At 37.6% G+C, this 121,896-nt stretch overlaps 2 protein-coding genes across 19 annotated transcripts in view; both read right to left on the bottom strand.

Moving 5' to 3' along the window:
- Positions 1-2,579: 2,579 nt before the first annotated feature.
- On the bottom strand, positions 2,580-63,596 carry LOC136264438 (uncharacterized). Of its 18 annotated transcripts, none has more exons than XR_010705145.1 (11): positions 63,400-63,596; positions 34,197-34,412; positions 33,843-34,088; positions 31,340-33,791; positions 23,813-23,988; positions 15,584-15,617; positions 15,477-15,527; positions 15,367-15,412; positions 7,148-7,258; positions 6,020-6,050; positions 2,580-2,757 (listed from the first exon to the last, which is right to left on the bottom strand). XR_010705145.1 is itself a non-coding variant. In XM_066059179.1 (6 exons), the coding sequence occupies exons 2-6, from the start codon at positions 34,338-34,340 to the stop codon at positions 15,408-15,410; spliced, it is 480 nt and encodes a 159-aa protein (XP_065915251.1). In that variant the 5' UTR covers positions 34,341-34,412; positions 63,400-63,596; the 3' UTR covers positions 15,367-15,407. The 18 variants fall into 18 exon arrangements, 1 of the variants encoding a protein (XP_065915251.1); XR_010705143.1 differs by having other exon boundaries at positions 15,367-15,527; positions 31,340-31,460; positions 31,589-33,791; XR_010705131.1 differs by lacking the exons at positions 23,813-23,988; positions 31,340-33,791; positions 33,843-34,088; positions 34,197-34,412; positions 63,400-63,596 and adding exons at positions 18,151-18,300; positions 18,384-18,489; positions 18,546-18,636; ... (1 more) ...; positions 18,919-19,001; positions 19,054-19,540 and having other exon boundaries at positions 15,367-15,527.
- Positions 63,597-71,278: 7,682 nt separating this feature from the next.
- LOC136250185 (phosphatidylinositol phosphatase PTPRQ-like) overlaps positions 71,279-121,896 on the bottom strand; it is a 113,273-nt gene continuing 62,655 nt past the window's right edge. The window contains exons 8-14 of the mRNA XM_066042368.1: positions 117,780-118,043; positions 115,011-115,310; positions 101,276-101,587; positions 85,044-85,154; positions 75,614-75,724; positions 74,928-74,958; positions 71,279-71,454 (exon numbers count right to left, since the gene is read on the bottom strand). Coding sequence (XP_065898440.1) covers positions 71,421-71,454; positions 74,928-74,958; positions 75,614-75,724; positions 85,044-85,154; positions 101,276-101,587; positions 115,011-115,310; positions 117,780-118,043 — 1,163 coding nt within the window. The 3' untranslated portion in view covers positions 71,279-71,420. The remainder of the gene's footprint in view (positions 71,455-74,927; positions 74,959-75,613; positions 75,725-85,043; positions 85,155-101,275; positions 101,588-115,010; positions 115,311-117,779; positions 118,044-121,896) is intronic.

Raw genomic sequence — 121,896 nt, 5'->3', positions numbered from 1 at the left:
TGATAAGATTGATTTCATATGATCCAGAGAGTGGTTATATTGTTCCTCAATTATATTCAATTCATAACCTACAAAATTAATATTCAGTTCAGGTTTTTATTCAGGAGCTTTACATACTTCTACAATATGTGCATATGTACATGCTGTTTCTTTTTCAATTGTTCATAATGTGTGGGTGAATGAATGTATAGTCAGTTTGGAGGTTATGGTTTCCATTATTAAAGGTTATCGATATAACATTAGGTCAAATTTGATGTCACTCTAAGTAATTATTTCTAGAAATTTAAAACTACTAACCCTCACAATCACCTTATTACAGTACAGATAGATGGTAGAGGATAGATGTTGCACATGGGATGTCATTTTATATACAGTGGAACCTCCCTTATCCGGACTTCTATTATCTGGATACCTCCATAGTCTAGACAGCCAGAACTTGTCATGTGGCTTGTAATTTATTGACCATATTAAACTTTTGGTTTAGATGAAAGCACGAGGAGGGAGCCAAAAGGTTGCTGTTTACCTGTTTGGTGGCTTGTTTATTCTACTACCACTTGGTCGTTAGGTGATAATACATTTTACAGCCCCGGGGAGTGACCACAAATGCTCTGTAGTAGGCCTGCACCTATTATTCCGGCATAATCTTGAGAATAGTAGGTCACCAATTTCGTGAGAATAATTCCAGAATAATAGGATGGTTACGGGCTTGATTCGGACGACCACGAGAATAATCAGTGGAATTAGGGGGCGTGTATCTTCTTGATTACCTAGAAGAAAAGATAAGCTTCTACAAATGATATAAAGCTGACAGGAGTGCTGGCTGAAAGGAGCTGAAAAGCCTCTAAAAGATCGATATATTCTAATAGAACGCTCAGATACTCTAATAGAGCAGTCAAATTGCTTCATGTTAACAATCTACAACCAGCATCAGGGATTTAACTGCATGTTTATCTGCAATTCTGAAACTTGTACATCTTATGCCAGTGTATCTTCTTCAAGTCTTTGAGCATTATTATCTACCTAACTTAGTAGCTATACAGTAGTTACAGCATATTATTATAATACACTAGTAATTAAACACACTTGAATCATTACAGTAATTGTAGATAGCTATATATTCTAAGTCTGCTGTAACTATTATGGATAGAAAAATGATGTGCAAGGTGGAATGCTTCATATATGGCTATTAATAATTCGGACAAAACTACTTATAGCAGCATCTTGAAAACTAAGTGACTAGCTAACCACAGACTGAGAATAATAAAATAGGCTGGATACAAGAATAACAAAAACAATAATAGGAGATTTTTTGGGAAATCCTGGAAAGAATAGGTAAAATTTTGGCCATAATAGGCTCAGGCCTACTCTGTAGTAACTTCCCCCTCTGCCCACTAAACTTCATAGTACTAACTGATAGCAATAACAACATTACTACTTATATTTAAGTAAGCATAATATCATGCAATTCTTAGTTACGGACATTTCCGAGATATGGATGGTAGTATGCACCAGACCACCTGGATTAGAGAGGTTCCACTGTATGTAGTAGAATTGAAAATCTACTCATTACTACTCCTATTCATTTTAACAACTTCTCCATACAAATGTTGCTTAGTAGAATTGAAATTCTATAGAAAGTTGCAAGTTGTATAATTATGTGACTAGAACATATGTATGCATATATATACTATAAGATTGATGCATCTTAAATACTGTATATCATACATGTGTATATACCTATATTATATATATATATATAAGGAAAATTGGGAATTTTAAGTTCGATTATGCATAGAGATCATAGAGAAAAAGTAGGGAACAAGGGAAGTTGCCTACACCTCCAGATATACTAGTTGACATTTAATCCCTACTTCAGTTTATGCCAATGACTGAATTAGGAATTAAGGTCCACTATTATATCTGCAGGTGTAGGTAACCTCCCTTGTTTCCCAACTTTTTTTCTATGATCTCTAATCGAACTTAAAATTCCTAATTATTTTGTTGTTTATTTACTTTTTTGTAACATTATTGTGACTGGTGAAGCTGCATATACCACATCAAAAGAAACCAGAGTTAATGTTTCATCTGAATGCATGGTCCAGCTATTAATTACTGACTCAAAAGTGAAGTGGCCATTGCGCTTCGCTTTCAACTACATTCAGCCCTTTACACAATGCTACAAATGAAGAAGAAGCCCCTCTACAATCAATCCAGTCACCACGTAAAATACAGAAAATTTGCATGCCCCAACTATCAATAATACAGGACAAACTGATGTCAAATACTAAAAAATCAATCCCGCAGCCTTAACTGTTGTCAAGTTACGCTTGTCTGAAGACATTAGTCAGTCAGTCAGCAGAAAATTCCACTAAATATAATTTTAAATAATTTGTAGTAATTTTTGGAAGTATTTTAGGTAATACTGAAGGCACTTCTGGGCTTGGTTATACCTAACCAATACTGCCAAGGCACCATGAAGGTATTGTGAGGCTGAATTTAGGGTGATATTTTAGACCAGAAAAGCCCAAACCTTCACGATCCCTAATATACAGTACTGCATACATAGTTTGCATATACTATAGTATACTATATATGCATCATTTAGTGTTATAAATATGAATGCAAGATATCAGCCTATCAAAACAACAAAATTAATTATGATGCAAACAGCAAGTTGTCAGTGCAATGTAAAAGTAAAACATAAAAAAGTTTAAGTTGTATCTTTAAGTGCTAGTAGCTTCTGTCAGACGTGTATACCTGTAGGGAAAAGGTAAAAAAACAAAGCAGGTAGCTAGGTAGGTACAAGTACCAAAACCCAGGCAAATACAGGTTTGGAACTTGCACATTATGCACCATAATTATAGTACTGTATGCTGTACACATCAAATCAGAGCAAAAAAAAAACACTCAAAGGTTAACAGAGCGCATCATAAAGGCAGGAAATAACTACCATGAAAAGTGGGGAAGAAATATGTCTGCATAATGCTTTAACATACTGAATGTGGTCTTGTACCCATGACAATACGTGCATGTTTATATTTTGAACACAAACACAAAGCAGCATGAATACAGTCAAACTTCACTGCTTAATTTAGTGGTCTGCTTTTTTCCAAGTCCATACAACAAGTCTAAGTTATTGATGGAGCTCTGGCCAACCATGCAGGGGTTGGCTGTAAAGTTCCATGGTATCAGGGTGTATCCAGGATTTTGCTAAGGGGGGTACACTGGCAGAAGTGACTCCACTGTGTGCGAAGCACACTCCATGAAATGTGAAGCATGCATGAACTTTCTAGGAGGGTCTCAGGGCATTCTACCCCCTGGCCAGGACATTTTGAAAAAAATTAACATTCTGAGATTGAATTTGGATGCAATGTTAACTGAAATTTGTTATAGTTAAACACTGGAAATATGAATAGCTACTGAGCTATAGAAAACAGAATTAGTACAGTGTAAAGGCCTAGGTTGCTCCCCAAGGAAATTTTGAAAAATTTACATTCTGAGATTAAATTTGGTGATAATTTTTACTGAATTTGCTGAGTTCAACACTGGGAAAAGTATGAATGCTAATAGTACAGTGTAGCTGCAGTATATACTGAGCTAGAAAATGAAGTAAGTATAGTATATTCTGAGATTAAAATAATTTGGTGACAATTTTGTAAACGATTATGAAAATTCAAAACTGGAAGCATGAGCTGGTAGTAGCTATAAAGTCTACAAGGAAATTTTGAAAACTTGACCTTTTGAAAATGATTTTGGTAGTAATTCAAGTTGAAAAAATTCATAGAATGTTCAAGCTTAAAGTATAAGGTGTCCTGCACAAGCATCGCAATATATACGTAGTCCTGGCATGTGGTATGCAGATGCATGATTTTTCATCTCCAAAGAATTTCTTAGGTGAGAATAGAATCAGTAACTCAATTTATATCAAGCATTTTAGTTGTTTAAACTGACAAACAATGTTCTATATTGTTGACTGCTTTATTAGAGTAAACGATTGTTCTATTAGAGTATCTCAATCTCTAAATGCAGAGAGAGTGCTATCCCACCTATTTCCCTCTTGTGCTATGCCTATATGGATAAAAATTTGCTAGAAACAGATTTACCGTATTATATTATAAACTGCATTAAAAATGTTTGAATTATGTATAAGGAGCAACACCATAAAAATTTCTGAAAGGGGAGGGTGGCACTTTCTCTCTCTCTCCCCCAGACAGTTCAGCTACAAACAGGTCACCCAGTAGAGTGTTCAGCTACAAAAAAATCATACTGTGGAGAGTTCAGTTACAAGCAAATCATTCTTTAGAGAGTTCAGCTAGAAACAAGTCACCTATAGAGAGTTCAGCTAGAAACAGGTAACCCAGTAAAAAGTACAGCTAGAAACATGTCACCAGTGCCTTTTGGCATACTGCAGTATGCTTCATAAACTTATACATGTGTCCTTCTTTGTGTCCCATTCACCTTTGCTGACAGCAAAAGGTGTCAATTTATGGTAGTGCAGAATGACAATTCCCTAAGTAACTAGAATTGTCCAAGTTTTCTGTTGTGACAGGATTGATTACAGAGGTCCTTCACTTAGTGTTCTTCACTTTTAATGCTGTGTAACAGGTTGAACATAGCTGAAAACCAAGCATAATGGCATGTTAATTGCTCCACAGGATAGTTTGGGCATGTGTTCAGGCACAAAATTTATTTAATGGCATGCCTGGCATCTTCTTCCTTTTCATGTGGTTTACATGGGTTCATTAGTCATAATTATGTTATAAATAAAAACAAACAGAAAGAAGGAAATGTTAAGTCTGATTAGGGATCATAGTCATAAAAGTAATGAACCAAGGGTGGTTGTCTATATGTGACTGAATTTTGGAAAAATGATCCAAATCGCACATTAGAAGTTTCGAGATAAACGGTTTTAAAGAACTGAAGCTAGCATAACTCTCCAAGGATAGCAAGCACACGTATGAAATTTACACAAAAGATGCATCAATCTGTTACCTTTCAGGCCACTTCCAGTACTTGTAGCTGCTTATAGAGCTTCCTGCCAATTAAGATAGAAAATCTGAGCAGTTGGACGAGCAAAGTAGTATCACGAGTACTCACAAAGGGGTGGAGGGTGGGGGGTGGCAGGGAGGGCAAGAGATAGACCTCAAAATGGAGGCAGACCACGATTAGAGTCCAGACACGAGATTACAGTGCTATGCTGGCTCCTTAGTGGCTGATATGTAGCAAAATCAACAGAGAAAACGTCTGGCCAACATTATAAGGCTGTCCACCAGTAAACCACTGATTCTTGCCAAGCCAGGTCCTTCACAAGGCCTGAAACCGCCATTTGAGCACTTCACACCATCCAGAAAAGACGTCTGTTAAAACCAGCCTTGAGTAGTTTGAGTAGTACTGAGGGTCAAAACTAGTAGTACGATAGTGTAGCTATCCACTGGTGGTGTTAGTTTGATTTTGCCTGATGTGCGATTTGGATCGGTTTTGTAAAATCTGGTCACACATATATATATATATATATATAGTAGTGGACATTTTAATCCTAATTCAGTTATGCATAAGTAATAGACTGGTATGGTATGAATGAATTGATGAAGAGATGTGAGTGATTGATGAATAGGTAGTCTAAGAGTTATGTGAAGTCAAATTCACATGCCTACAGTATGTATCATGCAAATTGTAATGTAATACAAGTACATAACTACGGAAAGCAGCAATGTAGCAGTAGCTACATTTAACGATTATAGGTAACACAACCATGCATCTTTATAAACATATTATGTATGAAGAGTCCACAGTAGGATGGATTTGTAATATATTTATATATAAATTTCATAATTGCATGACTGTGCTTGAATGAGTGGAGTCCAGGAATGTTTTACTGTTACAGAAGCCTGGCTATATATACTCCATCTATGGAGCTCACCAGTATTTTAGATCTTACTCACTATGTGTACATTCCATAAATAAATTGTATGGTATTACAAACAAGCATAGGCAATAAGTAAGACACATATAGACATACTTGGTTTTTCGCAATGTCTTATCACCTGCATCTATAAAAATTGTAGACATGTTGCATAATGTAATGATTAACACATAAATATTATGCAGACAAAAACAGGCTTGTGGTAAATGCTAGCATAATTTTAAAAAGCATCAAGCATTATGCCAGCATAATAGGAACAATTTTCAAGATATTTTGATGTAAAGCACAATGTGCATTAAAATACAAAATTAATACTGAACATATACAGTGCATTGTACCTGCATTTGGTTTTAAACTTAAAGCACAATAAGTTCTATAATAATAATTTTGATAATTTTATGATAGTGCAACTTAGTTCAGAAATGATGAAAAGAAAATGCATGCAATAATAGAATGCATAAAATTGTAACATTTGTAACTAAAACTTTACCATTGTGCAGTTATAGGATATCACACAACAAAACAGCATTTGGGAAATAACAATGCATGTAGGGACCCGCCGATTATGCTCATTATTTTACCTATTATGCTATGCTGCACTGCTAAAAAATTTACCTATTCTGCTTAAATTAATGCTCAATATTTACCTATTATGCTCAGATTATGCTCAATACTTTTACCTCATTTCCCATGTTTTTCTAATAATTTTTCATTTTATGGAAAAGCAGTAAGTGGTTGAAGCACAGACAGTAAATCCTTGCTTGTCAAAATGCATGTCACAGAAAAGATCGATATACTCTAATAGAACAGTCAGCTACCTGATAATTTTATTAGAGTTACTGACTGTTCTTTTAGAGTATATCGATCTTTTTGTCGGATATATGTATTTTGATAAGCAAGAATTTATAGCATTGCACAAGTTTTCTGCCTATTATGCTAGCATTATGCTCAATGCTTTCAGGCACCTATTATGCTCATTATTATGCCAGCATAATCGGCGGGTCCCTAAATGCATGTAATGAGTGCTTGTTTAAGTACATAGTAACGGAAGAAAATGATTGCATACATTTTTCTTCCGTTACTATGTACTTAATCAAGCACTCATAAACTAAGCTGCACCAAACACTTAGCACTAAACACTTAACTAAGTACTTATCAAAATTATTATCATAAAATTGTACTAATTGTGTGCACGTACAAAGTACCTCTCATTTATGCACATACCTTTAGTGGCCTTTCTTTTATCTTCTATGAGGTTTTTATAGATGTACCATATGACAATGGTCAGACCACAAGAACAAATAGCCAAAATGATAAAGCAGCAGCGGTTTATTTCTAAAGTATCAGTCATAAAATGTGATAAATAATAGCTACATATGGCTATGTTCATGTGTGCTGTATGTGTGAATGTATCATATTTACTTGGTTAAATTCCATGACATTTGTTCAAAAAACTATGTGGCAATTATTCAAACTCAACCACTCAAAACTATTGTTTCAAGCCTTAGTTTCAATTGTGATATCATTCAAATGTGACTACTATTAAAGGTGTGGTGTCTAACCAAGAAAATATGGTGCACAAGTGTAGGTATACATACTATCTAAACCAAAACAGCCAAGCTGTAAAAAAAGAATGAGGCCCTCAAAAAGGCCAGGATGAAAAAAGATGTGAAATTCAAGGTGGTGGTCAAGAAATGGCTGTGATGGTAGGTTAATAGCAAAAACTTTAATTATGACAATTCAGGTGAATTTGCATTGCCTCTTCCACTAGGATTTGGCACCAAATTCACCTGAATTGCCGTAATTAAAATTTTTTCCATTAACCTACCATCACAGCCATTTCTTGGCTGCCACCTTTGATTTCACATCTTTATTCGTCCTGGCCTTTTTGAGGGCCGCATTCCTTTTACAGTTTGGCTGTTTTGGTTTAGATGTCACTTCTTTTTGTATTGCAAGCCACAAAGCTGGCCATTAACTGGCTTTGGTGCTTCCTTCTAACTTGTTTTTTTTCTTTTCTGCAGGAATTGTGGAACAAAGGAAGAAATGTTGTGTACAGCTTTTTGTCTGATTAAAAATATTTGTATATTTATCAATGAGAGATAATCATACTGTAGGTAATAAGGTGACTTCTTATACATAACTGAACTGTAGCTGAAACTCCCATTGTTTGTAGCTAACTTGCTTCTAGCTGAACTCTGTACATGGTGATTTGTTTCCAACACATGTTTCTACAGGGTGATTTGTTTGTAGCTGATCCCTATAGGGTAACTTGTATCTAGCTGATATCTCTACAGGGTGACTTTTTTGTAGGTGATCTCTCTAGTGAGTGATTTTTTTTAATTTGTAGTTGAACTCCCTACATGATGGTTTCTTTGTAGCTGAACTCTCTACAAGGTAACTTCTTCTAGCTGATCTCTCTACAGGGTGAATTGTTTGTACCTTTACTTTCTACTTGATGGTTTCTTTGTAGCTGATCTCTCTACAAGGTAACTTCTTCTAGCTGATCTTTCTACAGGGTGACTTGTTTGTAGCTGAATTCTCTACATGATGGTTTCTTTGTAGCTGTATTCTCTACAAGGTCACTTCTTCTAGCTGATCTCTCTACAGGGTGACTTGTTTGTAGTCGAACTTTCTACATGATGGTTTCTTTGTAGCTGAACTCTCTACAAGGAAACTTCTTCTAGCTGATCTTTCTACAGGGTGATTTATTTGTAGCTGAATTTTCTACAGGGTGGTTTGTTTACAGCTGAACTCTCTACATGGTGGTTTCTTTGTAGCTGAACTCTCTACAAGGTGACTTCTTATAGCTGAACTATCTACACAGTGATCTTTTTATAGCTGAACTCTCTACAGGATGATTGTTTGTAGTTGAACTCTCTGCAAGATGATTTGTTTCTAGCTGATCTCTCTATAGGGTAACTGGTTTGTAGCTGTACTCTCTGCAGGATGGTTTCTTTATAGCTGATCTCTCTACAGGGTGACTTGTTTATAGTTGAATTCTCTACAAGGTGATCTGTCTGCAGTTGAACTCTCTACAGGGTAGTTTTTTGTAGCTGAACTCTCTACAAGGTGACTTCTTCTAGCTGATCTCTCTACAGGGCGATTTGTTTGTAGCTGAATTCTCTACAGGGTGATTTGTTTGCAGCCGAACTCTCTACATGATGGTTTCTTTGTAGCCGAACTCTATGCAGGGTGATGTGGTTGTAGCTGAACTCTCTACAGGGTGATTTGTTTGTACCTAAACTCTCTACAGGACGGTTTCTTTGTAGCTGAACTCTCAGCAAGGTGATTTCTTCTAGCTGATCTCTTTACAATGTAACTTCTGTTAGCTGATCTCTCTAGTTGTACTCTCTACAAGGTGATTTGTTTGTAGCTTGATACATCTCTACAGGGTGATTTTTGTAGCCAAACTCTCTACAGGGTGATTTGTTGTAGCTGCACTGTCTACAGGATGGTTTCTTTGTAGCTGATGTCTCTATGAGTGACTTGTTTCTAGCTGATCTCTCTACAGGATGGTTTCTTTGTAGTTGAACTCTATACAGGGTGATATTTTTCTAGCTGAACTCTCTCTAGGGTGATAACTTCACAGCTGAACCCTCTACAAGGTGGCTTCTTCTATCTGATCTCTCTTGTTGTAGCTGAACACTCTACAAGGTGACTGTTTCTAGCTGAGCTCTCTCCTGTTTCTAGCTGATCTCTCTACAGAGTAACTTGTTAGAAAAACTGAATTCTTTACATGGTGGATTTTGGTTGTTAACCCTCTAACCGCCACATGGTGGTTTTGATTATAAACGCCCATAGCATCACATTCTAAATGCTCTGTAACTTCAGTCAAGCATTTTAGTAGCCCTTGCACTTATCCTGTAGTGGGCACGCCCTTAAGTGAACGGGAACAGGGATAACCAGTCTCTTGCGCACTATTGCACAGTTAGATCATACAATCACGTACTTTCAGAATGTTGATAACAAGCATTGTAGACAATTCTTTGATTTGATAATGGCACTACTAATAAAAGGAACAGTAAGGAGAGGGATCATATAGGTTGGAGTGGCGTATTGCTAGTTTTGTATGCCTCAAAACAGTGACCTCGTGCTTGTATGTGCATGCGCACTTGTTCAAATGCTGGAAAACTTGACTTAGAGATAATCGCTTCAACTGTAAACAGGTTGGAGATGTTTATTGTATTATTATAAACAGTGCTAGCCAGTTAAGTAGTGAAATTTTATATTTGGTTTCACTTAGATCACATTTCATACGGTTGCTCTTGTGTAAACAACAACTTCATAAACGAATTCCTTGTTCTATAGCGAGTAATTTGATATTATAGTTTTATAGGATTATATGGTATGGTATGTAAGCTATAGCAGTTTAGAAACAGTAGATTGGAGCCTCTACAAATTTGACAGTGAGAGCCGGGGTTAAACTCTCTGCATAAAGACTTGTTTGTAGCAGAACGTCTACAGAGTGAATTGCTTGTAGCTAAACTCTCTATAAGATTAACTGTTTGCAGCTGAACTCCCTACAGAATAACTTGTAATGTAATAGAATTCTATAATGGAGTAATAAATTAGCTGAATGCTATATTAGGGTGACTGTTCTATTCGATCTCTCATTGCTACATGGAGTTGGCTTTTGAATCATAACTCAGTGGTTTGTAATCCGATTCCTCTGTGCTACTGCAAGGACTTTCTATGAAGATTATTCCAGCTTTTCAGCTCATTGTACTAAGCGGTTTGTCTAGTAGGCATAAAAACTTATACTTTTTGATGGTTACTCCATCTACATAGCAATTTTCAACTCATTCCATGAAGCAGTTTACACTGTAGGCGTGACAACAAATCAATCTTGTTTTACATGAACCATCAGTCATAACTCCTGAACCATTTATCGGATGTACACCAAATTTGATGCTAGGATTTGCCTTTGGACTCCCGTTCTGTGTGCAAATTGCAAGGTGATCAGAGTACACGTTTGCGTTTTATAGCAATTTTTTCAAGTGTGCGAAAACATGAAAAAGGAAAAGAAAAAGAAGAAAAAAATTGAAACTTTAGCAGCTCGTATCTCCGAAATGGCAGGAGTGATTTCCTTCAAAGTTGGTATGTAGACTCCTTTGACAAGAGACTCCCTTGACAAGTGGGCAACTCTGTAGCAAATTTGGTTCCAATCGGATAAGGGATCATCGCGATACAAAGGTGTGAAAATGACATTTTCTTTCTTCCTGTCAATATACATGTACCCACGGTGTGGCGCACTGGCTTCTTGGGCTGCACGACACACTATTGTGTGTCTTGATAATCTAAACAAAAACAGCAAGCTGTAAAAAGGGCATGGCTTTCAAAAATCAGGGTAAAAAGTTTTAAAATCAAAGGCGGCAGGAGTCCATAAGTGCCGCAAGTCACGCTTATGGGCTCCTGGTAATACACACAGCCATTATTAAAATGTATTACCATCAACATTATTGCAGTCATTTCTTGACTGCCATCTTTTATTTTACACTTTTCACCCTGGTTTTTGAAAGCTACACCTTTATTACACATCACACCTTCTCATGTACATGTGTTACACATGCCATGCACCACACTACACAATGATTCCATATCTCATAACGAAGCTTTTTGTGTTGAAGCCGGGTTTTGTCAAATTCAGTCACATACGGTCTTTTATTGCAAATAATTGCCTACAGCACTTACGTATCAGATTTGCACCACACTTGGTATGTGAATTTGTGTACTTAAAATACAACAACTTTTACAAAGCAACTGAGTAGTGAATTGCATTTTACAATGTTTTTGTAAGGTGTATGATAAAAGGAGAAAAATCTAAGCCTTTGAAATGGAAAGTTGAAAATAGTGAAGATATTAAGCCGAATTTTGATGGCTCATGCTTGATGAATGCATTAGATTATCTTGTTCAGATTACAGTAGGTATGTGGAGTGCTGAAGGATTAGGGAACTTGTAGTTTAAAAATCCTACCATTTGAAGAAAGGAGCCCAGAGCTATGTTGTGTGAAATTAGCATTTTCTTTCTTCCTATCATGACGTACGTTAGTGCTTAATAAGTAGGGATCAGTAAGACATTTTTGCACTTTAAAATACATCTTTGCAATAAAGTTTGCACCTGGAATGCATTAGTATAGCTTTAATGATGTTGTACCTTTGTCAATGAAGTAAAAAGTTGAATACTTTAGTCTACAGTAATTTTGAAATTCATTTGCAATTCATCTGCCTGCCTGCTTGCCATAAGAACTGTTAGTGCTAGGTATATGGCTCCAGAAATTTTAGACAGCCAAGGTAATGACAGCAGATTTACGAATCTGCTGTGCTGATTATGATTTGTCCACTGTACCATGTTGCTCTCTTGCATCATTAATTGGCCTTCCTTCTTCACGAAAAATAATTGATAGCTGTGGAGCATGTAACTACTCGAGGCTGGTTTTAACAGACATCTTTTCTGGGTGGCATGGAGAGCTCGAATGAGGGTTTCTGGCCTTGTGAAGGACCTGGCTTGGAAAGAATCACTGATTTACTGGTGGACAGCCTAACAATGTTGGCCAGGTGTTTTTTCTGTACAGACCTGTAATCTTGTGTCTGGACTCCAATCGTGATTTGCTTCCATTTTGAAGATTTTCTTTAGCCCAATCCATGACCTCTCACCCTCCACCCCTTTGTGACCACTCATGATACTAACGTTGCTCATCCAGCTGCTCAGTTTTCTATCTTATTTGGTGGGAAACTCCACAAGCAGTTACAAGTACTGGTAGTGATCTGAAAGGTAATAGACTGATGCATCGTTTGTGTAAATTTCATACATGTGCTTGCTATTCTTGGTGAGTTATGCTGACTTGAATTAAAACCATTTATCTTGAAACTTCTAATGTGTGTTTTGGATCGTTTTTCCAAAATCCAGTCACATATACAAGTAACTATAAAGTAAAAATTAGGAATTTTAAGTTGATTAGGGATCATAGAAATAAAACAAAGGAAGTCACTTACACCTGCAGATACACTAAAGGATACTTCAGTCTATAGCCATGAGTAAAGTAGTCACTAACTTACAGTATCTGCAGGTGTAGGACTGGGTCACACATTAACAAGTAAATTGTTTACGTATAAGACAACCTGTATTATGTTTCCTCTAACTGTGATGTATAGTAAGTTCGGTAGAACCTCCACTATCCAAGCATTTGTGTGCCAGTTCAGTAATAAAAATGTTTAAGATAAGTGAATTTGTCTGAATAAATGAATCCCATACATTTATATAGAAAGTTCCGTACAACTACCCTAATAGAACATACACTTACTCTAATAGAACGTTCACCTAATGACAGAATACTCCAATAGAACAGTCACTTAAACTGTTCACAGTATTCAGATGATCAAGAGTTTGGATAATCGAGATTTGATGTCCTACTGTATCACAGCTGGTTGTGTCACCATTGCATAGCACTTTATGGTGGCCTCTACCTTGTATAAATAGTTTGAGTTTGGTCGCCTTCAATGTATACAGCAATGGTACTGTATGAACAATGGAAAGGCAGCCAAACTCAAACTATTTTATTGCTTGAAAGAAAATCTTTGCACTTTGCTTTATTGATTAGCATGTATTTCGTAGATTAGCATTCAGCAGGAGGTTCACAGATGATGGCACAATCCACCTGCTTTCAATCCAATAAGTGAGATGCAAGAGGTTGTCAATCGCTTCATCAGTGTCCACACTTTTCCATTACTACTGCTGGGTTGACTTAATTAATAGAAGAATAACCAATAAAAAAACTGAGATGTGTTCCCAGGATTTCATCAGTTATCATACAAAAAATAAACTAATGGCCAGACTATTGCTACCACACAATCGTCGCCACCCACTAAACTATGTGCACATATGGTTATAAAATTTTGCACACACACACACACACACACACACACACACACACACACACACACACAAACACACACACAATCACACACTATACATGTACACACATGCACACACGTACACACACATACGCATGCACGCACGTACACACACACACACACACACACACACACATATGTACACACACAGATACACTCATGTAGATATACACACAAACACACATATACATAATTATATTATAAGCATGCACACACACATACACACACACCACACACACAAGTACATGGACAAATGCACACAAATGTGTACACATATTAGACAGATACACACACATGCACATGTACACACACAAGTGTATAAACACACACACCACGGAGTGGGCATGAGCAGGCATTTGTTCAACCATCGCAGTTCCTTTCCAGCCATCAATTTTTGCCCAGCCATCACAGTATAGCTAGCTCAATGCTAGTTATGATACACTAGATTCATAGCAGAGCACAAGCAACACTGTGATAGCAGTAGCACACATACCACATTTTTTGAATTATGATTTCGCCAAAGGCCTGAATCCGCCAGTGGAAAAAAAAGAAAATTCTGCTCCATACACTTGATAATAATTATATGCCATGAGGGTCGGATGGAACATGGAATGGAGAGAAGGTCAAATCTATGCAAAGCATACATTTGTTACAACTCAGTTAATTTATTACTAAAAGTTGGCCTGAGCTAATTTCACCCAAAACGCTTTCAGGAATCCCTTCAGTGTCCCCCATTTTACTTGCATTATGTTCCTAGATTAACAACACATTTCTTACCATATTTTGGAATACTTTAATCAGTTAATACTCTCTTTATTAGAGCATTTCACTACAAAGTGACTGTTCTATTAGAGAGTATTGATCAAAGGAGGTTTGTACAATGTATTTTAGTGCTACATTGCAGTTTGCATTTTCCAATGACTGCTCTATTAGGAAGTATCGATGGAATTAAGCTCCATAGTTTGATATATCTACCTAATATGCTAGCATTATATTGACATAGCACGCTAGCCTATCATGCTTTTTATTTTGCTGGAATATTTGACACAGGCCTACTAAGAAGCATGCTGCATACGTATGCCAGGAGTTTGCCTGGTTCATATATTAGCACCCCTGTCCTTCATGCTCATTTAGGACACAATGTTTATTAAAATATTTTGAGTATATCACAGGTCTCTACTTCCATTTGATTGTAGCTTGTAAGTAAATTGTTTTTATACTTGGTTCTTTATCCAGGTTTACTAATTGTGATGTCACATGATGTTCAACTACAATGATCATCACCAATGGATACTGTAGCTACAGACCATGGCCAGGGCTAAGTTACAGAATAGCATATAATTAAGTGAATCAATTTGCATACCATGCAAGCAGCATTCTTCAAAGACTATACTTACAAATTTCAACATTTGTTTATGTACTAACTTACTTCTATTATATTGACAAAAAATTAACAACATACATTAACAACAATATACAGTACATTAGGTTGCTAATTACCGTAGCACTACAATACATCACGAGCTACATACTTTTGTTCTGATTTGCTTCCAAAGGCTATATGGATTCCTCCTCAACCTATTGGTGGGGTTTATCAGTGGGACACGTAGAAATGAGTGGTAGCAATGTTTGCATTTCTTACATGCAACTGGTACTCTATGGTGACAATGCCTACACGTTTTCAGATGAGAACCTTGATTGCAAAAAATACATACAAATTGTTACAATAGTGGTAGCCATTGTACTAACCTCGACGCTGTGAACTGCTACCAACATTGTTTTCCTGAAATAAAAATAACACAATAGAACTTGGTAATGCTGCGGCAGCTGTATATACACCACTTTATGCAGTATTAAATTGCCAACTTGCAAAACAGTACCTTTTCTACAATTTTTTACTTTCATAAATACGACAGTTTGAAGCATACAATCACTTATGTATATCTTGCCAATATGACTACACCTAGCAAATTTCCACTTTTTGTGAGGTATTCACTGGCTTGTAGTGTTAGCTCATACCGCGGAAAATTATGCTAAACAATTATACACAACTCTACAACTTTTAATATCAATTATCATTTTATTATAGCTCCAGTAATTTATCACTTGTGTTATGCAAAATGAATTCATGCTATGCATATTTGTATAGTTATATTGTTTTGATTGTCATTTGTATCAGTGGATTCATGGCTCCTATACCACAGTGAGATATAACCATCACTTACAGATTACTATATGTGTTCTCTATGTGTTATGCTGTCTGTTTCCACTAGGTGACTTTATCTAGTACTACCTTCATCCCAGGGGCACTTAATGCATCATAATTAATGTACTTTTTGCATAAAATATAGCAATTTGCTGAGTTTTGATTTATTAAAATATTGAAAGTCTCTCAGCGGCTGGGGGCTGCGCTCCCAGACCCCTGCTTCTAGTAACTCAATGCTGGTGCTGGAACCCCCCTTCAAAAAATCCTGGCTACGCCCCTGGATTCACTGCATGAGATTTTCCACCTGAGCACTGTTCCGACTTAGTCTGGCGCGACCGCCCCTTTGCATTAAGAGGAAGGGTCTGGTCACTCTAGCATACAAACTTTGTAGCCTGTTACCGAAAACAGGTAACACCAATCAGATCGCGTTGTTGGTAATTACTGAATTTTATTGATGTTTGTTTAGAATTTACCATAGATACTATGGAATTACGTAATGAGTGAAAGATATTATCGCGAAGTTTCATGAAGATGAGATAATGACTGAGGCTGCTGGTAGTCGTCTATACGGTGTAACTGAGACCTGCTTACATTGTATGGTCGTCAGATTTGTTATTCTTGTTGCCATTGTTGTGATGTCATTGTTTAATTACATTCCACTGCTACAAATTTGTAATGCTGTTGCAGTTTGAGAAGTGACACCAAAAAGGCAATGTTCTTGGCACTAGTGGATGAACATAATCCAGATGTGATAGGAGGAAGTGAATCTCACCTTGATCAATCTTTTTTCACGCCTGAGATATTTCCTGATTATTATAATGTGTTTAGGAAAGATCGTACTATGGGTGGTGGTGGTGTCTTTTTGTGTATAAAGAAATGTTTAAATGTTGTAGAAGAACCATCGCTGGATACAGAAGCTGAACTAATTTGGGCCAAAATGACACTGTTGAACCGATGTCCTATTCATGTATGTATATTCTATCGCCCACCAAATACTGATTCATATCCCATAGAACAACTCCGTTTATCTATAACCAACTTACTGAACCGATCAAACTCTCCACCGAACATCCTACTAATAGGAGATTTTAATTTTCCAGGTATTTCCTGGAGTACTGGTTATGGCCAAATTAGTGTACCAACTTATGGAAGTGGACTGAATAACTTGTTCATAGATGTAATTAATGACGCTGGTCTTGAGCAGTTTGTACAGTTTCCAACACGTCAGAATAGTCTATTGGACTTAGTATTTTCTTCTTACCCAAGAATTTCTGATCTTGACATTGTACCTGGTATTTCTGATCATGATGCTATAATATTTGATTTTGACATAATTCATAAACCAACATCAAGTAGAAACCAACACAAAGTTGCTTTATACCATAAAGGAGATATTCAATCAATAAAAGATGATCTCATAACCTTTAGAAATGCTTTCCTGCTCAGTAACCCTCAGTCTAGATCTGTTGATCAGCTATGGCAAGAGTTTAAGCAAACAGTTCACAAGGCTGTTCTTGATCATGTTCCACACAAAGTAAATAAATCAAGTAATAGACTGCCATGGATAAATAGACAAATGAAAAAGGATATGAAAGTTCGAAAACGTTTGTACAACAAAGCTAAAAGAACCGCTTTACAATCTGATTGGGATGCTTATCGTAAATTAAAGAATTCTATAAATTTGAAAGTGAGAGCAGCACACAATAACTATTACAGCAGATTATTTAATAACTCCTTCAGTGGAAATCGTCGACAATTTTGGAAATACATCAGAGCCAAAAAACAAGATAAACATGATATTCCGACATTACTTATAGGTGACCAAACAATCCATCATGCAAAAGACAAAGCAAATGCTTTGAATAATCACTTTAAATCTGTGTTTACAAAGGAAAACTTGTTAACAATGCCTACTATGGATAGTAATACTGAAGTACCCAACATGACTGATATATCTATCTCACAATCTGGAATACATAAGTTACTTATAACACTTGATACAAATAAAGCTAGTGGTCCAGACCATATATCCCCTTACATCTTGAAGCATTGCGCAGATGAAATAACACCAATATTACACATAATTTTCAATCATTCTCTGTCAACTAACTCATTGCCATCTGATTGGTTAAAAGCCAATATATGTCCAGTATTCAAGAAAGGTAACCACAGTAGTGTTAGTAATTATCGCCCCATATCTTTGACCTCCATTTGTGCAAAGGTTATGGAACACATTATATATCATTCCATCATCAACCATCTAAACGAAAACAACATATTAATTGAAAATCAACATGGGTTCAGATCTAATCATTCATGCATAACTCAACTAATTACTCTTACAGAAGACATATCCTTTGCTCTAGACCATCAGAAACAAATAGATATCATCCTATTGGATTTTTCTAAAGCATTCGATACAGTACCACACCAACGCTTAATGACCAAACTAAGATATTATGGAATTAATGGCAGTACTTATAACTGGATCCAAACTTGGCTTACCCAACGTACTCAGTGTGTTGTTTTAAATAGTGAATCCTCTAGTCCAGTGTCGGTAATGTCTGGGGTACCACAAGGCACAGTTCTTGGACCTCTAATGTTCTTATTGTATATAAATGACATAACTAAAGACATCAACTCACCACTCCGCCTGTTCGCTGATGATTGCTTGCTTTATAGAGTTATCAATAGTGTAGAAGACATCAACAGACTTCAAGAAGATTTAAATAAACTGTCAGAATGGGCCGATACTTGGCAACTTAAGTTCAATATTAGTAAATGTACAGTTATACGTTGCACAAGATCCTTATCACCACTCACTTACGACTACACACTTCGCAGTCACATACTAGATATATCTGATCAACATATGTACCTAGGAGTCTTAATTCATAAATCACTGTCTTGGTCACCTCACATATCAAATGTTGTCAATAAAGCATCTAGAACACTCAATTTCTTAAAACGCAATCTAAACAAATGTTCAAAACAAGTTAAAGAATCAGCTTACCTAACAATGGTGAGACCACAACTAGAGTATGCATCTGCTGTCTGGGATCCCTACCACATTGGAGATATTTCAGAGTTAGAGAAAGTACAACGAAGAGCAGCGCGCTGGGTGTTGAATGACTATGGCAGATTCAGTTCAGTTTCTCTAATGTTGGATCAGCTGAAATGGCCTACATTACAAATTCGTCGGAAATTATCTAGGTTACAAATATTGCATAAGATACACTACCAACAGTTATCACTCCAAATTCCTCATTATTACTTACCAAAAACACGACCAACAAGACAATACCACCATCTTCACTATATTTTACCTACCTCATCCACCACGGCATACCAAAACAGCTATTTCTCAAGAACAATAAACGAGTGGAACATACTACCAACTGACACAATTGAAATTGCAGATACTGATCTATTTACAGCTAGACTCCAATCATATTATTGTACCTAATGTATTTGTTTATGTGATCCCTGAGCACACCAGCAGGGCTGACTGCTCAGTAAACAATAATAATAATAATAATAATAATAATGCTAGAGTGACCAGACCCTTCCTCTTTAAGCGAAGGGGCGGCCGCGTAGGACTAGTTCCGACTCATTTACAACGTTGTACCAGCATGAAAACCTTCATCAACAATACGTAGCTTCAAACAATAATGCTTCGTTGCTTCATGATCTATCTCTCGTACGTAATCACTCATAAAAAAATTTAAAAAAAATTTTTTTTTCGTGATAAGGATTGTAGTGAAGATTCACGCTAGGCGAAAAGATTGTGGTACCGTGGTTATTTAGCGTGAAAACGGTACCCTACAAGGTTGCTATCATCATTATAGTCGCTGTTGTGCTGTCCTCTTTTTCAGACGCTCCTTCGACGTTGAAGAACGCTTGGGTGCGCGTTATCCAGACTAATGTACTCGTGTCTTCATCAACATGTATAGGACTCCCACGGAAACAGGCGGTGTCAAAAGGAAAAGGCCCCAAGATCCTGTTTCACCGGATACGCTACGTGCAGAAGCCGTCAATAGTAAGTCAGTTGATGTTTGCATTAATTGTAACAAGCGTTGTAACACAACGGGCAAAAGCAGTGAGGCTTTGCAATGTGATCTGTGTTTTTCTTGGGTCCATGCATCTTGTGAAGGTGTCTCTAAAAGTCATTACAAGTCTTTAAATGAAATTTTGGCAGTGAACCAAGAAAACATCTTTTATTTGTGTAAATCCAACCAGTGTCACACCCGTCTCAAACAACTACTAGGCTTCAAAATGTCAACTGCTGCAAATCAACATCCTGAGGCCGCCAATCTTTCCACCAAGGTTGACGACCTCGCAACCCGCAGTGAAAAGCTAGAAAATGATCTTGCTGAAATAATGGTCTCACTTAAGGAGCTCAACAAGCCAGTTGCTAAACCTGATTCCAAAGTCAGCCATTCTAACCCAGTTGTTCCCAAAAATCAACTCGGTCCACCTAACTCAGGTTTTACCCCTGACAGAAAGTTCAATGTCGTTGTTTATGGAGTAGAGGAATGTCTTCCCAACACATTTAAGCCAGTGCGTCTACAAAAAGATTTTGACTCAGTGTCTAAAATTTTCAGCAGCATAGCTGCCATTGATTCCAGTACTATTATGGACTGTTACCGTCTTGGTAAATACAAAGTCCAGCAGCCTAGACCAAGACCCATTCTTGTGAAACTTCGAAGAACTTTAGATGTCAACTCCATTCTAGCTAACAAAGGCTCCCTGTTATCTCCCCTTATTATCAAGCCTGATCTTTCCCCAGAAGAAAGGGCAAGGGAAGCAGTCCTACTAAAGGAAAGGTGGTCTCTGCTTTAGCAGGGCTACGAAAGGAAAATGATCAAGATACGAAACAACAGTATCTTTGTCAACAACCAACTCTTTGGTCAATTCAAAAACTCTGTCTTCCAGCATTGCACAACCACTACTCCAGTTCCCCAAGGGAATACAGTCAACATTCCACCACCAATAGAGGAACCATTGATTACCCTAGAGTCTCCTGAGATTTCCAGTGGTGCTACCAATAATTCAAATTGACTAGATCATGTCTGTCTTATGAACGTACGCAGCATTGTCAACAAAATCAATGGTTTTCAGAACTATGTATATTCTAGATCCCTAGATATAGTAGGCATTACTGAGACCTGGTTGTCTGATAAAATCTTTGACAATGAAATACTTCCCAGCATGTACACCATAATTCGTAAAGACCGTGGTTCTCGTGGAGGTGGAGTGATGTTTGCCATAAAATCTTCTAAATCCATTCAAGTGTTATCAACCCCTCCCAGTGTGGAGGTACTCACTGTCTGTGTTGGAGTTACTACTCCAACTGTCTACTGTTTAGCATACATTCCTCCTAACCCCCCTGAGAATTACTGGCAAGAATTTCTAGATTACATTGAATCTCTTAACAACATCTCCAGTAATATTGTTTTGCTAGGTGATTTTAATTGTAGTGACATAAATTGGAGCTCCTTATCTGGCCAATATCCCTTTTCTTCAAAATTTTGTGATGTCATATTTGATCTTAATCTTTCCCAGTTGATAGAAGAACCTACTCATTCTGCTGGCAATACTCTTGACCTTGTTCTGACCAATGTTCCTGAGAATATTTCGAGTTTAATAATTCATAGTGAACTACCCCATCCAATTCCCTCTGATCACTTCCTCATAACCTTTGACTACTCTTCAAACAGCAGTGCCAATGACAGTGCCAATAACTCTGTTTCCAGCAAAAAATTCAACTTTCCTAAAGGTAACTATGAAGGCCTTTGTAACTTTCTTTACAATTCCGACTTTACATTTTATTACATGTCTGAAGACATCGAACTCATCTGGTCCTACCTGAGTAATCTTGTGAGGGATGCCTTTGAGCACTTTATTCCAACTATTACAGTACGAGATAATAATCAACCTCCATGGTTTAATCCAGATATCAGGCACCATATCAAATGTCTCCGAACTCTCAGACGCAGTACAATAACAATCCTACTGAGCATAACCATGCCAACCTAGAATACTCTCAAGAGCAACTTCAATTCAAATAAGTACTGCCAAAAACGTATATGAATGTAATCTTGTATCCGAATTTGCTAATAACAACAATTCCAAAATCTACAAATACATCAGGAACTTCACAAAGTCAGCATCTATTCCTTCTACTATGTTTCATGACTCTTCCCCAGTAACCTGTGACAATGAAAAAGCTAATATTTTTAACAACTATTTTTACTCCATTTTTACAAAGACCATGCATAATACAGTATCTATTAATAATCATCCCACAGTTCTCTCTAATATTATCATTACTGAAGAAGATGTCTATGATGCTTTAATCAATCTCGACACATCTAAGGCAATGGGTCCAGATGGGATACCCCCGATTGTATTGTTCAAATGTGCCTCAGTACTATGTAAACCACTTCATCATCTTTTTTGCTTGTCTCTGAAGTACGGATACCTACCTTGTGAATGGAAACTCCGTAAGATAATTCCTGTTTTTAAATCTGGAGATCACACTCAAGTCAAGAACTACCGTCCAATCTCTTTACTAAGTAACACATCTAAAGTACTAGAAAGAATAATCTACAACAAAATTACTAATCATATTGTATGTCAGATTAATCCAGCTCAGTTTGGTTTCTTACAAAGCAGATCAACAGTTCAGCAACTTCTATCTTTTCTATCAAATGCTTTTAATGATCTCAATCAGCTTGATGTCATTTACTTAGACATTAGCAAGGCTTTCGACACAGTCTCCCACCCACATCTTCTCACCAAACTTTCGTCCTTTAACATAGGAGGTGAAGTTTGGTTGTGGTTTCAAGCCTACATTACCAATAGAAGACAATATGTATCTATTAACAACAGTAATTCCTGTTTACTTCCGGTGGAATCTGGAGTACCTCAAGGCAGTATATTGGGTCCCCTATTATTTATCATATACATGAATAACATTCCAGATTCAGTGTTCTACAGTAATATCTATTTGTTTGCTGATGACACCAAATGTTTTAAACGTATAATAGTACAAAATGACATGGACCTCTTGCAAAGTGATATCAACTGTCTGTTCAATTGGAGATCAACAACCCACCTCTCATTTCATCCTTCTAAAAGTTGCCACCAGTCATTTAACCAGAAATTTCCAACATCTTACACAATAAATGGAACCACTATCAATTCACTTCCAATACACAGGGATCTTGGAGTTTTAATTAGCAATAATCTAGAATGGAGTCCCCATCAAGATTTTGTCTTTACCAAAGCCTACAAAATGCTAGGTCTTATCCGAAAAACTTTTAGCCAATCAGTTTCATCCTCAGTGAAAGTCAAACTGTACATCTCACTAGTAAGATCTCAAATCATGTATTGCTCACCAGTCTGGCGTCCTCACCTTATGAAGGACATTACTAAGATCGAACAACTACAACGTAGAGCTACTAAATACATCCTCCAAGACTACATCTCTGATTACAAAACACGTTTAACAAAACTCCAACTACTTCCATTAATGTATATATTAGAAATATCCGACATTATGTTTTTTAATAACAGCATCAAGAGCCCCACCTCAAGTTTTAATATCAATTCCTATGTATCATTTTCAAACAGCGGAACAAGATCCTCTGCTCTAAAACTTAGGCACAATACATCTTTCACTAACAGACAACGTCACTTTTATTTTAATAGTATATGCAGACTATGGAACTCTTTACCAATCATTAACATGAATTTATCAACTTTACCATCAAAAATCAAATAAAATTGTTCCTTTGGAAACATTTCATTGACAACTTCAACCCCACTGATTCTCACAAACTGCATTATCTATGCCCCTGTGGCTCCTGTATAAACAACTCCTACATGAACTTTGAACATCTCTAGTCCTGATCACTACAGTCAAGTAATTTTCAACCTGTAACTGCAAATTATGTAATTTATAATTTATGTTATTTATAATTTATGTTATATAGGTGTAATTTGTAAGTTAAGTAATTATAAGTTTACTTAAAGTGTACTTATAAGTAATGTAGTTTGGGTACTGGCACAAGATGCCAGTATTCCATCAGTGTAACAACTCTTAAGTTATCTATGTCAACATGTCAATTCCCCTGTACATCATTGTTGTTTACACTGTAAAGTTTTAAATAAATAAATAAATAAATAAATTTTCATCACTACTTCTTTTGCCCTACAAAAATCGCATTCACTTGATCATTTCGTAAACTAAAAGTGCCACGCCCTAAAAGTCAAGAGGTCTATAGAGCAAACAAAGATTTTACAGTCACATAGTACACATTCAGTTCCCAACTGTGTTTATTAATTGTGACACCTTACAAGTGTCCTTCTATCCTTTCATACCTTCACCTTGACCTTCACTCGAAGTTTTCAGCGTTCGAGTTACGCCAGTGTTGTGAGATGAAAGGCGGGCGGGAAGGGGAAGAAATGTCCATCCAGGTAAGTCTTGTCTCACAACATCTTTGAAGACGACCAACATACTTAATACAGAGGGGCGAATAGTTTCAGTATGACCTTTCTTTCTCCGCAAACAATGTTGCTTTCCGTAAAACAAAGAAAAACGGTAAGTTCACAAAGCATGAAAAATTTTCTGAGTCAGAAGTGCGTCCAAAAAAAATTTGCCCGGTCCTAATGGCACTCCCATCCTCTCCGATCTCTAGCTAGACGTAAGGCCTAATTTAATTTATAAAACACAAAAAGCAGAAAAAAGCTAAATTTACAGAGCCTACACAGACCTACAACCACCAGAGGTCACCACCGTAAACTCTTTAAATTTCGATCTCGGCTGCTAGTGAGGCATAATTTTTCCACCAACAGAGTAGTTAATTTGTGGAATTCTCTTCCAGCAGATGTTATTTCTGCACCAACCGTGGCATTGTTTAAGAAGAATCTTGATGATTTATGGAGAACAACAAGATATGGGCACTCTCAAAGGCCTGCGGCCTAGCTTGACAGTCTTGTACTGCCAAGCAATTTTTGTCCATTAATAATAATAATAATAATAATAATACAAAAACACTGCATGGACCGCCAGCATACACACAGCAAAATCCCCGGACAGAGGCCTTAAGAAGAGAGCCCTGTAGACTATTGACCAAACTGCAGGGAGTGGGAGCACCATATTTTATTGAATACAACAACATATTCGCGTCTCATAGCGCCAGTGCTACTCTTGTAAGCTCTACTCACCGTTCACTAATACTGTAGGGATGTCAAACGGATTTTTTAAAGTTTGACAAATGCATGTTTTAGCCACAGCAACTTGTAGAGCTCAAAAAATGCTGCAGATTGATATATTGGTTTGCCACATTTGCTTTTGTGGTAGCCAGTAATTGTTAAATAAACAAATAGGCGTTTCTCCAGACTTCTCTATTGAGCACCATTGGTAACCATGGCACAAAACAAACACAAGTGACGTATGGGTGATTACGTCACTTTGTATTATCAACTGTATTATCTCCATGACTTCAAACTATTGGTGAAGTAATTACCCAATATATAAAGTAAACTGTATTATCTCCATGACTTCAAACTATTGACTTCAAACTTCACTTTGTATTATGTATTACGTCACTTTGTATTATCACTTTGTATTATCTCCATGACTTCAAACTATTTAAACCTCATGCCCAAAAGAACGTTCGAAGTAAATTGTTTTCAGTAAGAACCATCAATTTATGTAATAATTTACCTAATACCACACCTGTTTCACTGCCCATACAAAAGTCTCAATAGTAGCAGTGAAATTTATCCCGTATTTCACTGGTAGCAGTGAAAAAGTTGTAATTGCAATTTCATTGGCTAGAATTTATGTTAACAATTAGTGTTGACACATGTTTAGTACATAGCGAGGTACATAGTGACAAATTGCGTACATAGCAACGCTAATGCACGGCATGCGCATATGCAGCGAGTATGGTATTAACTAGGAATAGCATGGGTAGCAGTGAAATTTGGGATAAATACCACTCTTGTTGTATTGGAAATGGTAAATTTCACTCGGCTTCGCCTCGTGAAATTTATCCCCATTTCCAATACAACACTTATCCCAAATTTCACTGCTACCCATGCTATTACTAGTACAAATTATGTAGTGTCATCTAACTCTACTAACAACTTTAAAATTTTGATTGATAACTTTTATTCTTAATGTAATTGTTTATTGTAATGAGCAGGACTCACATGCATAATGCCTTTTTCTCTGTATTTAATAATAATAATAATAATAATAACTGCGTAGAATTGCCAAGAAACTAATACAGGCGTTCAAGTTGCATCTTGCATTGACTGAAAACCAACCTATCAATTAACTGGAACGCTGTTGTGCATGGCGATAGACAAAACTAGCCTGCTGTCATCTTCCATACATTTTCTAGGCACGGAACTAACGTTGGGGCTTACACACGCGCCTAGCTACTCTAATCACGAGGAAACTCACCAGAAGAGCACTACCTTGACCAGTTCATCACTATGAAACGAAAAATTCTAGTGCCTAAACCGTCTGAAAGACTCGCGATTCATTGTGCCATTTTTTAATGAAATTTACGGGAGAAGAGATTCCATAAATTTGCGGGGGTTTTGACATCCCTACCAATAGTCTCTTGTACAAACTAGCTATACCCCAGTTCAAAATATCGCGAACGCGACGCGGAAATGTAACAAAGGTATAGCGATCATATAACGGATAGTAGAGTGTGTTTGGTAATTATGAGTCACTTAAATTCCAAGCACCGCTATCACCTAATACAGTGACCCCAATATTTCATAGTATATTATAAATTAAAAAATAAAGTAGGAATCCAAGCGATAAAAAGTAGTGAAACAAGAGAAGAACGATGGTAGCTATTACTTACTATTATTATTATTTATTTACTGTACAGAAACCTCCATATGGAGTATATAGTACAACAGATTAAATTAAGAATAAATTGTAGTGATTGTACTTAGCTATAATTAATACATTGTTTAAATGTGCTTAAGGTAGGTGATTCCACAGTGCTGCTAGATAGGTTATTCCATAATTTAATTGTAGAGGGGTAATAAGAGTAAAGGTAAGAATCAATTTTGGAGTGTGGCTGCAAAATCGTTGATCGTGACCCCGTGTTTGGCTTGCTGTTGGGATTAAATAGGTTCCATTATCGATATTACAGCATAGCTCGGTGGGAAATTCCTACTTCGGCATCGTATAGCCATTATTTTGTGTTCAGTGCCAAAGTAGGAATTTCCCACCGAGCTATGCTGTAATAGCTACCATCGTTCTTCTCTTGTTCGCTACTTTTTATCGCTTGGATTCCTACTTTATTTTTAAATTTATAATTTTTAATATACTAGTTTGTTTAGTTTTTTTTTGTAAAGGCATACAGCTATCTATAAACATGTGACTGTTCTATTAGGGTGACTGCTGTGTTAGAGTACCTCGAGGCAGCCTGCAAGATGTGCGCTTTCCCAAAAGGGGCGTGGTTTCGATCGATTATAGGATATGTCGAATCAGCCTTCCAAATTGAAGGTGTGTGGTCACTGAATTACAGCTAGTGCAAAAAGGGTATGTCATCGTGGTTTCAATCGATAGATCGATAATGCGTACAATGAAGAATGGGCGTGATCTTGTGACCTATCGTGAAGCTATCTAGCTAGTACCAGTACCTCCGTACAGTACCCTCCGTCATAGATTATATCAGTAAGCAATATAATCTATTCCTCTGTACAGTAGCGTAGTCTATGCGCCTTAAATAATCTTGTGGCGTCTATTATGCTGCTTAAAGAAAGTGTTGATACGGAAAATTTACGCCTCGATATGGTTTCGTTGGATGAAGAAGACAAACAGCCTGATTGAAGGGGAGTTTGTAAAAGACGGAATAAGGAATAGCGGAATAACGGAATAACTCGCATCACAACGAATGGGTATTTATATGGCTTATGCAATGTTAGGGTGATTGTACTGTTACAGCTGTGAACTCATCCCTCGTAGATATCCTTACAATGTAGGGTGATTGCGTGTACTGTTACAGTTGTGAACTACACTGCTTCGTCACTCATAGATGTCCTAGCGAAATGATTACTATACGCTCTTACTACTACTGTATGTAGCTAAGCTAGAATATACAGTAGTTAGCTATTAGTTTCGTTTTCGAGTCTTCATCCTTCCAGTGGAGGGATGAAACAAAACGACTGCCACGCCCCCTTTGCTCATGTCGTTGGTACCATGCTTAACATACAGTACCCGCTTACGAAGTGCAAAATTACATTTGATTATAGCTCTTACTAGCTACTATTGTATGTAAAGTATGGTACCAATGTCGCAAGCAAAAGGGGGTGTGACAGCCGTTTCGTTTCATCCCTCCACTGGAAGGATGAAGACTTAAAACGAAACTAATAGCTAACTACTGTATATTCTAGCTGTGCTAGCGCAATGATACTTAGCTACATACAGTAGTAGTAGTAAGAGCATATAGTAATCACTTCGCTAGGACGGCTATGAGCGACAAAGCAGTGTAGTTCACAACTGTAACAGTACACGCAATCGCCCTAACATTGCAAGGATATCTACGACGGATGAGTTCACAGCTGTAACAGTACAATCACCCTAACATTGCATAAACCATATAAATGCCCGTTCGTTGTGATGCGAGTTATTCCGTTATTCCGCTATTCCTTATTCCGTCTTTTACAAACTCCCTGATTGAAGATAAAAAGGAAGAAGATCCATCCCTCCTGGAGGAGACTGAGTGTGGCCCCGACTAGACATTGGGTGACCTGCAGTTCGATTCCTGGGGTTGGAGGGATTTTTTTCCTTACTTTGGCCCCTTTTCTGTTACACCTTTTCAGCTATAAGTCACTAAGTCTAAGTCCTTGAAATTAGGTTAGGTAATACTAAGGCTGCAGCACATGTTGCTGCAGACCTTCAGTGCTGGTCATTGTAAAGCATTAATACAATAAATACTTTAGGATTAAGGAAGAAAATCCATCCCTCCTGGAGGAGACTGAGTGTGGCCCCAACTAGACATTGGGTGACCTGCAGTTCGATTCCTGGGGTTGGAGGGATTTTTTTCCTTACTTTGGCCCCTTTTCTGTTACACCTTTTCAGCTATAAGTCACTAAGTCTAAGTCCTTGAAATTAGGTTAGATAATCCTAATGCTGCAGCACATGTTGCTGCAGACCTTCAGTGCTGGTCACTGTAAAGCATTAATACAATACAATAATACAATACAAAAAGAAAAAAGACAAGGCGCAGAGGGCACACACTCGTCGGAACCCCAAAAGGCACACCCCACTGGTGAGTTTGCTATTGTTGCGTAAAATGGTTGCCGTGCACTGCTTCGTTTGGCCTCTAGGCTTGCGACTGTGATCAGTCAGGCAGTCAAGCAGTCAGTCTAAAATTCAAAGTTTTGGCAATTTTTAAAATTCTGTATCCGGCCACCTGTAAGAGTTTTGTTGTATTTAATGCTGTTTTATGTATTACATGGACTAGTACTATTCCGTAAAGGTGATTTTCGTCTCGTAAGATATCTCTAGTATGATTTTTAAAGGCGCGATTTTGGGCGGCGCGAAAACTTCACATGGATTCCTACTTAAACGGTACGACTGTGCTGTTTGATACTACTTGTAGAGAAAGATGTAATCATATGCTATATTATCCTAAAACTTCCAAAAAATTACCTACCATATATTGGGCATTTGATCTTTTCACTGAAGCCATGTAAGCATAGGTATTATGAGTCATATGGGGGTATTATGAGTCATCATGTTCTTAAGGTCATCATTTCATGTCTAATTATGATAAATGTTATGGAAACATTTGCAGCAACTCTAAATACTGTCAAAACACCTTAGTTACCTTAATATGCAGTAGACTACGCTTCATGTCTTTGTCCTGCTTACTGCATGGTAAGGGGTACAGGTAGTTAATCTGGAATGGCATTTCTATAGTGACATAGTTTAAAGTCCTGTGTAACCTCTTAATTGGATTTGTGGTTAGCTTATGATCACTTGTTATGTTGATCTAAAGTGTAGCATCCCTTTCATCTTAAATCTGCATGATTCAACCTTTTAAATTTAATTTAAGCTATGTGACCCACAATACCCCCTGACCCATAATACCAGCACCTATTCTATATGGTGCTTGTATGGCTTACTACCATTCCTAATTAATTTTTATATTTCTACTTTACTCAAAAAATGTCCCATCATTTCCTCAAGTTTAATTCATTAGCATACATTGCCTGGCAACTACTAGGTATAAAAAGCTTCAAACTTATAGAATAATCATACAACCTGACTACAAGAAACTCAGTAGAAATGATCTCTAATCCTTTCTTTTTAGGTTTAGTTGTCCTTAGCTACAGTTACAGTGCCATGACAGCTCCATGCAATAATACGAACACATTGGAGGACACTTTACAGAATATAGCTAACATTAGTAGCTGTGCAAAGGGCATCCTAAGGGTAAGTAGTATTCTGTTACTGTAATAGTAAGTTATAAGTAGTTTTCTGTGTGATTATGTGTATATAAATGCACAAAGGTACATTTACATGTACATTAATTTACAGGGTGAACCAAGGAGTTTGGGTAGTTGTGATTGTATGAGAAATGATTCAAATTTGACTTTTGCCTGCAACCGGTATACACTTTTAAGAGACTTGAAGCAGTGTCTGCACAAACAGCTGCAGACTATCACCTCATCTGATGATGTGCTTGCTAACTCTAGTAATCTAGAATTGGTCCACAACATTGCTACAAGTCTACGGTTATTACACAGGATGGCTGAGTTGTTCAACAATATTGAGGTTAGCAATTAAATCATGCACATTTGTGCACCTATCCCATTGTATAGTATCATCCCTAACTTATGGCCACACTACAAGTTTTTACTATACATACATAATTAATGTAATACATCTTCCACTCAGATGCTGAAAACTAATAATACATGTAGCGAGAATTACACTGATTGCTCAACCTCAAATAATACAGCAATGTATGCCACACCAACAGAAGCTGTGTCACATGGTGTAACAATTAAAGCTGAAGACATACAAGACAACTACTGTGGATTTCAGATAACCACCTATGCAGCAAATTGCTCCTTTTGTCAGAAGTTGTTGAAAGAGAATTCAACTATACAAATATGTATAGATAGTTAAGTGAACACTATAGGAATTTTGTATTGTATTTTTGGTTTGATTTTTGTTTTCTGTAGTTTGGATAAATAATGCACACAAAATACAAATATAATTGAACTTCAAATATAGTCACCTGTATAGAAATGCTATCAAGGTCAACTTCAAATTCCTGTGTTACTCCACTGCCTATTAATCAAGGCCAAGAAATCGTGGTCCAAGATTAAGTACATAGACAAATTTCACCATATTCAGTACTAAGTATAAGAGACAAATAGTTACAAAATTGTACAGATATAAGGATATTAAGAAGCGATCTGGCACAAATGACTACCATGAAAGTCATGTATTCTATGAGGTGCCATTTGAAACAAAATTATCTTACCTGTTCTCTCTCACATTTTACGCTTCTGATATGTATTGAAACAGTTGAAATTGAAAACTGAAAAACTAAAATTAGTAAAAACTTCATATTAACAGGTGCCTCTTGACAATAAGACCACCTCTATAATAATTCCACCTCTTAATAAGATCACTTCATTATAGTAGTACATATGATAAGTATTAAAATCCACTTGTAGCTGATGGTTACTGCAGACTGTGCAAAGACACAGGCTCCACACTATAGTGTGATGTATGCAGGCAATCAGTGGTATCACCTTCCAATATAATAATAAATGTTATACGTACTAGTAATAGCATGGGTAGCAGTGAAATTTGGAATAAATACCACGAGTGTTGTATTGGAAATTTATCATTTCCAATACAACAAGAGTGGTATTTATCCCAAATTTCACTGCTACCCATGCCATTCCCAATTAATACCATACTCGCTGCATATACGCTTGCTGTGCATTAGCGTTGCTATGTACACAATTTGTCACTATGAACTAAACAAGCGTCAACACCAATTGGCGCTACATTGTTAACATAAATTCTAACCAAATGAAATTGCAATTAGCTACAACTTTTTCACTGCTGTCAGTGAAATACGGGATAAATTTCACTGCTACTATTGAGACTTTTGTATGGGCAGTGAAACAGGTATGGTATAAAAATATATACAAGCTATATACATGAAGTCTATCAATTATTATTTTTAGGTTTCTCTAATATGTGACCCAGTCTGAGAAAACCGGTATAATCGCCTATGTCAGCAGATTCGATTTTTCACCAAGGACACAAAGTTACATGAATAAACTATCTAATTCCACATTTAAAATCAGCTAGACTTGAGTGGTCTGGTTTTGCTGGCTGCTTTTCCCAAGCCCAGTGGCGATCCGTACGTGTGGTGTGGGGCCTTAATGGAGCTCTGGTCAGCCTGGGAATGACTGTATGTGGCTGTACAGCTCTGTGGTGTTGAATAAGTACCTCTGCTGTGAATTTCCTTCCGTTTTAGCCTGTTTTGAAACCTCAATGGCTCAAAACGTGGCCTAATTCATCCCTTGGCCTTCCTTCTCAATTTTTGAACACCATCTTTCCCGCCTTCCAGGGCCCCCACGTCCCACCCAGTTTGCAGCTCGCCTGGTACACTCAACCTCGGTTTAAAAACTATCTAAAATGGCGGGAAACTTAGTTGTTGGCTACTTGCACAGTGGATGCTCTGGGAGTAGTGATGTAAACCCCCCCCCCCCGAAAAATTGTGGGATTATTATCCCGTAAATTGTATTGCAAGAGCGACACCGAGTGGCACAGTGGTTGTGCGTTCTGTAGGCTGGTTAGGCGGTAGGTTCATTGGTTTCATAGTGTTGACTTAGTAAATATGGTGCGCCTCTGGTGAGTTTCTTCGTGATCAGAGCAGAAAGGCTTTTGGTTAAACTCCAGCGAAAGTTCTTCCCATAGAAAACATGTGGGAGAAGAGTATCGTTGTTCGCTACGTGGAGAAGTGGTCCAGCTCGTGGGTTGAATGGTTTTTGCCCATTGCAAGATACAACTTGAATGTCTGCAATAGTTTATTGGCGATAGTACACACTTCATAATACAAAGTGACGTAATTCCGCATACGTCACTTGTTTTTGTTTTGTGCCATGGCTACCAATGGTGATCAATAAAGAAGTCTGGAGAACCGCCTACTTGTTTGTTTAGCGGTTACTAGCTATTACAGAAGCAAATGTGGCAAACATATATATCAATCTACACGCTCTACAAGGTGCTGTAGCTAAAAATAGACTTTCTTCTACTTTTAAAAATCATGTGACCTCTCTACTGGGAGGTTAGGAATTGGTGTAAAACGTGTGAAAATTTGGTACACATACCTTCAACCATTGGCGAGCTACGACACACTAAATACTTAAAACCGGCATTTCTCGATACTTTTAAATAGGCGATAAGCCCGGTTTTGTCAGACTGGGTTACATACATTTATGTTTGTACCATTTTTGAATTGGCATTGAAAGGCATTAGATCGATTTTCAACTATCTTAGCTGTAACATTGTTATAGAGTGTACAGTTGTTGTCAATACTGAATTTTTGACCAACAATTCGCCATACTACCAAATATTTCAGACTGCTTGTAGAAGTGTTTCTCATACAATATCCTGTACTGTTTTGCACTAAACTTTATACACTCTCGCTTTGATAGCATAACCTAAAATGTATGCATGAGCCATTAGTATTTTATACATAATTGCATACTTACCTCAAGCTTTTGAAATAGTTTGCTTTGTGTCTGAAAAAACTTGAATAAACCAATTAAAGTTTTCAGGGATAATTTCAGTCTGCATATCCTATTGAACAGGAAGTATTGCAAATGGTACTTGATTGCCATTGCTCTGGTAAAGTGTTGGCATTCTGGACTAAAATTCTGAATCATCTCAGTGGTCATCTGAATGAGGTGAGCATCCAAAGACTGATTGCTACACACTGCTGAAACCTCCTCTGGTTTCTGTATATCATTAACAAAAATCATGCAATAATATAATGCAGACTGACAAAATGGTGCACAATACAGCTTTGAATAATAACACTATACCAAAGACCGATATCGGCTTACCAGTTTCTTTAAACAACTTTTGTAATGTTTAGCTACATCATAAACTTCCTTCAGTAAATTGCTCAGTGCAGTAGTATTCACTTTAGTAGTACCTTTTGTAAAGCTAACTGTAATGGCCAGTAAAATTGCAACTTTAAGAAACATAGTAAATAGAAATCCTTTAAATCAATGCAATAATAAATTCTGCTGTCTTTAAAGCTGAACATCAACCTGCAACTTTTATAGAAAATATACAGCAGTTTCTAAGCAACTTTAGCTACTGTAACACTACACATAAATAATGCATTAATGATCACTGATAGGCACCAGCCTATTATGCTTTTAATTTCACCTACAGTATTATGCTATGCTGCAGTGTTCAAAAATTTATTATAACCTATTGTGCTCAAAATTATGTTCATACATTTTGCTTCAACCTCCATGTTTAACTAATAATTTTATACTTGTATGCAGTATATGGATGACCTGAAAGTAATTGCTTAAAATTAACCATTGGAAAATAATTGCGACCGGATCTGCGAAAACCCGACATAATGGCGCAAGCCTAAATTTTCAGTATAAGCCATTGATTTGCAATGGGTAAAATATTTGTGTACTCAAAAAAATCGTAAATTTTTAAAACACTTTGTTTTTGTGAAGGAAGGGTCCTATGATAAACGTTTGAGAGGTGATCTAATATTTCTTTTCAAAATTCTTAACAATTATTTCACCACCGATTTTACTGATATATATACGTACTCAAGATCTATTACCAGGGGGCATCAATTCAAATTGTTTAAGGAACGCTCAAGACTATTATGTAGATCTAATTACTTTATCAATAGAATCACCAACAATTGGAATAGTTTGCCTAATTATGTTGTAAATAGTTCTTCGATTAACACTTTTAAATCATTATTAGATAGTCATTTAATTGATTCAAGATTTATTTTTGTATAAGTTATTTAATTGATTCAAGAGTTATTTTTGTATAATTACTGCATTGATCGGGTATGCAGGCTGTGCCTTTACCCGTATTTAATCATAATCATAATCATAATCATAAAAACCTGACATCATCTTATTCGCCTACTCAAGAGGAGTTCACAAATCTTTGTTTAGTTGCAGTAGACTAAATGATACGTAATGTATGGGCGTTTGTTTACGTCACGTCGAAACGATCGTACGCGATCGATTTTTCTTCACTGATTTCGTCTCTGTATGCAGTGAAGAATGGTAATAGAAGAAAAAATTTACCCAGTAATGGGCTCCCCTATTCATGGCGAACACAATGGTGCAAGTTGCAACTCTGCACAGCATTGTATTTGTAAGTTAAAGCCGTTTTTGTAAGCGCATGTAATTTATTTTCCCAATACTTGCTGTACAATCGATCTTTCCGTTGTTGCTACTTTGTAGGGCTGTAACTCCAAAAGTTGTTGCCATATGAGGCTGAAACGTGGCCAGAGCATACACTTGGCTAAGTAGATTATAGATATTCAATAATAAAGAATTTGAAAAAAGCGCCATTATGACGGATTTTCGCAGATTAGGTGTCACAGTGATATATGTTTCCCCGGGTAACGTGTTTCCGCACACATATCCCTAGGGATCCGTGTTTCCCCGCACACATATCACTAACTCGCTAGCGACCTACAAGTCACAGTGATATGTGTTTCCCCAGGTAATATGTTTCCCCTTTAAAGTCATGTGCAATGTACGTAGTGTTAGCATAGGCACGCATGCACATTTAATAACCATAGCTAGCCATTGCACCTACCTATAGCTACTACCAAGAGTTAATAATAAGAGAGGAAAGTGTCTAACGCCGTATAGTCCTGTAATAGATGATCTAATCCAAAACAGCCAAGCTGTAAAAAAAGTGTGCGGCCCTCAGAAAGGCTATGGTGAAAAAAGATGTGAAATCCAAGGTGGCGGCCAAGAAATGGCTGTGATGGTAGGTTAATGGTAAAAATTTTAATAAAAAACAATTCAGGTGAATTTTTGTGCCGCTTCACAAAATTTACCTAAATTATCATTATTAAAATTTTTACCATTAACCTACCATCACAGCCATTTCTTGGCCGCCACCTTGGATTTCACATCTTTTTTCACCATAGCCTTTCTGAGGGCCGCACACTTTTTTTACAGCTTGGCTGTTTTGGATTAGATTTCATTTCTTTTTGTATTTGTATACCCCAAAGCCGGCCTATGGCCAGCTTTGGAACCTTTTTAACCAATTATTTTTTCTTTACTACAGGAAGAAGAAAAGATGAAGTAGATGTACTTTAAATATTTTATCAGTAAATGTACAAATTATATATATAATACATATGTGACCGGATTTGCGAAAAGGGGCCTTCCAAACACATCCAATTTGCCAACTTTGACAATTGATCACTTCAGATTGGAAAGAGCTATTGCCTTGAAATTTGGGCAGTGGTGCGCACCACTATAGCTGAATACATGGTAAACTTTTCAGGTTAATATGTTACTTGAATACTGAGTTATGATCTCCAACGTTTACGGAATATTGGATGTGTGTGGAAGACCCCTTTTCCACACATTTGACATACCAGCAAACAAAATGTCATAACTGTTGACTCCTTGCACTGATTGACTTTCTGTTTGTATCAAAATGTAACCAACTAATGTAGGCATATTCATGGAAAATTGCAGACACATGCTTGCAATGATACAAAAGTTACAACGTTTGGAAGTTGAACAAATGGGTCAAATTTTATGTGTGAAAAAGGTACCTTTTCGCAAATCCGGTCACATATATTGATTACAGAAATCTCCATGGTGGTTTCTTTGTAACTGAACACTCTACAAGGTGACTTCTTCTAATTGCTCTCTCTACAGGGTGAATTGTTTGTAGCTGAACGATCTACAAGGTAACTTCTTCTAGCTGATCTCTCTACAGGGTGATGTGTTTGTAGCTGAATTCTGTAAAGGTGATTTGTTTGCAGCTGAGCTCTTTACACAATGGTTTCTTTGTAGCTGAACTCTCTACAGGGTGATTTGTTTGTAGCTGAAATCCCTACAAGGTAACTTCTTCTAGCTGATCTTTCTACAGGGCGATTTGTTTGTAGCTGAGTTCTCTACAGGGTGTTTGTTTGCAGCTGAATTCTCTACATGGTGGTTTCTTTATAGCTGAACTCTCTACAAGGTGACTTCTTCTAGCTGATCTCTCTACAGGGTGATTTGTTTGTAGCTGAACTCTCTACAGGTGATTTGTTTGTAGCTGAACTCTCTACAAGGCGATACTTCTAGGTTATCTCTCTACAGGATTCCTTGTTTCTAACTGAACTCTCAACAGGGTGATCTGTTCATAGCTGAACTTTCTACTGGGTGATTTGTTTGCAGCTGAACTCTCTAAATGGTGGTTTCTTTGTAGCTGAACTCTCTACAAGGTGATTTCTTCTAGCTGAACTCTCTACAGGGTGACTTGTTTCTAGCTGATCTCTCTACAGGGTGATCTGTTCATAGCTGAAATTTCTACAGGTGATTTGTTTGCAGCTGAACTCTCTGCAATGTGACTTCTTCTAGCTGAACTCTCTACAGGGTGACTTGTTTCTAGCTGAACTCTCTACAGGTGATTTGTTTGCAGCTGAACTCTCTACATGGAGGTTACTTTGTAGCTGAACTCTCTACAAGGTAACTTCTTCTAGCTGATCTTTCTACAGGGTGATTGATTTTTTTGCAGCTGAACTCTTTACATGGTGGTTGCTTTGTAGCTGAACTCTCTAAAAGGTGACTTCTTCTAGTTGAACTCTCTACAGGATGATTTGTTTGCAGCTGAACTCTCTACATGATGATTTCTTTGTAGCTGAACTCTCTGCAGTGTGATTTGTTTGTAGCTGAAATCCCTACAAGGTAACTTCTTCTAGCTGATCTTTCTACAGGGCGATTTGTTTGTAGCTGAGTTCTCTACAGGGTGATTTGTTTGCAGCTGAACTCTCTACGTGGTAGTTTCTTTGTAGCTGAACTCTCTACAATGTGACTTCTTCTAGCTGAACTCTCTACAGGGTGACTTGTTTTTAGCTGATCTCTCTACATGGTGACTTGTTTCTAGCTGAACTCTCTACAGGTGATTTGTTTGCAGCTGAACTCTCTACATGGTGGTTTCTTTGTAGCTGAACTCTCTACAAGGTAACTTCTTCTAGCTGATCTTTCTACAGGGTGATTTGTTTATAGCTGAATTCTCTACAGGGTGATTTATTTGCAGCTGAACTCTCTACAAGGTGACTTCTTCTAGCTGAACTCTCTACAGAGTGATTGATTTTTTTGCAGCTGAACTCTCTACATGGTGGTTTCTTTGTAACTGAACTCTCTACAAGGTGATTTGTTTGTAGCTGAACTCTCTACAGGGTGATCTGTTCGTAGCTGAACTCCTTATAAGGTAACTTCTTCTAGCTAATCTTTCTACAGGGCAATTTGTTTGTAGCTCAGTTCTCTACAGGGTGATTTGTTTGCAGCTGAACTCTCTACATGGTAGTTTCTTTGTAGCTGAACTCTCTACAAGGTAATTTCTTCTAGCTAATCTCTCTACAGGACGATTTGTTTGTAGCTGAACTCTCTACATGATGTTTTCTTTGTAGCTGAACTCTCTACAAGGTGATTTCTTCTATAGCTGATCTTTCTACAGGGTGATTTGTTTGTAGCTAAACTCTCTACATGATGGTTTCTTTGAAGCTGAACTCTCTACAAGGTGATTTTTTCTAGCTGATCTTTCTACAGGGTGATTTGTTTGTAGCAGAACTCTCTACAAGGTAACTTCTTCTAGCTGATCTCTCTAAAGTACAATTTGTTTGTAGCTGAACTCTCACATGATTGTATCTTTGAAGCTGAACTCTCTACAAGGTGATTTCTTCTAGCTGATCTTTCTACAGGGTGATTTGTTTGTAGCAGAACTCTCTACAAGGAAACTTCTTCTAGCTGATCTGTCTACAGGGAGATTTGTTTGTAGCTGAACTCTTTACACGTGATTTGTTTGCGGCTGAATTCTCTACATGATGGTTTCTTTGTAGCTGAACTCTCTACAAGGTAACTTCTTCTAGCTGATCTCTTTACAGGGTGAATTGTTTGTAGCTGAACGATCTACAAGGTAACTTCTTCTAACTGATCTCTCTACAGGGTGATTTGTTTGTAGCTGAACTCTCTACAAGGAAACCTCTTTTAACTGAGCTCTGTACAGGGTGAATTGTTTGTAGCTGAACTATCTACAAGGTAACTTCTTCTAGCTGATCTCTCTACAGGATGATTTGTTTGTAGCTGAACTATCTACAAGGTAACTTCTTCTAGCTGATCTCTCTACAGGGTGATTTGTTTGTAGCTGAATTCTGTACAGGTGATTTGTTTGCAGCTGAGCTCTTTACAGAATGGTTTCTTTGTAGCTGAACTCTCTACAAGGTAACTTCTTCTAGCTGATGTATCTACAGGGTGATTTGTTTGTAACTGAACTCTCTACAGGTGATTTGTTTGTAGCTGAACTCTCTACATGGTGGTTTCTTTGTAACTGAACTATCTACAAGGTGACATCTTCTAGCTGATCTTTCAACAGGGTGATTTGTTTGTAACTGAACTCTCTACAAGAAAACTTCTTCTAACTGATGCCTGAATAGGGTGAATTGTTTGTAGCTGAACTCTCTACAGGGTGATTTGTTTGTAGCTGATCTCTATACAGGTTACTTATTTCTAACTGATCTCTTGAATTCTGTTCAGGGTGACTGCTCTATTAGGATGACTGCTCTATTAGAGTATCTCGATCTCGCACTTGCTACACCAAGTTGGATTTTGTGTTATAACTCCGTGGCTTTAAGTCTGATTCTTCTACACCATTGAAGAGCCTTTCTAAGATGATTACTCCATCTGTACAGTGAATTTCAAAGCATTACCCCCATGAGGTTTATCTGGTAGGCGTGGCAAGTATTCGTTTTTTATTAGCTAATCTCGGTTGCGTAATTGTTACACACTGTTGGTTTTGTTGTTGTATCTTCCTGGTTTTTAGCTCGATTTCTTTCAAACCACAAAAGGTTTGAGGTTCAATAGTTAACCTATTCACCCACCGATTTTCAGCTTCTTCCCATACGCGGTTTACCCTGTAGGCGTGACAACATATTGGTGTTATTTTTTCGTGCATAATCGCTCATAACTCTTTGCCTGTTTATCGTATTCCAGCCAACGTTGGTACCGAGATGCGCCTTTATACCACCCTTCTGTGTGCCAAATTTCAAGGCAATCGGATAACGCGTTCGCGTTTTATAGCAGTTTTTGTAAGTGTGCGAAAAGAGTAAGAAAAATAAGAAGAAAAAAAACGAAGAAACTAAGCCAATTTTTGAAGACGCACATCTCAGGAATGCCTGAAGCGATTTCGCTCAAATTTGGAATGTGGAGTACTGAAGTTGGAGGGAATGTACACAGCAAAATTCGTCTTGTTTCATCAAGGCAGCACAGAGCTACGGAGGTGCGAAAATTGCGTTTTCTTTCTTCCTGTCAATATATTCACGGGGTTGCGCGCCGGCTTCTTGGGCCGCACGACACACTACCGTGTGTCTTGATTGCGCAGAAGTTAAACGGCTTCTTTTCCGCGTAACGTACAGGCTGACTAGTATATTTTCGCATTTACCTGTGGTCACTCTTTTACCATAGAACATGTTCTGTCTTGCCCAAAGGGCGGGTTTCCTTCTCTGAGACATAATGAAGTGCGTGATCTAACTGCCAATTTACTTTCCGAGGTCTGTAACAATGTTGTCACTGAACCCCACCTTCAGCCTCTTTCTGGTGAGACCCTTCAATACAAAACAGCCAATCGTGATGATAACGCAAGGCTTGACATTGCAGCTAATGGTTTTTGGGGAGGACGATTTGAGAGGTCATACTTTGATGTCAGAATTTTTAACCCTAGTGCACCCTCAAATCAACTCCTACACTCTGCATACCGACGTCATGACAAGGAAAAGAGACGTGAATACCAACAACGGGTTCATGAAGTAGAGAATGCCTCATTTACTCCCTTAATTTTTACCACTACTGGTGGAATGGGTGATGCTGCTACTCAGTTTTATAAGAGATTGGCCAACCTTTTGAGTGCAAAGCACAGTCTTTCCTATGGAATAGTGATGGGATGGCTGAGATGTAAATCGAGCTTCTCTTTGTTGAGGTCTGCAATTATGTGCATTCGCGGTGCCAGGTCCAGTTTGCGCTGTCCCATTGCTGAGGCACCGATTGCTGTGCAGGTCGCTGAGGCCCATATGTAAGATATATTTGTTTATTATGTACTGTTTTATCTTATGACATTAATTAAAAAAAATTTTTTTTTAATATATGTTTTCGCATTTAACCACAAAGGCTATCCCAGACACAACGGCGTGCGTTCAACTCGATGTTCAAGTTCACCACGAAGAGTAGGGCTGGGCGGTATTGGAGTTTTGCTTCATGATATATCGTGCAGAAATATATCACGATATTACTATTTATCGCGGTGAGAGAGAACCATCACTAATAATTGATGAGAAAACATGCATGATTACAAACAAATTATATATTATGTGTTATGTGTCCTCGGACAACATGCGACCACATGTCTGACCAACAGTGGACAGCAGTGGGCATGGCAAGGAAAAAAAAATTATATTTAAGTACAAAACTAAAGTTACAGCTTAAATTATATACAGATTAAAAACAGTCCGGGTTGACTGCTATATTAGAGTAGACTGCTATATTAGAGTAGCTGACATTAAAGATGACTGCTATATTAGAGTAGCTGACTGCTAAAATTGACTGCTATATTAGAGTAGCTGACTGCTAGATTAGAGTAGCCGACTGCTATATTAGAGTAGTTGACTGCTATATAGTAGCCGACTGCTATATTAGAGTAGTTGACTGCTATATTAGAGTAGCTGACTGCTTTATTAGGGTATCTCGATCCTAGCTGACTGTTCTATTAGAGTATCTCGATCTTTGTAAAAAAATTGACTAGCTAGTACTAGGTCCTTGTTTGCAGTAGTATCACGTGTGCATTATAACAACCTTAAGGGCTTAATAAGCTGTCACAAACACTAAAAATAGTAATAATATCGATATCGTAATATTATCGTTTCACCGAATTCTACGCGATACAGATATCGTTTCATTGCAATACCGCGGTATTACTATAATACCGAGAAACCGCCCAGCCCTAACGAAGAGCATCGCTCTGTTGCGTAAAGAAGTGTGGCTGTTAACCTCGAAGATAACTCTGGGAGAGAGCGTCTGAGAAACCAATAAACACTGGTCTGAAAGTCAGTCTCCCACTTCTCCTTCACCACCTTCCTTAGCTTTCTCCACCAGTATTCCTTCTGATCCTTTAGAGTTAGCCCTTCTGTCAGCTTCTGCATGCTCTTTTGTTGGCCCTCCTCATCTTGAGTCTGAGGCTCTTTCTGTTGTGATGAATTATGTTATGACCTGTCCTGTCTCAGATGAGGTGGGATCTATTCTACGGTACGGAACGGAACGGAACGGAACGGAATGATGGACTAAACTACGGAACGGAATGCTTTCTCAAATTGAAGCTTGCAGCTTACCATTGCTGTACAAGTTATCGGTGGCACTTCCAGCTGGTAAACAAACGTACCCCAAGAAAGATAAAACGAACTTAAGGATCGATTGTGGGTTTTTGCTGTTTATCTTCGGATGTATCAAGTAGGGAACTTAATGCATGACTTGTTTTTGCTAATATGTGAGTTGTTTTTGCTTACTTTGACTTTAGAATGTACAATCTGGGGCTCAGCCTTTCTAATAGGCATAAATCCGGCAGTATGTAGCAACACTACAAAGGAAACAAGTATGGTGACAAGCTGAATCAACTCTGTCAGGCTAAACAGAATCTAAAGGAATTTTGTGCACTGTGTGAGGAGCAAACATTCAGATACCTCAAGGAGGCTATATTGTGTGAACATCAATGATTCATTAACAGAATGGTGGACTACATAATGTCAGATATCTTAGCCTGAGTAGTGAGTTGAATCCAGGATGGGGTCTATTCTACAGAATGGAATGTTTTCTGAATCAAAACTTACAGCTTGTCTAGCCGCTATCATTGCTGAAGTTGCATTCATCAGTGGAACTTCCAGCTAGGAAATGGAATAGGATAATAATAAAATATTAATAGCTGTTTCATGCAGTGCATTGTTCTATTACCTGATATATCAAGCAGGTCTCTTCAATTCATTTATTGCATGACCAAGGCAAGTTTTGTTACTACAATACAGTAGCTGATTGGATGTCAGTTGCTTTTGGTGATCTTGACAAGATAAATAGTTTAGAAGACCACTCTATTTCTTCAGTTTCAGAGCGTAATATCCAGAGAAATTAACTAGAAAGTTACTGGTGACAGGAAAAGTCTAGGTGATCATGACTTTATTCAGTCTAATAAACAGAATATATGGTTGATTGAGTGAGGTATCACTTGCAGAATGTTCAGATTAATGAGGCTATAGTTTAAGAACAGATCAAGGATTATTTATTATGCTTAATGTTGTGGTTATGATGTTAAGATGCTAGTGTTACACTGGAGAAATTGGTGCTCTAAAGAGCATGCACTTCAATTGTGGTGAGTTCTAGCTAGCTACATTGTGTTTAACAGTACTAGCTAACAGTTATTGAGTCTTCACGCTACTTATGAATAGTGCTCTTAGGCTGTCCGTAATCTGGAAATGACCATTTAGCTGTTTCTGTCAATTCTGCCATTTCTGCCATTCTGCTAAATCTCTTTTCCTACAAAAAAGGGTCACTAAACAAAGAAAAAAACAACACAAAACTCAGCCGGAGCTCGAACCCTCAGACAACCAGCAATGAGATGCATGCATGGATTCATTGAATTTTTGTTACAGTTGGAGACATTAAATATCCAAAAGCAAACTGACTGTATAATATTAATTCACTTGCTTTATATTTTCTCAATTTTGAGCCTGCATACAAATAATTAAATTTTTCTCAGTCCTAGAATAAGATGGGAGAGTCTTTGTTTACTTATACTGTACAACTTCAAAGGAAATGAAGAATAAAATTAGTAAAACCACAACAAGGTGAATTACAGATTTAAATACTAAATATGAATTAGAGCCTTTAGATAATTATTGTTCCAAAGCAAAATTGTAGATGGAAAAAACAAGGACTGGTGAGATCTTGGTTATTTAATGACAGCGGTTGGAGATTAAAAGGGTGGTAACTTCTTGTTCTTGAATATGTTGCAAAGTGGAGGTACAAATCAAAATGGGATATCAATTTCATTATGAAAAATTTGTATACTTAAATAATCTAGCATTACTGTATTCATTTGTCCTCCACTTAAATATGCTACAACAGTGTCGGTACATTGGCAATCTACCTTGAAATCTCAACTCTAGAGTAGATCCAACACAGAGCAGCCCACACTGTAACAAATACATGTGATCCCACTGTAATTTCATGGACCAGCTGGACTGGGAATCCCTTGAAAATAGATGAACAAATTTAACCTGTTTTGTTTGAAGTGAAGCATTGAAATGTTACACATTAGAAATCCTAGGATTCTTAGGTGGTATGTAATTAATGTGAGTGTTCCATTTCAGGTCTGACTAGATACACTGAAATTACACACAAACACATCTTGGTCCAAATCACATTTGCCTGGTGGCTACGGGCATGGTTTCACATGCATAGCTAGGCTTATAATTGAGATTTGGTTGATCTTGGAGTTTTGGCATTTGACCTGATTCAAGGCTAGCAGTCAGACACATCCTTGAATTTGTGCAACAGAAAAAATCAGTTCACTATTGAATACAGCATTAGTCTACTGCACCGGCTGTTAATAACTCCATGCATACAATTCAGTGATGTTCGCAGAATATAGCCCCTTTGCGATCAGCCAAAATATTTGCTCCTCTCACACTGCACAAAATTCTTCAAGTTTTAATTCAGCTGGCTCTTTCCTGTTATCAGTGTCTTCCTGCTTGCTTTATTTGTACACTGACATATGACTTGAAAAGCCGGCCCAGACTGTTTTCTAAAGTCAAAATGAGCAAAGCTCACATAAAGTGCCCTTCTTGGTATATCCGTAGATGAACCAAGGATGAACATCACTGATACAACTCATCCCACAATTAATACTTCGTTACTAATGACAACCAACAAGAACCCACAATTGATCCTTTAATTCTTTTTATCTTATGTTTAATCACCCACTGGAGGTGCCACTGATAACTCGTAACGGCAGTTTCAGCAATGGTAAGTTGCAAACTTCAATTTGAGAAAGCGTTCCGTTCCGTAGTTTAGTCCATCATTCCGTTCCGTTCCGTTCCGTTCCGTTCTGTAGAATAGTCCCCACCACTGTTGTTCACATTCCCCGCAGTGTTCGTCCTTTGCTAGCTAGAGTCTTGTCTACCGAGTTTCGAAATGCAATTTCTTCAGTCTGGGGCTTTATGCGTCTTTTTCTGTTTGCTAAACTGGCACTACGTATGCCTCCACTTCGTGAGCGCCGCCGTCGTTTTATTTTAGCTTCTGTTTTGCTACACCGCCTTCATCTCTGGTCTCAGCCCGATGGTTTGTATAATCTTTGGAAAGCTCTACAAGATGATTTACATGTCTCTCGCTCCAGTCACTGTATTCAGTCTTCAAAACACAATATTTCTCGAGCTTTGTTCTGGGCTCGGGAAGGTAGGTACAGTAATGCTGTACAGTCTCTTAATTCTACCGGTGTGGCTGATAAGAATGATGATTTGGCATTTCAAGAGTTGCTTCAGCGACATCCTGTCTCTGATCCACCTTCTTGTTCGGCCCCCAAGACTGCTTCTTTAGTTGTACATGAATCTGCTGTATTAATATGTTTGAAGGGTTTTCCTCGTGGTACCAGTCCCGGTGCCTCTGGTTTACGGGCACAACACCTTCTTGATGCAGTCAGTGGCCACACTGCACCTTCTGCTGAACTTTGCCTTACCACCCTCACTTGTCTGATAAACTTTTTGCTTTCTGGAAAAGCTTCTCCATCGCTTGCCCCTTGGTTGTGTGGTGCCCCTTTAACAGCTCTTCTGAAAAAGAATGGGGGTGTTCGCCCTATGGCAGTTGGTGAAATTCTTCGTCGCCTTTCCAGTCGTCTGTGCTGTCAGTCCGCTCGTCCCTTTCTCTCTGACTTTTTACTACCTTATGGTCAAGTGGGTGTTGGTATCCCAGGTGGTCTTGAGGCAGCTATCCATGCTGTCCGTCATTCTCTTTCCCAATTTGGCAATAATGAATATGAAGAATGCATTTAATGAATGTAATCGCTCAGCTTTTCTTGATGGTGTGTCTAAAGAGTTTCCAGAGATTCTCCCTGGGTGTATTGGTGCTACAGTCAACCTGCTGAGCTGAGGTTTGGCCACAGGCGTATTCTTGCTTCCACAGGTGTCCAACAGGGAGATCCTTTTGGTCCCTTACTTTTTTCTTTGGTGTTGGTGCAATTTCTTCATTCCATCTCTTTTAGTGAAACATTTCTTCTTAACCTGTGGTATTTAGATGATGGCACATTTATAGGTACTAGATCTTGTCTTCACACATTACTTTCACATTTTACTGAGTCGGGTCCCAGTTTTGGTCTTTACATCAACCTATCCAAATGTGAACTATACTGGCCTTCTGGTGACAGTTCTTTTCCTAACTTTCATCCTGCTATCAAGCGTATCAACCCCAAGAACAGTGATTTGGAGCTTCTTGGATCTCCTATTTGGGTACCTCCACAGTTTTACGATGCCTTTTTGTCTGTTCAATTTGATAAAATAGTTGCAATTCAGGATAAATTGGTTGACCTCGAGGACCCTCAAGTAGAGTTGCATCTGCTTAGGAGCTGTCTTAGCGTTTGCAAGGTCACTCACCTTTTACGTTGTGTGCCATCTTCCTCTTTGGGCTCCTTTCCCTCACATTTTGTCCTTAGGTTGCGAGAATGCCTTAGTAGAATCTTGTGTTGTGGAATTTCTGATAGTAGTTGGACACAAACCACCTTGCCATTTAGGTTAGGAGGCTTGGGCCTACGTGAATCTGAGCGTTTTGCTGTTCCTGCATTTATGGGGTCCTGTAATTCTGCCCGTATTTTAGTGTCGCGTTTAGTGGAAACTTTTGGTGTTTTTATACAATTTCCCGGGGAGGATTGTTCCCTCGCTTTCTTCGAAGATATGTCTGTTTCTGTGTTGCATAACTCCTCTCAAACTGGCCTTCAAGCCATTTTAGATGATTCACTTTTTAAACAGCTTGTAAGCAGTTCCACTATTTGTGATCAAGCACGTCTGCGTGCTTTATCACATTCTTCTGGCACCAGCAGTGGTTGGCTCAAAGCACTTCCACAGCCTGCTTTGGGTCTAGCTATTCCTCCTCACGATTTTACTATAGCTTTACGTTGTGGCTTGGCATTCCTTTGTTCCCTTCTTTACCACTCTGTATTTGTCTATCTGTCATTGACCAGTTTGGTGATCATCTGCTGGGGTGCTCTCATGGTCCCTTGAGGATCCAGCATCATAATGCTTTAGTGTCTGTTGTACACCATGCCTTGCTCCAAGATCACCCTGGTGTTCTTAGGGAGCAAGGCATTTCATCTGACCAATCTCGTCCTGGCGACATATACCACCCTGACTTTCATCTTGGTCATCCTGCCTATTTTGATCTCTCCGTCAGGAGTACCACTCAGCCTGCTGTCACATCTGTTGGTGAGATAACTATTCACTATATAGCAAAGCCAGAAATAAAGTAGTGAAATTTTACTTTTGGTTTTATGCAGATCGATTTTCGTACTTTGAAGTTATATAACGGATTTGTGGTTGCTCTTGTGTAAACAACAACTTCATAATCAAATTCCTTGTTCTATAGAGATTAAACTGATATATAGTTATATAGGATTATATAGTATGGTGTATAATAATAGCAGTTTAGAAATAGTAGATTGGATCCTCTACAAATTTGGCAGTGAGGGGTTTTAATGGGACACAAAGGAGGACACTGGTAAACCTATGAAGAATGCAGTATATGTACTGCAGTATGTCAAATGGCATGTGTCTGGCTGAAGTGATGATATCAAATCAATGAAAAAATCAAGCCTATAACTTTAGCCATTATCAAGTTACACTTGTCTGAAGGGATCAGTCAGTCAGTTACTCAGTCAGTCAGTAGAAAATTCCATTTAATAATATTTTCTTAAAGTTTTGTAGCAACTTGTTGGAAGTGTTTCGGGTCAATTGAGGGATCTGAAGGCTTGTTTTGGCTTAATTTTATCTAACCAATACTCCCTCTAAAGTCATCAGGGAAGAGTGAGGCTGGTTTTTGGGTGATGTTTTTCATGCGCCATGCCCAAACCTTAGTGGTCCCTACTATACAGTACTATGGAACTGTATGATAATTTCCTCTTTAAGTAATTTTAAGTAAGTGCAAACAAAATGTGACTACTGTACAGGTACAGTATAATTGGTATGTATAATGTATAGCTATGTAGGTTTAAATATACAAACAACTAGAGTAAACCATCCCAAACTTCCAAAGGCGATAATATAGTATGATTGTATTAGACCAGAAATTCCCCACCATAAGTGATTCTAATAAGAGGGCACTGGTGAAAATATATCGAAAACTCTTTACTACCCATGGTTGCATTTTAGCACTAATTTAGGCTAAATGTAATTAAAGTATCCATCCCAAAAACACCTTCGCTGTAAAAAAAGGGTGCGTCCAAGAAATTACCAGTACCTGGAACCCTATGTAAAAAAAACAGCTCAGAAAAGTACCTGGTAACTTAAAGAGCTGATATCTGGAGCGGCCAAGAATACAACTAACTGTAAAGTTTTAATCCATCCAACAACACCTGGCTGTAAAGCAGATGCATGTACAATTATACATGAAAGTAAAAGTAATTGGCAACTGAAACAGCTGATATCTGAAGCAGCCAAGAATGAATGTTCAAGGTATACAACTAATTCAAAATTTAAACATTGAGCCTTTATCATTCAGCTGTGTTCTATATTCACTCTTGCTACATCCTTAAGTAATTTCTTTTATTTCTATAATTGGCAGGCAATTTGGCTGCCTTTTTTGTTCTATATACTGACTATTAAAAAAGGCGGCCAAATTACCAGCCAATTATAGAATTAAAAGAAATTACTTAAGGATGCAGCTTGAGTGAATATAGAACACAGCTGAATGATAAAGGTTCAATGTTTAAATTTTGAATTAGTTTATAAGAACATTCATTCTTGGCTGCTTCAGATATCAGCTGTTTCAGTTGTCACTTATTTTTACTTTCATGTTTAATGTTGGTCATTTAATAGAGAACCACAAACAATCAGCCTTTTGTTCCAAGCTGATATTGTTCACTGGTAGTTTCTTGGATGTGCCTTTTATTACAGCGAAGGTGTTTTTGGGATGGATATCACTCATTTTTGTCAGTGATAGACTCTTCAAATATATTATAACCATTTCTTGTACTGTGTACACAGCTTCAGGATTGGAGCAGCAGAGAAAGGAATGGGGCACTCAATTATCAAGACTCGGGGAGATGGAATAGTATTGCCGCTGGTACTAACCCCTCAAGGGTGTCACAGTGCAGTATAGATGCAACCAGTGTACAAGACTAGAGCCTCGATCATCACCCTTTGACTGAATTTTTATACTTGATGAAGCAATTAAAACTAAAAAGTTGCAGTACTTACACTTTCCTCAGGGAGCATACTCCCAGATTCCCTGCCTGTTCAGCAGAATAATAGGTTTGAGCCTTACTACCACTTTCTGCAGGTGCTCCAGATGCAGCAACATAATATACAATAACTGTAGGTAATGCTAGTTAATATATATAATGCCCTAGGCAGAGCTATAGGGGTGGGCATTTTTCCCTACCATCACAGTACTGTCAGTAAGTCTTCTTGCAGTTCTTTGCCCGGCCATCATCAACTGCTGTCAAAACATTAGTCTTCTCCCCCAGGCTCTTCCTCAAGTGTGCTTATCACACAAAAATTACTGAATAAGTTTAGCAGTGCACAAATAATTCTTGACAGCTTATATTATATTAAACTACACGTACCGTATTGTTGAACCATGGCATACCACTATATATCACACGATCTATTTAGGGGAAATCTTGTGGAAGGTCCCTGATCACCTCAAGTGGACACATGTGATACACGGTTTTAAATTTACAGTCCAAGTCTTTGAGAAATTCACTCCTTGTGAGAAACTACAACACTTGAACAACACTTTAAAAAGAAAGAAGTAAGAGTCTAGAATACTGAGGTACTCAATGATTTATATGCCAGTATTGGAGGCTAACAAAACGAGGAGTGAAGTTCATCCCAGTTTGTAAAGTGCCACATCGCCTGCAATCGCCACACACTGATTAACTGTGAGGGTTTTTGGACCTGTGCAGAGCTGAAAACTTCTAATTCCACTAGCAGCAAATGCTGGTATTACCTCATGGCAAGATTGTCAACAAGGTGTATGGACCAACTGCCACCTGCCACTTACATCGGCAGAAGTCCAGGAACTTTGGCTGCAGGTTGAAGAAGTAACTAGCAAATATAACGTGTGTAATGTTTGTATGCACTCATTCACACTGCATACTGGTCTAAATGACTGAATTGGTGTATAGTGAAACCTGTCTAATCAGGTCTCTGTGTAGTCTTTTAAATCCCCAAATGTGTCGTTTGTGTAAAAAGTGATTTTATTAGGTGTAATAACTATATGTATTAAATGCTCACCTTTCAGTTTTTACAGGAGATCTGGTCATAGCATACGGTTCACCCACTAGCAGTAGCACTTGGATATGGTCATGGTACATGACATAACTTGTGGCCAGGCAGAAACTGAGTGTGATGAATTTCAGGTCAGTTTATATATATAGAGGAATTGTACCATCTGTTGTGTTCTTTTGTAGTTCTCAGTTGTCAAGTATACATGGACTGTAGTGACATATCAATGGTATTGTGAATTTCCAGGTCAGTCTACATACTAAGGAATGTAGTTGTTCATTATCCAAGGTATGTTTTCTGGATTTCCAGGATCAGGCGTACATACTGTTGTGGTGCGACCAAACTTTAATACCCCAGTCAGTTTACATGTGGTACATATAGTGATATTTTCCAGTACCCAGATTTTAGGCATAATATTGTATTTAATACCCACTTGTTGGTTTTTGTAGGCCATCTGGTTGTAAGCAGTTCACCCAGTAGCAGTTGGATGTGGTCTTGTGTAACTTGGGACCATACAGGAACTCAGATCAAAAAGAGTGTTGTAAATTCAGGTTAGTTAACATTCAGAGGAATTGTGTTGTTGCAATTCTCCCTCATCTGGACACCTATTATCCAGACACCTCTACTATCCACAAACCTCTATTATCTGGGTACCTCCATTGTCTGCACGGCTTAAATTACTCATGTGCGTTGTAGTTTATTGACCATAATGAAGTTTGCAGTTAAAAACTGTTTGATGGCTTGTTTATTCTACTAATGATAACTACCACTTGGTTGCTAGGTGATGATGTATTTTTACACCTAGGGGATGGGCCATGAATGCTTTGTAGTGACTTCTAAACTGCACAGCACTAACTGATAGCAATAACATTACTTCGCTTTAGTACAGTATACGACATTTCTGATACAGTAGTATGTACCAGACTGCCCGGATAAGAGAGGTTCCACTGTACTCAGATTATAGGTGTATTGTATTCGATGCCTGCTTGTCACTCTGTAGTTACGCCATAGGATCCACCAGCCTAGCATGTTAATTTTTTGTACATTCTCTTTTTACTTCAGTGCCTGCTTGTTGGGGGACTGGTCTCTTGTGTCATCAGATATCAAGCAAGCTCATTTGGTGCTTGAGGTTAACAAAAGTGATTAGATCAAGGATTAGATCAACATCGACACACACTGATTCACCGTATCGATGCAGTGGGTATTTTATATATATGTGTAAGCGGTGCCAATTCACCAAGACCCATCAGGTGAAACTTCTAGTAGCTCAAATTCCAGTATTATCTCATGGCAGGATTGTTCAGAAGGTGTACGAACCGAATACCAAATAACCGTGGCTCTGTTATCATTAATTTTGGGATCTCAGATGTTTCCGGATTATACTGTTGTGATGGGATCAAGGTAATATCGAGGTCAACAATGAGATTCACCTGGCCTGGTAAGATCTTAGCAGTATTGTTTATGATCTTGTGATTTTCCAGGATGAGGCATACAGTTGTGATGGGAATAAACTAATTCATAGGTTGCGTCACTATCGCACTTTATAGTCAGAATTTTGTTGTTAATATTACAAACAATTAATGTGATGTATTCTGTTATGTAACATGTATATTAAGTGACATGCATGATGAAAACCACAATGGGAGTGGTTAGGGTGGGTAATGCTATGTAGCTAAACAAGCTGGTTTGAGCTCTACCAGAAGCTTGACAAGCAAGTTGACAAATCACAAATGTTAAGCCAGTTTAATACACCATGTGTGGTGTGGCACAAGAATTATGCTTAAACACCTTCTCTAGTGACTGTACATTATTCAGGCTTTCACACCTTATTTATGCTTACATGAGGCATGGCAATAAATGGAGTTTAAAAGATTTCTGCTTAAAACTCCTTCCCTAGGAAACTTACGGTTCTACGCATTTCACAACTTGTTTATCAGACAATAGGGCTTGTGTCCACAATGTGTCTTTAAAAGTTATTGTAGGGATTAGAAGTTTGATCAAAGAAACTACGTGTAAAGACAAACCAGAATTAGATAATATCAGTGCTATACGGACTGTACAAACACGGCTATGCTGACTGATATAACGAATGGTAAGTGTAACATAAAGTAGAGAAATAAAGTGAAATATGTGTAAATATGCCTATATTTTATATTTTAGCAAGGTCGCAAGACGATGATGACAACTCCTAAAGATTTTTTTTACACGTAACACAATACAAATCCATTGGGAGGTGTTGTGTAATTCAGGGATAATATTGTACGTCCCTACATGTAAACAATTCACAGTAGTGGCTGCGTGTCTTTTAATTGGGTGTGCGCTTCATAGTTTTTTGGCTGCATGACTCACTACCGTGAGTCTTGATATGTTGGGGATTACAGCATCAGAATCCTCAGATATATATTAGGGATACGCTGATTTTACAGGAATTTTTTTAGAAAAATACGTTGGTAAAAGCAAAGAGCAAAATGCTGGAAAAATAGGTGGAAAATTGGAAAAATGGGCACCAAGGAATGGCAACTTTGCACATTGTGTATGAAAAACTCGAGACACTCTAATAGAACAGTCACACATAGTATTAGGACAACATATGCTCTTAGGAAACAGCGACTAAAGAACAAGATACTCTAATAGAGCAGTCACACATGGTTGTAAGCTTGAGATACCGCAATAAATTTTTACTGATGCTCAGCAAAATAGATAAATTTCAAGCAAAATATTGAGCAAAATAGGTAAGAAATAAAAGAATTGCTGGAAAGAAAAATAGGTAGAAAAAAATAAGCTCATCCCTAATATAAGTGAATAACCATATGCATACTGCAGCATTTCATGCTGTGCCTCCATATAGGCCTTGAAAAATAGGGTGTTTCAGACATAAATTTTGCCTGTTTTTTCACACTTTCATGACTCATAAGTTTTTTACTCTGTTGTATTATATGGTCATGAAATTTTTAGCATTTATTAAACATTTAGTTAGCTTTATAACGCAAGTTACAGAATGCAAATATTCTGTCCCAATTCATATACATATATATATATATACCATATTTACTCGATTTGTGCCGCACCCTTGAATAGTACTGCAGTGCAGTACTATTTGAAGGTCTTTATTCTTGTTTCTGAAAATAATTTTAATTGTACCACACCCTCGAATAGTACCGCACTGCACTTTCATAATTACTCTTTACTAGTGCTCTCATACCTGTAGCATTAATCTCCATCTCGATTTAAGGAAGGCACTGTCCTGGCAAAACTTAAATGGCTATCACGTAATTGAAATTCTGGATATTAGTTAGTAAATTGACCATATAGCATGAGGCGTGACATGGTTGTGCTACAAGGACTTGAGTGCAACGTGTTGTGTATGTTTTATAAACTATAGTGTAAAATAGCATAGCAGTGGCAGGTTTAAAATATTAGTAGCGCACCCTCGAATAATACCACAGTGCAGCACTATTCAAAGGGTTTTATCCTTATTTTTGGGCAAAAAAGTAGTACCCCTGGGACACAAATCGAGTAAATATGGTATAACAGATGACTTGTCATGTGATTGGGTTTAGTTAGTGCTGACATATTTTGGAGATCTGGTCATATAATAGATTATGATGACTTTGGATGATGATGACTGCTGTCTTTCAACATCAAGTGATTCATGATACAAAATTCAATCTCAGAATGTTAAATTTTTCTGTGGGGAGTTCCCCCAGATCCGCTATATAGACTATGTTCCACTTGCTGAGTGTGCTTTGCACACTGTTACACTCAGTCTAGTTACTAATATTTATATGCCATGCAGGGGCGTAGCTAGCCAGAAGGTGATGGAGGGGCAGGCAAGCCCCCACGAAACACTCAAAATCATTCATAATTGCAAAAAAGGCTAATGACCCAATGGTGGGCTAGCCAACATACGGTGTTGTATTATTACAGCTTAAATAACTAGCTACGTAATCATTTCAGTACAGACTGCTTCCAATCGAGGTAGCTATATTTGTCGAGCATCATCGCACGTGCCACAACTGTACTCCAACAAATTCATCCACAGTCCGGTAGAGCTAATACTTTAGTGCAAATACAGGTTACTTTACGTTAGCCACAGCCTGTGCTGCAGTCCTAGCACACTGTTGACAGGATGACGTATTCACTCACTTCACTCAGCGAAATTCAAATGCCATGTATTGCACGAAATCCCACCTGTCTTGCTAGCAGAACTTGTAAGCTTGACTGATCCACCTGACTGACTAAGTATAAACAAACTGCACTGCCGTACGTACAAAGGTCCAGTGTGATCGACTCGATAAAATAAACTTGGTACATTTATTTAGCTAACACTTTATCACCTCGTAGACAGTAGGTTCATAGCGTCATCTGGTCTCCTTTGTCACTTGTAAGTTGTGACTCCTGCCGTGGAGAAGCGGGTCACTCTTTTTAGATTCAAAAATGTTCTATCACGCGAGTAGTCTAGGCTAAAATTTTAATATAGAAGTATGTGTCTAATATTTTCGTTCGATGGATTCGCGAGCGAGTTCAATGTTGTGTGTGCGCATTCACTAGCAGCCCCTGGTGATACCGTGTAGTAGTGTACATAATTTACAGTCATTTGCGTGTCAGTTTAATACTGGTAAACTTATGACGAAGGTTTAAAAAAAAATCATTTAGTGATGGGGGGGCAAATGCCCCCCCTTGCCCCCCCTTAGCTACGCCTCTGATGCCATGCCCCCACAATAAATTGTGCCTTGCAATGTTAGTAACTCCCTTGTGGAATCCTGGATCCGCTCCTGGTAAAGGGATTTCATACTTTCAGTTTGTGAGGCTTGGAGTTCAGTCATGTTTTTCCTTGTCAATCTTTGCTAGCCACCTTTTAATGGTGTGTCCTAGAGTTAACTAGGTGACAGTTACCACATTGGTGTCAGTAGCTTTTCATAGAGATATTATAACAAAAGATATAGCTGGAAGTACCATAATGCTACAAGCTTGTTGTAATTAATTTAGCCATTAGTAATGATTAGCTAGTAAACTTTAGCCTGTATACAAAAGCTATAATACATGGGGAAGTGGAATAACTACATCTACTGTAACTTAAAAACAATGGGCACATAACAAGACACTGGGATCACCTTTTGTCATTTCTATGAGACTTCTAACCTACATATGTACTGTACCTGCTCCTGAAACTTCAAACTTCTAGTTAGCTGACTTATTCTCTTCTATTAAAGTACTTTAGTGCAAAGTGACCTGACTGCTCTATTAGAATGTTTTATTAGAACTACAGTGTCCAGCAATGTTGTGAGAAGCATTTTGATCTAAAATCCAACTTACACATTGACATAACGACCATCATTCCCATTCCATATTTTGTGCTGTTGTCTCCTGTTCCCATTTCTTTATTAAATTATGCTGGCCCATCATAACGTGTTTGTGGTTTAGGTCAAAGATGGATTTAGGAGATAGTTAGAGGAGAGTATGGCATACCTGAAGGTGCGTTTATTTCACAAAGGAGGGAAAAGATGGTATTCGATGGTACACAAATTATTTTCTCATGGGCAGAATAGCTTATTGCATGTAGCACACATAATTCTGAGAGCCTAGAAGGAAATTTTCTAAGAATGTTTTGGTATAGTGCAGTGGCATAGTCCATCATATCAAGCCTATTTGTGCATTTTTTGATAAAAGCACCAAATTTGGTACACATGTAGGTCAATACCTAATAATCATTTTTGAATATGGAGGCACTCACAAATGTACTCATGGTGGCCATAGCAACTGTTTACAAAATGGCTGCTATGAAAACACACTATTTCTTGTTAAAACAACTAAAAACTTTTCCACAATAGTACACAATAACCAAATAAACATATCCATAAGTAAACAACTATGCAATAACCATAGGCAGCTCCAGGAATTTGGTGACTGGTTTCTGATCAAGAGTATAGCTAAATTTTTGAGCGAAGAGCAAAAAAAGGCAATCGCCTGCTCAGAATAACTGCCCTCCACTAACTATATAAAATATCACTGATATAATACATAAAGATCCTTATTTGTAGCTATAAAACTTGCTGCACTGCTGCTCTGAACACTGTGACTGCTTTAATACAGTGATTGACTGCTCTATTAGAGTATCTTGATCTGAATGTGACCGGTTTCCCGGAAACCTCAGAAACCCCCCTGGAGCTGCCCCTGATAACAAGTAAACATAAATTATCATATGCATAGAGAACATATGGCATCTATTCTAAATAGAACACTGTCAAAGTACATGGTATTTTTTCTAATTGAATAGCTCAGCAGTATTTATGTAGTTTTCTTATTAAAGTTCTAAACTTAGCAGTTACAGAAAGGTCTGTATGCATGTGTATATGCATAAAATATTCTATCATTGCACCATTGTGTAAGAAATGTTTGTTTGTCGGACATGTCGGAAGTTGTTTGTTTTGTAAATTGGACTCATTCCAACTTGTCGGAGAAGCTCAAAACCATGATCCAACTTGTTGGAATGACGTCGGACATGTCGGAAGTTGTTTACTTTGTAAATTGGACTGATTCCAACTTGTCGGAGAAGCGCAAAACCATGATCCGACTTGTTGGAAATGATGTGTTTAATAATGTTTGCTTGTCGGACATGTCGGAAACTGTTTGTTTTGTTAATTGGACTGAATCCAACATGTCGGATAAGAGTTAAATCACTACTTGACATGTAGCTTTAGTGGTCTGACTAATTCCAACAGGTCAAAACCATGATCCGATTTGTTGGAAATGATGTGTTTAGTAATGTTTGCTTGTTGGACATGTTGGAAGTTGACTATTTTGTAAATTGTACTGATTCCAACATGTTGGAGAAGCCAAAAACCATGATCCTACTTGTTTAAAATGATGTGTTTAGTAATGTTTGTTTGTCCGACATGTCAGAAGTTGTTTGTTTTGTTAATTGGACTGATTCCAACATGTCAGACAAGCCCAAAACCATGATCAGACTTGTTCAAAATGATGTGATTAGTAATGTTTCTTTGTCGGACATGTTGATAGTTGTTTATTTTGGAAGCTCAAAACCATGGTTCGACTTGTTGGAAATGATGTGTTTAATAATGTTTGCTTGCCGAACATGTCGGAAGTTGTTTGTTTTGTTAATTGGACTGATTCCAACATGTCGGAGAAGCCTAAACCGATGATAGGACTTCTTAGTTTCATTGGACCCAGTGTTGCCTAGCTTGTCAACACAACCATGTCTCCTCCAAGAAGTTTAAACTTATATATTGATATTTGGAAAACATCTTCATCTCAACAGCCAGCTGTTACAAACCAGGAGTTTTGTGTTATATGTCAGGAAGTGACAGCAGCATTTTTTTTTGAATTCAAAAAAGGAATGACATTGGAAAGGGATGATATCACTTGCTGAAAACCTGGTCAAAATTTGGAAAGTTACCAAAGATGTTGCCATTAGATAGACTGAATGAAGGACAAGGTATTGAAGCAGCTATGATTACAATAAGGCTAAGTGGCATAACACATGTAGGCTCCATTACAACAACCAAATGTTACAAACAGCAGGAAATAGAGAGCATCAAGCCCAGAAATAGAATGCTCCACATGAGTGTAGTATATTGCTCTTTACTTAAATCTGGTGGGGAATTGTGTTTTTTCTGTGGTGAAGAAGGTGGACCAGGTACTGATGGCTTACATGAGGTGACAACTTTTCAAGTGGACCAATGTGTACGCAAGTGTGCTAAACTCACTGGAGACAATTTTCTCTTGGCCAAACTGAGTTTAGGTGATATGGTAGCCTTGGAAGCTAAGTACCACACCGAGTGTTTATTGGCTCTGTACAAATGTGCAAGGAAGGTGCAGGCTGTTCAGCAACAAATAAGTAGTAAAGATGATGTAGTATCAGGAATCGTGTTTGCTGAGCTTGTAATGTATATTGAAGAAGTTTTTTTGGCAGCAAGCATTTCACCGGTTTCCAAACTCACTGATATGGCACAACTCTACATGTCTAGAATACAACAGTTTGGAGTCATGAATGACAAAAGAATGCATACATGTGCAACCAAATTGAAGCAAAGACTGTTTCCACATTTTCCAGATATGCAATCTCAGAGTAAGGGGAGAGATGTTATGCTTGTATTTGATGAAGCTATTGGTGCTGCACTTGACAAAGTCTGTGACCAAGACAGTAACAGTGAAGCTGTTCATCTAGCACGTCTGCACAGATTATACGCTGACACATGTTTGACTTCCACATCCTTCATTGGATCATTTTGTCAGGAAAGGTCTGTACGATGCACACTTTCTGCTTTCACTAGTAAGTATGGTGTTGGAAGGCCCAAGTATCAAGGACCAAGTTTGTGAATTTTCTCAACACCAGCAGCACTTTCCATTGCCCAGATTTTGAAGTATAAATTAAACACATGTGTTAACAGGTAGATGCCATCACATCTCTCCATCACAGTTCTACACAAGAAAACAACATGGCCATCATCAAATACTAGTACATACTGTTGATACAGATGTTGTGGTGTTGGCAATGATGATAGCTGAAACTCTACCAGCTAAAGATGAAGTTTGGGTAGCATTCGGATCAGGAAAAATTTTCCGATATATGGCAGCCCATCAAATTGAAGCACCCAACTGGGATCAGAGAATTCGTGTGCTCTTCCTCTGTTCCGTGCACTAACTGCATGTGACACCATGTCAGTGTTTGTTGGACATGGCAAGAAAACCTGCATGGACTATATGGAATTTGTTCCTGGAACTTAATAATGCACTGCTGGAGCTAGCACATGCACCAACTGAGATTTCAGAACAAACTATGCATGTCATCAAGAGGTTTGTTATTCTTATCTATGACCGAACAAGCGCCTGCACTGATGTTAACTAGGCTAGGAAGAAGCTCTTTGCAAAGACAGCATCTGGAGAATTCCACCAACATGCGCTGCTCTGGAGCAGAATGTCAAGCAATCTGCCTTCAAAGGGGTTCCTCCAGACCCTGTGCTTCCTTCTCCAAGTAGTTGGGGCAGAAGTGGCCTATATGAACCACACTGGACCACACTTCAAGAAGCACTGAAAACCTGTTAGGAGCTGATCTGTTGTAGCTGCAAGAAGTTCAATGCACTGCTCTCTGCAAGTGTGAGGGAGAATGTCCAATAAACTGAACAAACTTCAATTTTATATCACACACTCAGAGAGTTCATAATATTATATTATTCTAGTATTTATAACTACAATAATCAATCGTACAGTAATAGTCCATTATGAATAAGACAAAATGACCAATATTTGCATTATTCATAATTTATTAGTATGGTTCTACTAGAGGAAATACAGCCACTTTTGTACAGAATTCTGCGATGAACTTTCGTTGGTAACACTGAAATTCCTATTAGTATGTTTGAAATCATTTGCGTGGCAGCCATTTTGTAAACTGTTGCTATGACTACCATGAGTACAATTGTGAACGCCTCCATATCCAAAAATGATTGTTAGGTAATAATCTACATGTGTACCAATTTTGGTGCTTTTATCAAAAAGTGCACAATAGTTTTGGTATGCCGCTGCACTGGATTTGTTGTCCATGACTGATATTCATGGGTTTCTATTTGAAAACCACTCAGAACTAGCTGATAAAGCTTAGTCATAGACCATTTCCTGGATTGCATTGAAGATGAACACTACAATTGACAGGACAAACCAACAAACAAACAAACACTATGTCTAGCAGGATATTCATTTATCCACGTGATTCTAACACTTGTTCTTAATTGTGTTGTTCATGGATTAAAACATAGACACAAACATCTATTTACATGCTTCAGTAGCAGAAACATTTTGCCAGGTGTTTTCAACTTCATGACTACTCAGTAGTACCACCTACGTATGAGGAGCAGATAATCACCAAAACATGTATAGTTTTCCAGTGCTACTGTATTTAGAAATCTCTGTATAACAAGAGGTTTAGTGTCAAAGGTCATCTATGTTTCAATCCTTTTGTACAAGCCAGTCATTTGACAAATTGATAATAATAATAACAATGATTTTTCATTTTTATGGCTAACTACAACATCCAGTGGTTGCATAGCAGCAATTAACAGAACAATTACAATATTTCCCTTGTGCTAAACTGGTTATTAAGTTGAAGGTTTGTGGTTACCACCAGCTGTTCCATAAAAAATCTTGTTAGCATCCATATTTGGAGTTGGTAGTGTAGCCCATTGTTTGATGGGTGATAGTACCTGCTCATACTTACAAGTGTTTGGAGCATCAGTAATCCTCATCATGAGATGGCTGATAGTACCCACCAGCCCATACTTGTGGTGTAAGTGTATTGAACAGTGGCAGTTTGCTGAAGCTGGTGACTGTAAAGTTATGAAATAGAGTCTTTGCATTGCTACATTGCACAGTTACTGAATGTAATTATCAAGTTGGTTTTTGACAACGCAAAACAACCTGCTAGTGTAGGGTTTGTTCAGACTTTCCCCAAGTATTAGTAACTAAATACATAAGCTTGCCTCTAAAATTTCCTTTCTTATCATACGGTACTGTACATTAGGGCTTGGGCTTTTCTGGCCAATAATATCACCCTAAAACCAGCCTCACGATACCTTCATGGTACCTTGGTAGTATTGGTTAAGTATGACCAAGCCCAAAAGTGCTTTCATTACAACCTGAAACATTTCCAATAGGTTGCTACAAATGTTTAAAAGATTATTCAGTAGAATTTCTATTTACTGACTGCCTGTCTGACTGCCTGGCTGATTCCTACAGGCAAGCATAACTCAATGACGTCTAAGGTTATGTGTTAATAACTGCCTAACTTTAGTGCTTCAGCCAAACAGATGTCTTGGCATACCACTGTACAAAATGCATGCTTCATGGACTTACTTGTGTCTTTATTTGTGTCCCACTTATATATCTTTACTGATAGTACAAGGTGTCAATTCATGGTAGCACTGCATGATGCTTCCCTACATTTGTAATGGGAATCACCCGAGTGACTGGATTGATTGCAGAGGTCCTTCTTGTAGTGTTCTTGGCTTGTAACGCTGTTTAACAGGCTGAACATACATAGCAGAAAACAAAGCATAATGGCCACTTGTAATTGATAGTTGGGATGCATGTTCAGACAAAAACAACAAGCTTGGCTCCATTCTTTCTACTAATGTTACACGCATGGGTTCACCAGTAAACAAACAAGTACAAGGTTAGGAATTTTAAGTTCGACTAGGGATCAAAGACTGATATAAAAAAGTAAAACAAGGGAGGTCGCCTACATGTGAAGTTCCCTTATTCAATCACGGGTATAGGCTGAAGTAGGGATAAAATATAAAGGCGACCTCCCTTGTTTCACTACCGCTTTTATTCTTTTTTAAACCATAAACAAACTTAAAATTCCTATACCTGTATAATTATACTTCAAATGACAAGATTGGTATAGCTACTTTTAGAAATTTACGATCAAAATAAAAAAATACTTAATACCATTATGTAGCTAAAATCTGGCTTTTTAAAGGATTAGATTTGCACTGCATGTAAATTATCTGCAACATTTAACTTAAGGTAGGTTATATAGAACCATATTTGAAAGAAACTGAGGGACAGAAAAAAACTGCATCAGGTTGGAGATTCAATCTCAGCACTACTCACTCTGTGGTCCAAGTGCATTACCACTATACAAGGGGTAGTCTCTCCAATAGCCCTGTAGAACCATCTACAACCGAGATCAAGGTTTTTAATCGACAAAAATGTATCTTGATTGCTTAATTTCACCTCAATAGGTCCACAATTTAACATACCTATCACATTTCCATAAATTCTTGATCACATGTTTTTGAGCTAGCTTGGTCGCCACCTTCAAGAACTTTTTGATCGTTTGATTAAATGCAAATTTAACCCTTGATCGCTTAATTTGATTTTGATCTTGGTCACAGATAGTTCTACAGGACTATTGGTAGTGACTACCTCTTGACTATACCATGGTACTGCCAGCTACACCTCTTTAGTTTCGACCTTATGTAGCTGCTATAGCGCTCTATAAGTATAGCTACGTAAGCTAAATAACAAAGGTGAAGCAAGGAACCAAAGCTGAACTCGAAACTAACCAACCAACCAACCACAATACTAACTATGAGTTTTTGCCTGTTAAGCCTACTGTAGCTCGCCTCGAAATCACCATCATTACCTTCATACAACTAGAGCCGATATTCCGGGTTCGATATAAAACTTAGATGGATAGACTGCTGGTCAAATAGCCGTTTACTGCAGGTCTGCAGCTTCAGTATCTAAAACGGTACCGGCACAATATCCACTTCGTTAACTTAAACGTGTAGCTACCTCTCTATAAACACTAGCCACTAGTTTAAAACGATGGATAGCTACAGTGTAGCTAATACACAAAACAATTGAATAACGTAATACATGTACTATATCAAGACTGGCCTTAATTTACTACACTCAGCATGCTAGCTAAAAGTTTACACTAGCAACTGAAGTTATACTGTATAGTTATATGTACAGGGGGACCATACCTAGTGAAGTGCCAAAGCGAATTGAATTTCCTGCCGAATGCCTGTGGTTCAGTAGCGACAATATCGTGTTTCACAGCCTACTTATAGCACTCAAGACGACTGTCAGTCAGCGTTGTGGCTAATCCGCCGTGAGGAATGGCTAGATAATTCTGGAATCAATGAGGAATCAAAATTTTCGGGTAATTTTCACCGACTTAATTGCTGCTTGCCATATTTGGTAAAAATCCGGAATCCCTAAAGCCCGCCCTAAGGCCACCCCAAATAAATTTTCTGTTTCCCGTCCACCGCCCGCATCTAGTTACTTTCAGCTCTAAATATTCCTTTATTCCGTATTCTTCCATTTTTCCGGTTTTTCTCGCATACTGACAGGCTCAGTAAAAGCCATCTTGACACAGTGTCAGCAGTGTATCAAGTTGGCACTTCCCGTTTGTGTTATTTTTGCCACTTAAAAGGAAGGAACAAACTTAAGCATGCATGCTTTCATGCAGCTTTATGGTATAATGAAATAATGGCGCCCGCCTGCACGCAAATATTATTATTTATTACAGGTAATTTATAAGGCTAAATAGCCTGTTACACCTGATCAACAGGTAAAAAAGTACAAGTAGACTAATTACATACACTTATACATAGTGTTAGATGAATACTGGCCAATCAATTTCTTAAAATCATCAACTGATGCTGCACATACTACTTCTTGGGGTAAGTTATTCCATGGTTCAACATCTCCTCCTGTAAAAAATAATATTTCCTGGCATCTGTTCTTGAAAAATATTTAAATAGCTTAAATGTGTGACCTCTGGTATGGGTAATGGGTGAAAAAGTAAAAAAGTCAGAATAGTCTATATCATACTTATCATGTAGCATATTGTAGACAGCAATCATGTCACCTCTATAACATCTATAATGTAATGATGTCAAGTTAGGTACTTTCAATCGTTCTTTCAATCGTTCTTCGTAGTTAAGGTTTCTTATAGATTTGATCATTCTAGCTGCTTTCCACTGGATTTTTTCTAATTTTTGGATGTCTGTTTTATAGTAAGGTCCCCAAACCAAGTTACCATATTCTAAAATAGGACGTACTATTGATTTCTATAAACATGCAAATGAATCTACAGAAATATCTGAAAAGGTCTGTTTAATAAGGCCAAGAAGTCTATTAGCTTTGTTAACCACTGCCGAACACTGATTATGAAACTTGAGATTGCAATCAATCAACACCCCCAAATCCTTTTCCTCATTTACCTTAACAATGTCCTTCCCATCCATCTTATAACAATATCTTGGATTAAACTGACCTATATGTAGTATTTTACATTTAGAAATGTTGAAAGGCAACTGCCACATTACTGACCATTCAATGCAAGCATTAATATCATCTTGCAGGGAGGATATTGGGTTAGCACGACTAATGCTAGAATATATTTTTGTGTCGTCTGCAAATAAAAGAACTTTATTCCTTAATAATGATGGCAGATCATTGATGAAAATTGCAAAGAAGAGAGGACCCAAAACTGATCCTTGAGGTATTCCACTTATTACATCACTCCAACCAGACATTGAACCATTCACAGAAACTCTTTGTCTGCGTCCTTTCAAAAAGTATTGTATCCAATTAAACAGATTACCTCTAAAACCATATGCATAAATCTTTTTGAGCAACCTTTCATGAGGAACAGAGTCAAAAGCCTTCTTAAAGTCAAGGCACAAAACATCTACTGAATTACCATTGTCGTCCAATCATCAAGTGCACACAGTAACTGTGTAATACAAGACTTGCGAGGGAGGAATCCGTGGACATGGTGACATCAAATTATTGCTTTGGAAACAACAGATGTTAAACTTACTGTACAGGACGGTAATTACAGGGTGAAGATTTGTCTCCTTTTTTGAAGATTGGGATAATAGTTGTTACTTTCCAGTCTAGAGGTAGTCTAACCCAATATCCTCCCTGCAAGATGATATTAATGCTTGTCTTCTTTAGTCTACCCTTGACTTTAAGAAGGCTTTTGTTTTCTTAAAAATTATAGACAGTGACCCAGTGGCGTAGCTACCATTGGGGCAACCGAGGCAGCTGCTTCGGTAAAAAATGCTCAACAATTCAGGCTTGAGGCTGAGTTTTGGCATCCCGAATTTTCTTTAGCTACTCAAACGTTACTATAGACAGCATTACTGTACCACATATAATAGAATCTATGGCTGTAGTATAATATACTAAGCAGGGCCGGAGCCCATGGAAGGTGACATGGTATGGCAATGGCTGGACCACTTTTCAGCTACTTGAATTTGTATGAAAAAGATTGAGATACTCTAATAGAGCAGTCATCGTAATATACTCTAATAGAGCATTCAGTATAGATTATGGCCACCGCTTTTATCATACTACTTGCTCTAAATGTTAACTGTCTTTAAATTTACTTAATCAAAAGTTACAATGGGTCAACTGCATGGCATTGCATTGGGCTAATCGATCATACATATCATACATGAGCAGTTAAAATAAAAAAGTAGCCTCCTCATGCCATTTTAAACCATATATTTTCAAAAATTTTCCTTATTATAAATATGTAAGTCAGAGATTATCTCTTTCATGTGATGCTCAACTGTATGTGCTAAGCACGTCAAGCTATGGAGTCTGGGAGCATGCTCCCTCAGACCTATAAAAAGTATAGTGTGCATGACTGTCAGTGACTTCCGTTTCAGTCCATGGATGGCCTGACCACTCAAGAGTAAGTCAGTTTTTGGTGTTGCGTACAATTAATCTATTGAAGCATGGTATACTGTAGTATTAACTAAACTGCATCATTACTTATGACATGTAGAAAAGCACTTAGAGTCTTCTGAAACAGTTTCTTCCATCCAACCAGAGTCAACCTGCAAATGCTGTACCACCCATGCTTGAAAGTATTTGTGAATTATCCAGTTGAGTCAGAAGCACACCCTCTCAATTAGGTCAACATATAAACTTTGCCTCGGTAAAAATTTTTTCCTGGCTACGCCACTGGACAGAGGTATGCTTATTTCAGCAGCAGCTTTTCCGTCTGGACAACAAAACAAACTCAACAAAAATTGCTAACTAGATGCTCAGCCAGTTAGCTACACACTGTACGTGTGGCAACAGACTAATATCACAAAAGGCAATGAACACTGAACTAAAAGTTGGTAAAAATAAATAATAATGGAATGTTTATTTAAATACATAATAATGTTATCTAATTTGAATCGGAAAACTGCTAATTTATGTACATCATGATAAATATATATAATTTGAGACACCTATGCAATTTTAAACATTTTAATCCAGTAATTTAAAAGCTTGGGAAGGCCAAAAACTACAAGTTTGAATTTTTCACCAAGAATACAGCCAACCATAGTGAGAACCATAGTGAGAACCATAGTGAGAACCATAGTGAGAACCACAGTGAGAACCATAGTGAGAACCATAGTGAGAACCATAGTGAGAACCATAGTGAGAACCACAGTGAGAACCATAGTGAGAACCATAGTGAGAACCATAGTGAGAACCATAGTGAGAACCATAGTGAGAACCATAGTGAGAACCATTGTGAGAACCATAGTGAGAACCATAGTGAGAACCATAGTGAGAACCATAGTGAGAACCATAGTGAGAACCATAGTGAGAACCATAGTGAGAACCATAGTGAGAACCATTGTGAGAACCATAGTGAGAACCATAGTGTTTACTCACTTTAGTACAAATTAGCTACTGATATATATAACAATGATTTTGCGCATTGTTTTTCACGATGGTATCTGTGTCACCATGGGTGGTGGCGAGGTTTGTTTTTAATGCTTGGGCGGTGTTACAACAGAAACAAACAAAATCTTTTCATGACGAAAGGTGAACTTTACTGGTGTGTGCATAGATCAATTATTATCAAAAAAAATTGTCACATAGTTATATTGAATTGACAGTCAAGTGGTAGGATACTTATCAAACTGATTGTTATGGACTAAACCCCAAACCACAAAAATAAACATCATGGAAATGGATAATTACCATTTTAGCCTGCTAAAAGATCTAGAGTCTAGTCTGCTACACATCAGAAATGCATTTTGAAAATAATTACTGGATACAACACAATTAAAACTTGAAGCTTCTCCACTCATGTGATAATGTTCCTCAGAAATATATACTCAAGTGTATCTTGGAATAAAGTAGTGAGTTGATTTGTAGGTGGCTCTTGACTGACTCAGCTATGCCAACATTGTATTACATGCGATTAAATTACATTGCTATAATATCTCATGTATCATCCTGTTTGTATATTTCATATTACATGAATGGGTAGGAAAAGATGCAACAAAGCCACCAAAAATTCATTCCCTACTTTTGGGTACAATTTTGTCAAGGCCATCCTCTGAGGACAGATGAGGCTCCTTAAAAAGTTTGCCTCAATCAGGCATACATTCCAGCTTAAGGAATGTACATAGAAACAGAAGTTACGAACTTATACAGTATACATAGCCTCTATTCCATTTAGTAAATGCAGCCACAGTATATGAATAAACCTCACTCCATACATCTAGACTATTTATAATCAAGACACACGGTAGTGTGTTGTGCTGCCCAAGAAGCCGGCGCGCCACACCTACTTACCACTACAATTTATAGTTAGCTATACTACTACAAATAATCGCAGTTGATTAAAGTTTGTGGGGATTAGTTCCCTAGAGCAGTGATAACATGGGCATAGGATATAATATGTACAGGCTTTTTCAGAATTAAAATTGTCAGTAAAATGAGTCCAGACATAGTTGGTTAGACAATGCTTGATTGTGTTGGTAGGCAATTCTGTTAAAGTAAAAATTATGTCAAGTTGCTATTGATGAATTAACTTTCCAGATCTTGTTGTACCACTAGCAAAGGTGATGTGATTATTGATGTTAATTTAAAAGTTATCTGTTGGTGATTTTAAAGATTTTTATGAAGAACATGAGATCATGAAGTTTATAGATATACACCAATAGATTTAGTTGTTTCAATCTAGATTTGTTGTAAGATAAAGTATATTACTTTAAGATACATATATAATTATTTTAGTGGCTCTCTGTTGTATATATGCTTTCACGTGTTCTAACATAGCGATATATCTTTATACTAGTTGTGGTCTCCATAGTTAGCAGTACAGACGTTGGGAATGGACCAGTGCAATGTATGGTCATTGATACAGATATAGTTTTATCAAGGTTTGTCTGATAATATAAGTCCTAGTGTTTGATAAGCTTTTGCAGAGATGCTGTTATAATGCGGATGATAATAATGTGCTGACTAATTAAAATCAGATGAGAAAATGACATCAAGATCCTTATGTTGTAGCATAATTTGATTGGGTTTCCATTAATGGTAATATAAGTTGGATTATTAATAGAATAGAAATGAAAGTGGATAACTTTTGATTCATTGAAGAGTAATGTGGTGCATATGGTGCTGATGTCAGTTAGCAGTTTCTTGGTATCCTCAGTAGATGTAGGCACTTGGTGTCATTGGCAAATGTGAAAGGAATAATTGCAGATTGAATGCACTGAAGTAGGTCATTAATAAAGATGACAAACAATAAATTAAAGATCCCAACATGCTCCCTTGAGGAACCCCTGAAAGAACATTACATAGCTCAGAATAGGAGCCCCACATTGATAGGGAAGCTTTAGATAGCTTCGAGCCTCTTCCATGCTTTTCCAGTTATTCTGACAGAATATAGTTTTTTTATGATGCTCATGGGATATGGAATCAATAGCTTTTCTGAAATCTATCATGTGACCGAATTTGAAAATATTATTGTAGCTTCCACATACCCAGATTTATAATTTTGAGAGATCGTACCTCATTTTAGGAATATACTATCAAATTCAAATTTGAACTTGTCATTTTGTAATGTTATGGATGCGCTGTGTGAAAATTTCAGGTTAATGCTTTCTGACAATTCACATTACAGTTGGTCAAAATCAAAGAATTGGAAGTGTGTGGAAGCAAATTCAGTCACATAATGACATCAACTTCGCACTTAGGTTCAATTACTTTCTCTGCAAATACTAGTACCTTTAATTACTTGTAGTATTGACCTGATAGGTATGAATCTGAATTGATGCTAAGTAGATTTTTCTCTTGCATAGTAGATAGTAAATTATATTATAATTCTATTAGAGTGGTCAGCTATGCCACAAGTCACCTAGTAAGAGAATTCAACTCTGTTATAAGCCCTATATAGAGTTCAACTCCAAATAAAGTCAGAGTTCAGCTACAATGTAGTCACCATGTAGAGAGTCCAGCTACAAACAATTCACCCTGTAGACAGTTTAGCTACAATCAATTCACATTGTAAACAGTTCAGCTACAAATAAACCAAGAGTACAGCTACAACACGTCAACCTGTAGAAAGTTCAGCTATAAATAAACATCTCACCCTTGAGAGAGTTCAGCTACATACAAACAATTCAACAATTCATCTTGTAGAGTCCTCAGCTACAACCAGTCATCACCCTGTACAGAGTTCTGTTGCAAGCAATTCACCTTGTAGAGGGTTCTGAATCAGCTACAACAAGTACTCTGTAGAGAGTTCAACTACAAATAATTCACCCTGTTAGGCTTGAGCCAATTATACTTTGAAAATAGCTTATTGTGCTTTTGAGCAATGTTCAAAAATCCAGCTAGTCTATTATGTAACTCGCTTTCAAAATTTAAATTATGCTCTAGAATTGGCTGTTTAAATTGTTATATTAGTCTTTCCTGACTGCTGTTGAGTAAGTGACTGCTCTATTAAAGCATATCAATCTTATTTCCACGATGTTTGAATAATTAGCCAAGAGACAAATAGCATTGTACATTAATCTTTCCTGATATTAAACGCAGTATATAATTATAATGCGTGTAGTGTGTTCATGCTTTGCTGTATTTTTGATGTGCATATTACACATTGTAATCAAAAATCTTGAAAGTCTTCTCTACTATTTAAAGACATATATGCAATGCTAGGATTCTTCAATGACTATATAGACAACCCCAAAGGAATAATGTTAATGATCACCAAGGTGATTATTGTATTACATCATTTCTGAGGGGGCATCTGGATTCAGTGGAATGGTGCACTAGAATGGAATAATAAAAAAAAGTAAGTTCACTATGTAGTCACCTCTTTATAAAGATCACCTCTTACAAAGACCTTTTTACTTTAATGTTTAAATTGCTGCGCTGCTATCTTATTGTTTTAGAGTGTATTCTCAAAGTTATTGATCAGTTATGTGCTACATACCTAGAAAAGTCAGACGCCTGATATCTTTGAAATACAGCAATAGCCCCATGGAAAACAGCTTGGCTGTATAAAAATGATGTGTCCATTAAACTAAAAGTAACTGACAACTAAAGAAGCTATATAATATCTGTTGAGGCCAAGTAATGAATGTTAATACTGGCAACTTTACTGGTCCTTTATCATTGACTCGTTCAGTCTTGCTGCATTCCTAATTATTTCCCTGTAACTCTAATTGGCTAGTAATTTGGCCATATTTTTTCCTCAGCAATGACTATTGAAAAACTTTCTGATTTACTAGCCAATTAGAGGTAATTGCAGTCAGACTCCACGAGTCAATGATAAACTATCAATTTTTATAAATAGTTAGTTGCCAGTATTAATTTTCTTGGCCCCACCACTGGCCACCAGATATTACAGTAGCTCTTTTAGTTGCTTATTTTTTGGACACGTCTTTTTTGTACAGTTAACTATTGTATGGGGGAATTGTTGTATCATGATACGTAAATCCATCACTCTGGCTTTTTTAGGCATAACATGTGACACACAATTCATCGATAAGACCATCCCATAAACTACTGTACTGCATACATAGTTTGCATATACTACAGTATACTATATATGCATCATTATGTGTCATAAATATGAATGCAAGATACCAGCCTATCAAAACAACAAAATTGATTATGACGTGAACAGCAAATTGTCAGTACAATGTAAAACAGCAAAACATTAAAAAGTTCAAGTGTATCTTCAAGTGCTAGTAGCTTCTGTCAGACGTGTATACCTGTAGGGAAAAGGTAAAAAACAATAGCGGGTAGCTAGGTAGGTACAAGTACAAAAACCCAGGCAAATACAGGCTTGGAGCTTGCACATTATATACCATATAGTACTGTATGCTGTACACATAAAATCAGAGCAAAAAAACACTCTATGGTTAAAAGAGTGCATCATAAAGACAGGCAATAATTACCATGAAAAGTGGCAAAAAACATGTCTGCATAATGCTTTAACATACTGAATGTGGTGTTCTACCCATGACAATATGTGCATGTTTAAATTTTCAACACAAACACAAAGCAGCATAAATACAATCAAACCATACTGTTTAAAACTATTTAATTTAGTGGTCTGCTTAATTCCAAGTCCATACAACAAGTATGAGTTATTGACAGAGCTCTGGCCAACCATGCAGGGGTTGGCTGTAAAGTTCCATGGTATCAGGGTGAATCCAGTATTTTGCTAAGGAGGGTATACTGGCAGAAGTGACTCCACTGTGTGTGAAGCACACTCTGTGAAACACGAAGCATGCATGAACTTTCTAGGAGGACCTTGGGACATGCTCCCCCAGGCCAGGAAATTGTGATATTCTGAGATTTAATTTGGTGGCAATGTTAACTGAAGTTTGTTATAGTTCAACACTGGAAGTATGAATGCTAATAGTATAGCTACTGAGCTATAGAAAACAGAACTAGTACAGTGTAAAGGCCTACTAGTAGGTTGCTCCCCAAGGAAATTTTGAAAATTTACATGGTGAGATTAAATTTGGTGGCAATTTTACTAAATTTACTGAGTTCAATACTGAAAAGTATGAATGCTAATAGTAGCTACAGTTTATACTGAGATAGAAAATAAAGTAAGTGTAGTATATTCTGAGATGATATTTGGTGGCAATTTTGACTAAAATTTATAAATGTTTATGAAAATTCAAAACTGGAAGCATGAATATTACTGAGCTGGTAGTAGCTATAAAGTCTATAAGGAAATTGTGAAAACTTGACCTTTTGAGAATGATTTTGGTGGTAATTCAAGTTGAAAAAATTCATAGAATGTTCAAGCTTAAAGTATAAGGTGTCCTGCACAAGCATCGCAATATATACGTAGTCCTGGCATGTGGTATGCAGATGCATGATTTTCCATCTCCAGAGAATTTCTTAGGTGAGAATAGAGTCAGTAACTCAATTTATATCAAGCATTTTAGTTGTTTAAACTGACAAACAGTGTTCTATATTGTTGATTGCTTTATTAGAGTAAATGATTGTTCTATTAGAGTATCTCAATCTCTAAATTCAGAGAGAGTACTATCCCACCTATTTCCCTCTTGTGCTATGCCTATATGGATAAAAATTTGTTAGAAACAGTTTTACTGTATTATATTAAACACTTATAAACCGCACTAAAAATGTTTGAATTATGTCTAAGGAGCGACACCACAAAAACATTTCTGAAGGGGGAGGGTGGTACTTTCTATCCCCCCCCCCCGAGAGAGTTCAGCTACAAACAGGTCACCCAGTAGAGTGTTCAGCTACAAAAAAAATCATACTGTGGAGAGTTCAGCTACTAATCACATAGTGATTTAGTTTGCCATACATTAGTCTCTATAGTAAGAGTGTAATTAATCCCAAATCGCATGGCCTTGTTTCTGTAATTGCACTGTAAAGTAGCCAATAAAATAGCAGAACAACAGAAGCCTTTTAAGTGCAACAAGAAAGTAATATAATCAATAGCCAATCAAAATAAGTTACAAAAGAAGCCATTTAAGTGTAAAATATGTAGACATTTTGAGTAGCCAATCAGAATTGCTGAAATGTGAAGCCTTTTAAGTACAACAACAAATGATGTAATACAAAAGAAGGATGATGCAATCACCTGGTGGAAGTTAATGGCCACATAGAACTGGATAGATGTGTACTACAAACCATGAAGAGTGGTCACTATGTGATTAGTAGGTAATCACACACATTTTTGTGCAATTATGGAATAATTGTACTCGTAACAGCCAAAATTGCACGAGGCGAAGCCAAGTGCAATTTTGACTGTTACTCGTACAATTATTCCCTAATTACACTCAAATGTGTGTGCTTACCTATACAAACAAGTCACCCAGTAGAGTGTTCAGCTACAAAAAAATCATACTGTGGAGAGTTCAGTTACAAGAAAATCATTCTGTAGAGAGTTCAGCTAGAAAAAAGTCACCTATAGAGAGTTCAGCTAGAAACAGATAACCCAGTAAAAAGTACAGCTAGAAACAAGTCAACAGTGCCTTTAGGCATACTGCAGTATGCTTCATAAACTTACATACCTGTGTCCTTCTTTGGGTCCCATTCATCTTTGCTGACAGTGAAAGGTGTCAATTTACGGTAGTGCAGTATGACAGTTCCCTAAGTAACTAGAATTGTCCAAGTTTTCTGTTGTGACAGGATTGATTGCAGAGGTCCTTCACTTAGTGTTCTTCACTTTTAATGCTGTGTAACAGGTTGAACATAGCTGAAAACCAAGCATAATGGCATGTTAATTGCTCCACAGGATAGTTTGGGCATGTGTTCAGGCACAAAATTAATTTAATGGCATGCTTGGCATCTTTCTTCCTTTTGAAGCGGTTTACAGGGGTTCAATAGTCATAATTATGTTATAAAAATAAAAACAAACAAAAAGAAGGAAATATTATAAATAAGTCTGGTTAGGGATCATAGTCATAAAAGTAGTGAAACAAGGGAGGTTGTCTATATGTGACCGGGCCTGCGATAATAGGGCATGTGGGCACATGATTTTTGCCTACTTTTTCACATTTTCATCACTCATAATGTTTTGTACCATTATGCTATGGCATTGCAATTTTCACCTCTTAGTAAGCATTTAAGTGGCATCATGATGCAAGTTACAGAATGGAAATATACTTTTCCAGTACAGAGATATGACCTGTAGAGCAATGGGATGTAGTTTGTGCCCACATGCCCTGTTTTCGCAGGCCCGGTCACATATAATTATATACTAGTGGACATTTTAACCCTAATTCAGTTATGCGTAGGTAATAGACTGGTATGGTATGAATGAATTGATGAAGAGATGTGAGTGATTGATGAATAGGTAGAGTTATGTGAAGTCAAATTCACATGCCTATGTATCATGCAAGTTGTAATGTAGTACAAGTACATGACTACGGAAAGCAGCAATGTAGCAGTAGCTACATTTAACGATTATAGGTAACACAACCATGCATCTTTATAAACATATTATGTATGAAGAGTCCACAGTAGGATGGATTTGTAATACATTTATATATAAATTTCATAATTGCATGTGCTTGAATGAGTGGAGTCCAGGAATATTTTACTGTTACAGAAGCCTGGCTATATATACTCCATCTATGGAGCTCACCACCAGTATTTTAGATCTTACTCACTATGAGTACATTCCATAAATAAATTGTATGGTATTACATACAAGCATAGGCAATAAGTAAGACACATATAGACATACTTGGTTTTTCGCAATGTCTTATCACCTGCATCTATAAAAATTGTAGACATGTTGCATAATGTAATGATTAACACATAAATATTATGCAGACAAAAACAGGCTTGTGGTAAATGCTAGCATAATTTTAAAAAGCATCAAGCATTATGCCAGCATAATAGGAACAATTTTCAAGATATTTTGATATAAAGCACAATGTGTGCATTAAAATACAAAATTAATACTGAACATATATAGTGCATTGTACCTGCATTTGGTTTTAAACTTAAAGCACAATAAGTTCTATAATAATAATTTTGATAATTTTATGATAGTGCAACTTAGTTCAGAAATGATGAAAAGAAAATGCATGCAATAATAGAATGCATAAAATTGTAACATTTGTAACTAAAACTTTACCATTGTGCAGTTATAGGATATCACACAACAAAACAGCATTTGGGAAATAACAATGCATGCAATGAGTGCTTGTTTAAGTACATAGTAACGGAAGAAAAATGCATGTAATGATTGCATGCATTTTTCTCCGTTACTATGTACTCAATCAAGCACTCATAAACTAAGCTGCACCAAACACTTAGCGCTAAACACTTATCACTAAACACTTAACTAAGCACTTATCAAAATTATTATCATAAAATTGTACTAATTGTGTGCACGTACAAAGTACCTCACATTTATGCACATACCTTTAGTGGCCTTTCTTTTATCTACTATGAGGTTTTTATAGATGTACCATATGACAATGGTCAGACCACAAGAACAGATTGCCAAAATGATAAAGCAGCAGCGGTTCATTTCTAAAGTATCAGTCATAAAATGTGATAAATAATAGCTACATATGACTATGTTTATGTGTGCTGTATGTGTGAATGTATCATATTTACTTGGTTAAATTCCATGACATTTGTTCAAAAAAACTATGTGGCAATTATTCAAACTCAACCACTTAAAACTATTGTTTCAAACCTTATTTTCAATTGTGATATCATTCAAATGTGACTACTATTGAAGGTGTGGTGTCTAACCAAGAAAAGATGGTGCATAAGTGTAGGCATACATACTATCTAAACCAAAACAGCCAAGCTGTAAAAAATGAATGAGGCCCTCAAAAAGGCCAGGATGAAAAAAGATGTGAAATTCAAGGTGGCGGCCAAGAAATGGCTGTGATGGTAGGTTAATGGCAAAAATTTTAATTACAACAATTCAGGTGACTTTGCATTGCCTCTTCCACTAGGATTCGGCACCAAATTCACCTGAATTGTCGTAATTAAACTTTTTGCTATTAACCTACCATCACAGCCATTTCTTGGCTGCCACCTTGGATTTCACATCTTTTTTCATCCTGGCCTTTTTGAGGGTCGCACTTCTTTTACAGCTTGGCTGTTTTGGTTTAGATATCACTTCTTTTTGTATTGCAAGCCACAAAGCTGGTCATTAATTGGCTTTGGTGCTTCCTTCTAACTTGTTTTACTTTTTTCTTTTCTACAGGAATTGTGGAACAAAGGAAGAAATGTTGTGTACAGCTTTTTGTCTGATTAAAAATATTTGTTATATTTATCAATGAGAGATAATCATACTGTAGGTAATAAGGTGATTTCTTATACATAACTGAACTGTAGCTGAAACTCCCATTGTTTGTAGCTGAACTCTTTTCAGAGTGACTTGTTTCTAGCTGAACTCTGTACATGGTGATTTGTTTCGAACACATGTTTCTACAGGGTGATTTGTTTGTAGCTGATCCCTATAGGGTAACTTGTATCTAGCTGATATCTCTATAGGGTGACTTGTTTGTACGTGATCTCTCTAGTGAGTGATTTATTTGTAGTTGAACTCCCTACATGATGGTTTCTTTGTAGCTGAACTCTCTACAAGGTAACTTCTTCTAGCTGATCTCTCTACAGGGTGTATTGTTTGTACCCGAACTTTCTACTTGATGGTTTCTTTGTAGCTGAACTCTCTACAAGGTAACTGCTTCTAGCTGATCTTTCTACAGGGTGACTTGTTTGTAGCTGAATTCTCTACATAATGGTTTCTTTGTAGCTGTATTCTCTACAAGGTAACTTCTTCTAGCTGATCTCTCTACAGGGTGACTTGTTGGTAGTCGAACTTTCTACATGATGGTTTCTTTGTAGCTGAACTCTCTACAAAGTAATTTCTTCTAGCTGATTTTTCTACAGGGCGATTTATTTGTAGCTGAATTCTCTACAGGGTGGTTTGTTTGCAGCTGAACTCTCTACATGGTGGTTTCTTTGTAGCTGAACTCTCTACAAGGTGACTTCTTATAGCTGAATTATCTACATGATGGTTTCTTTGTAGCCGAACTCTATGCATGGTGATGTGGTTGTAGCTGAACTCTCTACAGGGTGATTTGTTTGTGGCTGAACTCTCTATAGGGTAACTTGTTTGTAGATGTACTCTCTACAAGGTGATTTGTTTCCAGCTGAACTCTCTACATGATGGTTTCTTTGTAGCCGAACTCTATGCAGGGTGATGTGGTTGTAGCTGAACTCTCTACAGGGTGATTTGTTTGTAGCTGAACTCTCTGCAAGGTGATTTCCTCTAGCTAGTCTCTTTACAATGTAACTTCTTGTAGCTGATCCCTCTAGTTGTACACTCTACAAGGTGATTTGTGTGTAGCTGAATATATCTCTACAGGGTGATTTTTTGTAGCCAAACTCTCTGCAGGGTGATTTGTTTGTAGCTGAACTGACTACAGGATGGTTTCTTTGTAGCTGATGTCTCTACAGGTGACTTGTTTCTAGCTGATCTCTCTACAGGATGGTTTCTTTGTAGATGAACTCTATACAGGGTGATATTTTTCTAGCTGAACTCTCTCTAGGGTGCCCTCTACAAGGTGGCTTCTTCTATCTGATCTCTCTTGTTAGTAGCTGAACGCTCTACAAGGTGATGTTTCTAGCTGAGCTCTCTCTTGTTTCTAGTTGATCTCTCTACAGAGTAACTTGTTAGAAAAACTGAATTCTTTACATGGTGGATTTTGGTTGTTAACCCTCTCACCGCCACAACTGCCATATGGTGGTTTCAATTATAAACGCCCATAGCATCACATTCTAAATGCTCTGTAACTTCACTCAAGCGTTTTAGTAGCCCCTGCACTTATCCTGTAGTGGGCACACCCTTAAGTGAACAGGAACAGGGATAACCGGTCTCTTGCACACTATTGCGTAGTTAGATGATGCAATCGCGTATTTTCGAAATGTCGATAACAAGCATTGTAGATGATTCTTTGATTTGATAATGGCACTACTAAAAAAAGAAACAGTGAGGAGAGGGATTATATAGGTCGGAGTGGCGTATTGCTAGTTTCGTATGCCTCAAAACAGTGACCTTGTGCTTGTATGCGCATGCGCACTTGCTCAAATGCTGGAAATGACTTAGAGATAATTACTTCAACTGTAAACAGGTTGGAGATGTTTATTGTATTATTATAAACAATGCTAGCCAGTTAAGTAGTGAAATTTCACATTTGGTTCACTTAGATCACATTTCGTACTTTAAAGATATATAATGGATTTGTGGTTGCTGTTGTGTAAACAAAAACTTCATAATCGAATTCCTTGTTCTATAGCGAGTAATTTGATATTATAGTTTTATAGGATTATATGGTATGGTATGTAAGTTATAGCAGTTTAGAAACAGTAGATTAGAGCCTCTACAAATTTGGTAGTGAGGGGGTTTTAAACTCTCTGCATGAAGACTTGTTTGTAGCAGAACTTCTACAGAGTAAATTGCTTGTAGCTAAACTCTCTACAGGGTGCATGACTTTTTTATAGCTGAATTCTCTTCAGTGTGACTTGTAATGTTCTGAATCACTACAGCAATATATCTGTAGCTGAACTCTCTATAGGGTGACTTGCTTCTTGCTGAACTGTCTATAAGATTAACTGTTTGCAGCTGAACTCCCTACAGAATAACTTGTAATGTAATAGAATTCTATAATGGAGTAAATAAATTAGCTGAATGCTCTATTAGGGTAACTGTCCTATTAGAGTATCTCGATCCCGCATTTGCTACATGGAGTTGGCTTTTGAATCATAACTCAGTGGTTTGTAATCCGATTCTTCTGTGCTACTGCAAGGACTTTCTATGAAGAGTATTCCAGCTATACACCGATTTTCAGCTCATTGCACTAAGCGGTTTGCCTAGTAGGCGTAAAAACTAATACTTTTTTATTCATAAAAATCGATTGCATAATTGTGACACAGTTTGGGTTTTGTGTCATATATCCATGATCTTTATCTTGATTCCTTTCAAACCACCAAAAGGCATTCCTATGATGGTTACTCCATCTACATAGCAATTTTTAACTCATTCCATGAAGCAGTTTACCCTGTAGGCGTGACAACAAATCGATCTTGTTTTATTGTATTAGTGCTTTACAGTGACCAGCACTGAAGGTCTGACAGCAACATGTGCTGCAGCCTTAGGATTACCTAACCTAATTTCAAGGCCTTAGACTTAGTGACTTATAGCTGAAAAAGTGTTTACTCGAACAATCAGTCATAACTCCTGAACCATTCATCGGATGTGCACCAAATTTGATGCTAGGATTTTCCTTTGGACTCCCGTTCTGTGTGCAAAATGTCAAGGTGATCGGAGTATGAGTTTGCGTTTTATAGCAATTTTTGCAAGTGTGCGAAAACACGAAGAAGGAATAAAAAAAACGAAATGGCTGGAGTGATTTCCTTCAAATATGGTATGTAGACTCCCCTGACCACAGGCAACTCTGTAGCAAATTTGGTTCCAATCGCATAAGGGATCATCGAGATACATGTGAAAATGACATTTTCTTTCTTCCTGTCAATATACCCACGGTGTGGCGCACCGGCTTCATGGGCCACACAACACACTATTGTGTGTCTTGATAATCTAAACAAAGACAGCAAAGCTGTAAAAAGGGCATGGCTTTCAAAAATCAGGGTGAAAAGTTTTAAAATCAAAGGCGGCAGGAGTCCATAAGTGCCGCAAGTCATGCTTATGGGCTCCTGATAATACACACAGCCATTATTAAAATGTATTACCATCAACATTATTGCAGTCATTTCTTGACTGCTATCTTTTATTTTACACTTTTCACCCTGGTTTTTGAATGCTACACCTTTATTACACATCACACCTTCTCATGTACATGTGTTACACATGCCACGCACCACACTACACAATGATTACTTAAAAGTTCCATATCGCATAACGAAGCTTTGTGCGTCGAAGCCGGATTTTGTCAAATTCAGTCACATATGGTCTTTTATTGCAAATAATTGCCTACAGCACTTACGTATCAGATTTGCACCACACTTGGTATGTGAATTTGTGTACTTAAAATACAACAACTTTTAAAGCAACTGAGTTGTGAATTGCATTTTACAATGTTTTTGTAAGGCGTATGATAAAAGGAGAAAAACCTAAGCCCTTGAAATGGAAAGTTGAAAATAGTGAAGATATTAAACCAAACTTTAAGGGCGCATGCTTGATGAATGCATCAGATGATCTTGTTCAAATTACAATAGGTATGTGGAGTGCTGAAGGTTGAGGAAACGTGTAGTTTAAAAATCCTACCATTTGAAGAAAGGAGACCAGAGCTATGTTGTGTGAAATTAGCATTTTCTTTCTTCCTATCATGAAGTACGTTAGTGTTTAATAAGTAGGGATCGGTAAGAAAGTTTACACTTCAAAATACATCTTTGCAATAATTTTTTCCCAAAACACCACCTGGAATGCATTAATATAGCTGTAATGATGTTGTACCTTTGTTAAACGAAGTAAAAAGTTGAATACTTTAGTCTACAGTAATTTTGAAATTCATTTACAATTCATCTGCCTGCCTGCTTGCTGTAAGAACCGTTAGTGCTAGGTACATGGTTCCAGAAATTTTAGACAGCCAAGGTAGTGACAGCAGATTTACGAATCTGCTGTGTTGATTACGTTTTGTCCACTGTACCATGCTCTTGCATCATCCATTGGCCCTCCTTCTTCCCGAAAAATAATTGATAGCTGTGGAACATGTCACTGCCTAAACACATGATTTTTGCATGTCAATTTATGAAGTGTGAACATGTGTGCCCGTTTAAGACAAGAGTGATTGGGTATAGTAGTTGAGGAGTTGTTATCTCTAGCATTCATTAATGCTGTGTAGTTGTTTATTAATCTTACCAGGTTAGTTTTGTTGAGGTAATCAGCCATGCCTTTGAAAGGAGCAAAGGAAAAAAGCTACAACAAAATTACTAACTACCGTGATGTGGAATATTGACGAATGTACTGGTAATAACGTCCGGTCTAGTTCCTTGACTGTTCTGTGACGCCCCTCCTGTGTCATTTTGGTGGCATATCAACGAAACGATGAATGTCTCATTGAGTTGGCAGCATTGAACCTCCGGTATAGTTCCAAGACTGTTTCATTTTCTGCCGTAAAGCCCCTCTTGCAGTGTTTTTAGGCAGTATGTTAACGAAACCACAATATTCACTATGCCATGTAGCACCATGTGTTCTAGCACCTCTCCGTGCGCCTTTTTCTTGTAATGCATGTGCAATGTTATTCTCCAATTATTGCCAACCCTTCTCACATGTGTGCCTGCTCAATCTTCCCTCCAGTCATGGTGGAGCTTCGGGTTAGTCACTATCATAATACACTCACGCATGCTCGACTGCAACATTAACCTAGTTTACATAGTTAAACTCCATTTAATATCGTGCACTACTCCAGCTTGTTTCAGTACTTTTTATCGATGTGCTATGGTCCCTACTTTAGTTATAAATTCCAAAATTTTTGAAATACTCGTTTGTTAACTTTTTTTTGTAAATAATATTATTATGATTGGTGACGCATACTGCATTTGAAATGACACCGTGCGCCCCAGCTATATTGTCTGAAAAGTGAAGTATGATTACGCTATGTTGTCAGTTATGTTTAACCCATTACACAGCAGTATGAATCAAGAGCTGTTTGAAAAGCATCTCATCAGTCCAAATAAAGGGTTGGTGTCGCACGCTCCAGTTATATATATTATCATCTGAAAAGTGAAGTATTGCTTCACTGTTGGCTATGTTCAACCCATTACACAGCAATACAAATCAAAAACTGTTTTAAAAACACCTCTGCAATCGAAGTAGCCACTATGAAATATACGGATGATTTTTGTTGCGAAGGGAAGCCATCACGTGCTACCACCAAATCAACACTTTTCCCTGTCAGCAAAGATGAATGGGACACAAAGGAGGACACTGTTAAGTCTATGAAGAATGCATTGTACGTATGTACTATAGTATGTTTACATTGCGCTGAACCCTCAAAAACATTAAATAACTCATGGATGCAATTACACACGATCTTGAAATTTGGTTCATTTGTAGTACTGCTTGACCCGCTAAAAATATTTCAAAATCTTGTTGTTCAAATGTTAGACATAATATTTACAAATTTTCACAATATATTTCCTATGGGGAAGCCATATAAGTACAGTGCCCAATACAGCCTTTTCCCAAACTTGTAATGGAGCCAAGCCATACGTGTCTGTTGTTGACACCTTTGCTGTTGTTACCAATAATCATCTGGTTGGCTGAAATGTTAACTCTGTTGAGAAAAAATCCACTTTTAATTTTTAGCCATTTTTCAGGATTCAGCTCAACGTGAACATACTATATGGTATGCCAAAAGGCACCTCTCAGGCCGAAGCGACGTCGAACAGTGAAAAAATCAAGACCGTAGCCTTAGCCATTATCAAGTTACGCTTGTCTGAAGGCATCGGGCAGTCAGTCAGTCAGTCAGTCAGTCAGTCAGTCAGTCAGTCAGTCAGTCAGTCAGTCAGTCAGTCAGTCAGTCAGTCAGTCAGTCAGTCAGTCAGTCAGTCAGTCAGTCAGTCAGTCAGTCAGAGTCAGTCAGTCTGGCAGTCAGTAGAAAATTCCGTTGAATAAAAATTTTTAAAATTCAATTGCAACTTGTTGAAAGCGTTTTGGGTCGATCTGAAAGCTTGTTTGGGCTTAGTTTTACCTAAACAGTACTGCCTCATCATCGTCTGGGAGATTGAGGTTGTTTTTTGGGTGATGTAATTTCATGGGCCACACTTACTCCTTTGTGGTCCCTACTATACACTGCTATTGTAGTGTATGATCAACAGATTGTACACGTGATAACAAATTGAAGGCCTTGGCTGGGAAACCTTGTAAATTGTTTCTAATGCTCTTCATGTAAACAGGTTTGCATAACAAGATCCGATGAATTTTGAACAATTTGTACATGCACACAAACTCACGAGGTTCTGTTCATCATGCATAAATAATAATAACACAAACTGCTGTGGTATGGTATGCCTACCAATGAATCTCATCTTTTTTAACTGGCTGCTACCAACAAGTAACTATTGACATATTTTGTCTTACTTAGTAGCAATATTTGGTGTCCCTCCAGGAATTGTTCTGGGCCCTATGCTACATGAATGATGTTGTTGATAACATAACGCACAGTAAAATCTGCCTCTGTGCCAATCACATTAAATTACACAAGGAAGTGAGTGTATGATGTGCAAGAAGACTGGTAATCTTTGCAACTATGGGAAGATAAATACGTAGCTGCTTAAATTTTTATATCCTAATTACATGTCTTAAAAGTACCACTAGAGCCATCAAATGCAAGATCTTATTTGAGTATTATCTGCACAACACCCCACGCATGCTGGTACTATCATTAACCATATAATCAGATACCACACCGTCTAAATACATCCACAACAACACAAATAAAGTCAAATGTACTTGTCTTTACATTGAAGAAATCTTTAATTACTACATGTAACTCTCTGAGTGAAAACCAGACTTGTTTGCATTTTCCTCAGATTTCATTTTGTAACATTATTGCTGTCTAGAGGGAAAAACCAATAGACTGCTAGAGTTTCAGTCATTTCTGACAAGTGGTTTTGGAGTTGCAGCGATAAACAACAAGAAGTGCAAACAATCGATTTGTACAGTGCTTATTCTGGAAAAAAAATGCAAGTGCTTGTTTAATCTATCATAACTGTCGAGTGCAATGGGCTACTGAGATGGGACTTGTGCCATTTTATTCACCATGAACTGGGGCATTCATCAAGTTTTAGTTTTTGAGTTAAATACACCAATGCTATCAAGCAAGAAGGCTGTTCAAGCTTAAAAATGGCAACAATAAAGTTACATTTACCACAACATTTGTTCCATGGTACAGAAACGAAACAAAGATATTCCCACTCTCATGAAGAGGCAAATCCACTGCTATATTAAATTATTCAATTCAAGTCTTCCTTCACTGTTTATTAATACACTGGGTAAAATTATTTACAGTAAGTAGCACACATTTTTACCCAATGTATTTCAATGGCATTTATCTCTAAAACAGAATTATACAAACAAGTCGGGTTTCACTCAGAGGGTCACATATATAACCCACATCTATACTTAAAAATCTTCACTCAGTTGCTGGGCCAAAGACAATAATTTTAATACGATGTTCATTCAACAAATACACATGTGTTACAAGAGTTGACATTAAATTAAATTAGGAACATGCATATGATAAATACAACAAACTGTTTCTTTTACTCTATTATTCCCATAGAAAAGCAACGAAACAGCGAAAACTAAGGCAAGAGGCCACTTTTGGAGCTGTATACATTCAACAAGTAGATATCTAGATACTAAAACAGCTAAACTGTGAAAAAGGCTACAGCGTAGATCTTCAAAAAAATCAAGACAAAATAAGTTGCTAAATTAAAGGTGGCAGTCAAGAAATAGTAGCAATGAGGTGAATGGGAACCATTTTATGATTACACAATCATGTAAGAAGAATGGGACTAACATCATTGCAGCCACTTCTAGACTTTTTATATTTCACAACTAGTGTTCGGCGGTATGCTGAAAATAGCATATACCGTGATATAAATTCTCATCAAACCGTTTGAAAAGTATTTACTTTCAGGTATACCAGTAATATTGGAATTAACGTATTGTGTTATGAGGGAAGCCAGACATCAGGTCTTGATATTTAATGTTAAAGATTAAAATCTCAATTTTTTTGCGCTATATGCACAGAAAGTTTGTAAAGCATACATAAACAGGAGGTATACTGTATGTACATACCTTCAGTCCCTCTCACTTTTTTACAGAAGAAAATAGATGATATGCAGCAGCACCCAAAACACAAACAGACTACAACACTTAAGATGATCCACCACCAGAAACGTAGCTGTTCTATATAATATCAAACAAACATATGTACATGCATGTACATAATGTACTGTATATTATAATCCACACAAAAACAGCCAAGCTGCAAAAAAGTGGTGCGGCCTTAAAAAGTCTGGGTGAAAAAAGTTGAGAAATCAAGGCGGCAGCCAAGAAATGGCTGCAATGATGTTAATGCTAATAAATTTTAACAATGCACACAGCCATTATAAAATTTTTTTAGTATTAACATCATAACAGCCATTTCTTGGCTGCCGCCTTTGATTTCACAACTTTATTCACCCAGGCTTTTAAGGACGCACTATTTTTTTCTTTTTCACAGCTTGGCTGTTTTTTGTGTGGATTTCATTTCTTTTTGTACTTTATAAGGCCCCAAAACCAACCTGTGGTTGACTATGAGGTTTGCTTTTACTCACATTTCTTCTTTTCTATGTAGATACAATGATGATTATTGAAGACAGACTTATAAATGTATTTCATAGCATGAGTTAATTTAATATTAATTTTGATAGTATTATTGTAATACTCTAATAGAGTGCACATTTGTTAGGACTTCTAATAAAGCCTTTACGGCACAAGAAGGAAAAAACAAAGAAATTAAAATGAAACTTTGAATGCCCATATCTCACAAATGGCTGTTGCAAATTTAATCAAATTTGCTTTGTGGCGTACCCTACCTGGGGGACAGCTATAATGCAAAAATTGTGTGCTTTTGAGAAGGGGCCATGGAGTTACATGTATGCATGCATGAAAAAGCTGTTTTCTTTCTTCCTGTCAATATACTCACAGTGTGGTCACCGGCTTTCTTGGCCACATGACACACTACCGTGTGTCTTGCTTGATACATACATATAATATATATGTATCCATGTATATTCCAAAACAGCCAAGCTGTAAAAAAAGGTGTGGCCTCCAATATTCAATGGTGATGTGACACAGGTAAAAAAAAAGAAAACTTGCAAGATTTAACAAGCCCATGCAAGATCTTGAACGAAATCAAAGTTGGCGGACAATAAATGACTGTGATGGTATGTAAATGACAAAATAATTATTAATGATGATTCAGGTGAATTTGTACTGCCTCCTCCATGTTTCACTGGGACTTAGCAACAAATTCACCTGAATTGTCACTATTGAAGATTTTGCCATTTATCTACCATCACAGCCATTTCTTGGCTGCCAACTTGGATTTCACAACTTTTTTTACCATGGATTTTTGGGGATTGCATCCTTTTTTACAGCTTGGCTGTTTTGTAGTAGATACCACTTCTTTTTGTATTTGTGTACTCAAAGCAGGCCATAGGCCATTGGGGCCTGTCTTTTTTCTTTACTACAAGAAGTATAAACAAGATGCAAAGTTAATTTTAAACATACATTTTTTTTATTAATTATACAAATTTTTAATGAATGAACTTCTCTCAACAGGCCAATGGTATGTAAATATCCAACTTATTACAATTTTGGACAGTTGATTAGTCCTTTTTACAAACTACTGTATAACTAACTATAATCTACTGCATACGTAACTTAGTTACAAAGTAGCTGAACTCTCTACTAGGTTACTTGTTTATAGCTAAATTCTCTACCAGGTAACTAGCTTATAGCTAAAATTTCTACAGGGTGATTTGTTTGTAGCTGACTCTCCACAGGGTAATTCATTTATAAAGTGACTTCTTTGTACATGAGCTCCTTAATGGATGACTTATTTGTAGCTAAACTGTCTACAGGGTGATTATTGTGAATTGCAGCATTATTGGAGCTCGGATGTCGGAGCAATCCTAAGTTAAACTTGAGTTGTTATTTTGTGCCTGAGTTCTATTGAGAAATACACAGAGTTTTTTTCATTAAAAAATCTTGGATACTGGAATGCCTACTATTGAGAGCGCAGCTACAAACATATCAACCTTTTGAGAGTTAAATTACAAACAAGCCATCTTTTAGATAGATCAGCCACTTTTAGAGTTAAGCTACAAACCGATCACCCAAGAGGGTTCAGCTACAAGCTAGTCTCTTGGTAGAGGATTTAGCTACAAACAAGTCACCTGGTAGAGAATTCAGCTAGAAACAAGTCACCTGTAGATAGCCGAACTCTCTAAATAGACACAGCATAATTCATACACAAATACTGACTATATTTATTCTGTCTATGTTTAGGTGTTGGAACTAATAATGTAGGGCTGAGCGATACTGCCATTAATTTTTAGTATCACGATCGATACTAAAGCCACTATTCATGATACTGAATAGTTCACGATACTTACACGTAAGTCATTCATAGCTGGTGCTACATAGTGTATTGCTCAGCTTCCCTGCAGGAAATTAAATCTTTAAAGGTAGTACCAAACTAGCCATTATCATCCTTGTTTACAGTAACAGTTATTGTAACACATGCTTTGAGGTTATGTTATGGTGTTTACACTTCTCTGCAGTGGTACCCAGGTGGGTAAGCTTTATCACTTGCAAGGATTCTTAGCCAAGTACTAGATAACAAATGGATTTTAATGACAGTAAATGTATAGGAATGGTATCACGATAGTTATTAACAAAATATCGCAATATCGATATTCTCAAAATATCGTGATATATAAAATGATAAAGTTGCTCAGCCCTAACTAATAGTCCAAAAATTCTACCTTGGCTCAAACAAAAACAGACCACAGCCGACAATAGTGAATAACATTAGAGTAATTTATAGATCTGAGGTTCATTTTTCTTGTTATAGGGAGTTTTTTTTAAATAGTTGTTCCAATACTGAATAAAGACAGGATTAGAATAGGTAGTATTGGAACACTATTTCTGCTGTGAGATCTGGAGGAAGATTTTTTTGAAGCTGAAATCTCTACAGAGTGATATAGTTTGTAGATGAACTGTCTACTGGATGATTGTTTGTAGCTGAATTCTCTACAGGTAGCTTGTTTGTAGCTGAATTCTCTATACTGGATGACTTGCTTGTAGCTGAATTGTCTACAGGATGGCTTGTTTGCAGCTGAACTCTACGCAGGGTGACTTTTTATATCTGAACTCTCTACCAGTAATGTATTTCTAGCTGAACTCTCTACAAATCTACAGGGTGGCTTATTTGTAGCTGAACTCTCCACAGGGTGATTTGTTTGTAAGTGAACTCTCTACTGGGTGACCCATTGGTAGGTGAAATCTTTACTGGGATGCCGATCATCATGAAAATATTAGTTTTATCGTGTGCATTAAATATACGTAAGTTTTGTGTTGTTATGTAATCTTTTCAAGCCTTGTAATGTATGCAGAATACTTTAAAACTTTAAATAACGTACTGTTGGGTGGAAGGTAGTCACTGGTATTTATTTTATAGGGTTATACATAATTACTTCGCTTAGGTTAGCGATTTCAGCTCAACAGAAATTTTGTGATGGCAGTGTCATCAGTTCAAAAGTATAAACCACTTCAAAGTCGGCATAACAATGCTGTAATTGAAACCACAACTCCACCTTAGGTATTGTTGCATCATTGTGACACCTCCACTGTAGTTGTTTTCCTTTAAAAGTTAAGTTGATGTTTTGCTTACTTGAGATAGCCACTTGCCTATCAAGACACACGGTAGTGTGTCGTGCGGCCCAAGAAGCCAGCGTGCCACCCATGAGTATATTAACAGGAAGAAAGAAAATGCAATTTTCACACCTATGTAGCTCTGTGATCCCTTATCCGATTGGAACCAAATTTGCTAGAGAGGTACCGGCCAGCAAGGGGAGTCTACACACCAAATTTGAAGAAAACCGCTCCAGCCATTTCCAAGATACGAGCGAACAGAATTTCGTTTTAATTTCTTCGTTTTTTTCTTCTGCTTCTTCTTCTTCTACTTCTTCTTCATTTCGCACACTTTGCAAAATCCACCATAAAACACGAATGCGTGTTCGGATCGGGCTGAAATTTGGCACACTTAAAGAGCTCATTAAGGCGGATCTTTGTACCAACTTTGGTAGGAATCCGATGAAAATTCACGGAGTTATGACCAATTATTTGTGTAAAATAAGGTCGAAGGTCTGTCATGCCTACAGGGTAAACTCCTTTGAGGAATCAGTTGAAAATTGCTATGTGGATGGAGCAACCATTGTAGGAGTGCCTTTTTGTGGTTTGAAAGGAATCGGGACAAAGACCACGGAGATATGACACAAAACCCGACCTGTGTCAAAATTACGCGATCGATTTTTATGAATAAAAAAACTATTAGTTTTCGTGTCTATCAGGCAAACCGCTTAGAGCAATGAGCTGAAAATCAGTGTGTAGCTGGAATAATCATCATAGAAAGTCCTTGCAGTAGTACAGAAGAATCGGATTACAAACCACTGAGTTATGATTCGAAAGGCAACTACGTGTAGCAATAGTCTCGCGTGCAAGACGGTTTGTGTGGGGGCGGCAAATAAACCGTCTGGTCACTGTTGCACACTTTCTGTGAACTCACTGGAATGCAATTAGATTACATCACGGCATTGTTTTGCGCCAAGGATGATGTAATAATCGTTCCAATCACCTCTGTGAGCAGACTAAAACGATAATTGTACTGGTATTGTCCTGGTGGCGTATTCGAAACATTGCTGAACGTCTTCCTCTACAATTCCGCTGTTTCACAAATCCGTAGTGAACCATAATCGTTCTTATACCAACGCTTTTAAGAGCCCTGTACTAGGGAAACAAAGATCCTAAACCCATGGCGTTGTTAAATTTTTGAAAAAGTAATCTGTAGCCGAGATTCAGTTCTTTATTACACGAAGAATTAGAATTATTAGTGTTTGTTACGTCACAGAGTACGCGAAGCGATTTGATAGGCTCTGCCAACATTCCGGCAGTGGTCCCGGAATGTGTGCAACAGTGACCAGACGGCTTATTTGCCGCCCCCACACAAACCGTCTGGCACGCGAGACTAGTGTAGCAAATGCGAGATCGAGATACTCTAATAGAACAGTCACCCTAATAAAGCATTCAGCTGCATTTATAATTTACTCAATTATATTACATTGCAAGTTATTCTGTAGGGAATTCAGCTACAAACAAGTCACCCTGTAGTCAGATCAGCCAGAAGAAGGTACCTAATAGAGAGTTCAGCTACAAAGAAACCATCATGTAGAGAGTTCAGCTCAAACAAATTGCCCTGTAGAGAGATCAGCTAGAAGAAGTTACCTTGTAGAGAGTTCAGTTATAAAGAAACAATCATGCAAAGAGTTCAGCTGCAAACAAACCATCCAGTAGAAAGTTCAGCTATGAACAGATTACACTGTAGAGAGTTCAGTTAGAAACAAGTCATCTTGTAGAGAGATCAGCTAGAAGAAGTCACCTTGTAGAGAGTTCAGCTACAAAGAAACCACCATGTAAGAGAGTTCAGCTGCAAACAAATCACCTGTAGAGAGTTCAGCTAGGAACAAGTCACCCTGTACAGAGATCAGCTAGAAACAAGTCACCCTGTAGAGAATTCAGCTACAAACAAATCACCCTGTAGAAAGATCAGCTAGAAGAAGTTATCTTGTAGAGAGTTTAGCTACAAACAAATCACCCTGTAGAGAGTTCAGCTAGAAACAAGTTACCCTGTAGAGAGTTCAGCTAGAAGAAGTTCCATTGTAGATAGTTCAGCTACAAAGAAACTACCATGTAGAGAGTTCAGCTGCAAACAAATCGCCCTGTAGAAAATTCAGCTACAAACAAACCACCCTGTAGAGAGTTCAGCTACAAACAAGTCATCCGGTAGAGAGATCAGCTAGAAGGATAACCTTGTAGAGAGGTCAGCCACAAAGAAATCACCCTGCTTCATCTTTTCTTCTTCCTGTGGTAAAGAAAAAATGATAGGTTAAAAAAATCCCTAAAGCCGGCCATAGGCCGGCTTTGGGGTATATAAATACAAAAAGAAGTGAAATCTAATCCAAAACAGCCAAGCTGTAAAAAAAGTGCGGCCCTCAGACAGGCTATGGTGAAAAAAGGTGTGAAATCCAAGGTGGCGGCCAAGAAATGGCTGTGATGGTGGGTTAATGGTAAAAATTTTAATAATGACAATTCAGGTGAATTTTGTGCCAAGACCAAGCTGCACCAAATTCACCTGAATTGTCGTTATTAAAATATTTACATAAAACACGAATGCGTACTCGGATAGGGCTGAAATTTGGCACACTTGAAGGGCTCATTAAGGCGGATCTCAGTACCAACTTTGGTAGGAATCCGATGAACATACACGGTGTTATGACCGATTATGTGCGTAAAATAAGGTCGAAGGTCTGTCACGCCTACAGGGTAAACCCCTTGGAGGAATGAGTTGAAAATTTATATGTAGATGGAGTAACTATAGTAGGAGTGCCCTTTTGTGATTTGAAAGGAATTGAGATAAAGACCATGGAGATATGACGCAAAACCCAACCTGTGTCAAAATTACGCGATCGATTTTTTTGATAAAAAAAACTATTAGTTTTCACATCTACCAGGCAAACCGCTTAGAGCAATGAGCTGAAAATCAGTGTGTAGCTGGAATAATCATCATAGAAAGTCCTTGCAGTAGTACAGAAGAATCGGATTACAAACCACTGAGTTATGATTCGAAAGGCAACTACGTGTAGCAAATGCGAGATCGAGATACTCTAATAGAACAGTCACCCTAATAGAGCATTCAGCTACGTTTATAACTTACTCCATTACAGAATTATATTACATTGCAGGATATTCTGTACGGAATTCAGCTACAAACAGTTAATCTGATAGACAATTCAGCTACATGCAAGTCACCCTGTAGAGAGTTCATCTAGAAACAATTCACCCTGTATCAGCTAGAAGAAGTCACCTTGTAGAGAGTTCAGCTACAAAGAAACCATCATGTAGAGAGTTCAGCTGCAAACAAATCACCCTGTAGAGAACTCAGCTACAAACAAACATGCCCTGTAAAAAGATCAGCTAGAAGAAGTTACCTTGTAGAGAGTTCAGCTACAAAGAAACCACCATGTAGAGAGTTAAGCTGCAAACAAATCACCCGGTAGAAAGTTCAGCTATGAACAGATCACCCTGTTGAGAGTTCAGTTAGAAACAAGTCATCCTCTAGAGAGATCAGCTAGAAGTATCACCTTGTAGAAAGTTCAGCTACAAACAAATCACCTGTAGAGAGTTCAGATACAAACAAATCACCCTGTAAAGAGATCAGATAGAAGAAGTCACCTTGTAGAGAGTTCAGCTATAAAGAAACCACCATGTAGAGAATTCAGCTGCAAACAAATCCCCTGTAGAGAGATCAGCTAGAAACAAGTCACCCTGTAGAGAATTCAGCTAGAAGAAGTCACATTGTAGAGAGTTCAGCTACAAAGAAACTACCATGTAGAGAGTTCAGCTGCAAACAAATCACCCTGTAGAGAACTCAGCTACAAACAAATCGCCCGGTAGAAAAATCAGCTAGAAGAAGTTACTTTGTAGGGAGTTCAGCTACGAACAGATCACCCTGTAGAGAGTTCAGCTACAAACAAATCACCCTGTAGAGAGTTCAGTTACAAAGAAATCACCATGTAGAGAGTTCAGCTGCAAAAAAATCAATCACTCTGTAGAGAGTTCAGCTAGAAGAAGTCACCTTGTAGAGAGTTCAGCTGCAAATAAATCACCCTGTAGAGAATTCAGCTACAAACAAATCACCCTGTAAAAAGATCAGCTAGAAGAAGTTACCTTGTAGAGAGTTCAGCTACAAAGAAACCACCATGTAGATAGTTCAGCTGCAAACAAATCACCTATAGAGAGTTCAGCTACAAACAAATTTCCTGTAGAGAGATCAGTTAGAAGAAGTCACCTTGTAGAGAGTTCAGCTACAAAGAAACCACCATGTAGAGAGTTCAGCTGCAAACAAATCACCCTGTAGAGAGTTCAGCTAGAAGAAGTTACCTTGTGGAGAGTTCAGCTACAAAGAAACCACCATGTAGATAGTTCAGCTGCAAACAAATCACCTATAGAGAGTTCAGCTATAAACAAATTTCCCTGTAGAGAGATCAGTTAGAAGAAGTCACCTTGTAGAGAGTTCAGCTACAAAGAAACCACCATGTAGAGAGTTCAGCTGCAAACAAATCACCCTGTAGAGAGTTCAGCTAGAAGAAGTCACCTTGTAGAGAGTTCAGCTACAAAGAAACCACCATGTAGAGAATTCAGCTACAAACAAATCACCCTGTAGAAAGATCAGCCAAAAGAAGTTACCTTGTAGAGAGTTCAGCTACAAATAAATCACCCTGTAGAGAATTCAGCTACAAACAAATCCCCCTGTAGAAAGATCAGCTAGAAGAAATTACCTTGTAGAGAGTTCAGCTACAAAGAAACCACCATGTAGAGAGTTCAGCTGCAAACAAATCACCTGTAGAGAGTTCAGCTAGAAACAAGTCACCCTGCAGAGAGATCAGCTAGAAACAAGTCACCCTGTAGAGAGTTCAGCTAGAAGAAGAGAGAGTTCAGCTACAATTAAACTCCCATGTAGAGAGTTCAGCTGCAAACAAATCACCCTGTAGAGAACCCAGCTACAAACAAATATGCCCTGTAAAAAGATCAGCTAGAAGAAGTTACCTTGTAGAGAGTTCAGTTACAACGAAACCACCATGTAGAGAGTTCAGCTACAAACAAATAACCTGTAGAGAGTTCAGCTAGAAACAAGTCACCCTGTAGAGAGATCAGCTAGAAACAAGTCACCTTGTAGAGAGTTCAGCTAGAAGAAGTCACACTGTAGAGAGTTCAGCTACAAAGAAACTACCATGTAGAGAGTTCAGCTGCAAACAAATCACCCTGTAGAAAGTTCAGCTATGAACAGATCACCCTGTAGAGAGATCAGCTAGAAACAAGTCACCCTGTAGAGAGTTCAGCTAGAAGAAATTTCCTTGTAGAGAGTTCAGCTACAAAGAAACCACCATGTAGACAGTTCAGCTGCAAACAAATCACCCAGTAGAAAGTTCAGCTATGAACAGATCACCCTGTTGAGAGTTCAGTTAAAAACAAGTCATCCTGTAGAGAGATCACCTAGGAGTATCACCTTGTAGAGAGTTCAGCTACAAACAAATAACCTGTAGAGAGTTCAGCTAGAAACAAGTCACCCTGTAGAGAGATTAGCTAGCTAGAAACAAGTCACCTTGTAGAGAGTTCAGCTAGAAGAAGTCACATTGTAGAGAGTTCAGCTACAAAGAAACTACCATGTAGAGAGTTCAGCTGCAAACAAATCACCCTGTAGAGAGATCAGCTAGAAACAAGTCACCCTGTAGAGAGTTCAGCTAGAAGAAATTACCTTGTAGAGAGTTCAGCTACAAAGAAACCACGATGTAGAGAGTTCAGCTGCAAACAAATCACCCAGTAGATAATTCAGCTATGAACAGATCACCCTGTTGAGAATTCAGTTAGAAACAAGTCATCCTGTAGAGAGATCACCTAGAAGTATCACCTTGTAGAGAGTTCAGCTACAAACAAATCACCTGTAGAGAGTTCAGCTACAAACAAATCACCCTGTAGAGAGATCAGCTAGAAGGAGTCACTTTGTAGAGAGTTCAGCTATAAAGAAACCACCATGTAGAGAATTCAGCTGCAAAAAAATCACCCTGTAGAGAGATCAGCTAGAAACAAGTCACCCTGTAGAGAGTTCAGCTAGAAGAAATTACCTTGTAGAGAGTTCAGCTACAAAGAAACCACCATGTAGAGAGTTCAGCTGCAAACAAATCACCCAGTAGATAGTTCAGCTATGAACAGATCACCCTGTTGAGAGTTCAGTTAGAAACAAGTCATCCTGTAGAGAGATCACCTAGAAGTATCACCTTGTAGAGAGTTCAGCTACAAACAAATCACCCTGTAGAGAGATCAGCTAGAAGAAGTCACTTTGTAGAGAGTTCAGCTATAAAGAAACCACCATGTAGAGAATTCAGCTGCAAACAAACACCCTGTAGAGAACTCAGCTACAAACAAATCACCCTGTAGAAAGATCAGCTAGAAGAAGTTACCTTGTAGGGATTTCAGCTACAAACAAATCACCCTGTAGAGAATTCAGCTACAAAGAAATCATCATGTAGAGAGTTCAGCAGCAAACAAATCATCCTGTAGAGAGTTCAGCTATGAAAAGATCACCCTGTAGAGAGTTCAGCTAGAAGAAGTCACCTTTCAGAGAGTTCAGCTACAAAGCAACCACCATGTAGAGAGTTCAGCTGCAAACACATCACCCTGTAGAGAATTCAGCTACAAACTAATCGCCCTGTAGAGAGACCAGCTAGAAACAAGTCACCCTGTAGACAGATCAGCTAGAAGAAGTTACCTTGTAGAGAGTTCAGCTGCAAACAAATCACCCTGTGGAGAATTCAACTACAAACAGATAACCATGTAGAGAGTTCAGCTAGAGTCAACTCACCCGTTAGAGAGAATCCTGTAAAGAGTTCATCTACGTACAAGCAGATCACCCTGTAGAGTGTTCAGCTACATTTCAAGTCACCCAGTTGAGAGATCAGCTGCAAATTATCCTGTGGGGATTACTTGACATGTAATAAATATATGCTCTCTTTTTATATTATGAACTCTTGATATATGCATTATATATATAATTTGTACATTTACTGATAAAATCAGAATGAGTTAAAGTATTTATAAAATCTGCTTCATCTTTTTCTTTTTGCTGTGGTAAAGAAAAATATATAGGTTAAAAAGCCCCAAAGCTGGCCATAGGCCGGCTTTGGGGTATACAAATACAAAAAGAAGTGAAATCTAATCAAAAACAGCCAAGCTGTAAAAAAAAGGAGTGCGGCCCTTGAAAAGGCTATGGTGAAAAAAGATGTGAAATCCAAGGTGGCGGCCAAGAAATGGCTGTGATGGTAGGTTAATGGTAAAAATTTTAATAACGACAAATCAGGTGAATTTTGTGCCAATTGACCAAGCGGCACCAAATTCACTTGAATTGTCGTTATTAAAATTTTTACCATTAACCTACCATCACAGCCATTTCTTGGCTGCCACCTTGGATTTCACATCTTTTTTCACCATAGCCTTTTCAAGGGCCACACTCCTTTTTTTACAGCTTGGCTGTTTTTGGTTAAATATGGGTATACACCATTGTATTGAGAAGTGTGCAGTAGGTGAAACATGTTTGCTCACCACAAAGCATATAAAGATTACTGAGATCCGATAAGACCTGAAGTTATTCTCATTATACATGTACAAACTTGCAGCTAGAAGCAATTGCAGTTTCAAGACAGTCCAGGTGGCTAGATTGCTTTTGTGGCAATTTCCATTGAAAATGTATGGGGAGTCCTGGAGAAAAATGTACCTTTTTAAGCACTGTGCATGCCAAAGTAGCTAATTCCAACCCAACAAACTATATATTACTGAGATTGGCAATCAATACTCTATCTATTGAGCATATTTTTTCCAAAATTTAAAAATTGGACTGGAATGCCTATCTATAGGGTGACGTGTTTTTTTTTTGTAGCTGAACTCAATACCGGCCATGGCTGACTTGTTTGTTGCTGATCTATCCACAGGATGATTTGTTTGCAGCTGAATTCTCTATCAGATCTAGCTTGTAGCTGAATTTACTACAGAGTTACTTGTTTGTAGCTGAACTCTCCACAGCATGATTTGTTTGTATCTAAGCTCTCTACTGTGTGACTTGTTTGTAACCGAACTCTCTACTAGGGTACCTGTTTGTAGCTGAACCCTCAACAGGTGACTTGTTTCTAGCTGATCTCTCTATAGGGTGGCTTTTTGTAGCTGAAGTCTACACAGAGTGATTTGTTTGTAGCTCATCTCTCTACGGGGTGCCTTTTTGTAGCTGAATACTTCACAGTGTGATTTGTTTGCAGCTGAGCTATCTAGCTACAGGGTACCTTTATTGTAGCTGAACTCTCTACTACGTAACTTGTTTTAGCTGAACTCTCCACTGGGTGACTTGTTGCATACTGTAGCTAAACTTTCTACACAGACACTTGTTATGCAGATGAATGCTCTAATACAGTAACTTAACAATGCTGTATGCTCTAATAGTGTGACTGTACTATTACAGAGTCTCAATCGCACATTTGCAATACAGTGTTTGATTTTGTACTACAAATCCTTAGTTTTACTCCAATTCTTCTATACTCATGTAAGGAGTTTCTATGGTGATTATTCCATCTAAATACTGATTTTTAGTTCACTCTTCTTAGCGGTTTGCCTGGTAGGTATGAAAACTAATATTTATGAAATTTGATTGCATAATTGTGACACGAGTTGGGTTTTGTGTATATCTCAGTGTTTTTTATCTTGATTCTTTTCAGACCACAAAAAGGCTCTCCTATCTAGGTTATTCCAATTTTAAGCTCATTCATTCAAGGGGTTTACCCTATGAGCATGACATAAGTTTGATCTTATTTTGCAGGAATAATTGGTCATAACTCTGTGATTTTTATCAAAATGTGGCACAGAGATTTGTGTTAATGAGCCCTTTAAACATTCTAAATTCTAGCTTAATTAGAGCACGCATTTGCATTTTATCAAAGATTTTGTAAATTGTGCGAAAAGGAAAAGTAGAAATCTGAAGAAGAAAATGACGAAGAAAAACACCAAAATTTTGGCCACTTATATCTATGAAAATGGCTGGGGTGATTTTCTTCAAACTTCATATGTAGACTCCCCTACCTGGCAGGCACTTCTGTAGCAAATTTGGTTTCAATCATGGAGATTACGGAGCTGCATATGCGTCTACAGGGTGACTTGTTTGCAGATGATCTCTCTACAGGGTGCCTTGTTTCTAGGTGGTCTCGCTACAGGGTGATTTGTTTCTTTGTTTCTCTACAGGGTGACTTGAAATGTAGCTGAACTCTCTATAGGGCAACTTGTTTCTAACTGATCTTTCTACAGAGTGACTTGTTTCTAACTGAACTATCTACTGGATGACTTGAAACGTAGTTGAACTTTTAAAAGTATAACCTGTTTTTAGCTGATCTCTCTAAAAGGTGATTTGTTCCTATAGGTGGTATCTCTACAGGGTGATTTGTTTGTAGCTGAATGGGTGACTTTTTTTCTAGCTGAATGCTTTACAGGGTGGCTTCAAATGTAGTTAAACTCTCTGTACGGTGACTTTGTTTAGCTGATCTCTCTACAGGGTGACTTGTTTCTAGTTGAACTCTCTGCAGGGTGGCTTGTTGCAGCTGAGCTCTCTAGGTAGACTTCATATTCTCTACATGGTGGCTGAATTGTAGCTAAACTCTCTATAGGGTAACATTTTGTAGTTGAACTTTATGCATAGTGGCTTATAATTATATGTGACCAGATCTGCGAAAACCCGACATAATGGCGCAAGCCTAAATTTTCAGTATAAGCCATTGATTTGCAATGGGTAAAATATTTGCGTAATCAAAAAAAATTCGTATTTTTTTAAAATACTTTGTTCTTTGTGATGGAAGGGTCCTATGATAAAAACCTGGATATCAGTAGACAGTAGACTAAAGGATATGTAAGTTATGGGCGTTTGTTTACATCACATTAAAATGATCGTACGCGATCGATTTTTCTTCACTGATTTCGTCTCTGTATGCAGTGAAGAATGGTAATAAAAGAAAACAACTTACCCAGTAATGAATTCCCCTATTCATGGTGAACACATGGTGCAAATTGCAACTCTGTACTCCATTGTATGTGTAAGTTACAGCTGTTTTTGTAAGTGCATGTAATTTATTTTCCCAATATTTGCTGTACAAATTGATCTTTCTGTTGTTGCTACTTTGTAGGGCTGTAACTCCAAAAGTTGTTGCCATATGAGGCTGAAACTTAGCCAGAGCATACACTTGGCTAAGTAGATTATAGATATTCAATAATAAAGAATTTGAAAAATGCACCATTATGTCAGGTTTTCACAGATCCGGTCACATATGTACTACTCTGTGTGGGCAGTTCAAAGGCATTGCCAGTGCCATAATGTGTATATGGCACTGTTGCAGACCGCAGCGAGTGCATTATAACTTATAACACATTGGTTGCGGTTTTGCAGACCACAACAAGTGCATTATAGGCTATAGTGCACCAATCATAGTGCAATATACAGATATTGCACTGGCTGCAGTTTGGTGCAGCATTACACAAGCGCTGGCAGCCGAGTCCGCTACAGCACCTCACCTAATAGGTGGAAAGACACCTCACAGATTACTCAAATTCTTTTATAGCCTAACATGTAAAAGTCGATTGTGTGCCATGATGTCACCAATACGTATAGTTTACCAAGCAGCCAATGGCCACTGAAACAGCCAACGTAGTGGCCACAACTTCAGTTTACATACATACTGTGTGTGTATATAAATATAAATATATATACCACTTTCACACCTCACTTCAAAGGGAAGAGAAGGTGTATAAGTGGTATAATAGCACTGCTAGCAGTGCTCAGGAATGCAGTAACGAGAATAGGAGGTAGTATATACAAGTTATATCCCTCCTAGGAGTGATATAACTTGTTTATACTACCTCCTATTCTCATTAATGCATTCCAAGCATTCTCAAAAATCATTTGATTTCTTTGATGAAACTGTGTGATCTCCTCTCCTTTAATATAGCGACACTTCACAGGATCGATAGTGGGTTTTAGTTTTTGTAAAGTGAGCCAAGGCATAGATCATGGACTTGGGGAAAAGGATATTTCATTGTTTTACTGAATGAAGAAGGTCACAGGTTAGTTTATATTAAACATGTTACATTCAATAGTCACGTGGGGATGTCCCACAGACACTGGGCGTTGCGCTTAATTGATTTGGCCATTAGTGTTAATAGTATTCACTACTTTAGTTTATTCATGGCTAGTAAAGTAAGTACTTTAGTATAGTAGAATCGTCTTTACATTGCTGTTTTGACACCTGGCGCGATGTCACACACGCGTAGTTACTGGGCGTGGCGCTTAATTGGCTAGGCCATTATAGCGCTGTAAACATATTCACTGCTTTAGTTTATTCATGGCTAGTATAGTAAGTAAATTATAGTGCACTTAAGCTTCATTATGAGCTGTTCAGCTCGTATTTGGGCTTCCTGTGTTTAATTGCGTACCCACAATTGAAGCGATCTGCATGCTCGTGACGATACACTTACGTTCGGCCTCTCAGCAGTGCCTTGTCGTTGCTCTTACGACGTTACCCACAATCGAAAGTCACATGGTCCCATATAAATACACTCGCAAAGCATTCCTGCAGTTTCCATGTACACTTGCAGGTGATTAACGTAAGTGGAATATATTAGTTGTAACATGGGCACTTGTGATTTGCCTGAAATATACACACTCGCACTCGGGCTGCGCCCTCGTGCTCGTGTGTATATTTCAGGCAAATCACTCGTGCCCATGTTACAACTACTACATATGTATATATATATATATAAATGCACTTATACACCTTACTAGTCTGGTGCCATCTGAATCTAAATTAAACCGTAGTCCGTTTCGACAATGACTCAATAAAACTATTACATAATAAATAATTCTTACCATAATGTATGATTGTGGCAACCAGTTTTTGTCATGCCACCAGATTCAAGTTTAGCCAGAGTGGATTGTAAAAAAATTAGACTAGTATTGTTAAGTAGTTAGGTTTTGTTAATTTAAACATTCTATTAGGTGTTTTTTTATGCTTGAGAGAATCACAGGCAATCGAGTGATCACATAATTATGCTGAGCACTACATTATGAGCAAATGCAGGTTAGTGCTATAAGTATCCCATAGCATACCAGCTTTCAACATCTCTGGTGGCTGAGATGCTGTAGAGAGAATGTCACCACAGCATCAGGATCTGTCACCCACAATCAATGTTAGAAACCTGGCCTTTATAAGGGGTGCAGCTGTCTTGTGAGACTCTCCCCACATATTAGGTGAGTGGTACATATTAACAGTTATACAATGTGCATTTGTGCTCTGCTTGTATAAACGCACTCGTCATTGGGATTAACGGCCCTCAGGCTCGTGTGTTTATATCAGGCAGAGCACTCATCCCCGTTGTATAACTATATTCTACACGACATAGTTGAATGTATTAATAGAGAAATTATGTCTTAGCTGACTCCTCTACTAGGGTAAATGCTCTATTAAAGTATCTCAATCTCGCACTTGCTTGTTTGCTCTCTACCATACAATTGAACCATTCACAGGTGCAGTTACATTTGTACGCATAAAATCTAATTATATTACCTGATGATGCTGCTGTCATTACATTTATTGCTTCATTTGCTCCAATTCCAGCTCTATTAACAGCAAATATTTTGATAGTGTAGTTTGTATTATCCTTTAAACCAGTGAATATTTCGCTACATCGAACTCCTCTATGTTCTAGTGATGGACAATCATGGGAAATTCTGCTGAGAACCACTCGTCTATGGAATGATACCATAAAGAGGTAATACAAACTCTCATTCCCACCACAATAAGAACTACTACCAGTATCAGACCACTCAACATGTATTGATTCTGCTTCATATGTTGTATTTGTAAGATTGAATACCCCTAACACAAAGAGTAACAGACATACATACATTAGCAGTATTAATAACATCAAACCCTTTAGTGCTTTCTTAGTTATGAACATACACATTATCTTTTAATTACATACTAGTAGATTTCATTGGCATACATTTCATTACCAGTTCACACATGTGCATAAATTAATACAATTTCAAGGAGTGTGACATTTTGTTATAATACCAAGATGCATAGCAAGCTTAGATGAAATGTATGCAAACAACTTGCCGATCATATTATGTATATCTGGTATTCAAGAATGGTCAGCTTTATAAGGAAGGAATTACATGTATTTAGGCCTGCGCCTAATATGCCGGCATAATTTTGAGAATAATAGGTTACCAATTTCGTGAGAATAATTCCGAAATAATAGGATGGTTACAAGAATAATTTTAGAATTATCGGACGTCCACGGGAATAATCAGTGGAATTAAGGGGCGTGCCTATTCTTGATTAGCTAGAAGAAAGTACTAAACTACTAATGATAGATAGCTGGCATTATTATACAAGTGCTGGCTGGAAGTAGCTCAAAAACCTCTAAAAGATCGATATACTCTAATAGAACGCTCAAATACTCTAATAGAACAGTCAGATCGTTTCATGTTAACAATCTACAGACAGCATCAGGGATTTAACTGCATGATTATCTGCAATTCTGAAATTTGTACATCTTATATCAGTGTATCTTCTTTTTTAGGTCTTGCGGCAAACATATTGATATCATTATCCACTAAACTTAGCATGTAGTTATAGTTACAGTTTTAATACACTGATAATTGAAAACTCTTCTGTTTATATACTCCTGATAGCTATTTTATGTCTGTTGTAATGGCACCATTATGTGTAAGGTGGAATGCTTTTTATGGTTAGCTATTATTAATTCTGACAAAACTACTTATATCAGTATTTGAGAATTAAGTGACTATACTCTATAGCTACAGAAACTAAGTGAGCATTATTATGGCTAGATAAAAGAATAAAAAAGAATAATAGGAGAAAATTTTGGGAAATTCTGGAAAGAATAATAGGTAAAATTTTGAGCATATTAGGCTCAGGCCTACATGTCTTGTGATCCGCTGATCATGCTCGTTATTTTACCTATTATGTTATGCTGCACTGCTCAGAAATTTACCTATATGTTTAAATCAAGACACACGGTAGTGTGTCGTGCGGCCCAAGAAGCCGGCGCGCCACACCGTGAGTATATTGACAGGAAGAACGAAAACGTCATTTTCACACCTTTGTATCTCGGTGATCACTTATCTGATTGGAACCAAATTTGCTACACAGTTGCCCGCCAGCCAAGGGAGTCTACATTCCAAATTTGAAGGAAATCGCTCCAGCCATTTCCGAGATACGAGCTGCCAAAGTTTCGTTTTTTTTTGTTCGTTTTTTTTTTCTTCTTTTTCTTCTTCTTCTTCTTTGTCTTTTCGCACACTTGCAAAAATTGCTATAACACGCAAACGCGTGCTCCGATCGCCTTGAAATTTGGCACACAGAAAGGGAGTCCAAAGGCGAATCCTAGCATCAAATTTGGTACAAATCTGATGAATGGTTCAGGAGTTATGACCGATTATTCGCGTAAAACAAGATCGATTTGTTGTCACGCCTACAGGGTAAACCGCTTCATGGAATGAGTTGAAAATTGCTATGTAGATGGAGTAACCATCGTAGGAGTGCCTTTTGGTGGTTTGAAAGGAATCGAGATAAAGAAATGATTCCCCATTGAAATGTTGGGTAGGAATCGAGTTTAGAAATGATTCCCCATTGAAATGTTGAATCATTTCTAAACTTGAAATGATTCAACATCGAGCTGCTCGTTTCGTCTTAAATAAGCCTTGGAACAGACACCACCGTGACAGTATCACAGACATGTTAAATGAACTAAATTGGCCATCTTTACAAGAACGCAGAAAGCAAGCACGCCTCATCCTATTGTACAAGATAGTTAATCATTTATTATTGGTCCCAAATCGCTGTCTGCCATCATTAAATCAAACTGCTACCAGAGCCCATCATGATCAGAAATTTAATCATATACAGTCTTCAGTAAACACGTATCTCTATTCATTCCTACCCAGAACTATTCCCCATTGGAACGATCTATGTATCCCTAATCTATCTACCATTGATCTTGAAACATTTAAACAATCAACTACTCCTACTTTGTAACTGTAACTTAGCACTTATTGTATTTATTGTAACTTAGCCCTCACTGTAATTTAGTATTCATTGTAATTCTAGCACTTATTGTAACTTACCACTTACTGTAATTTAGCACTAGTTGTAACCTAGCACCTATTGTAACTTAGCACTTATTGTAACTTAGTACTAATCATTATTGTAACCTAAATTATAGGCACTTATGTTATTGTAACTTAAACTAGGCACTTATGTGTACGTACCTTGTACATTAGCGTAAAAACCCTGTTGGGTGTTTGCTAATCAATAAATAAAATAAATAAATAAATAAAATTAAAATAAAGACCACGGAGATATGATACAAAACCCTACCTGTGTCACAATTACGCGATCGATTTTTATGAATAAAAAAAGTATTAGTTTTCACGCCTACTAGGCAAACCGCTTAGAGCAATGAGCTGAAAATCGGTGTATAGCTGGAATAATCTTCATAGAAAGTCCTTGCAGTAGTACAGAAGAATCGGATTACAAACCACTGAGTTATGATTCGAAAGCCAACTCCGTGTAGCAAATGCGAGATCGAGATACTCTAATAGAACAGTCACCCTAATAGAGCATACGGCTAATTTATTTACTCCATTATAGAATTTTATTACATCACAAGTTATTCTGTAGGGAGTTCAGCTGCAAACAGTTAATCTTATAGACAGTTCAGCAAGAAGACAGTCACCATGTGGAGAGTTAAGCAAATATACCACTATAGAGATTCAGAACATTACAAGTCACACTGAAGAAAGTTCAGCTATAAACAAGTCATGCACTGTGTAGAGAATTCAGCTACAACTAAGTCACTCTTTAGAGAATTCAGTTACACAGAATTCTGCTACACACAAGTCATTGTGGAGAGAGTTCAGCTACAAACAAATTACCCTTTAGAGTGATCAGCTACAAACAAAACACTTTGCAGGGTGTTCAACTGCAACAAATTAATTACCTTTAGAGCGATCAGCAATGAACAAATCAACACAAATCTACCTGTAGAGAGATCAGCTAGAAACAAACCACCCTGAAGAGAGTTCAGCTACAAAAAATCACCCTGTAGAGACATCAGCTAGAAACTAGACACAATGTAAGGAGTTCAGCTACAAGCAATCACCCTGTAGAGAGTTCAGCTAAAACAAATCAACCTGCAGAGAGATCAGCTACAAACAAATCACCTTATAGAGAGTTCAGCTACAAACAGATTACCTGTAGAGAGATCGGCTACAAACAAATCAACCTGCAGAGAGATCAGCTATATACACACAAATCAACTTGTAGAGAGATCGGCTACAAACAAATCACCCTGTAGAGAGATCAGCTAGAAACTACACACAATGTAAGGAGTTCGGCTACAAACAAATCACCCTGTAGAGAGATCAGCTACAAACTAGACACAAAGTAAGGAGTTCAGCTACAAGCAAATTACCCTGTAGAGAGTTCATCTACAAACAAATCAACCTGTAGAGCAATTAGCTAGAAACAAATCACCCTGAAGAGAGGTCAGCTACAAAAAATCACCCTGTAGAGAGATCAGCTAGAAACAAATCACCCTGAAGAGAGGTCAGCTACAAAAAAATCACCCTGTAGAGAGATCAGCTACAAACAAATTGCCCTGTAGAGAGATCGGCTACAAACAAATCAACCTGCAGAGAGATCAGCTACACACAAATCAACTTGTAGAGAGTTCAGCTACAAACAAATTACCCTGTAGAGAGATCGGCTACAAACAAATCAGCCTGTAGAGAGTTCAGCTAAAACAAATCAACCTGCAGAGAGATCAACTACAAACAAATCACCTTATAGAGAGTTCAGCTACAAACAAATTACCCTATAGAGAGATCGGCTACAAACAAATCAACCTACAGAGAGATCAGCTACACACAAATCAACTTGTAGAGAGATCAATTACAAACAAACTACCCTGTAGAGAGATCAGCTAGAAACTACACACAATGTAAGGAGTTCAGCTACAAGCAAATCACCCTTTAGTGAGTTCAGCTACAAACAAATCAACCTGCAGTGAGATCACCTACAAAAAAGTACCTTGTACAGAGTTCAGCTACAAACAAATTACCCTGTAGAGAGATCGGCTACAAACAAATCAACCAGTAGAAAGATCAGCTACACACAAATCAACTTGTAGAGAGATCAGCTACAAACAAATCACCCTGTAGAGAGATCAGCTAGAAGCTAGTCACAATGTAAGGAGTTCAGCTACAAGTAAATCACCCTGTAGAGAGTTCAGCTAAAACAAATCAACCTGCAGAGAGATCAGCTACAAATAAATCACTTTATAGACAGTTCAGCTACAAACAAATTACCTTGTAGAGAGGTCGGCTGCAAATTAATCAACCTGCAGAGAGATCAGCTACACACAAATCAACTTGTATAGAGATCAGCTACAAACAAATCACCCTGTAGAGAGATCAGCTAGAAACTAGATACAATGCAAGGAGTTCAGCTACAAGCAAAATCACCCTTTAGTGAGTTCAGCTACAAACAAATCAACCTGCAGTGAGATCACCTACAAAAAAGTACCTTGTACAGAGTTCAGCTACAAACAAATTACCCTGTAGAGAGATCGGCTACAAACAAATCAGCCTGTAGAGAGTTCAGCTAAAACAAATCAACCTGCAGAGAGATCAACTACAAACAAATCACCTTATAGAGAGTTCAGCTACAAACAAATTACCCTATAGAGAGATCGGCTACAACCAAATCAACCTACAGAGAGATCAGCTACACACAAATCAACTTGTAGAGAGATCAATTACAAACAAACCACCCTGTAGAGAGATCAGCTAGAAACTACACACAATGTAAGGAGTTCAGCTACAAGCAAATCACCCTTTAGTGAGTTCAGCTACAAACAAATCAACCTGCAGTGAGATCACCTACAAAAAAGTACCTTGTACAGAGTTCAGCTACAAACAAATTACCCTGTAGAGAGATCGGCTACAAACAAATCAACCAGTAGAAAGATCAGCTACACACAAATCAACTTGTAGAGAGATCAGCTACAAACAAATCACCCTGTAGAGAGATCAGCTAGAAGCTAGTCACAATGTAAGGAGTTCAGCTACAAGTAAATCACCCTGTAGAGAGTTCAGCTAAAACAAATCAACCTGCAGAGAGATCAGCTACAAATAAATCACTTTATAGACAGTTCAGCTACAAACAAATTACCTTGTAGAGAGGTCGGCTGCAAATTAATCAACCTGCAGAGAGATCAGCTACACACAAATCAACTTGTAGAGAGATCAGCTACAAACAAATCACCCTGTAGAGAGATCAGCTAGAAACTAGATACAATGCAAGGAGTTCAGCTACAAGCAAAATCACCCTTTAGTGAGTTCAGCTACAAACAAATCAACCTGCAGTGAGATCACCTACAAAAAAGTACCTTGTACAGAGTTCAGCTACAAACAAATTACCCTGTAGAGAGATCGGCTACAAACAAATCAACCAGTAGAAAGATCAGCTACACACAAATCAACTTGTAGAGAGATCAGCTACAAACAAATCACCCTGTAGAGAGATCAGCTAGAAGCTAGTCACAATGTAAGGAGTTCAGCTACAAGTAAATCACCCTGTAGAGAGTTCAGCTAAAACAAATCAACCTGCAGAGAGATCAGCTACAAATAAATCACTTTATAGACAGTTCAGCTACAAACAAATTACCTTGTAGAGAGGTCGGCTGCAAATTAATCAACCTGCAGAGAGATCAGCTACACACAAATCAACTTGTAGAGAGATCAGCTACAAACAAATCACCCTGTAGAGAGATCAGCTAGAAACTAGATACAATGCAAGGAGTTCAGCTACAAGCAAAATCACCCTTTAGTGAGTTCAGCTACAAACAAATCAACCTGCAGTGAGATCACCTACAAAAAAGTACCTTGTACAGAGTTCAGCTACAAACAAATTACCCTGTAGAGAGATCGGCTACAAACAAATCAGCCTGTAGAGAGTTCAGCTAAAACAAATCAACCTGCAGAGAGATCAACTACAAACAAATCACCTTATAGAGAGTTCAGCTACAAACAAATTACCCTATAGAGAGATCGGCTACAACCAAATCAACCTACAGAGAGATCAGCTACACACAAATCAACTTGTAGAGAGATCAATTACAAACAAACCACCCTGTAGAGAGATCAGCTAGAAACTACACACAATGTAAGGAGTTCAGCTACAAGCAAATCACCCTTTAGTGAGTTCAGCTACAAACAAATCAACCTGCAGTGAGATCACCTACAAAAAAGTACCTTGTACAGAGTTCAGCTACAAACAAATTACCCTGTAGAGAGATCGGCTACAAACAAATCAACCAGTAGAAAGATCAGCTACACACAAATCAACTTGTAGAGAGATCAGCTACAAACAAATCACCCTGTAGAGAGATCAGCTAGAAGCTAGTCACAATGTAAGGAGTTCAGCTACAAGTAAATCACCCTGTAGAGAGTTCAGCTAAAACAAATCAACCTGCAGAGAGATCAGCTACAAATAAATCACTTTATAGACAGTTCAGCTACAAACAAATTACCTTGTAGAGAGGTCAGCTGCAAATTAATCAACCTGCAGAGAGATCAGCTACACACAAATCAACTTGTAGAGAGATCAGCTACAAACAAATCACCCTGTAGAGAGATCAGCTAGAAACTAGATACAATGCAAGGAGTTCAGCTACAAGCAAAATCACCCTTTAGTGAGTTCAGCTACAAACAAATCAACCTGCAGTGAGATCACCCACAAAAACGCACTTGTACAGAGTTCAGTTACAAACAAATCACCCTGTAGAGAAATCAGGTAGAAGAATTCACCTTGTAGAGAGTTCATTTACAAAGAAACCATCATATAGAGAGTTCAGCTACAAAGAAATTACCCTGTAGAGAGTTCAGCTAGAAGAAGTCACCTTGTAAAGAGTTTAGCTACAAAGAAACCATCATGTACAGAGTTCAGCTACAAAGAAACCACCTGTACAGAATTCAACTACAAACAAATCACCCTGTATAGAGATCAGCTAGAAGAAATTACCTTGTAGATAGTTCAGCTACAACAATTCATCCTGTAGAAAAATCATGCTAGAAGAAGTCACCTTGTAGAGTGTTCAGTTACAAAGAAACCATCATGTAGAGAGTTCAGCTGCAAACAAATCACTCTGTAGAGAGTTCAGCTACAAAGAAACCGCCATGTAGAGAGTTCAGCCTCATACAAACCACCTAGTAGAGAATTCAACTACAACAAATCACCCTGTAGAGAAGAAGTTACCTTGTAGAGAGTTCAGCTACAAAGAAACCACCATGTAGAGAGTTTAGCTGCAAACAATTCAAATGTAGAGAGTTCAGCTAGAAACAAATCACCCCGTAGAGAGATCAACTGGACGAAGTCACCTTGTAGAGAGTTCAGCTACAAAGAAACCATCATGTAGAGAGTTCAGCTGCAAACAAATCACCCTGCAGAGAGTTCAGCTACAAACAAATCAAACTGTATGGAGATCAGCTAGAAGAAATTACCTTGTAGATAGTTCAGCTACAACAATTGATCCTGTAGAAAAATCATGCTAGAAGAAGTCACCTTGTAGAGTGTTCAGTTACAAAGAAACCATCATGTAGAGAGTTCAGCTGCAAACAAATCACTCTGTAGAGAGTTCAGCTACGAAGAAACCGCCATGTAGAGAGTTCAGCCTCATACAAACCACCTAGTAGAGAATTCAACTACAACAAATCACCCTGTAGAGAAGAAGTTACCTTGTAGAGAGTTCAGCTACAAAGAAACCATCATGTAGGGAGTTCAGCTACAAAGAAACCACCATGTAGAGAGTTTAGCTGCAAACAATTCACCTGTAGAGAGTTCAGCTAGAAACAAATCACCCCGTAGAGAGATCAACTGGACGAAGTCACCTTGTAGAGAGTTCAGCTACAAAGAAACCATCATGTAGAGAGTTCAGCTGCAAACAAATCACCCTGCAGAGAGTTCAGCTACAAAAAAAATCACCCTGTAGAGAGTTCAGCTAGACGAAGTCAGCTTATAGAGAGTTCAGCTACAAAGATACCATCATGTAGAGAGTTCGGCTATAAAGACACCACCATGTAGAGAGTTTAGCTGCAAACAAATCACCTGTTACAGAGAGTTCAGCTACAAAGAAACCATCCTGTATATAGTTCAGCTACATTTCAAGTCACCCAGTAGAGAGATCAGCTGCAAAAAAAATCCTGTGGGGAATAATGAGCATGTAATAAATATATGTATATAATTTGTATAGTTACTAATAAAATCAAAAATAATTGAAGTACTAAAATTCTTCTTTAAGTTCTTTTCTTCTTCCTGTGGTAAAGAAAAAAACACATGGGTTAAAAAAGCCCCAAAGCCAGCCATAGGCCGGCTTTGCAGTATACAAATACAAAAAGAAGTGATATCGAATCAAAAACAGTCAAGCTGTAAAAAAAGGTGCGGCCCCCATAAAGGCCATGGTGAAAAAAGATGTGAAATCCAAGGTGGCGGCCAAGAAATGGCTGTGATGGTAGGTTAATGGTTACATTTTAATAACGGCAATTCAGGTGAATTTTGTGCCGCTTGGTCTTGGCACCAAATTCACCTGAATTGTTGTTATTAAAATGTAACCATTAACCTACCATCACAGCCATTTCTTGGCCGCCACCTTGGATTTCACATCTTTTTTCACCATGGCCTTTATGGGGGCCGCACCTTTTTTTACAGCTTGGCTGTTTTTGATTAGATAGTTATTAATGCTCAATATTTACCTATTATGCTCAAATTATGCTCAATATGTATACCTTAGCTCCCATGTTTTTCTAATAACTTTGCACTGTAGACCCCTATTTGGCGATTATTAGTTTCTCATCCAGTCTTTCTATTTATTATGATGCAGGTGGGAGGGCATTGCCATTAGGCCATTATAATATTAATACACTGATGTACAGACCTTGTCCAAATTCTCCTTCTTTCCCCCCACAAATTAACATTGGTTTTTAGTTGCAATCATGCTCTATCGAGCTAGCAGGATTTCAGTTGACTTGAAAAAGTCGAAAATAGAATTCACTGCAGTAATTTGCCAAGGAAACAACACAACAGTACTCCTGGCACACTGTAGCATTAATTAAAAAATATATTCGATGACAGTTTGGTATCATGTGTCCTCCTGAGCATTGGCTTACCATGCGGTAGCCTAGGAAGGATGCGGGCAGTGGATGAGAAACTAATAATCATCAAATAGGGGGCTTATGGGAAAACAGTAAGTGCCTGTGGCTGAAGCGCAGACTGTAAATCCTTGCTTGTCAAAATGCATGTCACAGAAAATATCGATATACTCTAATAGAACAGTCAGCTACCTGATTGTTATATTAAAGTCACTGATTGTTCTATTAGAGTATATCAATCTATTTCTGTGATATGCATTTCGATAAGTAAGAAATTATGGTAATGCACAAGTGTTCTGCCTATTATGCTAGCATTATGCTCAATGCTTCCGGGCACCTATTATGCTCATTATGCCAGCATAATTGGCAGGTTTGCAGTTTAAATATGTTTTTGTTTGAAACACGTTTATAACAGCTACTTCTAAAAAACACACCTAGGTACACTGTACTACTATACTGACCCAATAGAATTTAAATTTTAAAACTATAAAATGTTGTAAATTTCTTTGATTTTTGCAATACACTTGCAGCATTTTATAATTCATTAATGATTTTGTAATTCGTTAATTACTACCTTTTCATTGCTAATTAAAAGTGTAACAAAAACAAACAACAGCTAAAACTGTCTTCTTACTGACTCTATAGGTCATGTATAGTGTTTCTTTGCAAGAATTCTTTTGAAACTTGCAGGCTTAGATTAAATTTCATAAATAAATTACTGTGATCTCTGCTACCCAAGTGTGGATGATAAGTCACAGATACAGTAATAATCAAATCCAACACAATTTTTTCAATGGATAACTCAATCAACTAATTATTGCAACCAACAGAAGAGGTGAATGGACTACCCAACCAGCACTCCATCATAGGCTTGCACAAACCTTGTAGTGAATAGAGCACTTGCAAGTAAAATCTACTCACGATTCTGTGAGACGACAGTACTGCTTTGCTTGCAAATCACTCTGTGACTCCAGAAAACAGTGCAATGTTGCATTTGAGCAGCGCTGCATATAATGTTTGCTTAGCTCCAGTATTTGGACAATATTAATCCAATTGCCACATTCATGCCACATGCACAGACACATACTGTGCTTTTTAAAGCTCAGCTCATAAGTTGCCATGATTATTATTATAAATTACTGTCTTACAAATTCTTTAATGTGATTTGAATACATAATCTACGTAATCCAAAACAGCCAAGCTGTAAAAAAAGAGTGTGGCCCTCAAAAAGGCTATGGTGAAAAAAGATGTGAAATCCAAGCTGGCTGCCAAGAAATGGCTGTGATGGTAGGCCAGTGGTAAAAATTTTAATAACAACAATTCAGGCGCTTGGTCTTGGCACAAAATTCACCTGAATTGTCATTATTAACCTACCATCACAGCCATTTCTTGGCCGCCAACTTGGATTTCACATCTTTTTTCACCATAGCCTTTTTGAGGGCCACACTCTTTTTTTACAGCTTGGCTGTTTTGGATTAGATTTCACTTCTTTTTGTATTTGTATACCCCAAAGCTGGCCATAGGCTATGGCCAGCTTTGGGGCTTTTTAACTTATCTTTTTTTTCTTTTCCACAGGAAGAAGAAAAGATGAAGCAGATGAATACTTTGAATTTAATCAATAAATGTACAAATTATATATATAATGCATATATTTATTACAGAACTCTACATGGTGGTTTCTTTGTAACTGAACACTCTACAAGGTGAGTCCTTCTAGCTGATCTCTCTATAGGATGAATTGTTTGTAACTGAACTATCTACAAGGTAACGTTTTCTAGCTGATCTCTCTACAGGATGATTTGTTTGTAGCTGAACTCTCTACAAGGTAACTTCTTCTAGCTGATGTCTCTACAGGGTCACTAGTTAGTACCTGAACTCTCTACAAGGTGACTTCTTCTAGCTGACCTTTCTACAGGGTAATTTGTTTGTAGCTGAACTCTCTACAGGTGATTTGTTTGCAGCTGAACTCTCTACATGATGGTTTCTTTGTTGCTGAACTCTGTACAGGGTAATTTCTTCTAGCTGATTCCTCTACAGGGCGATTTGTTTGTAGCTGAACTCTCTAAGTGGTGGTTTCTTTGTAGCTGAAATCTCTACAAGGTGAGTTCTTCTAGCTGAACTACGTAGTTGAACTCCCCACAAGGTAGCTTCTTCTAGATGATCTCTCTACAGGGTGAATTGTTTGTAGCTTATCTCTATACAGGTTACTAGTTTCTAGCTGATCTTTTGAATTCTTTTCAGAGCGAATGCTCTATTATGGTGACTGCTCTATTAGAGTATCTCGATCTCACGCTTGCTACACCAAGTTTGATTTCGTGTTATAACTCCTAGGCTTCAGGTCTGATTCTTCTACATCATTGAAGATCCTTTCTAAGATGATTACTCCATCTGTACAACGAATTTCAAAGCATTACCCCAAGCGGTTTTTCTGGTGGGTGTGGAAAGTAGTCGTTTTTTTTTTATTAGTTAATCTCGATTGTGTAATTGTTAAACACTATTGGTTTTTTCATTGTATCTTCCTGGTTTTTAGTTCGATTTCTTTCAAACCACAAAAAGTTTGAGGTTCAATAGTTAACTTATTCACCCACCGATTTTCAGCTTCTTCCTATAAGCGGTTTACCCTGTAGACGTGACATCATATTGGTGTTATTTTTCATGAATAATCGCTAATAACTCTTTGCCTGTTTATCGTATTCCAGCTAAACTTGGTACAGAGGTGCGCCTGTATACCCCCCTTCTGTGTGCCAAATTTCAAGGTAATCGGAAATTGCATTCATGTTTTATAGCGGTTTTTGTAAGTGTGAGAAAAGAGGAAGAAAAAATATATTAAAAAATGAAGATACTAAGCCAATTTTTGAAGTCGCATATCTCAGGAACACTTGAAGCGATTTCGCTCAAATTTGGAATGTGGAGTACTGAAGTTGGAGGGAGTGTCCACAGCAAAAATCGTCTTGTTTCATCAAGGCAGCACAGAGCTACGGAGGTGCGAAAATTGTATTTTTGTTCTTCCTGTCAATATACTCATGGGTGTTGCGCGCCGGCTTCTTGGGCCACACGACACACTACCGTGTGTCTTGATATTTAATTAATTAACCCCCTAACTGCCAAATTTGTAGAGGATTCAATCTACTGCTTCTAAACTGCTATAACTTACAAACCATACAAGATAGCCCTTAAAACTACATATCAAATTATTTGCTACTGAACAAGGAATTCGATTATCGAGTTTTGTTACCACAAGGGCAACCACAAAGCCATTATATAACTCTAAAATGCAAAAAAAATCATCCTACATGAAACCACACGTCAAATCTTACAGCTTATCAGTCTAGTACTGTTTATAAATAATACAATAAGAATCACTAACCTGTTTAAAGTTGAAGCGATTATTTCCAAGTGTGGTTTTCAGGAATTTGAGCAAGTGCACATGTGCATATACACACAAGGTCACTGACTTGAGGCATAAAAAAGTAGCAGCATGCCACTCTAACCTATACAGTCCCTCTCCTTACTGTTTCTCTTCATTAATAACGCCATTATCACTTCTAAGAATCATCAATAATGCTTGTTATCGACATCCCGGAAGTAGGCATAACCGCGCGATAGTGTACGAGAGATCATTTATCTTTATTCCGATTCACTTAAGGGCGTGGCCACTACAGGATTAGTGCAGGAGCCACTAAACCGTTCGACTGAAGTTACAGAGTGCTTAGAATATTATGTGATGGGCATACATACATAGATACATACATACGTACGTATGTACGTACGTACATACATACATACATACATACATGCATGCATGCATGCATGCATGCATGCATACATACATACATACATACATACATACATACATACATACATACATACATACATACATACATACATACATACATACATACATACATACATACATACATACATACATACATACATACATATATCAAAAACCACCACAATATTATGGCGGTTGTGGCAGTGAGAGGGTTAAAAACTGTTCAGTCATCACACACACTGTATTTGTGAATGCTTAACATACATAATAAGGTTATCATAACAATCACCTGTAGGTGTAGCATCTTCCACAGTAGGAGTATTTAATATCATCAACTTAGCCTCCCCCACACCAGCATAAGTTCCATAAGCAACACTAACATTATAACTATTACCAGGCACTAATCCAGTGAAATTGAAAGAGGATGTGTTAGTCACTGTCTTTGTCATCACTCCATCAGAGGATGATATCGCTACAGCATAATATGTCTCTTTTCCACATAAGGGGAATGAAGGGAGCGCATTCCATGATATAGCAGCGTAATTAAAGCATATGTCAGTTGCAGTGATATTACTAGGAGGCACTGAAGCTGTACAAGTATATAAAATACATAATTATATAAATGGGTTAAATAGGAAAGGAAAGCTGGTATGGCAACACATAAACTTGATGTGAATACATATATAGTACATTTCATGTTCAGGTACAGTACCTACTTTATGGTACATATGACACTGTATACTATACCTGAGTAGTTCACAAGTATTCTCTAACAGCTCTTATACTAAATCTAAACAAATTTGAACTGCTTATTTGTGTGATACACACACATTATGACAGTATGTGGTGTGGCCAAGAAAACTGGCATGCCACACCACTGTGTGTAAAAAAACACACACTATCCTGATGCTGTGCTTCCTCTCCAAATTACATTATACTTAACTGACAACCAGACAGGGCAGACCACATACCAAATCTGATCACAATCACTTCAACATTCCTAAGGGACAGCCAAAATTTAGACTTTTTTTGTAAAGGGTTTACAAGGATCAACATTTTTCTTCTTTCTGTACATTTCTTTAGTCTTGTGACCAAAATGCAATAAGATTTGAAACAGTATAATATAGTGCTATAGTCCATATGCATTGAGCTGGATTCTAGGATGGTGAAGAAGCCATACTAAACAAAGGCTTTTAAATAAGATGTTAATGATGCATTTATTTCTAAGCTCATGTTACGAACGTGCACTTAGCTGTTGAGAATATGGCATCCAGTGCAGCGTTAGGAGTCCTGAGGTGAGTGTGGAGCGAAACCTTCTTAAAAAGACTTTAAACAGCCTAATAAAGTATTGACTATTTTGAGCAAGAAGCAAAGAAGTCTAAAGTTTCCATCGACATCAAAGAGAGAATCCTGAAGGCCACCAGTAATACTATCTTTTTTGTTGGATTTTAGCATTCATTTTGCCATGCAAAGATTTCAAATACATATATGAGTTAAAGCGGAGTACCGCAAGAAAGATAGTTTTTCTATGCTGAAGAAAAGGTACAAAAAGTACTTTGTAAAAGCCCACTCAACTGTAATTATCAGGTACAAACTTTCACGAGTCCGTGTTGATGCAAATAGTTTCAACTGAGATGCAATCAGATGGAAGATCCATTCATTGTACAAAAGGAAGGAAAATCTATCACTCTCAGAAATTTTGGTAAGTTAATTTTGAATGCTGGAACCATTGTCATGTACTCCGCCTTAGTCCAAACTTCAGTATGATGGTGTATTCTCTGGGGGGAGAACATTGCTTAAAAGGTACGTTGTTGAGTGATATTGGTTTAAATACAGTAAAAGATGACTAATGACAATAGGTTAACATTGTAACAGTTTGTGATTTAATGTCACTACACACATACATGCAGGGTATACTATAAACAGCCCCACATAGTCCATCAACTTCATAAATATTTTAGATGAATGAGGCACAACAGAACAAAAGGAAGACCAGTTGTGCACTAGGATGAGACTTGGGCTAATGCACATGATGGAAAATTCAGAGCCTGTGTGGAACCCTGCACACCTACCAAAACAACCACCATCTGTTGATGGTGGCAACCCGCTCATAACACGGTAAGCCCTGCTGACCGGGTTAAATTGACAAGCAACATTAACCGACATTAAACAGCAGAAAATTGATCAACCTGACTACTCCTACAGTCCCCCAAATAGTCTTATCAGCCTCTACACAGCAGTGTACCCATCTTACATAGCTCATGGGAAAATTTTCTATAGGATGCAGCTGTCTCTTCACATGAATACAGTGTCCCTGTTTTTTTTTTAGCATGCACAACTCAGCTCATGGATTAAGCTTACCATTTCATTGACTGGCAAGAGTGCAGTATACCCAACTCAGCCCATAGATAGTGTTCCTATGTAGACTGTAATTCACATACACTGTATCAATTCTGTGTGATTATTTAAGTTCAAGTATAAAGTGACTCTTTCAAGCTACGTGCCAGTTACTGTGTACACATCAACTTATGAATAAAGTGTTTCTATTAGTGATTCAATCCAGCAATATCAAATGCCTTCAACGGATTAATTTCCTTGAAACTTTGCCCAATTACTGTACTCTGCAACAATTCTAAGCTGCCAAAGTGTTACGTTTCCACCTTGTTTACAGGACAAGTTATGAGTTATCAAGTCATGCCAACTGGAAAGACTATAGACTGGTTTTTTAGGTTAGCTAAATCTATCTTTATATACAAGCATAGATTTGTTCTACACTTTATTCCAGTACAGCACCTTGAGCTATGGCAATCGTGTCTATTGTTGAGAGCACTTCTGGCATCAATACAGGTTACTGGGGCATTTATTTTTACATGACATCACATGATCAGTCATACTGGGTCTACACATAATTCATTATTTATATAGTGAGGATACACAAGTACGTGCATAATGACCACTATGTGATATTGACAGTGTAAAATACTATGTACAGCTGTGACAGGACAACATATACAAATATGTATGACACTCGTACATATACATGTACAACAATAATCACCTGTAAATTTCCCTGTAGTTGTAGAAATAAGAAACAAATGACCATCATGTACACCAGTCCACTTAATTGTATAAACAATGTCTGCCAATCCAGAGACATTGTAGGTAGAGGCATTTAGTTGTGTTATTATAACTGCATCAGATGGTGATACTGTCAAAGTCATTGACACTGGTTCACATACTGGGTCATTAGTGAAAGGATAATATGATAAAGTTTTAAATAAACAACCGTCAAAAGTGTAATATGAGGTAGCAAAGTGAATTCCTGTGTGTAAATAATATATATGATACAGTATGGTATGCCTGTAATACTTAATGCTACTACACATGAACTAAAGTTATAATATGAAACAATGTCCACACATACTGTACATGCAAGCAGATATAAACTTTGCATAATGCTATAGCAAAAGCTATATTTGGTAGGCAAGAATATCACGTGGTTGATGCTACTCTGGCTTCTGTGGTAGATACTGCAGTTAACAGTGAAGAGATTTCAGCTTTATTACAAGCATACAAATTGAACAAAAATAAATTATCAAAGCTTCGAGACTTACTTTTTAAGAAAACTCTGACAGAATTGCAGTCACAGACTAAGATTGTTTTTTACAGACATGGCTTTTCCATGAAGCGGTCACTCCCACAACATACCATACCACACACCATACACCCATTATACAACTCATTGGATTGCGCCACCACAGAAGGTTGGCTATAATAATGATTGACTCTCACAACAACTTGTACAGCATACAATAAGAGACACTACAAAACTGATCAAACTTGAATTATATAGCTACATTGCAAAATCCGTATTTTTTGTGGAGTAGGGGCTAGCAAAATTATAATAAACTGAACAAACAAATTTTGAGCTGCCCAGCCCAGAACAACTCAGGCAAAAAACCTAAAGGCTCACTTTTTTTTGGCCATGTAGGAAAAAACCCAAAATGCTCCACTCCACAGTGTGTGTACCAGTATAAAGTCAAAATTATGAGTCTCCTTCTCCTACAATCAGTTATCTAACATTTGAGTCAAGGAAAACCAGAAGGGAGGGTGGGTGGGCCCAACCTGTAACACTCTTGTGGCCTAGAGTGAATTATAATATATCACAACACACTTTTATACCAAGCATCACGTGCTACGTATGACACAACCATGATGTATTAACGTGGGAGCTTATTTTCTTTCTAATTCATTCCATTCAAACGCCAGAAAATACACAGGTCCTGTACACAAACCAAATCCACCAGATTATAAGGTAGTGCTGGGTGGTTTTGAAAAATTATGAACAGTATCCAGTATCTAAAAAATTTAAAGTATCACGGTATGGTGGTACGTATATAGTATTGAATGTAGTAATCAATACAAACTTTTTAAATTTGAAATTAGTAAGGGGTCATCCATAATTTTCAGCATTTTCACAAGAGTACAGAGAGTACTCTTTTCCATAACCCCCTCCCCCCACCTAAAAGCGTACTATTAAAAATGTTGATATCGATCATGAATTGTATGTATGTATGTCACATATGAAATTGTTTTTATATTATTAAAAAGAGTTATTGTTGCTGCTTTTACACTGTAGGAATGCAGACAGATCGATCATACAAGAAGTTATTTACATGTGTGAATTTGTGTGACAATCATATACTTATTTGTGATTCTGCTCAGTCTGGTGTTTCTGAAGCTGGTATCTGGTGGGATAAATTTTACCACAAACAGGGAATTTTATCTCAACTTTGAACTTCTTTGACTGTGAAGTAGATTCTGATTCCTCTATTGATCTAGTTCCACTGTGTATCAAGCATGTATGGTGCTCCTTGTCAGTTTCACTGGTAAAAACATAACGGAAATGTGTACATCACAGAAATGGCTACCTGTTGGCTGTCTTCAACATAATGCATCAAATTATCATCAGTACTACAGCTTGAAACACCTGTACTAACTTGCTGAGTTACAACACTTTGTACATTATCATGAGCTTCAGCATATGATGTCTTCTTCTACTGCTACAGTTTCTTCATTCACTGTGGGCGTTCACAAAATGCTGGTATTGATTAGTTGGTGACTTGTGTACACTATCTGGATACCTAACGAGCTCAAGAAGAAGCTGCTCTGCCTTGAGCTGCAACTCACATTCCGCCATCTTAATGCTGAAATGAATGCGCATGCTGAATTATTTGGAATTATTTTTATACAGTGCTACATTATTAAAAACAGTACGTATTGGATTTACCCCCTCCCCCCAGCGTATGCTCAGTATGCTTGCGAAAATGCTGAAAATTATGGATGACCCCTAAGCCTTATAACTCATTCCAAGTTACAATTCAAGTTGGATAAATATCACAAGTAAAATGTGCTTAAGGCAAAAGGTTACAAATACATTTTAGACTATGGTACATATAGTATGCTTTGAAGTTTGGTCATTAATCAGGTATTTAAAATCCACTACATACCCACAGGTAGGTATCTAAACTGGTTAGATACCCGTGAAACAATTATTTGTCCCGTGTGCCACATGTTTTGTTGGATTCCAGTCACAATAGTCATCAGAAATCATCACTAGAGTGTGTAGAAAACATCGCTGGATAATAAAGATGATTGTATTCATCTAGGAAGCCTACCAGTGAGTTGTTTTAACACTAATTTGATCAGGAAGCTGCCATTACTGGCAGTGACCAGAGCCACATGAGCCATAGTCTAAATTGGTTATTGCCCAAATCCACAGTATCTTTGCTATTTTAGAGACCTTTGGAATGACACATAATCACCTCAGGCTTCGCCCTCGGTGATTATTATGTCATTTCTCAGGTCTCTAAAATAGCGATGATACCTGGATTTGTGCAATAACCTACACTTAATACTGCAATGTAATGAGACAGTAGCCTGGCACTACACAGCAAACAGTAAACCTCATGTTTACTTGAGGCGTGTGCTTGTAGTCACCACTAAACCATCAACACATAACTTAATTAAATGCCAGAGTCTTCAGGTGTGGCTTCTCCTAAAGTAGTACTATGCTATGCAATTCATACAAAACCATAGATACCAGTTCCTTCAATGCTGAATATGGTAAACTATATATATCTAATAGCCATACCGCAGTATGTAAAAATACCGATATACCGCCCAGCACTATTATAAGGGCACAACAATCTCAGGATCAGAACATATAAAATACCAATGGTGGTTGGCAGGTGGATGTACGTGCAGGTGAATGTCAAACATTAACAACTCATGGATGTAATTACACATTTGGCTCATTTGTAGTACTACTTGACACACAAAAATTATGTCACAATCTTCTCATTCAAATGTCTGACACAATACATATTTAATAATCAACCAAAATTTCCACATACATTTTTATAGAGAAGCCATAAAATTCACTGCTTATTATGGCCCTTTCCTACACTTGTAATGGAGCCAAGTCTGTTGTTGACACTTTGTTGACACAATTATCTGGTTCGCTGAAATGTTAATTCGCTTGAGAAAAGTCCATTTTTCAACTTGGTACATATAATATCATAAGCACATCACCACTGGTGATGGCAGGACACCTTGGACTGTTGCCCAGATACAGCATTTCCATGTGTATTTCTTTAACAGGTGGTCTTGAGAGCCAAATCTTAAGGCTGGAGACTTGACCCATTCTGTCATTATCCATTAATATGCCAATCATCCATGCCTCTAGCCTTGTGTTCCAGCTGGCCAGTGGCATTCCAAAAGTGCCAGAACGTTTACAGTGGCTGGCACACATTAACTCTTAAAAAGCAGCCTGAGCTAATCAGTGGCATGGCTGTGGTGTAAATGTCTACTGCATTGATGTGGCTAACCCTCCACATGCATGGCCATGTCAGTGTTTAATATGGACTATTAAAGTGACTTGTATTTATGGTAAATATTTCAAACTTCTGATCTTAGGCAACATTACAGTACTGCTCAAGTCTAACTCCATACATGCACACACGCACGCACGCACGCATGCACGCACGCACACACATACAGGTAGTGCAACAACGTGCAGTAATAAACATGACACACATGTGCATCAAAAATCAATGCATGTTAATTTAAAAAAAAAAAAAAAAACTGCTACATGCATGTATGCAAGGCTACAA

Source organism: Dysidea avara, chromosome 1 (assembly GCF_963678975.1).
Source record: "Dysidea avara chromosome 1, odDysAvar1.4, whole genome shotgun sequence".
NCBI classification, from domain to species: domain Eukaryota; kingdom Metazoa; phylum Porifera; class Demospongiae; order Dictyoceratida; family Dysideidae; genus Dysidea; species Dysidea avara.
This window is presented reverse-complemented; position numbering and strand designations above follow the sequence as displayed.

Bases quoted from the DNA above. Each gene is read 5' to 3' on its own strand.
- LOC136264438 (XM_066059179.1), bottom strand. From the start codon at position 34,340: ATGTTTCTTAAAGTTGCAATTTTACTGGCCATTACAGTTAGCTTTACA. The intron at 34,089-34,196 runs GTAAGCCGATAT...AATGATATACAG, and splicing joins AAAGTTGTTTAAAGAAACTG to AAACCAGAGGAGGTTTCAGC. The intron at 15,528-15,583 runs GTTAGTACAATG...TTTGCAATCAAG, and splicing joins TAGCAGTTCACAGCGTCGAG to GTTCTCATCTGAAAACGTGT.